Source organism: Vicugna pacos, chromosome 2 (genome assembly GCF_048564905.1).
Source record: "Vicugna pacos chromosome 2, VicPac4, whole genome shotgun sequence".
NCBI lineage: Eukaryota > Metazoa > Chordata > Mammalia > Artiodactyla > Camelidae > Vicugna > Vicugna pacos.
The window spans coordinates 93,529,146-93,669,933 of record NC_132988.1 but is presented as its reverse complement, the minus strand read 5'-3'; the positions used below and the strand labels follow the sequence as shown (position 1 = coordinate 93,669,933).

The following is a 140,788-nucleotide window of genomic DNA, read 5'->3' as shown; positions in this document are numbered from 1 at the left end:
GCTGGGAAGTCTAAAATCAAGGTGCTGGCAGATCCAAAGTCTAGTGAGAGCTGGCTTCCTGGTTCGCAGTTGGTTGTCTTCTCATTGCATCCTTACAAGGCAGAAAACACAGAGAGAAGAAGCAAGCTCTCTTATGCCTTGTCTTATAAGGGCACTAATCTCATTCATGTGGGTTCCACCCTTATGAATGAATTACTTCCCTAAGTCTCTACCTCCAAATACCATCACACTAGGGATTAGGCTTCAACATACGAATTTTGGAATGATACAAACATTCATTCCATAACAAGGTGGAACAGATGTCTGTACTAACAGAGCTCCAAGATTCATCACTGAGTGGAAAAAGAAAGCTACAGTATACAGTACAGTACTTGTAGTATATTTATCTCAAATAACATGTACACACACAAATATCTAACACACACACACACACATTCCTAGAAGAAAATATGGAAAGATCTACACAAAATCATTAGTAACATTTCTGACCAAGAGTGGATAGGGTAGGGAGAACATCTGAATGTGACACAGTAATCAAAGGGAATTCCAATGTTATTTGTAATATTTAAATATTTTTATAATGAAAAATATTTTTGTTTTTCCAAAATGGATTATTTATTGTAATGAAATTTTTAAGAATCAAAACAAGAAGCAAAAGAAAATAGCTTCTGATGAAGGAGATGAGAGGACAGGGCCCTGCCAGGGATTTAAAGTGTAAAATGCACAGGTTATTTTTCAACAGTAGGGCCAGAAGTGTGAGTGAGAGCATCTGCACGATCTGGATTTCTTTGTCATTAATGTTACTACAAAATTCTAAGACCATTCTGATGACTACACAAATCTCTCCTTACTCTCCATAGAAAAGCCTGAACCAAGTATTCGAAATGCATAGTTTGTGAAGACTCTGATGGTATAAACAGAAAAGTATGTCATTTCCATCTCACTGGAAAGAGCCAACTTCTTTAGCCAGGTTGTGTCTCTAATCTTCCTCTAAACCTGAACAGCTCTACATCTATGTAATGGCTACAGAAGCAATTTTAGAAACTTCTGGAGGGAAACACCACATAAATGAATGAATCTGTGGTTCACAAGTTATTAGCTTGATCCCCAAATGTGTATCATATTTGCAAGAGGCAGTTTGCAATCTGCTCATCCTGACAAATGTAGCACAAGGGGATTTAAATCCCTGTATTTGCCATTTCTGTCTCTCCCTCTCCAAATTTACGGTGAAATTGTAGACACAGATAATGTGTCAGGGCTGAATGAACTGAGGTCTCTGCTCTGCTCCTACAGCTCCATTTCACTCAAAATAATAAATGGAAAACAAAGACAAGTCTCAGCAGATAATGAATCTGAGTCCTAATGACCTTCCTGAACTACAAAATGGATTTGGAATTTACTTGGCACTGCCCAAACCATTTGGTGCCCATAGTGAGTTATGAAAACATTTTGACCATTTGGGGCTACAACTGTGCATTTTATTTCCTCAATGATTCATGAAGCATCAGAACTACCTTTCCATGGGTAAAAAGCCATCCATCAATGGGAAGACTTGTTTCCCACCTGCCCTATCTGTTTTCTTGATGGTGGTGTGATTGATTATTAAGGAGCTTTGGGCTATTCTGTGGCCCCTGGGGCCATAGTATGGCCATTTATAGTAAGATATGGGTGTTACAAGCCAATGCCTGAGATTCCACGTTTCTCTTTCCTTTAAAATCACTTGATTTCTGGCCAAAAATGTAGAGACTCACACTCAAGGAAAATCATGTGCAAAATAACATGTTTGTTTGCTGAACAGTAACAAGTCTGTCACTTGCCTGGTCATCTCCATCTGCATTTGCTGCAGAGGCAGCAGTTGGTCAGTCACTGCAAGGGCACTGATACCTCAGGGGAGCAATATACATCAAATGGTCTGAAATTAGTTGGCCTAAAAATGAAAGGCTCATTGATTTTTAAGAGCAGGAATAAAGTCTTCCATGTACTGCATCCAAACAATACCTCCATTGTTGCATTTTGCTTCTCTGAGTTATATTTTTTCTTCTTTCCAGAGCTAAAAGTGAAACAAATCATGAAGTAAAGTAAAAGAGGAAAATATCTATTGATTTTCATAGGCCTATACCCTTCATTCATTCAATCAGCCGTTCATCCATATATTCATCCAGTCAATCCACAACATTCATTGCAACTGTCGTGCACTCTACCAAATAAAATAAGATTCAGTTTGAAATTCACTTTGCAGTTCTCTCAGCCAAAATTACATTAATCAGTTGGAGCAAAAAAATCCACTAGGTATATCCGTGATTTCTGCAACCACCCGATTATAGGTTCATGACCCCCAGATTTCTACCAGGAGCCCTGATATCACTCCTGAATTCCATTCATAGAGTCAGCTTCCTACCAGACACCTGTACATCAGTATCTGGGGGGTCCCACTAAACTTAATCTGAATATGTCTGAATGGAAATCATCTTTCCCCTTCCTCCTACATTCTCTGTCTTAGTTGGATGCTTAGTGTTACTTCTGCCAGAAGCCTAGCTATCACCCCAGGCTCTTGCTTTTCTTCACCCTCAACATCCAATCAGTTTCCAAGTGCTGTCAATTACTTCTTTGTGTCTCTTCCTCCACCCCATTGCCTCAGTCTTGTTTCCCTTTCTTGTCATCATTCCTATGAACTGGTACGATAGATAATGAAGGGGAGCAGCATATGCCACCCCAATATATGACTGCAAGAATTCAGGACACGCCATCCCCCAATATGCTGCTGTGGTATGTTGATTATTGTGAGCTCTAGGCACTTGAAAAAACAGCAAATACAGGGAAATGCTTCCTCTAAATTTCACTTATCTGTCTGAAGACAGAGCTTCCAAAAGGAACTCAGTTATCATAGATTCCCCACACCAGGAATTTCATCAACCAGGGAAGATTGACCCTTATCACAGGAGAGGAGACTAGAAGTCAACACTGTCACAAACTATCAAACGTCTCACCTGTTCTTCTAAGGGCCTATTCATCTTCCCCAAAAATCATTTACTCTCCACAAAGAGGTTGACGTCCCTCTTCCTTCTCCTTATTATGGGAACACTTAAGTCTGAATTTTAAGCCACCTCTTTGAGTTACTCATTTTTCCCTGGGTATCACCCGTACATGAGGCTACATGCTAATAAACTTCTGATCTGATTGTTTTCTCTTGTCAATATGCCTTTTATTACAAGAGTCTCAGCTAAGAACTCAGAAAGGTAGAGGGAAAATCATTTTGACCCCCTACAATACTAACTTGGGGTCAGCGTGGGTCTTGGTCCCCCTCTAATCATCCATAATGGTAGTGTCAATATACAGTCTCTAAGAGTGCAAATCTGGTTACTCCCCTAATTGACATTTTCATTGACTGACCCCAGCATTCAGGAAAATACCCAAACAAATCCCTTTATAGTCAGGTCCCTGCCTACCTTTTCAGGTACTTTCATCAATTCCTCATCAACTTAATGTGCCCCTTGCACCATGCTCCCTCTCAGCTCTACTGGCAATTTACCTTGTGCGGCTGCTACCATGCATTGATTGGATCCCGTGAGGGGACCATATGAACTGAGGGATTCAACAGTACGGATAATGTCATAGACCAGTGCATTCCTGAAATCAGCGTAGCAGCGTTAGCACAAATTGTGCTTTAATGGAATTTAACTTTGACTGAACTTTTGAAAAACTGGCTATAGTATAACCGCAAAAGAGGGATGACATTTCCTCCAGTGTCTCCATTCTCTTACTGCAATGATTCAGAAACTAGTATTCAGGGTTAATTGGGAAGAGAAAAAAAAAGAATATTCCTGGGAAGTGTGTTTAACCATTAATAAAGCTTCAAAAAAAAAAAAAACTCTAGGGACTTCCCAAACATTTTAGATTATTACAGTGCATTGGAACTCTCCAAAAGTGGAACTGAAGATGCGGCTTCTCTCAAAGTTGAACAGGGATGCCTAGATCTGTAGCCCCAATTAACAGCTACCGACAGTGGTGTTCCTCTGCAATCTGGCTCCCTCTCTTCCAATATCCTTGTGTGTAATAAATCATTCTTTCAGTTGTGCAGTACCATTTAAAGTCTGCCTGCTTAATCTTTAATTGGTTAAGCAGTTACAAGCTTAAATTCTAGAGTGTGAAAAATATCACAATAGATCACAGTATTGTCAGTTTTCTCCTGCAGAACTCTGACATTCTCAAGCTTAACAAAGCCCAGTTCTCTCCCACGTTAATTACTGCAATGTCCTTGAAAGAGAACAGCATGGTTATTACTATTTGCAAAGAGAGTATGCTTCTGTCTCTTGCTCAGCAGGAGCCCACCTCTTTGTGTGTGTGTGTGTGTGTTGGAGGACACAGAGATCTTAAATTAGGCCCCCCTTTTCGGAACACAACTGCCTGAGTGACTGTATATGTGTTCCTTCCATCCTGGCCAACTTACCCTTTAAGACTCAGATTGTGTCCCCTTCTCCAGGAAGTCTTCCCTCACTTCTGTCTTCCTCCTTGATTTAGGTGCCCCTTGTCTGGGTTTCCCATAGCCCTCCATTCATTAAGTCCACACACACTTATTTCTCTATCAGATACCAGTACTTGGTACTGGTACTCACACACTGGTGTGTTGGGGTATAGGTAGGCCAACCTGCATCCCCGGAGGAGGGGGTGCCTACATGACAAGGGCTCATACAACCAGTTCCCAAGAGAGGTAGGATAACCCCCCTCCTTCTCTTACCTCCCTACTGGTCCTCCCCTACTCTCTATCCCATGCAAACTGGCAGATTCTCTAGAATATAGCTTGTGTGAGTTCTATCTCTGATGGAATTTCTGGCACTAAAACATGTCATTCAAAGAGATCCTTTTTGCTCACGTTGATCTAATTATTTTGTTAAAAAAAAGCAACAACTACTACTGAATAATGAATTTTTCTTCCTATTTTAGCCTAACTGTTATTTAGATAGCTGGAATAAAATAGACAATTTTAAAAAATACCCTTTTTTTCTACTGAATTTTTCACTCTGAAAAAAAAATCTCACTATGATATAATCATTAAGCATGGTTGATTTGTTTTGACATAGTGGAACTTTGTTATGATAAATTGCTTAAAAATAAAACTTACACTGTCCATTTGCCAAAATAGGAAGGAGAATAGAGATGATTTCCTGTCTCTCTGTGACTAATTTCAAGTAGAAAAATGTGTTTTGAACCCAGTAAGCAGAAAGGGACTTTCCAGGCACTTAGTTCACAGCCTTTTCTCATCAATATTTGGGTGTTTTGCATTATAATTAATATCTTTCACCACAGGGCATCTTGATATGAGTTCAAAGAATTTAATGCTTTTAAATAATCTATTAAACAATTTACTTTTGATCTATTTTATGAGCATTCAGAGCAAAAAGCTTCATTCTGTGCAGTTCTCACAACTACCAAATAATTGAGTTCTTTAGACGTACCTTACTACCTGGGTAGAGACAAGAAAGCATTTGTGGTGTAGGAGTACTTGTGGTAGAGGAGTGTTGACAAGTATGCACTCCAAGCGTGACTGGAACTCAAGAAATTCATGCTACAGAACCCTATGCTAGAAGGAATTATGAGAAGCATTGGACAATCTTTTTTTCCTAAGGAAATGAATCTACTTTTACCTCCATAGAGCGAGATTCCATGATTAAGGTGCATCAGAGCAGAGGGTTAAGGGCATAAACTTTAAACCAGACCACCTGAGTTCAAATCTCAACTCTGCCACTTAAATCTATGTGTCCTTGAGCAAGTTACTTAACCTCTCTTTGCCTTAATTTCTTCACCTTTAAATTGGGATGCTGATGAGAGAATTTACCTCCTAGTATTGTAAGGTAACATGAATTAACTGATACATTCTTAGTGTTTAAAATAGTGACTAGCACATAATTAGTAGTAGTATTATTAAACTGCTCTTCAACTCCTACTTTAACCTTGGGCTATTTTGGCAGCCATTGTATGAGCTTTGATTGCCCTAAAGCAACTGAAAAAATAATGCAAATATATATCTTTTAGTATGAGTTGAGGAAGGCTCTCCCCAAATGAAGCTAGAGTTAAAAATGGTAGATAATCACTTTCAGAACCTTTGCCCATATGTTTCCCTAGAGCAAACTACTTCCTTTCCAAACATGAATTTCAAGGGGAAAATAAACATTTATAGATAACTGGAAAGAATTAAGGCTCCATATAAGGATGTAAACTGACGTCTGTCTTTACCAGATGCCAAATCCCTGAAAGGACTATCTCTGAAGCAAGTTTTTTAACCACACAAAGCAAATTGTCAGTTTAGGGGGATGGGAAATGAAGATTTTTAAAGTCATTATTCTGTATTAAGCATGAGAGAGAGAGAGAGAGAGAGGGAGGAGAAAGGCAGGCTGTAGTTTATACTAAAAAGAAATTAAAATCAAAAGCAGACTGCATTACCCTGAACAAAGGAGACCCTGTCTTATTCCCAGTTCTGTCACTGAAAAGCTCTGTGATGTGACCTTGGGTGAAACCCTCATCTTCTGGAAGCTTCAGTTTCCTCAGCTGTAAAATCAGGGCATTGACCAGATGATCTATAAGATTTCTTACAGCTCAGACATCCTATGACTTTATGAAATAAAGTAGGTGTTAGATGTTGTATCTAGCAGGCAACAGAAACCAGCTCTGGAAACTAAAGCAGGAAAAAGATCTCTTTGCAAAGAGGTCACTGGTAGCTCATGGAGTCCAAGGGAAGGCTGGAGAGCCAGGCTCAGAACCAAGGCAGTTTGGTGGGTGTAGGGAGATACTGAGGTGTCTTAAAAGAGGAATAACTTAGCCGCTGGAATGAAGAAACTCAAATTTTTTTTTTCACCCTCATGTCACTATAAATGGAAGTCCTGAGATAGCTGATCAAATTGGTCACATGACCCCCCCTTGACTAATGGGCAAGAAACCTAGATTTACAGTTTCATCGAGATATCATTCAATAGGCGAGAGGTAGTTCCCTAAGAGGAAAATGGCATAAGGTTTCAAAGGAAAGGTGGTGACCACCAGGCAGTTCTTCACTACAAATGGTGTGCCTGCCTTTGTAATATCACACGCTGACATCACTTTTCTATATGGAAACAGATGGACTATTTTCACAGTCCATCTGCAAATAGACATGTCTTTGGAAGGAGCTAATAGCCCCATGATGACACTGTAGACACCATCACAAAATGTGAGGCAATGACACATGCTTGACAAACAGCCTGAGCATGCACTCCAGAATCTTTCTAGGGGGAGAAACAAGTCTGTGTTTTGTTTTCAGTCAGTTTCTCTCCGCACATCTCCTTGGAATTGAGGAGGAACGTTCACAGAGGCACCCAACAGTCATTTCCTCTTCTTCCACGTTTACAGAACCCTGTTTTCATTCTGATGGTCAGTTCCTCTCCCCTCCTTGAGAACCAGGCAAATCTTGATCCTTCTAAACAAGTCATGATGGTCCCAATTCCCCTGTCATCAGTAGATTTAAGGGTGAGTCTGTGACCCAATTCTAGATGATCTGACACGAGGAGAAACCTTTCCAGGATGGGGCTCCTTATAAAGCTTTCTTTACTCTTAAAAAGGAATCGTGGTGTAAGACTGTGATGATTGCCAGTGCTGTGGCACCACCACTTAATACAAGCCTAAGAGGGGAAGCCTGAAGACAAAAGCCAACAAGTTGAAGATGGCAGAGGGAAAAGGGAGGGAAGAACACGGGCACTTGGTGATGTGAGTTCTTGAGTTTCCCAGCTTGGAAAACACCCTATTCAGAACTTCTATTGGTTCTATAGGTAAGACAATAAATCTTACAATTTATATCATTCTGGCTTCGGCTTGTTATTATTTGCAGATGAAAATATCTCATCTGATAACCCACAAAATACTCTCCCAGTCAGCAATAAATTTGCCTCCATAGTTCCCTCTGACAGCCTTAACTCTTGGGGGTGGGGGTGGGGGTGGGGAGTGGAATACCTCATTCAAAGGATTTTGTAAAGTATTATTTTTTGCCAAATGTCCCCTGCTTCTATATGCCTACTTCATCTGCAAATCACAGAAGCTTCTAGACTACTCTATCTTTACTAAAGTACATGATTTCCAGTTCATAGAGGATTTTTAACTGTTTCTTTTGGTTGTTCTACCTCTAGGTTAATCAACAACATACCTTATTTAGATTTTAAAAATGTAAGAACTTCCTGCCACTTGGTATCCTAAAATTGCCACTCATCAGAATAGCACCAATACTTGGAGATGGTTGAGAAAGATGTAGACAGGGAAAAAAAGGAAATAAAATTTAAAAAGAGACAGAGAAGGAAATAACAAGGTCAAATTATGGAAATTAAATGCCAGAAAATTGAGTCCAAGTCTTTATTCTACTGTATTTTACGTGAAGGGAAAGAAATACGGTTGGGAGAGAGAAAGATAGACAGACAGAAGGAGAAAGGAAGATGTAATTTATACAATATTTGTCTCTTGGGAAATTTGGTTTTATTAAATTTAGAGTAGGTAGGTACAAAAGTATATTTTAAAACATGTAAGCTACATAGAATCATGACACAATGACTTCCATACACCTACCACCAAGTTTATAAAAGAACATTACCATTGTGTTAGAAGTTCCTGGAATGTCGATGTCCAGCCCCATCCCCTTCCCCATCCCTTGAGAGGTAACCACTATGCTGAATTTACAGCCAACATCTGTCAAGCTCCATTACCAAGATGAGTATCTCAAGGGAGGAGTGGGCAGGGAGCTCTGGGTACCTGTCAGCTGGAGACAATGTGGTTCCCACTCTCACTCACAGTCTGTTGGGGAGACATACGTAAGTATAACGAGTGCGGTATGAGGCAGGATGTGAGAAGTACCCTGGCAAGAGGGTTAAATCCCAGGGAAGCACAGTAAAGAGATATCATTCCATTTGGAGTCAGCAGGGGACGCTCCATGGACAAGGTAGCCTATCTGCCTTTGAAGGGTGGAGACGATTTCTGCAGATGGGAGGAAACGGGCAGATGCCACAGTCAGAAAAGAGGCAGAAGGAGCAAGGTGGTCTGAAGAATGACTGCTCCATCCAGGATGACTAAGTATTCAGGGTAGAGGCTGAGGGAAGTAGAATTTAAAACTAGGATGAAAGTCAAGTTTGAAGGGAATCCTCTGGAAAATGAACATCTTTCTAGAAACCAGAACTAACAGCTGTCAGTTTGGGCATTATTGTTTTTCCCACAAAGACCAGGAAGGTTGTCCTCTGTATCTGTTCTCTCCCCCTTTCCCTGCCCGACCGTCCCTCCCGCACCTGCATCAAATCATTCGCCAGGTGCCACCAATTCTTCATAGCCTCTCATCTACCTAGCCCTCTTCCTACCACTCTGATTCCACTGTGTCTGCAGAGACTGGATGCAGGCAGCCTTCCAGCAGAGTGCCCTGATTCCTCTCTGCCCCGCCAATCTGCACCTGAATTCCTTCGCATGGCGGGCTGGGGTCCTGGCCACTCAGCAGGACACAGAGGGCAAAGAGGTGAGTGTGGGTCACAGCTGGGAAGGGAAGCCTGCGGTGAGAGCCACAGACACACAACAAAGCTGTAAGTCCTGGGGGCAGGGGGTGCGAGGTGAGTCAACGTCAGACTGGGAGCTAGTTGAAAAGAGCAGAGTGTGCTAAACATCAGGCTCAGTGGTGGTGCAGATTAGAAGCCAGGAATCACACCAGGCACCAAGGGGCACAGGTTGGTTTCTATGGGACCCAGGTGGGCGGGGAGGAGAGCAGAACTGCCAGGCTAAGGGAGACACGCAGGACCAGCACCCACGCAGCAGTTCCAGGCAGAGGTCTCCTTCAAGGGCACGGTCCACCCAGCCTCCTCGCACCCCCAGGAGAGCGCCGTGTTGGTGCTCTGAGCTGGAGCCCCTTCCAAGCATCCTGCTCCCTTTTGTCCCATCTCTACCCTGCATTGCAAGTACTGGGAGCAGCAAGTTTTCGCAGTCCCAAAGACCTCGACTAAATCCAAATGTTAGTCCAGAGACAACAGGCAAATTGCTGAGCTTTCCTTGACCTCAGCTTCCTTGGGAGTGATGACACCTGTCTTGAGAGCGGTTGTGAGAAAGAAATAAGTATACATGGCATGTGCCTAATGTATGGGGTGGAAGGCTCAATAAATAGTCCTTTATCCAACAAATATTTATTAAATGCCTACTGTGAGCCGAGCATTCTACCAGCTGCCAGAGATACTAGGGTGAGCAGAATCAGTCTAGAGAGGGAGCCAGACATTAGTTAATAACCATGAAAATAATTATAAATGACAGCTATGGAAGGAACCATGAGGGTTGAGAACGTGTAAAACATGGGAGATTTGACTTATACTAAGAGATCAGAAAAAGCCATCTTCTGGACCCTGCTCGAAAGTGGCCCTCCTGAGAAGCTGTCCTGATTACCTGCAACTGGAAATGATTCCTTTGGCCTGTGAATTCCCAGCAGGAAGCTGGGAATGTTAATGACATTTATCCTTTCGTCTAGTGTCACAACTAACGGCACACGTGTGCTGTCTCCTCCACCACATCATAAACTCCTTGTGGGAGTTACATCTTTCAGTGCTTCACAGTTTCTGTTAGAGTTTATTATTTTAATAAACAAGTGAAATTAGCTTCTAAAAGCTGCCACAATGTAAAAGAACTTGAAGCTTAATTTATGCCTTTTGTAAGCCAAGTTCCCACTGATTTCCAAGTCATTTGTCAGAACATAATAGGTGACATGCAAGGGAACAATAATTTGGCTTCAGAGAAATTGTGTAATATTGGTACCTGAGAGAATGTGACACCCCTAAATTCCTGCTGAATAATCCCAGACCTGAGCCTGACTCACCTATTAATCAGGGGTACACAAATCAGAAAAAGTGAGACTAGTAGAATTCCATTTGCCACATCGTCAATTCCTAAATTTTACAATTAGAATCTCAGTTTGTGATCTAACAAAAAAAAAAAAAGAAAGAAAGAAAGAAAATGGAATACCAAAAACACCTCTGTGTGCTGAACATGTGTTCCTGTTAGGTTGCTTAGTATCAAACCTGATCTTGCAGTTAAACTCTGCAAATCTACTCAGATAAGCGATTTTAACCATACAATGATGTCAGGAGATTAAGTTCCATCTTAACTCTGGGAAGGTATTTTTCTATTTTTCATTGTTAAAAACTGCCCTCTTGTCCAAGGTTTCACTGTAAATTAATAACTATAATTATTCTTGACATCCATCAAAACTATAAAAAGATGAAAGCCAAAAGAATCAGAGGAAACATTGTATTGTTAGATTTAAATATTCAAGTATTCCACTTAAATTCCTTTTATTTTGGTATCTTTGAATTTTTAAAAAAATTCCAGTGCCAAAAGGAAGCAATATTTATAAATGCAAACGAATGTATAAACAAACAACCCTGGTCCTCTTAAGCAATTTGCCAAATAGAAATCGTCCATCTGAAAAGGCAAACTCATCAAATCAGGATCTACAATGTGGGCCAGTGAGAGGAGGGATTTTCCTCCTCAATGTTGTTTTTGGTTCCTCAAAATCAAAATCTTGGGGCTGTTGTAGGCTGTATAAACATGGATAAACAAAGAGAGTAAGCATTCTTTTACTGTTTCCACCAGTTTCATCAGCTTGTTTTCCATGAGACTCATAATGGCTTCCTGAAAAAACTCATTCCTTTAATCTCCTGGGTCAAATGAGTGCTCTCGCGTTAGTTTCCGTCCACCAGTCAGCATTCCTACTGGTTCTATTGTGCATCCTCAGCTGGACCGAATGTTTACCAGTTACCTCATTCCCAAAACGAAAGTATGAGTACTCTTCAAAAGGGTTCAGTCTAGATTGTCCAGAGGAAATCATAGAGATTGTCTGAAGATTAAAAAAAAAAGGCAAATATGATTCACACAAAAATCTTGTTAACCTGAAAATAATTAGTAGAAAACAATTTTAAAAACATTTATTAAAACTGTGTCTTACAGACACAGTAAACAAACTTACGGTTACCAGAGGGGAAAGAGGGCAGGAAGAGATAAATTGGGAGTTCGAGATTTACAAATACTAACTACCATATACAAAACAGATAAACAAGTTTCTTCTGTATAGTCCAGGAAACTATATTCAATATCTTGTAGTAACCTATAATGAAAAAGACCATGAAAACAAGCATATGGATGTATATGTAGACTGAAACATTATGCTGTACACCAGAAATCGACACATTGTAAACTGACTATGTCAATAAAGAAAAATTTTTCCAAAAAACTGTGTCTTATAACATCACCCTAAAACTTCCTAAAGTCACTGATTAAGGGCTCTTTCCAATGCAATGGAGCCTCATTTACATCCCCAAGAAGACAGGGAGGTTAGTGGAGGTTAGTACACGTCTCAGCTAGGACCCAGAAATCCTAGGGTTTCCTCTTGCCTCTGCCACTACATATTTTGGCTTATTTTCCACTTTTATAAGATGAAAGTGAAAGTGTTCACACAGGTTTCTTTGGTTGTAACAGTCCCTGATTCTAGTAGAAAGATACAGAAGTTGAGATTTATTTATTCACTCAACAAATACTTATTGGACATCTATTAAATGCTAAGCAACACGTCCTCTGAATGAGGGTTTCCCCATTTTGCTCCCCAAGTCCCCCATGAGTGCTTCTATCATGTTAACTTGACACTCGGTTCCCTAATCTGATTCTCCACTGACTACATATTTTTTTGCCAATGAGTAGCAGAATTCTTGGCACACAGTAGGTGCTCAAAAAGCATGTAGTGAATGAACAGAGGAGAGCTCTTCATGTGAAAGGTTGAACGTCCCAGAATGAGGACTAGAATGAGAAGTATCAAGCATAACATCCAGGAACATTTCACTAAAACAATTCTATGATGACATCATATTCGCCCTAGGAATTTCTGAGCCAACAGCAGATCCTGACTGCACTAAGACCCCAGAACTAAGGAAGCCCTGCCTCTCTCTAGTCCTAAGCACACAGTTATCCTTGGCACTTAGTTTCCAGTTTGATGTATTGAGCCACCTATGCTGAAAACCTTTGGTTGTCCTTCCAGATCTGCTCTCTCCTTTTGTTCACCATGCTTGGTGATCTGGGAGGCCATTCTATATGAACTGTCTTAGTCTAGCTCGTGTCCTGTCGCTCTGGGTGGGTTGGGCCAGTGTGGAGTACTACAGTGGGAAAAAGGAGGTCAGCCACGTTGGGACATTGATTCTCAGGGCAACCACAGGCTGTCGTGTCCATGACCAAAGGCCCCAGCTGCTGTCAGGCAGCCCTCCTCACAGGTTCCTTCTGTGCGTGTACCTGCGAGTGTGTGTCTGCCACTGACTCTGTCTGAGTTCTTTGTCCCTTTAGTCTTAGGGACAGTAGCAGTGCCCCACTGTTACTGGTCCCAGGGGGCTGCACTCTCCTTTTTTGGTTTTCCCACATCCTGGCTTAATAGGTCCTTTATGAAACTCTCTCCAGGTTATTCAGTGTGAGCATACCATCGGTTTCCTGCCAGGACCTTTGACTGATAACTACCCAGATATTACGAAGAGTAAATGATCTGGTCTACCACCACCCAGCACAAGAAAAGAATGCTAATAAATGCTAGTTTCCCTTGTTTTCCCTGTTATAATAATCTCCAACGGTCATCATTAGTGCCTTCAACAAAATAGCTACTTCATAAATATTTGTTGAATGAAAGAAAAAAGTTTCTAAACACATCTGATCACAGTTTTGGGTTCAAATACATGGAAATCGATGTGAGTTAATCTAGATTACCAAACATTAAATTTAGAGGAGCTTTTTTATTTCAGTAGTTGAGGGCCAGTGAGTAGCTCTGCTTTACAAATTTACAGTCTCTCTTTTTTCATACTCCAACTGAAACAACGACTAGCCTGCTGGACTGAGGACTCAATCCCAGGAAACAGTGCCAGAGGATGAGCTGACATCTCGGTGCATCGGTGCACATGTTGTGCAACAGACCAAGAGGTTAGTTGACTGGTCCTTCCTAAATTTTGGAGGAAATAGTGACTTTATTTCATACTATTTAATCCATATTAACTGATTTTGCAAGTTCCTCACTTTCTATCTCCTACACCCAGATAGAAAGCAGTTTGGGGTTAACTATACCCCCTTGGATCTATTCGCATTCATCATGAATAGTCAAATCATTGGTAAAACTGAAGCATCACTCACCGTGTGTGTTGATCTTGCTGATGCGCTGTGGAAGTAGCTTCTAGTTCTGGTATTGGAGGAAGCACGTCCTTGACCTGGGCCAAAGGCAGCCTCTGCGTGGTCTCTGCTGTTTAAGAAGGAGAGCGGTTCTAGTCAATATTTAGTCAATAGCAATGCAAAAGCAGGCACAGTATATTCTAATGTGTTAAGAGGACCATGCGCTCCCTCTAGACAGGATTTTGGCAGTTTCCCCCACTCACTAAATTTCCTGCCTGCAGCTCTGACACTTTGAACCCATTTCTCTCAGCTCTGTATCTTTCTTTTCATTCTTCCACTCCCACCGCCTTCTGGGCACAAGACCTGAAGCATAAGGAGGAGCAAAGCAAAGAAAAAGACAAAGTACAATGTCAAGTAACAAGAAAAGAATTTGACTTTGGGAAGTACAAACATTTCCTTCCATTGCATCTTGTTGAAATATGTCCCTAGGGAGAATATTAAGGACATCCTTGATTTCAGGGTCTGTTTTACCAAAAAGCAAAGTTACAAATTAGATAAACTGACAGGTTAGAACCTGTCTTCCTTTGCTACAACTCTGTGACTTTATTAAATTCTTCTAATATTATCTTCAGCTGCCTTCACGTAGGAGATACAACTTGATGTCTGTGGCACAATGGTACCTCTTTCATTCCACTGGGGTCTTGGGTCTTGCTTTTCTAGTTTTTATATTGAAACTTGAGTTCTACATAATACAAGTGGTTTTGGCTACACAGATGTCTCTACTTTTTATTCAAAGCCTGAACATGGATGGAAATGAGGTGACCTATAATTTAAAGAGAAATCTGAGTAGTTACTTCTTAAGAAGATAAATCAAAATGGAAGATTTAAGTATAATCAAGAATATGATGCTTCTTGTCCAAGAAGATGATTAAATACTGGGGTAGTTTACCAAAATAGAAATACTGTCAAATCTTCTCTCAGAATTATATTCCTTTAATTAGAAAAAAATTTTTGATATGAAAATGAATATATGTATGTATATGCATGACTGGGACATTGTGCTGTACACCAGAGACTGACACATTGTAACTGACTGTACTTCAATTTAAAAATTTTTTGATAAGAAAAACTTATTTTTTGGATTTAATTTTCTGAATAAGGAATACATTCACATGATTTAAAATTTTTAAACCATGAAAGGCTATTCAGTGAATGTTCCCTCTTGCCCCATCTCCCACACGCATCCCACCACATCATGTGGTTCCTTCCCTTCTCCTGTTCCTCTGCCACAGACAACCAAGGCAGCCAATTAGTTTTTTGTGGGTAGATGGATAGAGGATAAATTTGTACTTTTATATGCTATTAAAATGTATTTTTGTCCTTATTTACACAATTGGTAGAATATCATTCAGATATGTCATTAATGATATATCTTAGAGATCTTTCCACATAAGTGCTTCCTCATTCCTTTTTCACAACTTCATAGTATTCCAAATACCTGGTATTACAACTACCTAGTATTCTTGGTACTCCATACCACCGTGTCTTTAAATGACCTCTTGTTTAGATTGTGTCTAATCTTTTGATATTGCAAACAAACTAGCAGTAAACTTGTACATATGACATTTCTCTCTTATATAAGTAAATCTAGAGGATAAATTCCTAGAAATAGAATTGCTGGCTCAAAGGGCTTGCACATTTGTAACTTGGATAGTTATTGCCAAATGACCTATCCAAGACATTGTACCAATTTTTCCTCTCAACTTACCTTAGTATATGAGAGGACCTATTGCCCCTTGCCACAGAGTATGACGTCAAGATTCTGGGGATTTTTGCCAATCTGACGGATGAAAATGGCACCTCAGTGTAGCTTTAATTTGCTTTTTCACTGAATGTAAGCTCCATGACAGCAGAAACCTTTAGTGTGGTTCACTACTGTATCTCCTATACCCGATGGCCAATATTATTGGCACATAATAAACACCAAAAAATATATATATTTTTGAAAGAATTTAGTCTGAGTGAGACCAAAACAACCTTTCATATGTTTAAGAACTATTTGTATTCCCTTTTCTGTAAACAGTCCATTCTTACCCTTTACCCATTGGCTTACTGGGCTATGATCTTTTCTTCCTCAATTATCAGAAACTCCTTCTGTGCTAGGAAAGGTTGCTGATCTGTTATGAACTGCAAATAACTTTTCCCCAGTTGTTTTTGCTGTATACATTCTTTTTCACATGGTCAAATTTATTAGTGTTTTGGCTGAGTTTTGTGTCACGAGTGGAAGGCCAGCTTTGAGTTAGTTATAAATAAACTCTACCATCATTTCTTCTAAATTTTTGTGGCTTCATGTTTCCATTAAAATCATTGATCTGTTTGGAATTTATGCTGTATTAGTATTAGTGTGAGCTCTGGATTAAGTAAATTTTCTTTTCCTAGATGACTATTTAATTGTCCCAGCATCATTTATTCAGTAATTCTTTGTTTTCCTATTGATTTGATATGCCATTTTCATCATTTACTTAAGTTCTGAACTTTCTAATGTTTTACTGGATACTTTAATCTAGTTAAATATCACTGCCATAATGGAATGTACACTTCTCTTTATTCTTCTATGTCAATTTTTTTGTCTCATGTTGCCAGTTTATTTTTCATTGGGATATTGAAATGAACTTGCTTATTTATTGATTTAGAAAAAATGGCATCTTTTTATATTCATCTTCCTTTCAAGAACATGATATACCATTCCTTTTGTTCAAGTCATTCTCATGTCTCTCAGGAGCATTTTTCTGAAGTTTTCTTCAGAAAGACCTTACACATTTCTTATTAAGTTTGTTTCTAATTTATCTTTTGCCCTGATTTGAAATGCAGTGTATCCTCTAACTTGTTGTTGTTTAAATATACAAATGCTATTTGATTTTTTATAGTAATTTTGTACCCTTCCCCTTACTGAATTTTTCAAAGATTTTTTTTTAGGGAATTACCTTAGATTTTCCAGGTACACATCATATCTTCTGCAATATAAGTGATCATTTTACCTATTCTTTCCAACTTGTAAACCTTGTATTTCTGTCTCTTATCTAATTGTGTTGATAGGACTTCTAGGACAGTGGTGGATAAAGTGGCAATAGCAAACATTCTAGAACATTTTTAGCTTTAGCTGGGCATGCTTTTCGTGTTTCCCTACTAAGCATGATTCTAGGTTCTTGTCTGAGACAGATATATTTTACCACATTAAGGAAGTACCTACTTATTTTTATTAAGAGTTTTTATGAAGAATGGGTATTGTATTTTGTCAAATACATTTTTAGTACCTATAGAGATGATCCAATAATCATTCCCTCAGATCTGTTAACATGATGAGTGACACAGTAGATGTCCCGAACTGTCCCTGTATTCCTGGAGTAAGCCCCACAAGACCATAGTAGGAATGTGCGTGCCAGTTTGCACATATGCATGTTTTTAACCTGTGCTACTGTATCCTTTTGCTAATATTTGTTGAGGATTTTTGCATAATATACATAAGTAAGATTCCTCAATGCCTTCACTTTAGACAAATCCTCCTTAGGTTTAAATATAAATGTTTATTTCATAAAAAGAAGCAGGAAATATCCTTGTTTTCTACGGTCTGTAATAGTTTAAATACCATTGGAAATATCTGTTGCTTAGAGACTGTTAAAATTCCCCTGTGAACTGCTCTTCCTGATTTTTTTTGAGAGATAACTGACAAATTCTCTATTTCTTCTATGACAATTGTTTTGTTTAGATTTTCTATTCTTCTGGTGTCAGCGCTTATAAATTTCTCCAGAAAAGTATCCATCTTAAAAATTACACATTTAAAAAATTAAGATAACAACTACTCTTCAAGGGGCAGGAATAGATGCCTCTTTGAAGCATCTCCAGCAGAAACTGAGGGCCCTTTCCTTCCTGTAGAAATGCTAAAATAACCACCAAGGTTCAAGTTTCTTCTTATGGAGCATATACCTCTAAAGAGTAAATGACAGAGCTCTCCTGACTGATTAGAACAGAGGTGGGAAAACGAGACCAGTCTTTACCAGGGTTCAGGGCTCCCGTCCCCACACTCTTTTCCTCACAGATCCAGTGCATTGGAGGCCCTTAGCATCTTTACTTTTATTTTGTTGTCAGTAAGTACCAACCACATCTATGGGATTAGATTGATCCACCTTGTCTGTCACACTAAAAGTTCCCAGTAGTCTGTGATTCTTGTACTTCTCAAGGCTGGTTGCGGGAGGCAGAATTCTAAGACGGCCCCCAAGATTCCCACCCCTGCCTTGTAAGTCCCTTCCCTTGAGCGTGGCCAGGGCTGTGAATAAGTTCTCATTCCTGTGATTGGGTTACACTAAGATGAAGAGTTTTCACAGGTGTAATGAACATTCCAAATCACTTGATTTTGAATTATTTAAAAGGAAGACCACCCTGGGTGGGTCTGACTTAATGAGATAAAAGCCCTTAACTGAGAGCCTGGGCTCTCCCTGAGGTCAGAGGGGGTCTCTCACTGGGCTCAAAGAAACAAACTGGCATGTCCTGAACTGTCTACAGGAAGGGTCATGTAGCAGGGGTCTGCAGGCGGCCTACAGGACCTGAGGGTGGCATCTGGCAGAGAGCCAGGTAAGAAGCCAGGGCCCTCAGTCTACAATCCTCAAATAAATGAGTTCTGCCAACAATCTGAACAAACTTGGATGGGGAGCCCCAAGATGAGAACGCAGGCCAAGTCACATTTTGAGCTCAGGCTTATGAGTCTCTGAAATCCAGCAGCTGTGCCCAGATTTCTGACCCACAGGAACTATGAGATAATAAAGGTGTGTTGTTTTAAGCCACTAAATTTGTGGTGATTTGTTACACAGTAATAGAAAATGGAGAAAGTGGTCAACAGATCCCTGGCCTGAAAAATCGCAAGAAGTAGTAATTTAAAATGCAGGTTCTAGGACCCTGTCCCAGATCTATTGAATTACGACCTCCCTTCACAAAGGCTCAGGAGTGTTTGATGGTTGATTCTGATGTACATTAAAGCTTCAGAATGAATTGCCATGTGAATAATTTGTTTAGACATCTTTGACAAAGCATCTTATTAACTTCCAGAATTGGAGATTTGGAGATAGGTCTTTTTAATGGTTAAAATCCCAAAAGAGCCTATTCATGAAACCAAATAATGATTGAGGAAAATTAATAGCCCTCTTTTGGTTGGAAAGCCAAACTGCTCGTCATTTGCTTATTCATTCAGTTTGTTGATGCTTCATATCATGGTATGACCATCATTCAGAAAGCCATTATCTGTCAAAATGATGGCTGGTCCAAAGTAACTCTCTACCAGTACATTATCTTTTATTTCTCCTAGTATCCAAAATCATGTAAGTTATATGCTAATAGGAAAACTTCTGAAAAATTGATAAAAAGCAAAAAGGTAGGCTACATGTCATTTTAATACCTTCTTCAGAATAGCTAAAACAGGTGGAAATTTTTTTCTAGTTTTACACTGAGAAATAGAGTTTCTTTCAAATCATATTAATTCAGCAACACTAGTTAAGGCAGCAGAAGCAGTCAGAAATATTTTAAAACTTCACAGAAGTCTTTTCATGAATTTGTCAAATCTCTGAACCAAACATTTTTTTGACTTTTTCCAAGAAACTCAGCAGAGCCTAAAAAATTAAAAAGAAGCCCAGTCTGAGTTTTGACCTGGCTAAACCCAGTGAACAAAATGGATTTCCAACAGTGGAAACTTTGATTGAAAAATAAAGCCCCACGCCTTACGTCTCGAATAAAGTCCTTATCACTCCGACCACGACAATGTCTGGGTTAACCTCTGATATTTCTTTTTCTCCTTTTTGAAAATTTCCATCACTTTTTAAAATGCTTTATATCTATGATAGCAGGTAGCTAATGTCAATTCATCCTTCCAAAGAAATTCTTGAGTCCCACTGAGTAATGGAAACTTATGAGGTGTTTTCTTCACTTAGTTCCTGATGATTTTCATGTCAAAGACAAGGTCCATCTCCCACAGTCAAGGCACATTTAAAACTTCCCCATCCTAGTCAGGCTCTCCTGTCTGGTAAGGACATTTGCCCCACCAGTTTTTGATATTCCTATCCCCAAAAATACTTTTCAGGTACATTTTACTTGGCTGTTAAATTGGAAAGCCGAAAAACAAAACAAGGAGAAGTAAACAGGTTTAGGTGTCCATACTGTATTTGACCCTCTCTGATCTCTTCCTCCCCATAGTGAGTTTATCCAGTTTTGTTTTAATTCCTTATTTGTCTGCCTCCATGTGTGCAAACATTGTATTTTATGTACAGTTATATTCCCCAGAACCCACCTTAGAGCATGACATATAATGGGTATTCAATGAAGATGTGTTGAATGACTGAAAGAATGTTATTTAACTTCTTTGTGTCTCATGTGAGCGGAATGACACCAAGGACCCTTCCTGCTGTGCTTCCCCTGCAGGAGGCTGAGCCCCCTGGCCTGCGGGGAGGCACCGGACCAGGTAAAGTCACCTCCGCGCAGCACCCGTGTGGCCTTGTGGGCAGCGGCAACCAGATAGCCTCTCGCAGCAGGGCCCGGGCCTCCCATGACATGTTCAGTTCAAAGCTTGGCTGGTGGGTACTGATGCCTGAACTGCCCAGATCGTTTCTTCGTGACTTGGGCAAAGCTAATGAGGCTGCCTTGAGACTAAGTGGAAGAAAATAAACGTAAGGGTAAAACAAGGTAATAAAGATGTATTTTGATGTACTGTGAAAAATAGAAAGCACCACTAAGTCCAGAACAGTATTTTCCCAGCATCGTTTTAAGCCCAGTCGAGGGCCCTGCTCGGAACTTAGCAGGCCCAGTGTGTGCGCGCAGCAGGGGGGCTGTGGCAGCTAACCCTGGAAATGATGACCTCGTACTTTGAGGGATTCAGCCACAACTCTGCGGACACAGTGGCAATAAATGGCTAAACCTTTACCCGCAAAGTACTTGGTTTCCTCATAAGAGCTTTTCCAAAGATGAAGGAATTCAAGTGAATCCTCACAGATTACTTAGATCAAGACAGATGTGAAGATCTTCAGGTGGTTTGGTGATTCTTAGTCAGTTCTCTAATCTGGCTTCCAAAAAAAACTTTCAGTCTTAATTATTTCTTCCTATTACTATAGAAATACAAAACTTCCATATTGCATCATTTTGGCCTTTCCATCACACGAAAGCGTGAGCACTTCTGTGCAAGCCCAAGATAGCCAGCAGCTTTTTAGGGCTAATAGAACCAATTACAGTGGCTTAAAATAGATTTCCATTATTCAAGGTGCCAACTCCCTACTATGTTCAAAGCTCCATCTGTTATTATTAACAGTGGTCCTAAAACTACTCAGCTGTTCCCAATCTGGCCAATGTGAAAATCAAATGAGGATGGGAAAATAAATGACTGCAGAATTATCTGGAATTAACAATTAAAGAGGAAAGAAACTCCTGGAACAGACAGCTGCCAGTATTCTGAGCCATTGACTCTGTTTCTGACTCATTCACACTGCAGGTATACTTAATATTCCAAGGAATGAAGCTGATGAAGCATTTAACCATTCTCCTTTCATTATTTTGGATAAGCATCATCAAGAGTTATAATCTAGGGGGGAATGTATTTGAAAGGCCTGTGTAAGACAGCAGCAGCCGTTTTTTCAACACTGAGGATGTAAAGTTGTATTTATTTGACAAATAGTTATTAAGTACCTACTATGTATCTTTATATGCACTGTGCTCTGAGCTGGGGATGCAGTGATGAGAATTATCAGACAGTGTCCCCGATCTCAGAAGCTAACTGGCTCATGGAAGAGACATCAATCGATAACAAAAAATAAAATAGCAACAAAAATGTAAATTAATTGCCACAAAGAGAGATGTGTGATGTTGAGGGTGTAATTTACCTGGTCCACTAGGTCTGAGACAACTTCCCTGAGGAAATATTAGTTAAGCCAAGATCAGAAGGGCAGGGTAGGAGCTAACTAGACAAAGGCAGGGGGGGAAAGGGGGTGGTTTGCAGTGGGGTGGTGAGGGAGCCTTGATGGTTGGTAGGGACAGTCTGGGAAAAGAGAAGATGTTTATCTGCATATGTTTCATCATCAGTTCTTCCAGACCAGGCACAATTGGCTGTCACATAAAGTCATTCAGTGAATGAATAGAATAAATTATCCTCTTTTGCCGACAGATTCTTCACACTTAAGAATTTCTTCCTGCAGGCAGAGTCACCCTCTGCATTTTGATCTAGTCTGTAACCAAGCAGATGGTTATAACCTTTTCTGTTTTATGAACCCAAATCTGTATTTTAAGAGTCATAAATATCATAGTTAAGCAAGAAAAAATTAAATTTTCATGTTATCTTGCTTGGTTGCTGGACACCTGGCACCAGTAAATTATCTTCCCTTCCATAGGAAATTGAAACCTGCTTAGTCTTTATTTATACTGGCCTTAAACATGTTGCAAATTATAATTTTACGTTGCCATTAGTTTTATTTTGGGGTAATACATATTACTGGGTCATCCGCTTCCTTTTGTCATTTGGCAGTTCTCATGCACAGCAAAATTCTGTTTCCTTTGCATTGTGGTCCCCAAGAGCCCACCCACGTTAACTGCCAGTGCCAAAATGTTACTTTGCAGATGATTCACGTTGTCTCATACAAGCTCCTTCCTACTTACTACCTCATAGAGAAAATGTCTCATCTCTGTTTCCAGTGTTAAATGTAAAAGAGCAAGAAGAGTTTTGATCTATGGCTTGAAGCAGCAGGAGAAAACGTCCCCGCTCGTCACTGCCTTTAAGCGGTGTGCCAGAAAGTGCATCCGCTGGACAGAACTGAGTTTGGCCTCTCACCCTGCTAGGAGCTGGCGTTGGGTCAGTTACTTTCAACTCTCTTAGCTTCAGTTTTCTCATCAGGAAAAAAGTGAAGTTTTTATGAAACAAAACAAAATGATGTGTGTGAATGTACGGTGCTTAATGAGTTTTTATAGTTTAATTTGTTTACATTCTCCTAAGGAACCAGGGTAGACTCTCCTGAACTGTGGTGTCAGCTCTGCACAGGCAGGGACCGTGCTGTGTTCTGGCCACTGCATTGTCAATGCTTAGCACAATTTCTGACCCATAGTCAGTGTTCAGTAGATTTTGACTGAATATTTGAAGGTGAAGAATTTCAAGTTTTAAAAATCTCATCATTTTTGATGGACATAGAAGGGAGAGATGAAAGGACTCCCTTAACTGACCCATGCAGCAGGAGTAAGTGGACGCTCTAATCCTGGGAATGCAGTGTCCTACATGTAGGTATGTATTTATTGGCTGTCCAGCTAGTGGACATCTCAGGGGAACTGTCTAGTACACAAGAAGCCAGAGAAGCAGATAGACCTTCTCCCCGCTTCCTGGTACCCAGAAAACCAATCTGCGGCCTGTATTCCATCAGCCAGATACCCCTCCTTGGGGTTTGCCATCCTGGACAGTGAGGCAAAGCTGCAAGGTGGTCAGAGGGTAGCTCTGGCAGCTCCGAGGGAGTGTCCAACGGTGGTGACACCGGCCAAGGCATTCTCACCAGACCTTCCTCCTGGGACAACTTTGGTTGTATTTTTGGCCATCTGGCCTCCCTTGACTCCTGCTCCTTTTCTAAGCCCAGACTGCCCAATGTTCCTGTTGCTGCCAAGGGTTACCTACCGGTTTTCCAATACATTTCCTTTCTGCCAAGTCAGCCAAGCTGGTCTCTGTTGTCTGCATCCAGCGCTTCGGGTCTTAGCACACTGCTCCTGCCCCTGGCCTTGGTCTCCCAGTGTGGTCAGCTCATTAAGGGCTGTTTCTAGGGATGCATTTCAAAGCTACTTTTGCATGGTTCTCAAAATCTCTTCTTCAAGATGGTCAGTGCTTTTCATTATTCTCTGATATCTTTAGCAATTCTATAAAGTGCATTTTATGCTCTTTAATGAAGTGGAATCATGTTCCCTCTGATCACTGCTTTGTCTCTCTGTTCATTTTCACCTTTCCCGACCCCAAGGATTCATTTCAACTTCATCTGCTCTTTTTACTTTATATGCATCTCCCCTTAGGGTTTGTGCGATTTAATAAGCTTTTATTGTGCGTGGACTACATGCCAGATAGTATGCTCGGGACAAGGCTCCAAAGAGGAATGAGAGAGTCATCACCTGTGTGCAGATAATAAATGAGATGTAGAATAGATTAACGCCAAGGCAGGCAACAGAAGCCATCACGCTTCCCAGAGCAAGGAGGGAAATACTAGAGATGCATAACAGCCTGGGGTTGGATGCTACGACGTCGCTCTCTACAGCGATGAGACTCATGTACTGTCTCCATGTCTCCGTGTTTCCTCCGCCCCCAGTACGTGGCAGCCCCGTGCAGCGCCACGGTGTTGGTAATCTCCCCTTAGTTCTCTCTTATCGTTTTTGAGGCTGTGAGGCTCTCCATATCTCTGTGTGGATGTGTGCCACAATACTCACTTTGCGATACGTGAACAACTGGAGAGACATTCTGGAACATACAGCCGGGGCCGACAGCAGGCTGCTCTGCTGAAGAGGGCATAGTCACTGCTCTCTTTGAACTACATTTTTTTTTCACTTATGTTAATGCTTCTCTAGAGAACCATACTGGCACATTTTTTCCCCTTACATTCTCACTCCTGCCTATAATCCATCATTACAAAAAGAGGCCTTAAAAACAGCCCTCGAGGGAGATATTATTTCCTTCCCATTTCTCCCTCAGAAAGAGCAACTTATAATGGGAGGGGAAAAAACGCATTTAGGTTAAAGGAATATATATATATATATATATATATATATATATATATATATATATATATATAAAACAAGAACAAATCTTCTTCTTCCCCTCTTTAAGATGCCAAGCCTCAAAAGGACTCTTGGTTTTTAAAAAAGGCCATCACCCCTTGGCCCGCTCTGAACATTAATATTATATGCCTGGTAATAAAGCCTGAGGATTTTTAGTGAGAGCTATTACACGGAAAGGATGGCCCAGACAGATTTCTCTGGTGAATGAAAATCATAGGCTTGTAAATAGAACCTGAGAGGTTAGTCTCGTGGTTTGCTAGGGCTTTAAATCGCCCGCTCCCCCGCTGACAGGGGTGGACGGGGAGCTACTGACTTTTTCTCAGACGACGCTGCAGTGCTCAAAATTATGACTTGAAAAGAGAAAAGATGAGAATTCCAAAGGCAACCAAAAGCCCAGCAGCACCAGGTTAAAGCACGCCTGGGACCTGCGTGTCAGCACGGGTACTGGCCAAGAGGGGAGCGCAGAGGAAGCGCCATTTTCTCCCTTTAAAAATGGATTTTGCCATTTGAAACAACCCTCTGATTCTTACCTCATTCACCAAATAAAACTCACTGACCACACAAAACTTCTATCAACTTTCCCCACATTTAGCTGGTATCAAGTAATTACTTGTCCAATGCTTATTTTTAGCCATAGGTTAGTCATTTTAATGCTAATGCTGAGATTGGAAAGTCTAAATTTTTTTTAATTGAGCTTTTTAGGCGCACCCAACCCAGGTTTTCCTCAGGCCAGGGGTCTGAGGACCTCCTGGTTTAAATAGCTCAGAAAAGTCTCCAGGCACAGGCGCCAGTGAAATGATGGGCAAATCTCTAAGTGGTCACAGATGCAGCTGCAGTGAGGAGCTCAGGGTTTGTTCCATTTCCTTTCATTTTTGAAACCTGTTTAACCACCAGACTTGAAGCTTCCTTGTCTAAGTTCTCATAAAGTACGAAGAAGCCTGCTCACTGGCTGTGCGTGGAAGCCGTGGGGCATCAGTCTTAATTCTGCGGTTCTCAGAGTCAAGCATATTATTTCTCCCTGATGAAGAAGAGATTTGCCCATGTCACCTTCTCCCTCTCTTTCTTTCTAATACAATTTGACAACTTGAATTCAGAAGGAGTCTTCACAATAAGAAGGAGATCGACCCACAGCATCTGTGCTAACATCCCCCTTAGCTGCTCTAATTAGATTCCCTTATTCCATTTCTAGTTCTCAAGAGAGGACAGGGGACTTTTTAATTGGGGCTATTAGATGTTCTCTTTGTGCAATGACACCCTCGGCTAAGCGAAGGCTCTAGCAAAGAGCTGTGCCCACTCTGCAATTACTTCTTGCAATTCTGAGGAATAATGGTATCTTGTCTCATTTAAAAATAAACCTGAGGCTTATTCCTTATTGCTTTCTCCCCTCTGCCTACTCACATATACTTCTTCTTGCCAATTAAGCAAACTTTCCATTACTTAAGGAGGTAGTTTTGATCATAACTGTCCCTTGATAATAAGACATATTACACTAGTTTTCATTTGCTCACAGCTCCTTTCTTCCAGATACAAGACTAATTTAAATGAGCTCAGATCATTTGATTCTCTGTTTAGAGTGAAAGGGTGGAGCGTTGGGATTCCAGCGGTGCTTTTTTTGCATGTCACTGAACTCACCTGAAATAACCCGCACGTTCAGGGTTCGAAGTTTCTCAGAATCACTTCCTCTTAAGAGAACAGATGTAGATTTGTATTTATGACCTATTCCAAGAAAAGAAATTAAATATTTAGATGATAAGCTTGCACATTCTTAACATGTATTCCCCATGTTGTTTCAAAGGATTACCAAGGAAAATGGGCCATTCACAGCAGAGCCCGGAGTAGCAGGACATTAAGAGCTTTTCCCTATTAAGTTATTTTCCATTAATAAATAGGTTCTTTCTAAAACCAGTGGCTTCTCCACTGCTATAAATGCCATGATGCATCTCCTCTTATATGCACAATATTATTTATATTATTATATAAAATAGGTATGATATGCAGAATATTTGATGTATATTTAATATTTAATAATGTTTACTGTCCTAAGTGGCAGGATATTTTTCACTACTTCATATGCTTGGATTCATGAGGTTAGCCTTTGAAAGCCACTAAGCCTGCCATTTGGGTAGATGTTCCTAAAAACTGAATGTCACTCCCCACTATGGGTTTCTTTCTAGACATTTTTTTCTATCTGGCTTCTAACTCTCCTAATATGTAATCATTTATAGATAAAGGGATCAAAAAAACTCAAAACCATGTACTAATTGCAAATGACACACACTTATTTCAAATAATATAATTTTCAAAACAAGAAAGACCCTGGGTCTTAATTCTGAAATTTTATTAGCTGTATAACTTCGGACAAAACAATCCCTCTGAGGCTCGGGGGTTTTTTATCTATAAAATAAAAGTAATAGCACATACCCAGAAACAGAGAATGTTTATTCTACAAATATACAATGCTGATGATGTTAGTAACCAATTTATTTAGACCCTTATATACTAAAGTACCAATGATAAGACTTGATAGGAAACTTCTCAGAAAGATCTCCAACAAAGACTTAGCCAAAAGAATGAATGATAGTTTGATTCCAACCTAGAGGCAACCATTTGTTCTGCCCACTGAAAGGACTAACACAGCCTCGCCTGGTAAAGAACATAGGAGCCTTGGGAAATACTGCACCCACCCAGCACAATGCTACTATCCTTTATTGAAAACTACTGGGCACTGGGATAAATTTCTTATATAATCTCTTTAGTTCAATCCTTACCTCAACTGCATGTGGAAATGGTGATTATTATTGTTTTACAAAGGAAAAAAGGGACACTCAAACATGGTAACTTGCTAGTAGTGACAGTACTAGAATTCTAACCCAAGTCCACTTGTCTTCAAAGGCTATTCTCATAATGATACATTTAATACTGTCTTTAAGAGATCAACGTCTCATACTATAAACTGTCCATCAGGTCTCACATTCAGCCAGTATATGCATGGGTACATGCCCATGGAGCCAGTATATGCATTGGTATATACCACTGGAGCCAGTCTGCCCATAGGTACACACCAGAGGGGCGTGTCTACATGCTTACCCACCAGTAGGGCCAGTATGCACATGGGTACATGCCACAGGGCCACACCAGGAGCTGACAGTCACTGTCCATTCTGATAGGTGCCTATATCATACTAGTTGTTAAGTCTTTTTGAGTATCATTTTTACTGTCCTGATTTCCAACTACACATTTGAGCTCTTCATAGTCAAAAATCTAAAAAGTGTCACTTCCACACTTATTAAAGATTGACTTCTGCTCACACTCATCACCTAGGACCACTCTGCTCAAGATCTCCAACTCTGAAATTCTTTATCACCACTCCCTATTTTTCTGCCTCTCTTCTGCCTTCACTTCCACCAAGCTCCTGCTCAACCTCCAGTCTGTCAACTTCTTCCAATTCACCCAGCATTTCTTCCCCTCTTACTCACTTGTCTGGGCAGGAGAAAGACACACCAAGCTCCTTGAGAGCTGGCACTGTGTCTTACTTATGTTTATGTTCCTTGGGCTTCCTAGAATCACCACCTACACACAGTAGGTGCTCAGTAAATGGTAAATTGAACTTAAAAAAAAGATAAGTGGAATCTATATATAAGATTAGGAGCTCCCTGACATTAGATGAATTATCCCAAATGATGGATTTATTTCTCAATACTTACTTTGCCACTTCTTCACTCTCCTGTGGCCTTCAAGTATTTTGTGGATAATGAGGATGAACAAAAATATAAAAACTAATAGAACTAAAACATACCAAGTGATCTTCATGGAACAAATAAAACCTGCAAAGAAAAATGTACTATAAAAATGCAGTAAAATAATGCAGCAGATAAGAGGTTATATGGTGGTGCAGCTGGATTCTACTATATATTCTGCCCTTAACTGAAAAGTTGAATATCTAACCATCACTGTTACAGGGTCACTTGCTCTCCTGAATTCTTTCCTAACGTATTTAAGGAAGAAACTTGACCAAGTGGCATCCAGGGATGTTTGGTTTCAAAATTCTAAGGTTAATTTCACTTACAGGTCATGTTGATGTTAGTTTCACCATCATCACAGTCACTAGGTCAAGACTGCAATAAGCAGAGTACCATAATCAAAGCCATTTGTGATTAACAATTTGGCCCTGGGTCAAGCAGTCAAAAAATGTGCCCTCAAGACAACAAAGATGCAGTAAGATGAGGATGGAGAAGAAAGTGTAAGACAGAAAAAGAAAGAGGCTGGATTGAGGCACAGAAGAGGCCAGGGTAGACGATTAATCAGACCTCCTTTCTACAGGGGCTCTCATGGCCATGATCAGGTCAAGTGCATGCATTAGTTAAACATACAGTGACCCTAGCCTAAATTTAGTAAGGATACAGGTAAAAAATTGTTCATTCAAATGACAGGCAATGTGGAAGGATAGTCACCATCCAACAGCAGCTTAACACAGTCTCCTTTGGTCCCATAAAGACACACTGGCCAGCAGACCCAGGAATCAGTGACTTAAACGAGGTTGTCTTCCTGTCCAAAACACAACTGTCTACTGATTTTCTGAGCCACCCTAAGTACCTGCTTCCCTGCATGCAAAACACAGCTAGTAATTATTCAGCTTAGCAGGATATATAACTTGTTTATAACTCTTGGATAACTGCTCTAGTGGGACTCATGGTCTGGGTATCCCATTCACAGGCACCACAATCCATAGACAGATTCAGTCACCTGCCTCATTAAAGAGGCAGTCAACATTTATTTGGAGAGGAGGCTGCATGGAGAAAGTGCAGGTTGACTGGAATGGCAGCATGCAGCCTCCCCAGCTGTGACAGCACCTCCTATCACAGTGATTGCACTTGTTTGATTGTTTTACATTCATCTATCTCTGTGACCCCAATGCCTAGCACACTGCTTGGCATACAGCAGGCACTCATTAAATGGTTATATGATAAAATGCTCTTCAAGAGTAGGGTTTATGGGTGAAGGAAGGGCACCCTGCTTAGTAGTGGGGATCAATTGTGTTAATTCAGAATAGAGTGACCAGGAAGCTAATCAACCTTAAACAGGGTTAAGAAATACATAAGCTTTCTCTTTCAGACTCCTGCCTTTCCTTTATTTAGAGTCATCCAGTGACCCAAAATGCCTAACCTATACCCCACCTATCTTCACAGCAGTACCTCAAAAATCCCCTTAATTCAGGTATCTTTCTCAGCTGTAAAAGAAGACATGTTAAATCAATTCAAAAGTTAAGAGCACATCACAATGTACATGTATATTTACATTTAAAAAGAAATCTCACCCTTTAATACATGAGTGTGATAGTGTTACTTCAAGCACAGCAGACAGGCATTCCCAGAAGTTATTCTGGAGCCGAGGGTCTTTCTAGTGCCCCTCAAATCGCAACCCACAGAAGCCTCCTGGAAGCTAGGCTCCACAGAAAGCACATTTTGAAAGGAAAATAAACAGTTAAAAGAGCTGACATTCTTTCCAGCCTTGTTATTTCATCAGTAAAATTCTTGAACTATTTGACTTTCAGTGAAGTTAATGTGGTAGCCCTTACTTAATTTTGTGTCTGTATCCGATTCTCTTTTTCCCTCTAATTTCCTTAAAAACTTACTTTTTACATCCATTTCTAAGTACAAAGAAATGTTAATACAATTATTTGGGTGTTCCATAATTCTACAGGTGTGGTTTATGGACGTTTCCTTGGTGGGGTCTTCCTCTTTGGTGGCTGACCTTCTAGTGCGGGTTTTTAGGTTGCAGGTGCTGTTATATTCCTCCAAGCGGTCAGCTGAAGGCATTACAGTGAAGTTAAAACGTTGACAAGGTGAGTGAAGATCATTTGCCTTCACTTGCATTGATCCTTTCATGATCAGAACTAGAAAGAGATTAAGGAAATGCTATTCACAAAACAGTACTTCACAGTAAGAAAACAGATACAATTCAAAATTGAATCTCCTCCTTCCTATACAAAAAAAACCAAAGAACAAGAAGTTATCAGCTTCTAAAAGTATCAGTTACTAAAAGTAACAAAGTGCTTACATTTTTTAAGAGTGTGAAAACCTGCTAACAGTAGGGTTGAAATAGAATTGGAGCATCTCAAAGAAAAAAAAATTCCTTGATGACTTGTGGGACACATTGTATTTTCCAAAATGGTCACAACAATGTTTCCCACCCCACAGTGCACTAGTTTGCTAGGGTTGTCATAACAAAGTACCATAAACTGAGTATCTTAAACAGCAGAAATTTATTGTCTCACAATTCTAGAGGCTAGACTTCCAAGGTATTGGCAAGGCTGCTTCCTTCTCAGGGCTGTGAAGGAGGGTCTGTTCCATGCTTCTCCTTTGGCTCCTAATGGTTTATTGGCAGTCTTTGGTGTTCCTTGTCTTATAGAAGCACCATCCTGATCTCTGCTTTCATCTTCACATGGCATTCTCCCTATGTGTGTGTGTGTGTCTGTATCCGAATTTTCACTTTTTATAAGGATGTTAGTCATACTGAAGTAGGGCCCACCCAAATGACCTTATTCTAATTTAACTGCCTATATCTACAACAACTCTATTTCCAAATAATGTCACATTCTGAGATACTGGGGGTTAGAACTTCAATATAATTCAACCTATAACACATGTTAGCCTAAAACTTCACCACTCCACCATAAATAGATAAGAGTCTAATATCTTTCCCCTTGAATCTGGGTGGAAGGAGTTACTTGCTTGTAACCAGCAAAATGCAGAGGAAATGACATTATATGATAAGGCCAGAAAAGGTGAAGCAACTTCTGCTTTGATCTTTGCATCACTAATATTGGAGCCTTGAACCATTAAGTAACAGTTCAGCAACTTAAGGCTGCCCTGCTGTGAGGAAGCCCAAAGTAGCCCAAGTAGAAAGACCACATAGAAAAACTCTGAAATGACATGAAGACAGAGAAATGCCCACCTGCCTCTAGCTGCTCCAGCCCCACTTCTGTCTTAGCTCGTCAGTGTCTGACTCCCACAGCACGAAATGCTTCAAGGCAGAAATGCCCAGTTATGCCCACTCTGAATCCCAGACCCTACAGGTAAGGAAGGAAGGAGAAAGAGAGTGGGGGGAGAGAGACAGAGAGAGACAGAGAGACAGAAAAAGAAAGAGAGAAAGAGAGAAAGAGAGAAAGAAAGAGAGAAAGAGAAAGAGAAAGAGAAGAAAGAAAGAAAGAAAGAAAGAAAGAAAGAAAGAAAGAAAGAAAGAAAGAAAGAAAGAAAGAAAGAAAGAAAGAAAGAAAGAAAGGAAGGAGGGAAGGAGGGAAGGAAGGAGGGAAGGAAGGAGGGAGGGAAGGAAGGAGGGAGGGAAGGTAAGAAGAAAGGATTGCTGTGGTTAAGGCCACTGAGTTTTGGGATGATTGTGACACAGCCATAGCAACTGGAATAACTTATCAATGTTTTACTTTTCAAGGAGGCAGAGAAGTAGCACCAGTGAGCTGCCAGTTCTTAAAACACTTCCTAGTTCTCTATCATAATAAAGGTATTTTCCCAAATTGTTTTCTGATTAATTTGACCCTACAACAGTTACAGCACTACTTGAATAAGAACACAGAAAAAGACATATCTATCGTACTTCATCCACAGCCAATGCCAAGATATCTTGTTCCCATCCTGAAAGAATGGGAAGAAATGCCAGTATGAAATAATATAGGAAGTGATCCCACTAAATAGGTAAAAGCAATGAATTTGATGCTTGGGCTTGAGGCCACCAGTATATTTTATGACTGTAAATTAATTATTTTAATTCTCAATGATCCAAATTGATTTGATTTAATTAAATAATATATATTTGTCTCATAATAAATGCAAGGTTCAGTTAGACATTACAGAAAATACATAGTCAAGTTTTTATTTGTTCACTCAATCATTAAACAAGTATTTTTCAAATGTCTCATGTAGACACTATTCTAAGATCTTAAAATGTCATAGGGAACAAAGACAAAGTTCCTGCCATCAAGAAGCTCACTGGATCATTAAACAAGTAAAAAGACAATTTATAGATAATGGATGAATGTTAGGCAGGAGTAGCTACAAAGAATAGGTACAAATGCATCAAGGATTCAGTGACTCCTTGGGGAATCAAAGTGTGATTTTACTATGAGAACCTACAAATTTACTTAGAATTTTATTTCAATATCTTTGAAGAGAGCATGCTAAACTATCCTTTACCCATCAAATGTAGGTGGATTACAGTGGCATTTTGATGTATTTTCAGCATAGATATTTTCTTTTCAATAAATCAAAGTAAACCAAGAACAAGTTAGTATACAAAGCCTGCAAGTCATTCAATGAGCACCACGCCACTGAGTGCTCCAGTGCAATTGGACTTAACGTTGGGATATATTTTCAATACTTCTTTTTTTTTAACAGAATAAGGTTATTTATCCTTGATAAATTTTCTTCTCATTCTTCTTTTGTATTTACCTTTTGATGTTTGTTCCTGAGAAATAAAATCCGTGTTTCCTTTGGACTCACAAGCCAAACACGAGGAGCAAATTTTAAATTCACTTGTGATGTCTTGGCAAATCCTGGTGACATTTTGAAAGCTGGAGTGATTTAGAAAGATTCCCATAATAGTCTGAGTTTCTCTTCTTGGTTGCAGAAAAGTCACGAAAGGAAATTTTAAAGAGGAGAATGAATAGGTGAAATTGTGTTGTAAACACACTTCCAAACATGATAGCTCCAATACGTTTCCTATAAAAGGAAAAAAAAAAGCTTTCTTTACTGTAAAATTTTCAGTTTTTGGCATTCAAATAAATACACAATAAGCTCCCAGTGTTTCTTAGGCAGATTCAGTGCACTTCAGTTTATCAGTGACAAAACTTTCTTTTTATGTGAATTAGCAATATCTACTCCATTTAAATATTTCTTTTCAAACTTTGTCAACATTCCCTATTAATTTTCAGAGAAGAGAAGTACTCGCTGAGAAGTTCTCAGAAACCCCAGCATTTGAACCATTCTCTCTTCTGGGAAAGTTTTAATGAACAAACCTTAGGTCCCTCTGAATCCATCGGTTCTGAAATAGAAGTTCAAGTCAATTGCATGGAGTTGAACAGGGAATGGAAAACTTGAACAGTATTTCTGTGTTCATTTCTGAGGGCTGCTATAGCAAACTACTACAATCTCAGTGACTTAAAACAAGAGAAATGTATTCTTTTACAGTTCTGAAGGCCAGAAGTTCAATGCCAGTTTTACTGGTCTGAGGCCTAGATGTCCACAGAACCACACTCCCTCTGCAGAATCTGTTCCTTGCCCCTCTTTCAATTATTGGTGGCTGCTGGAATCCCTTGGCTTGTGACCCCATCACTACAATCTCTGCTTCCATGGTCACATTGCCGTCTCCTCTGTGTCTCTGTCTTCTACTCTGCTGTCTGTGTCAAATCTCCCTCTGCCTCTCTCACAATCTCAATTGTGATTGGATTTCAATCCCACCTGGATTAGGTAGGATAATCTCAAGATCCTTAACTTAATCACATCTGTAGAGACACTTTTCCCTTATAAGGTAACCATTATGGGTTCCAGGGATTAGCACCTTTGGGTGACCGTTATTCAACCTACCTGAACCTCCAAAGATGAAACTTAACAGGATGACATCATAATGTTTATTTTTGTCTGAAGCCAAAGATCAAATATGGAAATAATGGTATAATAGAAAGCACACTGAGTTCAAAACAAAAGACAAAGACTTTAATTGCTCAATTTGTTACTAGCCAAGATACTTGAACAATTTAGTCTCCACAAATCTCATTTTTTCACTAGCAAAATGGAGATAACAGCTAGATCCTGCTAACCTCGTGGGGTTGTGGTAGCATCAAGTGGTGCAGTACAGATGCAAACCCTTTTGAAAATTGTTAGGTGTGTATTATTAAAATGCAAACCCATATTCCAAAGTAAAAATCAAAAATTCATCCTTTATTTAAGATAGAATTATCTACGATTTAATCCACACAAGTAATTAAAGCTCACTATATAAAAGTTGGGAGTCCCTTTGTAGCAGTAGTGATGAACTTAGGAACAGGTAACCTCTCTCTCAGACAGTCTCAGTCTGACAGTCATTTACTAGGATGAGAAAAATTACTGACAAGCTCAGTTCCACCTTTATGTAGCTTTCTTTAGTATTTCTCATGTAATCATATGGACAAAATATATTTTTAAAATTTTCTAAATAATGTGGAGCACAGTGAAAGAACTACTTCATTTTTAAGAACAATTACTCCTACTTACACATCTTTTTTTTTTGAAATATAGTTAGTTTACAATGTTGTGTCAGTTTCTGGTGTACAGCATAATGTTTCAGTTATACATGAACATATATATATTCCCTTTCATATTCTTTTTCATTATAAGTTACTACAAGACATTGAATATAGTTCCCTGTGCTATACAGTAGAAACTTGTTTATCTGTTTTATGTAATAGTTAATATTTGCAAATCGTGAACTCCCAATTTATCTCTTCCCATCCTACTCATACATCTTGATTCAAACTTAAAAGAAAAATCAAGCTACTGATTGATATTAAGGCACTTTTTTTACTAGTGGAATTTGTACTTTGATAGTAATTCCGTAAGTGTTTTATTACTGATTATTATATTTTTATTATTTTTATAAACTAAAGGCTCATTTGCCAGCCCTCTACACTTGAAATTGCTTCTGTAATAATTCACATGTGATTTCCATCTATAAACACATTTTACCCCTGAGTTGCTATAAAGGTTCTGGGAGGTGGAGATTGTATTTTACACAAATACACTTTTTTTAATGTCTCAATATATTTGTAAACAAAGTAGTAATCAAATTATAACTAATTTTTTGAAAGAATGTTTTCAATAATAACGTCCCAAGAAGAAGATAGGGATGCACCATCTGCTGGAACTATAATCTATAGCTTTTGATATTACTAAAACACATGAAAAACATTTCTTGCTATCTTTCCGTTTTCCTCACTAGCATTTTTCATCTTATGAACTTTTCAACTTCTTGAATTTATATTGCTATGATGTGGCCTAGAAGGGAGAGAGAGAAATCTTCACTGTCCAGATTGCTGGCCTCTTATCCAGTAAGTGGCAAACCGGGCTTTCTAGAATTGATGATATAGCCTTTATATTTGGCTATAAGGGCACTTTATGATGGTTTTTAAACCTTAATTTTAAGTAATTCAATTAGGAAAGAAATAGAGGACACATCCTTCCCTGGATATAATTTTAAGAAATAAATGAATTCTACTCAATCACTTTTGCTATCAGGTGGGCTACAGTCTCATCTTCATAAATAAGGATTTATGAATTTCACTACTGCCATTAATATTGCTGAGAGTCAGACATCTAAACTTTCACTCCCAGAGACAGAAATGCATTCCAGAATTACTCCAGCACCAGGACTGCAGTCTCTTAGAGTAAGTATACAGACTACTAAATAGAACTAGGAAAATAAGTTACCGTATAGGACAAATGCCCATGTCAATTATCTCTTCTTTTTAAAGAAAAGCAAAGAGTGAGGCTAAATAAACATTTACTATCTTTATTTTCTTTTTACCTTTTATTGTAAACATATATCATATATAAGCATATATAAAATACATTGTGCCAGTTAAAGAGTAAACAAATAAACACACACCCATGTATCTATCACACAGCTGAAGAAGCAGAATATTAGCAACATCTTTGGAATGCCTTATCCCTCTCCAGCCCTGCACACTCCTTTCCCAGAGGTTGAACACTACCATGAATTTTGTGTTTCTCACTCCTCAGAGTCTTCACAAAATGTATATATTCCTAAATAGCATTATTTCATTAACATAATGCACACATTTATGGACTATATTGTATGTATTAATCTATGACTTGTTTTTTTGCTTATTAGTGTCACTGCATATAGCTGTAGTTAATTATTTGTGATCTTCTTTTGAATGAATATACCACAATTTATTTATTCTTCTGACAGTAAAAATTTAGGATGTTTCTATTTTTGTTATTCTGGATAATATTGCTATGAACTATACTGTTACCCATTGTTGGTAGAAATACAAAATAGAACAACCACTCTAGAAAACATTTTGATTTTCTTTAAGTTAAATATATATCTAGCATATGACCCAACAATTCTACTCCTACGATTTTACAAAAAAGAAATAAAAAAGATATGTCCACACAAATACCTGTACAGAATATTCATGGCAGTTTTAAAATTTATCATAGCCAAGAACTGGAAACAACCCAAAGTCCAACAACTAGTGAATAAACAAACAATTCCTGACATATTCATATAATGGAGCACCATTCAACAACAAAAATGAGGAAACTACTGGTACAAATAACGACATGGGATGCATTTCAAATGCATTATGTCAAGAGAAAGCAGCCAGGCACAAGTGACTACATACTATGTGGTTCCATTTATATGAAATCCTAAGAAATGGAAAACTATATTGATAGCTGGTTCTTCTGCAAAGGAGAAAGGGGGACATTTGCGAGGTACTGGCAAGTTTTATATGTTGATCGTGCTGGTAGTTACATCGCTGTTAACATTTGTCAACCCTTGAACTTTATACTTAAAAGCAGTAGCATTTTATTGTATGTAAATTATACCTCAATAAGCTTAGTTTTGAATAATGCTATGAATATTCATGAACATGTCATCTGGTACACAAATACAGAAGTTTCTCTAGCATACATACTGAATGAAATTGCTGGGTATTCAATATGCACATCTTTGATTTTACTAGAAAATGCCAAATCATTATACGAAGCAGTTGTACCAATTTATACACCCACCTGCAGTGTACAAAGGTTCCCATTGACACATATCTTCACCAATGCTTTTCAAATTTGACAATTCGGTGAATGTTAAATAGAATCTCATCATGGTTTAAAAATGTACTCTCCTAGTTTTCCCTACTTTTTCTATTTTTTCATTTTTCTGTTAGATGGTTTTGTTTTTCTTATTAATGTTCAGGAGTTCTTTAAGTTTTCTATTTGAAATTGTAAGAACTTTACATTTTTTATTAAGCTATCTTCTCACAGTTTGTACCTTGCCTATTCATTTTCTTTATGATCTTTCAGTTAAAGGAAGCTCTTAATTTGAATATATTGAATGTATCCATCGTTTTCTACACAATTTGTCTTAAGAAGCCTTTCTCCTTTAAATTCAAAAAGACCCTCACCCACATTTTCTTCTAAAAGTTTTTTAAAAATTGCCTTTTACATTGAAGTTCTTAATCTATCTGGAATTATGTACAGCATGATGCAGAAAACCAAATTAACTTTTCTCACATGTGCTAATCAATTGTACTAGCAATTATTAAGTAGTCTATCTTTTCCTCACTATGTATAAGGACACCTTTGTCATATATCAAGTATCCATGTATATACGACTGTGTTCTGGGTTCTCAATTTTGTTCCATCAGTTCATTTTTCTATCATGGCAAAGATATCTTACTGACCTAATTACTTTTGCTGTGTTAAGCTTTTATGTCTGATAGGAAAAATCCCCTCACCTGGTTCATTTTCTTTAGGAGTGTCAGAGCTATTCTTGGCTAAGAATAAATTTCCAATAAATTTTAGAATCATCTTATTAAGTTTGGTGAAGAACCCAGTTGTGGTTCTCACCTGAAGCTCTAAAACAACTGGAGAAGAAAGATGATACTGAGTTTCTCCTTTCACTCCTTTCTCCCTTTCTAGCTCTCTGTTTATATAGGTCTTCTTTGATATCTTTTAATAAAGTTTCCAAACTTTTACCATTATGGTCCCATACAACTTCTGTTAGATTTCCTCCTAGGTACCTTATTTTTTGTTGCTATTGCCAGTACTATCTTTTAAGAAGCATGTTTTCTATTTGTTAGAGGTCTATGGAAATACAATTGACTCTTGAAAATTAATTTTATTTTTTACCACTCTGTAATCATCCTTATTAATTTTAATTTTTTCTCTGTAATTCTTTAGAGCTTTCTATGCAGATATACATATTGACCATAAATAATGATACCTTTTTTCTTGCTTTTCTTTTCAGTCCTTATACCTTTCACTTCTTTTGCTTGTCTTTTTGCACTGACTAGGATTCCAGTTCATGAAGAATAAAAGTGCTGAGAGTGGGCATCCTTGCTTGCTTCTGATCTTAAGAAGAATACAATTTTATCATTGAGAGTGATATTTTGTATCACTGTTTTTAGATACCCTGTTTCGATTTAAGGAAGTTCTCTTCTATTGCTAGTTTGCTAAGAGTTTTTAATTATAAGGACGGTTGAATATAACTGAATGCTCTTTCAACAACTATTGAGATGATTATATGGTCTTTCTTCTTGAATCAGTTAATACAATGAATTACATCAATAGATCGTTTAACGCTACCTCAATCTTGCACTCCAGGAATAAATTTCATCTTGATCATTTTTAATACATTGCTGCAACCAGATTCTTAATGTTTTGTTTAAAAGGCTTTTTATTTATGTTTATAATTGAGATTGGCTTGTAAATTTTTCCTTTTTTGGACTGTCTTTTTTGGGTTTGGATACTAAGATATACTAGCCTTAAAAAATAAAATGGAAAAGATTCCCCTTTTCCTATTTTCTGAAAAGGTTTATTATAAAATCACATTTATCTGTTCAATCCATTTCTTGAAATTTTGGCACAATTTATATGTAATATCATCTGAACTTAGCGTTTTTTCAGGGAAAATCAAATCATTGGCTCAGTTTCTTTTATTGCTGTTGGATTCTTGGGTTTTCCATTTCTTCCTAAGTAAGTTTTGGTAAGATACATTTTTCTACAAATGTGTCCTTATGTTTCAAATTTATTGATTTAAGTAATAAGCATAATCATCTCCTTACATTTTTAATTTCTATGTCCCTTTTTCATTCCTTATGTTAGTTACTTGTGCCTTCTCATTTCTTGATTATTCAGTTTTAGTAGGCAGAATAATGACCTCCCAAAGATGTCCACATGCTAATTCCCAGAACCTGTCAATATGATACATTATATGACATACATTACATGATACATTACATGACAAAGAGAAACTAAGGCAAAAGATGGAATTAAAATTGCTGATAAACTGTTCTTAAAATAGGGAAATTATTCTGGATTATCTGGGTGGGCATAATGCAATAATAACTGTGCCAGAGTGATAAGATGCAAGAAACACTTGACAGGATATTGCTGGCTTCAAAGATGGAAGGAAGCAGCAAGTCAAGGAAAGCAGGCTGCTTCCAGAAGCTGAAAAAGACAAGAAAATGGATTCTTTCCCAGAACCTCTGAAAAGAATGCAGCCCTACTAACACCTTGCCTTTAGCCCAGTGAGAGCTCTGTTGGACTTCTACCTACAGAACTGTAAGATAATGTATTTGTATTGTTTTAAGCTACTAAGTTTGTGGTCATTTGTGCAGCAGCCATTAGAAACTAACTCATCAATCACTCCAGAAGTGGGTCCATTTTTTACCCCCCTGGTAACCACAAGTCTGTATTCTCTGTCCATGAGTCTATTTCTGTCCTGTATTTATGTTTCAGAAGTGGGCCCATTTAATTAGTCTTTCCAAAGAACTAACTTCTGACTTCATTGATCCTTTCTATTCTATCTTTTAATTCCATTGACTTTTGCTTCTGTCTTTATTATTTCCTGGCTTCTACTTCCCTTGGGTTTATCTCACTGTTCTTTTGATATCTTATATATAAGTATTTAAACTTTCTTCTAAATACCTACCATTTTTATATCCCACAAGCTTTAGTAGATACTATTTGTATTATCATTCAATTATTACCACTTTCTAATTTTCATTTTGATTTCTTCTCATTCATGGGTTGCTTAGAAGTCAACTTTTTACATTTCCAAATACATTGTTTGTTTTTAGTTTTCTTTTTATTACTAGAGTCTAGCTTAATTGTATTTAGTCAGATATGTATATCAAAGATTGTTTGAAATTTATTGTGGTTTATTTACTTTCATGACCTGGGATATGGTGAATTTTTATAAGTTCCTTAAGTGCCTGAAAACAATATGTATTTCCAGATATTAAAGCAAAGACTGTAACAAGAGACAAAGAATGACATTACATAATGATAATGGAATCAATCCAAGAAGATAGAAAAATTGTAAATATATATGCAGCCAACATACATAAAGCATGTATTAACAAATATAAAGACAGAAATTGACAGTAATGCAGTAACAGGGAACTTAACACCCCACTTACATCAATGGACAAATCATCCAGACAGAAAATCAATAAGGAAACACTGGCCTTAAAGATAGATTAGACCGGATAGACTTAATAGATATATGTAAAACATTCCATCCCAAAGCAGCAGAATGCAGATTCTTTCCAAATGCACGTGAAATGTTCTCCATGATAGATGTCATGCTAACCCACAAGATAAGTCCCAATAAATTTAGAAGATTGAAATCATATCAAGTATCTTTTCTGACCACAATGTTATGAGACTAGAAATCAACTACAAGGAAAAAGTTACGAAAAAACACAAACAGATGGAGGCTAAAAAATATGCTACTAAGCAACCAGTGGGTCACTGCAGAAATCAAAGAGGGAATTTTTTTAAATACCTGAGGACAAATGCAAATGGAAACAGAATGACCCAAAATTTATGAGATACGACAAAGGCAATTCTAAGAGGGAAGTTTATAGTGATACAGGCTTGCCTCAAGAAATAAGAAAAATCTCAAGTAAACAATCTTACACTTAAAGGAACCACAAGAAGAAGAATGAACAAACCCCAGAGTTAGTAGAAGAAAAAAATCATAAAGATCAGAGCAGAAATAATGAAATAAAGACTAAAAAAAATTAGAAAAGATCAATTAAACTAAGAGCTGATTCTTGGAAAACATAAACAAATTGATGAGTCTCTAGCCAGATATTCAAGAAAAAGAGAGAGAGGGCCCAAATTAATAAAATCTGAAACAAAATAGAAGTTACGACTAACATCACAGAAATACAAAGGATCATAAGAGATTGCTAGGAACAGTAAAATACCAATAAAAAGCAATCTAGAAGAAATGGATAAATTCTTAGAAATGTACAACTTCCCAAGACTAAATCAAGAGGAAATAGAAAACATGAACAGTCAAATTCGTAGTAATGAAATTGAATCAGTAATTTAAAAACTCCAAACAAACAAAAGTCCAGGACCAGAGAGTTTCACAGGTAAAGTCTACCAAACATTTAAAGAAAAGTTAGCAGCTATCCTATTCAAACTGTTCCAAAAAACTGAAGAGGAAGGAATGTTTCCAAACTCATTCTACAAGGCCAGCATCACCCTGATACTAAAACCAAAGATATCACACACAGACACACACACACACACACACAATTATAGGCCAATATCACTGAAAATCTTAGCAAACTGAATTCAACAAATATTAAAAAGGTCACACTCCATGATGAAGTGGGATTAACCCAGGGATGCAGGGATGACACTGTCCACAGAACTGGAACAAATAATTGTAAAATTTACATGGAAACACAAAGACCCCAGATAGTCAAAAAATCTTGGGGTGGGGGGAAGAACAAAGCTGGAGCTATCACATATCCTGGTTCCAAATTATACTACAAAGCTACAGTAATCAAAACAGCATGTTACTGGTGCAAAAACAGGCACACAGATCAAAGGAAAAAAATAGAGAGCCCAGAAATAACCCCACACTTACATGGTCAATTAATCCATGATGGAGGCAAGAATATACAATGGGAAAAGACTGCCTTTTCAATAAATGATGTTGGGAAAACTGGAATGATACATGCAAAAGAATCAAACTGGACTACTTCTCACAGCACATACAAAAATAAACTCAAAATGGATTAAAGAATTTAAATGTAAGACCTAAAACCATAAATCTTCCAGAAGAAAACATAGGCATTATGCTTTTTGACATTGGTCTTAGTAAGATTTTTTTGGATCTGTCTGCTCAGGCAAGGGAAACAAAAGCAAAAATAAACAAATGGGACTACATCAAACTAAAAAGCTTTTGCATAGTGAAGAAAACTACCAGTAAAACGAAAAGGCCACCTACTGAGTGGGAGAAGATACTTACAAATGATACATCTGATAAGGGGTTAACATCCAAAATATACAAAGAATTCATACAATTCAACATCAAAAAACCAAACAAACCAATCAAAAAGTGGGTCAAGGATCTGAATAGACTTTCCAAATAAGACATACAGATGGCCAACAGACACATGAAAAGATTCTCAACATCACTAATTGCCAGGTAAATATAAATCAAAGCCACGATAAGATGCCACCTCACATCTGTCCAAACTGCTATTATCAAAAAGACAACAAATAAGCATTGGTGAGGAGGTGGAGAAAAAGGAACCCTCGTGCACTATTGGTGGGACTGTAAATTGGGGCAGCCACTATGGAAAACAGTATGAAGTTTACTCAAAGAAATAAAAACTACCATTGATCCAGAAATTCCACTTCTGGGTATTTTTCCAAAGAAAACAAAAACACTAATTCAAAAAGATATGTGTACCCCTATGTTTGTTGCAGCATTATTTACAATAGCCAGGATATGGAAGCAACCTAAGTATCCAAGGCGAATAGACAAAGATGTGGCATACATAGGTGACCCTTGAACTACACGGGTTTGAACTGCGTGGGTTCACTTCTCCACGGATATTTTTTCAATACTAAACACAATAGTATTCCACAATCCACAGTCAGTTGAATCTGCAGATGCAGGACCATGGATGTGGGGGAACTGCATATTCAGAGGGTCGACTATAAGTTATAGACAAATTTTTCACTTCCAAGACAGTCAGCATCCCTAACAACTGTGTTGTTCAAGGGCCAATTGTATATTCACTGGAATATTGGGCAGCCTAGAGAATGATGAAATCTTGCCATCTGTGACAACACAGATGCACCTAGACTGTATTACGCTAAGTGAAATTAGTCAGACAGAGAAAGGCAAATACTGTATGATTTTACATACATGTAGAATCTAGAAAACAAAATAAACATAACAAAACAGACTCACAGATACAGAGAACAAACTGGTGGTTGTCAGAGGAGAGGAGGGTAAGCGGAAGAGTGAAATAGGTGAGGGCAATTAAGAGATACAAACTTCCAGTTATAAAATAAATAAGTCTCAATTTTGTAACGTCCAGCATGGGGAATGTAATCAATAATATTGTAATAACTTTGCATGGTGACAGATGGTAACTAGACTTTTTGTGGTGATCATCTTGTAATATATAAAAATATCAAATCATTCTGTTGTACACCTGAAACTAATATAATATTGTAAGTCAATTATACTTCTATTTAAAATTTTTAATTAAAAAATTCTGAAGTCTATAACCACATATACTGCATAAAGATATTAAGAAAAAAATTAAAGCCATAATAAATTTCTTTTTCACAGGAATTAAAATATATATATTAGCTGCCAGGATAGGAGTTTATGGCTTAGCTGCCAAATTTACAAAGACATTAGTTAAAATAGTTGCTACCCTTTGGTCACACGTCTGCCTCTTTAGCAGTTGGCATAGACTCAAAAGAGTATCGAATTCAACAGCAAAAACTCAATTATATTTCCATTTGGGTCCAACAGTTGAAGCTTCCCTAGTAATATTGAGTGGGAAAGCGTGAAAAAGGTCATGTCGTGTATAAATGATACATCCATGGTGTTAACCATTTTAGGACCAGAGGAGTCTAGACAGGATATAGATTTATTCATAGATCATGTGGGGAAGACCATTTAAAATATTTCCTTGGAGGAAGGGGCAAGGTTTGGGGTCACTTTTAATTTATAGTAGTAGTCTATGAAAGGCAGATTTGGGACATAAGAAAGAGATTGCTGATTTTACTTGTCAAAACAAGAAAAGTAAATGCACATAATGAAATTCTCCATTGGGGGAAAAAGTAAGAAGAATGACTCAGAGTAGAGAGTTGCATATCTCTTAGGTATAAGATTCTGTGAAATAAATTTCAGAGGCTGCACAACTTCAAAGTTCTAGGTTTATGATGAAATTTTATGTTTCAACAATGTAAGATGAGGAACAAATTGCCTTGCCTACCTAAATCAAAAGATGATTGTCAGGCTCTGATGAGAAATGCTTCCTTCCAGAAAGCATTTTCTTTTTTTATTTCTTTTACAGTACTTTTAATTTCCTTTACAATATGACTCAGAATTTTTATTTAATCAACAAATACTCGTTGAGGGGCTTCTAATGTGGCAGGTATTGTCCTAAGTGCTTGATACATGAACAAACAGACAAAAACCTCATTTTCATTGAGTTTACTTTCTGTTTGGAGAAATCAGGCAACAACAACAACAACAAAACACTAAATAAGTAAATAATATAGGTGATAAGTGCTAAGGAGAAAAGGAACAGAGCAGTATAAGGGGAAGATACAGCACCATAGTAATGCTTTAGAGAAAGCCGTTTTTTCTATAAAACCACAAAGGATATACAGAGAGAGCATTTATCCACCAGTGCAAATGAATGAGACAGGTAATTCGAAAGCATCCCAAGCAAGGGTTGCTGGCATTGTAACCTAACCCAGGAGACAACAAGGCCATTTCCGCCAAAGCAGTGAAAAACATTTTCAGCAGTATTTTTTTTTTTTTGGCAGTACATATTGTCTGAAATATATATGTAAAAATACTGTGTCCATCAATAGGCATTTTAAAACTGTAATGATTCAGGAAACTCAGTAAGAAATAAAATCTTTCAGCAAAGCCAATTTATCCATCGAGATTTGTTCCTTCTTTCCAAAGATTTTCCAAATAGTCCCCCTTGAGAATGCTGCTTCACTATCAATGAGTTGAAATATTTAATGAGGTGAAATGAGTTATTATATGTAAAAAAAAAAACTTGGTATGTAGTAACTATATATGTATGTACAAGTATTTATTAAATTAAAAAAATTTTAATGATCATGACTATATCCCAAACCTGATTGGGGATTACTGATTGAATAATTAATGAGCCAGCCAATAAGAAAATAAAGTGCCCGGTTTTTTGAGAATTAGGTAACAATTTCACAAATTAATTGCAGTTACCTTGATAACACTGTTCTTTATGATATAGACATAAGTAATATGTACATATCCTTATATGTTTCAGGGTTTATCCTATAGTTTGTGAATATTTAAAGTTCCTGTTATCCTTTGTTTTCTTCAGTTTCACTGCTTACTATAGTACCATTTCCATCAGAAAGTGTGAGTTGTGGGAGGAGGGGCAATGAAAGCTGGTAAACATCTTTTGTCAGTTTGGCTCTTAAGAGGGGAAGTCAAAACAGCTAGGTAAAATTAGGTTTGAGGTGTTTTCATCTGTGCTATTCCTGGCCCTTGTCACCACAATCAGGAACACACACCCATAAGTCACTAAAATTTCTGGTTTCAAGAATTTCTGAGAAATCAAAATAAGTATATTTTATTTGAAAATCAATAACAATTGCTTCTTTTAGAAAGTGTTCCTGCAAGCAGCTAAGGAGAAATATTAGGTGATCATTAGAACTCTGACAGTTACTTCTCTATGCAAACAAAAATGGAAGAAACATCACCCCCCAGACAGGACTGGAAGCCACATTTATGTTCCCTTTGCACCTCTTTACATCGCTATTTTAGTAATTTCCATGTTGTATTTAATTATTTACCAGTCAGTCCTCCCCTTGACTGAAAACTTTCTGAAGGTAGAATTGCCTTTCATTTTTGTAGCCTTGTGTTCCTAGTATCCGTAAGACACTATTCATGAGTGAAAGAATAAATAAATAAAAGACTCTGAAATTTAGATGAGTTAATCAGATCTCTCTCTTACGTACTGTAAGTCCACCAAAAGCAGGTTGGTAAAGTCACTTGTTTGGGACAACCCAGCTCCCTTAATTTCAAGAAACTCTGAATAAAAACATACCCATCGCTTTTTACATCTCTATTATCTAATTCAATCTGAGAGTATCAAACCATTGTATTCACCACTGTATCTTAGTGTAAGCGGCCTTTCCAGTAAACTGAAAGCTAGAATAGGCTATCTTGCCAGCACATACCAATGCAAACTCATTAAAAGCTCCAAACACCATTGGAGACGTTCCCTTTGGTAAAGTTAGACTAAATAACTTATCCTATGTGATTATAATAATTGAATATTCTGAGTAATGATTATTCAGAGACTCAAATACATTCTTGATGAAAAATGATCAAACACAGTGCTCTATTTTTAACTTAGGCCTTCAGAGGGTTTATTATTTCAAAATCAAATCTATTAAACCTTGTGAATACATTATTCCTCATTAAGATTCCTTTTGAATTCATATGACATGTTAAAGGCAGTGTATCAGTAAATAATTTATAAGTAAAAATCATTTTATAATATTTATCCTGGAAATTGAAGTGAATAGAACATAAAAAAAGAATGAAAAGAAGATGCAAATAACTGATAGGGAGGGTAAGACTACACAGGCGATTCTCAAGGTTAATTTTGGCACTCCTGGAACACTCTTATCATCTAAATAATCTTACTAGATATTTTATGAAGTACACTAGTTAACAAGTCAAATCATTTCATAAGGCATTACTGTGATTAAAAATACTTTAAAAAGGCAAAACAATTATGTTTCCTTTGTTTAATCAATATAGAACTGTATAAAATAAGGTTATATGAACTTGCTCTTGGTAATCCATAAACCATTATAAAATATAAAGCATTATTATTACACTATTGCATGTGTAAAACATTTTGCCTAAGAATCAACTTTTCATTTGTGGTGGCTCTGTGCAAAATTCCTGCTACCACAAAATAACATTAGGACAAGATGGTGGTTTTCAAGCAGTTTTGTTTGTTGGCAACAAGGATAGTTCCTTTGATACAAAATTCTCAAATAAATCCATCACTTCAGAAAGAGTTGGAGGAAATATCTACATTGCTTTTGGACCAGGAAAAGAGAAATGGCTATTTTAAGTTTGAGGAGGCAGTAAAAATAGTATTGGAAGCTAATGTAATTAGTTAGAAAACTAAGCAAACAAATACGGTTGATTATCCTTGAGCTATCTGCCCCCACAACAGAAAAACTTTTAACATGCTCTTAGTCACTGATCCTCATAAAACATTAGCCAATGGTTAGCAAGTAGATCATTAAATCTTTTTAGGCTGATTATCTGGTTTTTATTAGATCCAATCCATTTTTTTGAAGGTGCTAGATAAAACTAATTGACCTACCTTAGACAACTATTAAATGAGCTTACCCTCAGCCCACAACAGCTTAAAAATTGAAATAGGTTATGTCCATTCCAATTCTAACTATTCTTTTTATAGTTTCACTCAGTGAAATCAAGAATTAAAAATATATGCTATGATTGCTTAACCTAAGCAACATAATCCCAGAAAATAGAGAAATTTGAAAAATTCAATTATTCACAAAATTGCACATTCATAGCGTTTATTTAGCAAAAATATTTTATCTGCTACTTCACATCATATATATGCAATATTAAGTAATCGTTGCAATATGTAACCAAATGTAATTAGCAAAAATGTTTTATGTGGCCACTTCGTATTATGTATACACAGCAATAAATAATCATTGCAAAAGTCATCAAATATAAGCTTTTCTCTGATTTTAATCAAATTTATATGATAACTTTTTAAAAAACAGAATACAGCATTTTCTTTTTACTATTTCTTCTTATTAAATGCTAGGGAGCACAATTACCATTCAAACAATCACACTGATATATTTTCAAAGTTTTTACTGACATATAAAAAAATTTCAAATTTACATCTATTTCTTTTCCTACCCTAGGTTTCAACAATCATATCACGATTTTCTGAAATATCCAGAGTTCATTTTGTTCCATTTTTCTCTAGTTACAAATATACCTCTGCTTAAATTTGTACCCATCTTATTTTAGCTGTATTTGAAAAAAATCTTAATACTATTTTTTCCCCAAAAAGTGGCAGTAAGTTATTTGTGTAAAACAGTTGTGATGGAGGGAATTCAAGCATTTTTAACGTGGTAAATGTTACTTTCTTTACAAAATAATTCCAGGATGTAAACTATACTTAAAACTGTTGTGAAAGAAACTTTCAAAGAGCAAAATCATATGATGAGGTTTTTGTAAACTCGGTGTTTGAAAGCTAGACTACAGATTTTAAACATTTCTTTTCATTTTTTCATTTCATTACTATACGCTACAATACTTAAGTACTGTGAGTAAGATTGCTATACTATGTAACAGTCGACTAAAATTGCAGTCTCACTTTATTAGCTTTTCAGACATAGAAGTTCAGCCTATGCAGCATGTATCCAAAACAAATAGGCCTTTCCTGTAACCATTAGCTGACAGAATTTTCAAAAATTCAAAAAGGAAAAGTAGTTTGTAATTAAATACTCACCTTTTGGTGTCTTGAAATATTCCGGCAAAGTTAAAATGAACATGATCACTATTGCCAAAAGTAATTTAAGGAGGGCTGTTTTTGTCATTTTCTATTCACATGATACACGTGTTCCCATCAAGTACACTGATGGCATGTTTCTTCCTGGTTTAAGTTTCATCTCTGCGGTACTTTAAGTTTATGCAGTTTACCTCATACTCACTTCCTCTTGGGTAAGACTTTATAAAAAGTAAGCCTTGAACTGAGATGTCTTCATTTTGAGTTACTTTCCACTAAGAAAGTGATCTTCTATCTAAGCACTTTCGGACTGTCTTCTAAACAAGAAAGAATAAAGAAATGATTTCAGTAAGTAAAGGAGTCTTGTCTTCATCTAGATTTGAAGCCATTTTCCTATACGTACCAACCTGTGTGAGTAAATGCAAACCCATGATACACTCACCAAAAATGAAAGGATAAATGTCAGTTATGTCCAGGTTGTAAGGACATCATTCACTGATTTACTTATTAAGTGACTGCTGACCCCCTTTTAAGTGCCAGGCACAGTCCTGGATTCTGGTGTTCAGAAAACAGTATGTCTAGAAGATAGCAAACAGTACACAATGTCAGGATAAACTAGAGACACATGTAAAATTTTGGTTCTACTTTGCTACATTGCATAAAAGCAGAAGAATGGGACTCATCATTCTACCTATAAACACTGTGATTATTGTTACAGACTCCACATTTTCAGTTCCCATTTCAAAAAACAAAAATCTTTCATTGTGGTAATCCCAGTGAAATAAACTGCATTGTCTTAGAATACAAATGAAGGATAGGCAAAATTCATGGTGAATAAAGAATATGTGCAAACAAATATTTTTATTCTCTTGTTCTTGTATTCTGGTTTAAAAAAAATGGTACTAGATATTAGCAAACATTTTCTCCCTGCTCACTCCCTCTTGTACCCCTACCACCCATCCCATTCCATTTACCCTATTTCTTGTTCTTACCCACCCAGCCCTGGGCTTTATGGAATGATGGGTGAGCCAGCACTAAGAAGCAGGGAACAAAGGTGAATATGAATTAACTGTCTTTTCTTCTGATTGGCTGCAACAGTTTGATGAACAAATGGAATCATGGGATAAGAGACCTTATGACCTGAGTGTAAGAACAGTTAAAACGGGAGTAGGACTTCAAACACAAGACTTATTTTATGAACAGCATCAAGGAACATTCAAAAGAAGAGGGGAATTGATGAGAGTCATGGCCCACGCCAAGTACTGCACTGAGACACACTGAATTACAGGTCAGGCAATGTCTTCCGTAGAGATGCTGGTAGGGACGGGTGGGAAATCCTGTTCCTTAATTCTTCCCTGATCTTACAGGTGTCACTAAATGGTCAATGGACACTCTACTCCCCATTTTGACCCCGTTTTGATTCCCTCAGACATTCTCTTACTTATGAATACAAACACTCCAATCATAACTTTACCAATGGAGATGAAATTGTTTAAGAAAGTATTTACTTGATATAACACCATTAAGTCAGTTTAGTTCCTGGTTGAATTTTCCTATAAAGGCAGTTAAACCACTTCTATACTTTTCCTCTTTAATTTTGATTTTACTGAAACTAGTTTTGTTAGAATCTGTTCTTTTCTGTGAATGACAGTGCTTTGATTCATTTATTAATTCTTTTGTCCATATTGCATTTTATGGATTTGTGAGGGTTTTGTGTGTGTGTGATTGTACTTGTAGATCTTCCGTCTTCCTCCCCACCTCCATCCCTCCTTCCCTCATATGAGCTCAGGCTGGTATTCCTATTCTTGAGCACCTGGAAGACAAACTTCCCTGGCAGTTCCATGGGTTCTTTGTCATTGTTGGGCTGTTTCACGTTCTCTGCAGCTGACTTCTCTGGTGCTGTACAGATGGTGGACATCAAGAGACCAGTCCAGGGTCCCTAAGTCCCAGGACACTGCCTGACTGCTCTGAGGACACAGGGATCAGTATCTCATATCTAGTGGTGACCACTAGCTGGACACCAATGTGTCTCTCTGATTTAGCAAATCATAAGAAAATCATGATATGCTCTCAGATATTTCATGAACCTTTTATTCCCCTCAATTGTTCTACTATATTTTAATCTAATTGTTATAAATACTTTTGATCATTCTACCTACAGTGACTAACTGCTGAAAGTGTTAGAAGAACAATAGCCAGTGACAAGTTCCAAATATCCCCTGGGCCAAATCCTCCAAGATTCAGTAACAAGGGTAAAAAGGGTTGAAGCATCTTGCTTTTTCTGACTGTCATAATTTATCCACTAAAATATTGCATTATTGAAAATTGCCACATAGAGTATGTCATTAAATATTTGCATTTCAAAGACCAGCAATCACTAAAATTTAAGAATTAAGCTGCAGTTTCTTGTAGGCAGTGCCTTAGAATAAATAAATATGGGTTGTGCTAACTCTTGATTTTATTTAACTTTTAATTTTATTTTGAAGATAGAACTGAAGCAACAGAAAAGTTGGAAACAAACAAATCTGGAACAGACAAGCATATAGTGGTAACGTAAGAAACTTTAACAATGTTATTTGTGGCTTGGATTTATACACTGTGAAGGACAGAGTTGTGGCAAGCTCTAAATCTTTAAGTGTGTGACTCTGAATTATTGTTAGAATTTAATGTGGATATTTACCCTAAGGAACTATGAAGCCCTGAGTTACTCCCAGAGCTCAAGAAATGGGTAATGGTTCTCCTCTCTGCCTGATATTCTTCTTTAGATAATATTCTTTAGATTCCTCCCTTGCATCTGTGCTCAGTTTTCTTTTGTATTTCTGGACCACACCTCTCTGTCAGCCAAATGTGAAAACTCTGCAGAATAAGTTATTTCTAAGGACTTTATTTGATTTTTAATAGCCCACAGATCAAAATTTATTTAACTGTACTCCAATTATGTCTTTAAAATTTTTTTGATATATCATTACAGTGTGAATAGTCACATGTATAAATGTGTGCAAGTCTGATTATAGGGTAGGATTATGAAGACCAATAGCATAAAGATTTTTGAAGTTCTTAATTCAGCAGCTGTGTCCCAGAAAAGCTGTGTCAACGTACACTCTACCAATGGTAAATGAGCATGTCCATGTAGCACCAAACTTTGACACTGGCCTTTTGTTCTTTAAACCTTTGTCAGTTTGAAAGGAAAAAAAAAAAACTTGTTTTAATATGCATTTCTTTGGTTGCCAGTAAATCAGAACATTTTTGATATTTGCTGGCAATTTGAATTTCTTCTCTTGTGAATTGCCTCTTCGTGTCTTTCACTGGAGCACTCATATCCTTGTCACTGCTTTACAGGCCTCTTTTCTCTAGTGGGAACATGGATCCTTTGCCATGTATATTGCAAACACTTTTCCCAGACTGTTCGTTTCCCTTCTATGGATGATTTTTTCTCCCTCAACTAGTTTGTGACAATTTCCAAAACATCTTCACAAACATCAAACTATTAAAGGAGCATGACTACAAACCTGCAATTACTCATCAACTGTGGGCTTCTCCCTCCTACCTCAATGAAGGAATAAGACATTAATACATGTAAAACAGAAGAGAAGGTTGATACCACACTAGTGTTTAACTTTCCTAAGTCTTATAGTTCATTTTTGATACTCAGGTTCTCAAAATGCTTTAATGTATCTACACTTCTGATCAACTGATAATCTTAATTAAATAACTGTACATTGTGTGCTAGATACTTTTTTTTTTAATGAGAAACCCCCTTATTTCAAGGGACTGCTCTACCAGGAAAGTAAGTGCAACATACTTTTTAAAAATAATAATAAGTAACCTTAAAAATGATGGTTTGGGTTTAATGTCTATGTGGTTATCTTTTATGTGAAATATACACTTGTTGTAATACTTTATATGAGCAATATTTTTTCTATTTTTTCCCTTGCTGAAGCTACCCCCCAACCCCCTCACTATGTTCTGTGGAAAAAATCTTTCGAGGTGAACAAAAACAGTAGCAATGATCAACGACATGTATTGAATGTTTACTATCTGCTCCTGTACATTGTTGACCTAAAACAATTAGATTGCCAATTATTTCTCCAGGAAAAAAAAAAAAGAATGTATTCTGGATCAGCAAAGAATTGCAATTCAGAGTCTGCCACCATGGTGAGCCACATGCAGGTCTCTTTTATAGAGGCAAGAAAGAAAGGTGAAAGGGCTGTAGCAAACAAAGAGTCCATGGCTTTTCATTGGCTGGGTTGTGGCAGCCTCTCATTGGCTGAGCGCCTGCCCAGCCCAGAACAGGGTCTTTCTTCTCTCTGTTGGGCTTTGCTCTTGTTGTAGGGTGTGGGAACTCCCCTTCCAGCCTCCCAATTCTATTTAATTGAGGTTTCTGTTTATTCATTTTTTACAAAGTTATTGGATGTTTTATGTGGATTATTTTATTCAATCCCCCAGCAACTTTCTGAGGGAGTTTCTATTGTTATTCCACTTTTATAGGCAAAGAGTATGAGCTATAGAGAAGTCAAGTAATGTGCTTAAATTCACATCGTGAGTAAACAGTAAAGCTAAGCTTCAAACCCACAGTCTGACTGCAGACTTAATGCTCTCAACCATTGTGCTATACCCCCAGTTTCAGACTGCATGAGAACACTTGTCTGTCAGCAAGGGTCCCTTATAAAATAATAATAATAGCAAACACAAACATAGCCCTTTCTGTGTGCCAGACACTTCTCTAGTCCAGGGTTTCCCATGGGTGGCACTACCAACAATTTGGGCTGGATAATTCTTTGTCGGGGAGTGGAGGGGCTGTCCTGTGTGCTGTAGGACGTTTAGCAGCAGATGCCTGTAGCAACCCTCCCCACCCCGTTTTGATAACAACAACAAAAAATGTCTCCAGACAATTCCAGATGTCTCTGGGGTGGGCAAAACTGCTCCCAGGTGAGAACTACTGTGCTAAACACTTCACTTACATTAAGTCATTTAATCCTCACAACAACCCTATGAAATAGTTACTATTATTTCCATTTTACTGACTTCAGACCAGTTCTATTCTGGGTAATCTAACATCCATCAAGTGAATGTAAAACACAATTCATAATCTGGATCAGCCTAATTAAGTCTGATTGTATTACCTGTGGATAAGCCATCTACTTTGGCAACACACCAATGCTTGGATTAACACATTTTGTTGGGGGAAATAAGCTTTTATTAATGAGGTCTGCCTAAGTATAAAGGGGGTCTGGGGAAGCTCCAAAGTCCTCATTCATTTTGCAGTTCATTCAACAAGTACTTACTGAACACCTGCACAGAGTCAAGCAGTATCTCGAACCCTCGAGGTGAAGTGGTACATGAAACAAAGTCCTTCCACTCATTCTTGTGGGATGCACATTCCAGAGACAGACAGCAATCAAGAAAATAATGACAATAGTTTATTTTCAGATAATGTTAAGTGTTCTGGAAAAAAAACCAAGGCAGAGTATGATATGCTAACAGAGAGTCGAGCAAGGCACATGTTGGTTTAAGTAAGGGTGTTAAAGAAGGCTTTATATGATTTCTTTTATACGGCACTAAGGAAAAGCAAAAGTACAGGGACAGAAAACAGGCCAGTGGTTGCCAGAGGCTGGAGATGGAGGGAGGGGTTGACGACAAAGGCACACGAGGGAGTTTTTAGGGTGATGGAAATGTTCTAAGTCTTAGTTATCTCTTGATGGTGGTGATTACACAACTGTATGCAAAAACTCTAGAACTGTATACCTAAAAGGGTAGGTTTTACTTTATGAAAGTTGTAATTCAATACACATAATTCTCTCTCTCTCTCTCTCTCTCTCTCTCTCACCCATCTTTCTCCACCCAGGCTTTTTACTGTTTTACGAACGGAGGTTGTTGAGAAAGGGGCGTGGGTGTTGTGTCTGAGGCTGGACTGTGTGCTAGAACTCGCACTGCAGAGCAATTCAGAGAGAGCCTCAGGTCAGGCCGGCAGGAGACCACAGCCTGGCCCCTGCTTACCCTGCGACCTTCAGGGGCTGTGGTGACGTTGTTGCAAAAAACCTCAGAGCACGTGGGCACATGGGAGGTCACCCTCAGCAGCCAGTTCAGCTGGGCCAACCTGGGGAGTACAGCCGGCCCCAGAACCAGAAAATGTGCTCAGCACCGTTCAAACCACAGGCTGCGGTTCACTGAGCAGCCTGCTCTCTGTTCACCTCCTTTCTCAGGGAAGATCTGGTTTAATCTGCCACCACCGTGTTTAGAACGCTCGAGACTGGGCAGAGTTCACCTGAGGTCTCACCCACAGGCCTCCTCAGAAGTGTCACGCCCTCACGTGCCCAGCCCATATATGGCTGCTTGGACCCCACTGTCCCCACACCACCACCTGTGGCAGGAAAAGCAGGGTTTGTTTCCACTAACAAAACCTGCTGCGCTGAGACAGCAGCCTGTGCAGGAAGGAACCTGCTGCGGTCACTTTCCTTAAAAGGAGTATGAGGCAGGCTGGTCCGCCCGATGGCACACTCAGAGAGGGGAAGCAAGAGGGAAAGTCTTCCTGGAATGGATTCCTAGGACCATTGCTGTAGCTCAGCTGCTGGGAACAAAGTTGCTGGAAATTAATTTGACCTTGAAATGTATTATTGTGTTAGTTACATGTATAAAGAGATAGAAAAGCACAATCGAAACATTCTTCATGACGCTAGAATAGATCACCTTTGACCCTTTAGGAAATAGAGTGAAATCAATAGTTGAGTGTCTGAAAGTTTTAGGTCCAATAGGTCTAGTCTCAGGTAAAAAGAACCGGCTGCAACAAGAAGGCTCTTCTAAATTTCAGTAATACTATTTCTTGATTTTCTTGGTAATGGAGGGGAGGAGAATGAAGTGTACTCACAATTTGACATTGAAATGCCCTACTGTTGCAGCCAATTCTTTTTATCTGAAGACTGGACCTACTGCATCCAATACTTTCAGACGCTGAGCAATTGATTTTATTCTATTTCCTGAAGAGTCAAAGGTGCTTATATTCTAGCATCCTAAGGAATGGTTTTGTGTGTGCGTGTGTGTATGTGTGTGTGTGTTTTATTTTTTAGGTTTTAAATTGAATGAACAATGTTTTGGTTGTGCTTTTCTGTCCCTTAATATATGGAATCTATAAGTAGTACTATTTCTTTATTTTTTGGGGGATGGAGGGGAGGCGAGTGAAATGTTTGTTTTCTTCCGTCTTCGTGCTGCTGAGACCATTGGCGCTAATGTGTACAGTGCGTGCCACCTTCTATTCACCCACTGTTTTTGTATCTCAGGTCAGCTGCTTGTTTCTCAGCCAGAATCTTTCCTCAAGAATTCTGTGCTAAGTATAGTCACTGAATATAGAATGCAAGTGTGAACACAGAGGGATGCGTGCTTTTAAAAAAGATAAGCAAAATGGAGGAGGAAGAGGAAGCATGCTGATTGATAAGAACTTTTGAGTTTGCATGTCTGTCTGAATCATCTTTGTTATTCTCTCCCCCGTAACAAGCAGCACAGGGTCTTCCATGCAAAGGCCTCTTTGTCATATCTGGTAAGTATTGCTGAATGAATATTCTATAGCACAGTGACAAACCTGAATTCTTAACCCTACATAGTGGTGATAAACTTGTTCTCTGAGACCATTGAGATGGAAGCCAAAGAAGTGGTTCCTGTCTGTTAGGCAGTGAATCCAGAAGCAACATATTAAATATGAAAATACATCCTAGAATATTGTTTAACTAACTCATAAGAAATCAACATCAATTAGTAGTTATGCAGCTGTCATTTTTAAAAGGCAAAACAAGCATATTGAGGTGCTGGAAGAGTCTTTTTAATGCATGAAAATAAATGTAAGTACTTCGTGTTTATTGCCTTGCCTTACATGTTTATAGAATCCTAAATTAAAGGCCTTCTAAAGTTTTGTAGTCTAACACTATGAATTAGAGGAAAGGTTCCATCCATTCATGTTATAATGCTAAGGAAAGGAAATGCTCATAATCTAGTAAGTTGCCATTTCTTAAGGCTTTACAGGCAAAGGGTGTTTGTTTGTTGTTGTTGTTTTTTCATTTATTCATTCAACAAATATTTATGAGTTCCTGCCATCATAGAGCTCTCAGTTAGTCAGGGAGACAGACAGTAAATCAATGTTCATAGCCCATCAAGTACCTGCTTCTTAGAGGAGCCTACAGGGTATTATGGGAGCACAGAGGAGAACATGCTCAGCCTGGAAGATTCAGGAAAAAGACTGCCAGAGGAAGTGACCCTTGAGTTGAATCTTAAGGACTCGTGCAAGCAGAGATTAGAAAGGCAGGGCATTCCAGATGAAGGAAATGTATTTAAAAATATAATTATGGAAGAAATGATACATCTGGACACTGCAAATCATTCAGAATGGTCATAGACGTGGTGAGGTAGAGAGGGGTGAGATTATAAAGGATCTTACCACCACACTAAGATGTTGGAACTTGACCTTGAAGGCAACAGAGTCACTAAAACTTCTTAAGCAGGATCCTGGGGGATGAACAGAATTAGGTTCCTGTTTTAGAAAGGTTACAGAGACTGGCAGGAAGTGTTTAAATTTGTTTTACAAATACCATTTTTTCCGCATCAGAGTGTGGCCTGATTATAGGAGGCCTACTTATGAATGAGTGGATGGAAATGTATGCATAAGACAACACACATTCCTTCCCTACATCCCCCACACTGTGTAAGGCAGGGGCAGGTTGTGGGAAGGGGGGGTCCCTGGTTTTTTCTTTTTTTTTGGGGGGTTTTTTTTTTTTTCAGTTTGGTTTTTGGGTTTATAATGAGAAATACTATTAAAAGTAATCCTAAAACTTCTAAAAAAGATACCATTCCTGGGATCTAGATTTTGAACATAGATACCGTATATAATGATATTGAAGCCTTTAATTCTCCCCACCCACACAATTGGTAGTCAGAGCAGAAAATGAAAAGTCAAACCATTTCTCTACTAAGGGCATCTACATACTAGGATTAAGCTTCATTTGCTACCTATCAGTACTACTCTTTAACCAGATTAAAACATTCATTGTTAACATTACTATCATGATTATCATCAACTAAAATCATTTGAACACTCACAAAGGACACTGTATTAGCACCATCTATCAAGTTATCAGTAGAGCAATCACATTTTATGTTCAATTATTCCACTTCTGATTACCGCTACATCGTTTCATCTCAGGGTAAAATATTAAAATTTTGACAACATTTTCTTATCTATCATTACTCTCTGATTCTGTGGATCCATTTATTGGCCAAGTTGTTAGATGTCACCATAAATTCTTAACTATGAATGTTTCTTCAATTTCTCTTTCTTAGTATATTGCCAGAATAAGAGATTAAAAGCTGCCATTTTCAAATTCTAATTTTAAATTGGGTAAAACCAGGCTGTATTTTAGACCTTATTAATACGTGTAAGTCATATGATTCAGTTATAAGATAAACTTCATGAAAGCCCTTTGGCCATTACAAAAAGGAATACAAGCTATCTTTCCTAGGTGAAGTTGATACACAAAAAAATGAATGTGGGTCAAGAGGAGGGCCATGTTCCAGGTCTTGGCTGAGTCCCTGGGATGTGCCCTGCCAAGTGTGGGTCCTTGGCTTTGCACAGGAAAGAATTCAAGAGTGAGCCACAGTTGAGTAAAGGTAGATTTATTTAGAGAGATAGACATTCCATAGACAGAGAGCAGGCTGTTTCAGAAGGCAAGAGAAGGGTCACAAGATGTGGGCACTGGGTGCTCAGTTTAAAGTAAAAGTAGCTATAACTCCATAGACAGGGTGTGGGCCATCTTACTCAGAAGGGAGAGCGGCCACGAGCTGTGGGGGTTGTTAGTTTTTATGGCTCAGTAGCTTCACATGCTAACAAGTGGGAGGATTATTCCAACTCTTTGGGGAAGGGGCTGAGATTCCGAGGAATTGGGCTACTGCCCAGTTTTTGACCTTTTATGGTTAGCCTTGGAACTGTCATGACACCTGTAGGAGTGTCACTTATGATGCTAATATAATACAATGAGCATATAGTGAAGCTCAAGGTCTACAAGAAGTCAAATCTCCCACCATCTTGGGCCTACTGGGAGTTGAATCTTCCACCACTTTGGTGATAACTTCTGTGTCATTCCTTGAATGGCCGTACTCTGCCCCCTTCCTGTCTCAAAGTCATTCATTCATTCAAAAAATATTTGCTGAGTATCTACTATGTGACAGACACAGTACGTAACAGACACTGGAAATATAGCAGTGAACTAAATGGACAAGGTTCTGCTCTCAAGGAGCTGACATTCTAGTGGGAGTAGAGAAATAGATATATTGTCAAGTGGTGGTAAGTACTGAGAAATGAGGAGATGGTGTGGGAGTGGGAGTGGCAGTTTGCAGGGTTACATAGCATAGTTGGGATAGGCAACAGGAAGGAAAAGGGAGACGGTGAACGGCTAAGAGCCTTCATAAGACAGAGACATGCAGAAGATTTACTGGCAAGTGCTTGGAGTGTTGGCAGAAGAGGAAGGAGTCCACTGTGGGGCACAGCAAGCGTGGTCTGAACTGAGGCCAGCATCACGATGTCAGATCATGAAGGATGTTTGATTTGATTTGCCTTCACCAGGGTGGTGGAGCAAATGAACTGAAAATACGAGTAGTAAATCAAACAAAATAGATTTCAGGACTGAACAAATAATATAATTAGCATAAAAAAAGAGAAGAGGGTATATGGGAATTCCTAGTTCTTAAATTAGGATTCATTGTTTGTTTTTACTGAAAATGTAATCTGATTTGATTGTAATGCTTTTCTAGCCTTTCTCACTGTAAATCCAAAAGAAAAAAACTGAATTAAATTTCCAAAACGAAACAATAAATAACTATGAGAGGAAAAAGAGGAGTATGAGAAGAATGTCATTTGCTGTTAATGTGAACAAATGTTAACACTGAGAAATCAAATGAGGGCTAAAAAATAGTATCAAATTCCAAAAATTCAGGCTATGGGTATACCACAGCTGTCTTTTGTACTTGAAGACAACGTTACTGAAGTAATTTTTATCTGTGCGTGTAGGTGTGATTACCAAGAGGGAATGGGGAGTCTCTTCCAGGTGGCTCTGATAAAAAAATGTTTCCTGTGCTTTGTGGTTGGAGCCCTCAGTGGTAGATTTTGTGAAGTATCTCTTCCTGATTGTAACAGTTTTAAATCAGCCCTTTCAACTAGCAGTCCATGTCAGTGCATCATTGTTTTATATTATGTTGCTTTTTCTAACCACTTCCCCAAGTGGGAATGTTGAAAATAGATCCCTAAATAGATCTCCCAGACACCCGAGTTTGTTGCCACAATTTGGCTACGTTATTCCACTAGTAACTTAACTCATCAGTCTTCTGAACCATTTGCTTGCAGTTTTCATTATGGACACATATTGAGGATCTCCTGATCAAATGTCATTTTGGGAGGACTAACCACATTCAACCCTCCCATACTGGATAGAGATGGCTCAGAGTAGTAAACATTTAATCTGCAAATAATGAACATATGCATTACTCTGCGAACAAAAGCAGTTGGACATTGCCTTTACACATCACTTGAGACAAACCAAGGAAACACCTTCCCTTTATCCACCATGAGCTCAATGGGGGCAGGGACCTTAGCTGTTTGGCTTAAGATTGAGTCAACATATGTAAAGCGTTTTAGATTTGTGTTTGGCATCTAGGCGCTGAATAAGCTAGTTACTTTCAATAAAATACGCACTGGCTAGAGAAGACTAAGGAACCAACTTTTGTGGAATTCCTATCATCCCACCATTGGAAAACAATGCTTATGGCCACAAAGTTGAAGATTATAATTGCTATGGCACAATATCCACAAATCCACTACCTGGAGCACAGTAATTATCAGATAGTTGCTAGGGGAAGGGTTGCAGAGGCTGGAAAAGAGAGGCAACTCTTGCTGAGTTCCCTCAAAGCTCTAGGACAAAACAGCCCTATTCTCCAAGGAATCAAAAAACACAGGCCATTCTCTGATCGTCTTCCAGCCCTGCAGAGGGACCTCTTCCTAAACTTCCACCCCCAGGGGCCGGGAACAACTGGAATCTGTCAGGGTCTCCGCGCCCCTTCCCCTCCCCCCAGGGCCCGGCCCAGCCTGACGCCCCCCTCCCCCACGAGGTCCCCTCCCCGCAGCCCGCGCCTTCCCTCCCCTCTCCTCCCGCCCCTCCCCCGTCTCCTTTCCCTCCCCGGCCCAGGCCATCGGCGCCCCCGCCTGGAGGGGAGAGAAACCCCCAAGCGGGCAGCAGAGGCCGTCTCCCGGGGCAGGCGGGCGGGCGAGGAGGGGGCGGGGCCTGGCGGGAAGGGCGGGGCGGCCAGCCGCTCGCGCCGCGCCGGGACTGACGGGCCAGCCAGTGCCCGACCCCCACCCGGCCGCCCGCCCCCTTCGGGGCTGCGCGACGAGTTTCTTCCCCGGGGCCTGGTGCAGCCTGACGGAGGGGGAGTGGCCCGCTCCGGGCCAGCCGGCGCCGGGGGTGAGGCTGCCCGGAAGGGGCTGGGGGCACCCGAGGGGCCGAGCATCCCTCTCCTCGGCCCGCCGGCCCCCGCCCCCCGCCTTCCCTCCTCCTCCCGCCTGGCCGCCCCGCCCCGCCGTGACCCCCGGCCGCCTTCGGAGCCCGACGCGGTAAGTGCGACTTCCTCCTCGGCGTCGGGGAGGGGGCCGCGGCGGGTCGGCCGCGCGTCGCGGCCCGCTGCCCCGCCCCCACGCGACCCTCCCGCCGGACCGCTGTCGCCCGAGTCCCCCTCGGGGCCCGGAGGGGTGGGCCAGGCGGGGACCTCCCCGAACCGCGCCTGGGGCTCGAACCCCGGTCCGGCCTCCCGCCACGCAGCCGAGAGCCCGGAGCGGAGTCTGGGCCGCCCTTGAGTTGTGCAAAGTTCTGGACGCGGCGTTTGTGGCCGGCCGGCCGAGATCGTGGGCTGCTGTCCAGAATCAGTGCTTCTTCCTTGTACTCTTCTACCAATAAAGCAAACTGGAAAACATACCGAATTTTTTTTTTCATTGTTACCCGCAGGCTATCATAATCTTAAATTTTTAAGTAATTGCCTCACCCCCGGAGTGTGGAGAATCAGAAAGGGACTTTATTTCAGTAAAACCGGCGTGTCTGGTTGAAACTTTTTCATTTAGGTATTTCATTGCACTCTCTGGAATCAAAAGCTGACGAAGAAAGTTTGCTGTGTCCAAGAGAAAAGCATTTCTGCCGTCTTTATTATAGTTCCTTTTTTAAAAAAAATTTTTTGAATTATTGGTACATTGACAAAATTCAAAAAGTTCAAGAGATCAGTCTCCCCACCCGCCAGTATTACCAGTTTCTTGTGCATCTTTCCAGAGATTATGCCAATGTCCTTGCTTCTTTTTAAAAATGAAACTGCTTTGTATTAAGTGCCTAGCAGTTACTGGTACCCAATAAATGGTAATTCTCATTTCTTTGAGAAACAGTTTAATAAGTCTTTTTGGTTGTTAGACCGCTGAAGAACTCATAATGATTTTTTTTCTGGTTTTAAGCATTTCGAATTTGATTTTATTGTGAATGTGTATGTTCTATTGGCTTGTCATAAATATGTGAATACTTTTTTACACAAAGGTGACACTGATTTTGGGGGTAATAGGACGGGTAGGGAGAAATCAATATGATATTGTAAGAAAATAGGACAGTATATACAATAGATAGTTCCAAAAATGACTGGAAGCAACTTAGTATCCACATACTACTATAGGGTAAAACAAAACGAAATGAGAAAATTGAGGCAAAGCAGGGAGAAAAAAAGACTACAAAGTCAAGGGTAAGATATTACCAAGTGTGTACTGTAAGATCCCCTACTTGAGATGAGTCATAGTTTTGGCTCTGGGCTTCCCTAGCGGATGGGGGTGGGGAGGGGTTGTAAAGTAAGTTTCAGTGTATTTCTAATTCCAAGAAGAGAAAAACAAACCAGTTCTTCTGCCTAAGCAGGGCATTTTTTAGTAATGAGGCCCAAGAGGAACATTTTTCTCATGGGCCCTAATAAAAAGGGAGATTGTTGTGATGCAGTTGACAACCCCACCTTTAAAATACCCTTACAGAAAATGGTGACTTTTGGATAACAGTGTTCTTCAGTATAGAGCAATAGTAAGACTCTAAAGATAAGTTCTCTGAAGGCTTAACTTGAGCCATTTGTAAGTTTAGATTACCTAGAACCCTGTTTCCCAAACTGAGTTCTAAGGCATGAGAAATCAGTAGTTTATTTCTTGAAATAACTCAAAATAACTTTGAGATAGCTGGGTCAGACAAATTTCAAAGGTTGTTTTTGTTTTTTTTTTAAACTCAATTCCTTGGCTAATGTTCAAGTTTACTCTCTTAAGGGGGGATATATTTTGTGACCCTGTCCAAATTTATTTGACTATGAAACAAATTGAGAACCAGTGAACCTATAGAAATGGGTGGATTGCCTATTCTTCAGGTAATTTTTCGTGAATATTTCTTACAGCTGAGATTTGATAAGAATTAGGGAGCAAAGAGTTTGAGGTTAGCCAATTTATTAAGAACCAAAGTGAAGATAATCTAAAGGTCAGAATTTAATAGACTGTATATCAATGGAAAAGGCTACTTTTCCCCAGAGTTCTTTTATAGTTCTTCATTGTTCTGCAAACTGCCTGTTGAACCAGGTGATCTCTAGGACTTCTTGTTCTGTGCTTCAGGGTATTCAGGGTCTTGAATTAGACTAGGTTAGGCAAGTAGAACTCCTTAAAGGATGGTTTTATTCTTGGATGTAAATATGTCATTGATTTTTTTCTTTTTATCATAAATACTGTGGATACTATTAACTATCAAACCCCAGAATTCTGTAGCTGTAAGAGATCTTGGAAAGCGTAGTACATAGTGGAAAGGGATTTGGAGCCAGAAAATCTGGAATCGTGCCACTAATGTGCAAGGTTGTTTCCAGTAAGTTTAGGAACCTCTTTGAATCTGTTTCCTTATTTGTAAGATTAGAATGATGACAGCACACAATTTATTCAGTAGAGGTTGAGTATATTGAGAGTCCATTGGTACTGGGTAGTAGAAAAACAGCTTTAAGGATGCAAATGAAATAATGTATCAAGAATCCTTTACTGTCTAGATTTTTTCCATTCCTGAGTGTAGATCACAAGAGTTTGAACGGCAAGGAATATCATCCTATCCAAATGTATTTGGTCCCTGAGTTTCAGATAGTAAGTAGTGAGAATTGAGAGAATAAAGGATTAGTCCAAAAATTTACTTGACTCCATTCAGTTCTTGTGTTTGGATTTTGACAGTTTGGATAATGAGGGACACTTCTGTAAGAAAGTATTTGATAATTGATGCAGTGCTGTACGAAATGTCACCATTCTAAAGACAAATTGAAGGCCAGAGCTATTCATTGTCTTCACTCCATTTGTGAGCGAGGGGTTTGTTGAGTTTATCAAGTAGGGTAAATAATGATGGGGATCAAAAGACCCTCACTTCTTAGTGGTTTAAAACAACAAAGGTTTGTTTCTAAGTCACATTACATGACACATAGCGTCAGCAGGAGAGCTCTGTTCCAGTAGTCATTTAGAGCCCCAGATTGTCGGTCTCCATCTCAACACCTGCTTCCATGTGTGTTAGGGCAGGGGAGAGGGTGTGATAAATTGCACATTGGCTCTTAAAGGCTTCTACGTGAAAGTAACTTCCACTGCCACTTCATTGGCCAAACAAGTCGTATGACTGCAACCCAATTTCAAGAAGGTGGGGACATGAAATTCTACCTTGAGCCCAGAAGGCGGAAAATGGAAATAGTCTGTGGACAATCTTAAAGACTACGACGAAGCAGACTTCATAGTCCCGTATGTTAACACAAAATTCTGAATAAATCAAATCCAGATTATGTTTTTCAGTATTCTATTTAGAGAATAGAAAACAGCATTTCTTTGTGTATATTTAATCATAGAATTATGCTAATGATAATTATAAAGAACATCTTTTGTTAATTGGAACTGAAATGCTTTTGAAAACTTCCAATTAGATGAACCGTTTGGCCAAGTGGATTTCATTATTCTTTAATTATACGTCCATTCAGTAAATATTTGTTAAATATGGTGTGTATGCAGCACTACGTTAGATCCCATGAGGATAAAAAAGATGAATGGAAAATTTACACCCCAACAAAAAATAGCTATAATTGAGTTCTCACTCTTTCGCTTTCTCTTTAAAACAACATTAACAGCGTCTTTCAATATGACAAAATCTGATTATGTACACATACACCGTTACACTTTGCCTCTGGCCATCTTGTTTGGTCTTAGAGATTATTTAGTGACAACTTTAGAGAATTACTTAAACTAATTTAAGCAAAAAGAGTATTTTGTTAGAAAAAGGATATAGCTTTATGTCAAACAATCCAAGGGCAGGAAGTGCAGCTGAGTCTCAGAGGCACCTGGCATCAGTAACAGAAAACCAGGAGGGGGGCTGCTTTCCCTCTCCAGGTCTATATGATTTTTGTCAGTGTCTCTCTCTGCACATATACTTCATTCCTCTTTTTCTCTGTTGATTCGTTTTCTCTATTTTGCTGTTAAATGGGTGTGTTTAACCTAAGAGTTCACACGCTAGAAGCCTTTAGCCATTCCAGAAGAACTAATTTTTTTCAAAGTGCCACATCTTGATTAGTTCGTAAGTTAACCACTATCAGAATTTGGAAATAATAGAGTTGGCCTAAAGTATAACAAGTTAGGGTAATTGACAACTTTGTAATAGGGAAGGAGGCAGTTCTAATAGCCTAAGATGAAAGAAACCTGTGATGCTGGTGAAAGTTCTATTGCATAATTAACATCAGCTTGCAAATCTAGTGGGACAGGCTGATTAGAATAATTAGGATAAGAAGGTAGAACTGGAGCTGACTTGCAGCAACAATATCCCCTCCCTGAACACTGACAAATGCCATCCCCATTGTAATCCTTTCATCCATCCCTTTTCGCTCTCCCAAGGTACAGATTACTGAATTGTCTAACTCTTATTAAGACGCCTACTTTTGATGCTGATACATACAGGGCTCCCTGGTTTTTCCCCCTGGCCAGTAATGCAGGAAGATGGAAGTACTTAATCTACTGCCTTTCTCTGCTCTTTTCTTCCCTCCAAATTGATCTGGACTCTACTCAGACACTTCACCCTTTAACATTCTATTGCCGTATTTCTCCACCAATGTAACCTATTTTTATTCTCAATAAATTTCCATTCTTTTTCTGTAAACTTTGTACTTAGCTTCTCTAGCGAAGTTCCCTTGGCATTCTTTACCTATGCAATATTGCCTTTCTTCTTGGTTGAAAACCATCCATAGCTTCACCTCAGCAGATGGCTGAACGGATGGACTGTGGCGAGGTAGTAATGTTTCCTGGAAGAGGGGATCCCCAGAAAAAAAGAGTAACAACACAGGAAGTTGAGTGAAAGCTGTGAATGACTTCCGGTGGGGTTGGTCAGGAATATATGTTAGGCTAAAAAAAGGAGACAAAAAAAAGAAGGGACTTGGGTTCAGTTTGTAGGCTAAAAAAGGAGACAAAAAAAAAAGAAGGGACTTGGGTTCAGTCTTAGAAAGACATTCTTACAGTCTTGTTGCTGTGCAAATGAATGGGTCTTCCTGGATTCAGATTCAGAACTACCGTAAGTGTCTTTACTCAGAGGGATATCAGAGAGAAACCACAGGCTGCCAGCAAGGCCGCAGCACATGTGCCTCATTAGTGGTTGTGATCCTCACAGCAGGCCATGTAAGCAGGTCATGTCGCCACCTGGGAGACAGTGTGCCACGTGAAGGCTCAGGTGTGAGCACACAAAGCTCACATCAGGTGGTGACAGAGCTGATTTGACTTAAAAAAAAACCTCATGTCCCACAGAAGACAGTATCTCTTATGTGACTTCATAGGCTTAGCTTCTCGGCTCCCCGCAAGGGATAAGCCAATTACAAGAGCCATCACACTTAGTAAAGTCAAAGCTATGGCTTCCTATGAGGTATTCACAATTCATTTACTGTTCCTCTGAGTCCAGATGCAAATTTACTCATCAGGGGGATCATTTTTACTGTAAGCAATGTTGCCTGGTAACGTAGTTGACATACCTGTTTCCATCAGGTTGCCAGGGGAATAGAGGTAAGAGAGTTAACTGAAGGTTATTGGCAAAAGGGAAAAAGATTTGACCCACACTTGTCCACAGTGTCTTCCATTGTCCTTTTCATGTGGGAAGTATTCAGCAATATTCATTTGGTTTACTTTGATGTATTGTGTTTCAACTATTTTTATGACAGGAAAAGTGTGAAACAGAGGAATTGAGAGTGGGGAGGTAAGGCTGGGAAGTTCAGCTAGGACTACTAGATTGTTAAAAAGCACTGAATTCTTTACTAAAGATCTTGGCTTTTATTTATCTTGTAGATGTTCGGGGGGAAAAAAAAGCTTTGAGGAAGAATGATGTGGTCAAGAATGACACTTTGGAAGGTCACTTTGGCTGTAGTGTGGAGAGTAGATTAGAGGAGATTCAGATTTGAGGCTGGTTGGTTCATTTCTACTAAATATTTACCTTCTTTTGAGGAGATATTTCTTGGTAAGCAGAAAGAAGGAATACTCAGTTCTGTGTTTTGCAGGAGTTTAGAACTGCTGGACAGATTCTGCTTGATCCATTAGACGGGCCTGAACCAGATCGTCTTTCTAAATTTATTTGCCACTCCCCTACCCACAACTTGGAGACTGGGTGTTTGGGAGGATTACTCTGAACTGCCTCCTGAGAACATTGGATTAACACTAAGAAATAATCCTAACCTCCACTGGTCTTCCCTGATCACCATTTGACTCACTAGTATGCCGTATTTTGCTTTTTGCCAGAGTTAAATTATAGAACAGTCTTTTGGTGGCTTTTTCTCTTCTTTCTTTCTTTCTTTTTTTTTTTTAAGGTCGGTTGTACAGCAAGCCAGGGAGTTTCTTTAATGGTTAACTGGTTTAACATTTGCAGTGATTAACCATTTCTAATTACAAGAAGTTGTGAAACATAGTGCTTCACATTTTTCTCCTCTTACTGCTTATGGCGCCCTTTTTACCCTTTCCTTACCCAGATTACACTGTTCCATCTAATATAAAATACAGTTTATAAAATCTGATTGGTCCTACTGCAGAACCAAGTTGATCTGTCGTGGTCGGCTCATTGTGTTCAAAGAACTCAGGCAATTTTGCTTGATTCTATTTGTGTCTATAGAGTACTGATTGATTACCTTTTCCCAGCATCATAAAGCTGCAGAGAAGACAGAAACACTTACTGGATTTGGTTCAGGTCAGTAAAAGATAAAATTATGGCTATCCAGATTATTACTTTTTATGGCACAGAAGACAGCTAGGCGCACATGCCAAACATAAAGTATGCAGCAGGAATTGAGCAGTGGTTTGCCATCATATTTATGGTATTACAGTTTTCATCCTTGGGCCACAGCAAATATATACTTAAATTCACAAAATCTGAGGAGTAGGCGGCAAGGAAATCTTTCTTTTTTACCTGTCGTCAAGTCAAAGGTCTATTTTAAAAAGTAAATACTTTGTTATAATCTTGCTATGGTTTCCATAATACCCATTGTGATAACTTTTATAGATGAGTTTGGGGATAAAAAGGCCATATAATATTAATTTAGCTGGTTTTTAAAATTTTACTTGCCCTACCAGTCACTAGTACCAGCTGAGGGATGAAAAGGCACTTTTGATGTTAATGTAGGTTAACACTTCATCCTGTAAGAAATAATGACAGAAATTGGGAGGGAGCCAAGTGGGGTGAAATAAAAGTCACATGGGCACTAAACTGCAATTATGATGAACTTAACAATATTTTATTATATTGGGAGTGATGTGTTAAGTACCCTTTTTTTCTTGTGTAGTGCCTATTTGATTTTAGTTTGGTCATCTTATTGGTGAAGCATTTAAGTCTGCTCTCCCGCTTTCTTCTGGACCTTGATAACCTAGATAACAAATCAACTGTGCTCTTAATCTGCCTCCCAAGTTGGACGATGTGGGAAATACTTCCTCAACCTTCTCACAAGGTAGTTGTGAGTTGTGAATGAGACTACTTTAAAAACAAGAAGCAATGTGGTGTACTTGAATGTGTATGGTCTTTAGAGTCAGTCCTGAATTCAAATTGAACCCTGCTGCTCACCAGAGACATGCAACCTCACTTCACATCGGTGTCCTCATGTGTGAGGGGAAAGGGGAATGAACCCTGTTTGCCCGAGTGTCTGTAACAACTAAATGCCCCACTCAATATAAAGTATTATGCTTGTTATCGTCCACATTGACACACTCAGGAAATAGTAGCTGCTATTACAAATCTAGATTCTTACTCACTTGCATATGCTACTTACTTAATCCCATTTAACTGAAGGGAAAACCAGAGATTGAGGAGGAGGTGAAGCGTTTTGTCCAAATTGTACATCTGGCTGGGAAGTGGCTCAGTTATTGACTCATGTTCTTGGGACATCATCTCAATTAGTAGGCTGCCACTAACCAGTGATAATGTGGGAGAATGACAGCAGAAGCACCCCGACCAGCTACCTCTGAACTGACCCATGGCTTTAACCTAATGCACTCTATTCCCTCTATAAATTATACTTACCCATCCCAAGAGCTAACTGATCACTGGCGGCTGGGTAGGCGGTTCCACAGCAGACCCGCGCGACTCTGTGCCTACCTCTTGAGTTGGGTACTTACCAAAAGTTGGTTGTGTTTGTTCACAGACCTGTTTTTAACAGTTATTCTTGTTATAGTAACTATAAAATCTTTGTAGACATGTAAATTAATGAGCGTATAAGGAAAAGAGAATTCATTCTTGGAAAATTAAGTTGACTGCTTTGGAACATCATCTCAACATAAGTGAATTGTTAACAAATTTGCTGTCAAATTTGATGAAGGCTGGATAACTGTAAAAGACGGGGGGGGGGGGGGATCATCAAAAGTATAAAGCAGAGCCTGTCAAAGTGCCCAAGTTCATGGTCCAGCTAACTGGTCTTTAGACTGTTAGTGGTTCTCAAGGAAATAAGGAGCCCACACCAGAATGTAAATTAACTACATCACTAAGCACTCTGTTTGGTTCAGCTAACAGGTTTTTTGTGGTAAGACTTTCCCCTTGAAGGAAGCAGTGCATTAATTTACATTCTGGCACAGGCTTTTTGTCGCGTGGTGGATAGACCACTAGTCTAATGGATTCTGTATTCATATTCTTTCAGAAGTGCTTTTAAGTTTTCTCTCCATTTATAGAAATCATAAGTGGAAATCATAGATGATGGGTCATTGTGGGCATAGCTTATGCAAGAAAGAGGGCACAAACATAGCAAGAGGCCCACATTAAATATATGGCATTAACCCTATATGAAAAGACTTGTGAATGAATGTACATTTATGTTGAAATAAAATCCTTAAGGATATGTAAATATAATTTTTATGATTACTGACTTTTTCATTTAATGGAGTAACTATAGGTTTCATCCAGCAAGAGGGCTTTTATTATCCTCAGAGTTCCAGCTTAACTGGAAATATGTCTTTGACTTCTGCAGCTGTCTTAGCATCCTCTGCACACCGTTGTGTTTTTTGATCATGTTGTATTGCAGTTTTTAAATTGAATGTCAGTTCTTGTATTGTAAGTGCTTGAAATGCCATAGTAGCCCTTTCTGTAGCCTTCATGGAGTTTCCACTCTAGGAGAGAAGGCAAGCATTAAATAATTTCAATGAAATTATTGAGCTATCTGAGCAAGTAGTTTGGGTTGCTGTGTGATCGTATAACAAGGAGACATAGTTTAAAGGTTAAAATTCGTCCCATTTTCACCTTGATCTTATGTAAGTATGCAAAGGGTATCCAAAGAAATAAAATCCTTGTATTAGATGGCTTTTTCCATGAAATCACACTTCAATTTTCAATGTGTAGCAGAGTTTTCAATCTACCATATAACTTACAAAGCTAAATCTCTCACCTTGTTACAGCTGAATTCAAATTGCTTATTTTTAGTTTTCATTTACTGATAAAATCAGAAATATATCCCAAATATTTTTCACACAGTGAAAGATTTGACATTGTGCTAGAAATCTAATTTTGGATTTCAGAGTGTATTCTAAGCTTTTTTTCATTACAAAATAAATTTTGATGTCATGTGTTTGTAAAACATAGTTAAAAGAATGCAAAGATAACCAGTGTTAATGGCCCAGGAGTCATTTCTCCACACTTCAAATTTTTGATTTCTGAAATATATTGATTTTTAACTGTAAGCTAAATATGGCTCTAGATCCCATTTTCCTAGCTATTTGGTTGGTAGATACATAATTAAAGCTAAATTTGTCTGAAGCTACACTCAGCCCTCCTGAAACTATCCTTCTTACTTTCTTATTTATGTTACTATTACCACTCTTCTTCCAGTTGCCCAGGTTTAAAAATACTGTCATCTGTTTGTCATCCTGTCCATTTGCCACAGATATTTTATCAGATCTGTCTCTGCAATATCTTTAACATCCATCCGCCTTTCAGGTCTCATTGCTTCCAAACAAGGTTACTGTCCTCTCACTTCAAAGAATTTTCTAACTGGTATTCCTACCCATGGCATCTTGCCTCACAAATCCATTCTTTACTTGCCAAATTAATTTTTTTGAGGCATTCCTCTAAAATCTCAACTCAAGAACTTCATTCTCTCCCAAATAAAGGACATACTCCCTGATAATTCATCAAGGGTTTCATTCAAAACTTTCTCCTCCTGCATTTTTAGATCTTTCAAATCACAGTCTGTGTCATTCATTTATTTCATTTACTCTTTGGTTTAAATTCAATAAATGAATGCCATGCACTCTACAAGTTGTTAGGGATAGAGTGGCCCTTGACCTGATGAATTTTCCTGTCTGTTTTTTCATCTGTGAGTTCTTTCTGCGTACAGTACAATTTGTTGAGTTTACATAAATAACAGGATTTTTTTTTTTACATTTCTAATGCTTGCTCTTTATGATGTTGAAGAAGAGGTAAAGAATATCTGATATATTTCTGGAATTAAAGTTAAAATTAAATCTCAAAACTTCTCTGATATTTTTCTGCTATCATACATTTTTAAATGTTACTGAAATTATAGCAGTCTTCAAAATTTTTTTAAATAAGCCAAATTTTGAAAAAAGACCTAATATGACAGAGTTTTAAAAGTATCCTGGAATTACCAAACTTTAAAGGGTTCTTTGAAATTATGTGTTGTCATTTTTTTTTAATAGTTGAGGGAAAACTTGGGGAGGTGAAGTGCTGCTGAGTTAGTACAGTAATATTAATTCTGGGTGTGTTTTATGTGATATATATAACACATTTAAAACTATAGAGATAGATCCATTAAAATTGCTTACTCATAAAACAAATACTGTTGTCTTAAAATCTCTATGTGAAGAGAGGTTTGTATAACGATTACCCACATAAACCAGTTGGCAGAATGGCTGCAACTCGAACTGTTGAGAGAAGCCATAGCTTTAAAAGCCACACTGTTGAAGTGAGCCCATCTGCAGTCTATCTTAATGACATTTCAGTGTTACTGTTGTAACACTGAATAGTGTCATCTTTTAAATTCACAAACTAACATTTGAGCAGTTTTGAAGCAGAAATTGCATGTGAATTCCTTAATTACATTTTGAAAAATGTATTCATAATCGACACTTAATCTATTTTAAATAAGGTGTGAGCTTTTGTATCTCAAGTTTAAGTGAAGCAAAGTTACTTTGAAAAGGTACAGAATATAATTTGATAATCAGTTTGAAGAAAGTTTTGTGTCAGTATGAAAAGACATTTGCTGTTTAGCCAACAGATTTCAAAGTGATAAAAATTTTATGCCTTAAGAATGAAATAGAAAAAAGAAATTCTTAAAGCAACATATTGTGATTTTTCTCTTAGGTTGAAAAATACTGAAAAGGTTTTTGTTGCCAGAGGTAAATGTTTTCTAATATTCTTTTTAACATTTGGTTCTTTATTTTATAATTTAAAAAATGTACAGTATAAGTATATACCTTTTATTATTGCTCTTACAGTTGTTGGATTCACTCTTTCATTAGAGAAATATTTATTGAGCACCTGTCTTTCAGGTACTGTTTTAAGTGCTAAGGGCTAAAACAATGAACCAAGTCAGTCTCTACTACAGCTAACTTTGTAGTGAGGATAAAGATAACAAATAAGGGAGAGAACAGCTAATATATCAGGTGGTAATAAGTACTACAAAAAAACCCAGGAGGCTCAAGGGGATAGAAAATGATGAGGGGGTCTAGTTAATATAGAGTAGCCCATGCAGGCCACTTTGGTAATTTAACAATGTAATAACTTTTAATATGTGTTGATCTTTCATAAATAATTACCCTAGGAAGTACTACTCATCAGAGCTGGAAGAATATTTGAGTGAAACAATATTAAATCACATGGTAGAACTTGATGGGACAGAAAAAGTGTTATTTAAATAAATGCTGAATTCCATGCCATGAAAGCATTAATGTTTAAATTTACTACATATTTTTCATAAAGTATTTGACCCAAGAATTCAATTAAGGTAGAAAATAGTTCTGTGAACCCGTTTCTAACTTGGGGGCTATAAGAAGCTACTTTACCAAAAAGATAATTTTTAATGTATTTTGTTAGAATGAAGATTTTTCCTGCAAGGTACCCATGCTTAGACAGGCTTAAGCTTAGGCAAAAATTATTAAATTAGAGATCTAGCTGTAAGGGATTTTGAGCAAATTTTGTCTTTGAGGAGTATTTTCTAGCTTTGCTTGCCTAAATTCTCCCCATTTGTCAGCATTTCTCATAATCAATTTGACATTTACAATTTTTTTAGTAATATTGATCTTTTTTTAAACTTTAATTTTATTTAAATATTCTATTTTAATTGTTATTTTTGTCCTCTGAGTTCTGATTTGTTTTTTTTTTCTTTGATTATATTTACTAGAAGATAAGAGAATATACTGGCAAAATTTTTAAGAGCTAGATCTTTATTAATTCTGTCATTTTTCTTCTTAGTTTCTCCTCTAATTTTTATTATTTCATAACTCCTTTTAGAGGACTGATTTGGCATTCAACTTGGGTAGACTGCTTAGTGTGTGTCTTATTTTCCTTTTTAAATAATGAATGCATTTAGAAAGTTATAAATCTTACAAAGGAAATATTCCCCTTACTATAACGATTTAAGCCATCCTCTGTGTTTAGGTGCCATTCCTTTTCTTTTATCAAAGTCTTCAGTTTTGTTTTGTTTTGTTTTGTTTTTGTTTTGTTTTTGCTTCATGCTTCTGCCTACAATCATCAATCTCACCTTCCTGCTGGAGCATTCTCATCATTCTGAGATGTTCCATATCTTTTAAAATCAAATAAACAAATGAGCAAAACAGATGCATTGCCTTGATTCCTCAACTCTTCCGGCTACAGGCTCATTCCACAGCCTCACTATTCGGCAGAACTTTCCTAAGGAGTTGTCTATACGTGCTCTCTCTTACTTCTTATCTTCCATTAACTCTTCAACCCACCATAGTCTGGCTTTTGTCCCTGTCCCTTAACTGAAACTGTTGCTGTCTGACTTGGCAAAATTTTTACATTGCCTACTCCAGTGGACATTTTCCACTGGACCTCTTATTTGACACAATGATCATCCCTTTTGCTTTGAAACACCTTTATCCTTTGACTTGCCTTAAACCATGCCCTGCTGATTTTCCTCTGCTTCATTAGTTGTCCCTTCTCAGTCTCCTTTGGTGTGTTTATCTTTTAGAGTTCCTTGGAGCTTGGATCTGAGCTCCAGGAACATTTACCCAACTATCTGACGTCTCCACATAGATGTCTCAGAGTTACCTCTAACTTAACAAGAAATGAACACTAATTTTAAAATGTCATAGCTAATGAAGGAGTGTGATAAAATGACTAAATACAATATAAATGTACTCAAACTTTTGTTACAATGGCAATAACTGTCATGTGAAAATGAAACCAGAAAGATATTATTGCATTTACAACAGTGAAAAAAAAAAGAAAAGAAAAGAACATGACAAAAATATTTAATAAGAAATGCACAGGACCTATATTTAAAAGATTTAAAAATCTTATTGATAAGCATGAGATCTGAACAAACTATAAAACATATATTCTTGGATTATATTTACTAGAAAAATTTTAATGTCATAAAATGCCAGTCATCTCAAAATTAACATACAAATTTGATGCAGTTCTGATTAGAATCTCAATAGGGTTGGGGCTTTTTGCAGATGAGAGGATTGGGTCATATTATTTTAAAGTATATACACAGAAGAGTAGATAATTAAAATTAGGTTTAAAATTATTTTAAAAGAATATATGTGGAAATAAGAACTTGCTTTAACAAATATTAAACATATTGTAAATGTACTGTAATTAAAACATTGCAATATTGGCATAAAATAGACAAATAATGGAACATAATTAGCATTCTGAAATTGATCTCTGTATATGGGAAGCTAATTCGTAACAAAAATAATACCTCAACTTAGTGGGAAAGGGTGGCTTATATTAAAATGATGTTGATAATAGCCTGAGGGCTCATATTAGAAATATAAAGAGCTCCTACAAATCAAGAAGATAAAGACAGACAAGGTAATAGAAAAAAAAAAAAAGAGAGCAAGGGAATTTAAAAAAGGACCTTTCACAAAGAGACGAGCCAAATGACCAATTCACATGAAAAGTTACTCAACCACATTAATAATCAGAGAAATGTAAAGTAAAACCAAATGGGTACCACTACACCACCATCATCATGACTAAAATTAAAGTCTGACAATACAAGTGTTGGCTGCATATGGAGTAACTGGACTTCCCATATGCTGCTTGTAAGAGTGTAAATCAGTAACAAGAATCAAAGTTGAATGCATATGTACAAAAATGTTTATAGAATTACTTGCAAAAGTCTAAAATCAGAAACAACTCAAATGTCAGCAATGAATGGATTTGGATGGTCATATATTTATACAGTGGAATAAAAACCAGCTATCAGCTGCTACACACAACAGCACAGATTAATTTCAAAACAATGGTAAGTAAAGAATATATGAGATTCAAAACAGATAAAATTAATTTATGCTAAGGATGGTGGTTACCTTTGAAGGTGCTTGCGGAAGACTTTTGAATGCTGGTAATATTTCTTTTCTTAACCTGAATAGGGTTGATATTGTGATAATTTATTGGGCTCTCTACTTACGATTTGTAGATTTTTCTATTGCATGTCAAACTTTAATTTTAAAATGTTTTTAATGGTTGCTGTCCATCTGGGAAATAGATTAGAAAAAGTATTTGTAAAACAAGACAGATAAAGAGTTAATATACAAAGAGCTTCTAGTTGATGATAAGGAAAAATCAAACAGCCCAAGAGAAAAATAGGCAAAAAGTATAAGTAGCTAGTTCAGAGAACTACAAATCAAAATGGTCTATAAACCTATGAAAATATGCTTAAGCCCAGTAGTCATCAGGAGTTTAAAGAATTACAATATTCATTGTTGACTGGTGGGTCTATGAAAATAAGTGAGGATGCCCTCACTTCACTTTTGAAAACATGAATCTCAGGCAAGTGAGTTATCTACTCATTCCTTCAGCCCAGCAGTTCCACTCCTGGGAATAAATTCTATAGACAGAAAAGTCTCACAAGGATGTTTATTTAACAGAAACAAAAACCTGAAGTCAGTTCACATGTCCGTTAGCAAGGAGATAGTTTAATAAATTGTATTTTATAATTATGAAATATTATGCAACTATTTAAAAAATCACTATTAGTTTATATTTCCTATATAATTTTGGTGAGAAAAGCAAAATGCCAAAAATATGTATACAATCTGATCTCTTTTATAAAACAATAGCAAAATCCCCTGTATATGTGTATAGAAGTTTGGATATGGCTTTTATTAAACAAGGACAAAGGTGTGAAAGGCTGCACACCAGGCTGTCAACACGATCGCCAGGAAGAATGACTGGAGGAAAACTGACAAAATAAATGTCTCAGTGGAAAAGAAAACATGCAGAATGAGTCCACTGATGCAAAAGATTGGGGTGCTGGGGTTTTTTTGTATTGTATGTATATTATGTATGTATGCATGTAATTAAACCCATGATTATGACAGCAGGGGCTAAATATTGGACTTGGCCTTTGCCAACCCAAATCCTAGTATCCCTTTTAAAATCAGAAAGCCTATTTCAGTGACTAATCTCCTACCTGTATCGCTAGCCTACTCAGAACAGCTACTGTATTAAAAAGGTATTTATTTAATGTATATCTCAATATCTTGGTGAAAAGGGTCTGTGGCCCCTCTTGAGAGTAGATGCATGGTTTAACATTTTAACATCCATATCTCCTTAAGTCTTTGGATTCCTTCTCCATATCAAATTGAGAAATATCTGGCATATCAGTGGCCTTTAATGAAGTCCATTCTTGTGTTCAGACTTCATCTGATCCACCAAACAGCAAAACAATTAAAATTAGCTATTGGAGCTAGCACGTTGTAAGTGGACTTCTCTGGTAAGTGTTCTCGTATTGGCAGAATGAATCCAATTTAAAATTAATTTATATAAAATTATATTTATTAAAATGTATTCTTTATAATGTTCACTTATTCTTTTCTCTGCCAGAGTATAGCCTTCTTAAAAGAAAGATTTGTTTCTTATTCATCTTTCTACCTCTTGTGGTACCTTGTACATATAAATGCTTGGTAAATACTTACTCGAATGAAGAGTGATGGTAAGATCATTATGAACTACTGCAGTGGCATTTCTTCATTGTGGGTCTATACTGTGCACTGCAAGATGTTTACCATCTCTGGCCCCTGCCCATACAATGCCCATAGCCCTCTCTGGTCATTCCAGCAACTAAACATCTATCCCCCCTACTTCCAAGAAGGTTTTCTGGGATGCAAGACCAGAGGGTTGGTGCTACCCTTGTTGAGAACCACAAGGCTAGAGTAATTGGAGAAGCCATTCTCAGGGCACCAGTGCCTCTGCTAAACCTTGAAGGATGAATAGGTTTTCAAAACCAGAGAAACTGGGACACAAACAGCATATGAAAGAGGAAGCAATATAACATAGACCCTGTCTTAACTGATGAAGTATGTGTCTCTGTTGGAAAATAGTTAGAAACGAAGTTGGATAGGTAGAGTGGAGGTAGAAGGGTGTTGAGAAAAGGAGTGTGACAGAGGTGAGAGTAGAGGGAGAAGTGTCGATCACTCTCTAAGGCATCCTGCATATTACCGCCAAATTCGTTTTCTAAAACATTGCCCTGTTCAGCAGTCCACTTAACATTGCCTGCTAGCCTTTATATCTTTGCTGGGTGCTCACGGCATTCTATCTCATTTTATGCATCCATCCTTATCTCTCACTACTCCTTAAAATTAATTAAGTATGTCTGGCTGGCTGATCAAACTGGTATTTCCCTGTCTGTCATTGTCAATATGCTCACTTCTTTCTTTTATTAGTATCTTTCTTCCTTTATAAAATCTTTCACCATCCTGCCTATACAATTTCTTAGTATTCTTAGAAGCCTTTTCTCTAATGAAATTGGCCCATAGCACTTCACACAATCTTGACATTTCCTGTTTCTCTGATAGTATTTATGGTTTGTCCTGTGGTGTTTAGCACAGGTTATATATGGCTTTTCATTCCGCTCATTCTTATTTCTCTGAATAATTTTTATTCTCCTAAAGAGCTTTGTGAGGTTAAGATACTTGCCTCACAGTATTTTTTGTAATCCTCCAAAGCAGATCTTTTCCCCACTTCGCTCATTTGATAATAGTATTTGCCTTTTGAGTAAAACTTTTTGATGGAGCATTAGATATTGAGCACCCTGAAAACTCAAATTTTGTATTTGTAGATTATAAAATGTTCATACTGCAGCATTATAGTGTTTCTTATATTTAAGTTATCAAATATTTTTGTTTCAGTAACTCAATTATTTTTGAGGTTAGGAACCAAGATGTATATATCTGTCCCTTCCAATGCCTAGTAGAGTGTCTTGCTCACAGTAGCTGTGCAGTATTTTAAATTTTGATTGCATTTGATTGATTTTTTGAATTTGCTTTATTGATTCAAGCTATAACCATGATCAGACCATTGTTCTGTTTTGCTAACAACAGGGGGCACCATTAGGGTACTTATACACCCAAGAAATAATCCTGTCCCAGTCCTAGGGAGCTTTCTGGAGCTACACTTTCCTTTTCCTAAGTAGTGTCATAGAAATCTGGCTATTGTACTAAATCAACGTGGCCCAATCCTAATTATAGACCAATATTGACTTCGGGTTATTTATTTGAAAAAGAGTAAGTACTGTTATAGTTTGGTCCTTTGTAGTTTTCTAACTTTGTCTTTCTCCTTGTTCGCAATATTCTTTGCTCAAATTAAATCTTACCAGGATCTTCCTATATTAATGAAATACACTCTTCTTCTGAAGAAAGAAGATAGAGGTGGAGAGCAGTGAACGGGAACCCCACCTTTTTATTCCTCCTCCTTCCTCGCCCCTCATCCAAAGAGCACAGCTTGAAAAATCTAACTCATCTAATTTTAAAATGCTTTAAATTAAAAAAAATGTTTTATGATAGCTCACTTAGGAACTTAGAATAAAAATAGGAACACTTTAGTTTTACAGTGATTTTTTAGATACAAAGGAGAATGCTGTGGACTACATTTCTTGTTTCAGCAATAAAAGAGTTAATATACTAAGCAGCAGAGACTGAGATACTGCGACGGGATAGTGCTTTCTGTCTCTCATTTGTGGTTTAAGAAAAGGGGGTGGTGTTCTGCATTTGAAAGGACTTTAATGAATGCTGTCAGTGTTTGCGGGAGCTAATGGTCAGTATGGGAAAGGAGAGCAGGGGAAAGTGGTCTAGCTGCTTCAGGATAGGTGGATGAGAGTTTGCTCTGATTGAACGGAATGTTCCACCGTGTCTCATCTTTTTTCATTGTCCTTTGTTCTTTATAATGTGATATATTGGTATAAAAGTAAATGTAGATATATATGTGAATGTGATTTATTTTCCTTTCAATTTGTTTATTGTGTACAGCAGGGCATATACTTCTCTTGTCTTGGTTGGATGCACAAATCTGTGTGCAGTGCTTTTTGCCCGTTGCCTAGACGATCACTTGGTTTCTCTGAGGATGTCTGGTTCTCGTAAAGAGTTTGATGTGAAGCAGATTTTGAAAATCAGATGGAGGTGGTTTAGCCATCAAGCATCATCTCCTAATTCTACAGTTGACAGCCAGCAGGGAGAATTTTGGAATCGAGGACAGACCAGAGCAAACGGTGGGAGAAAGTTTTTAGATTCATGTAGCCTACAATTGCCTTTGGCTTCAATTGGTTACCGAAGGTCCAGCCAACTGGATTTTCAGAATTCACCTTCTTGGCCAATGGCATCCACCTCTGAAGTCCCTGCATTTGAGTTTACAGCAGAAGATTGTGGCGGTGCACATTGGCTGGATAGACCAGAAGTGGATGACGGCACTAGTGAAGAAGAAAATGAATCTGATTCCAGTTCATGCAGGTCTATTATTTTCTTACTGTTAGAAGTGGGGTGTGGGGTATATTCTCTATACTGTTTAAAATAATTTAGTATTATTATTTAAAATCTATGATTTTATATATATATATCTACATATATACACATATATAATATCTTGGTATGCATATGTAGTACTTTTGCTGGGGTTTAAAAAATTGTTCTAATATTGACTTTAATTCTATAAAATTATAAAGACAACAAATAGCTTTTGAAATATGTTATGTTCCATATATAGATCTGGCTTTGCCTTGAAAATAATATATGGTGGCAATTTTATGCATCATTGCTTTGCAGTTTGCTTCATCCATTTACCTTCTATAGTTATAGCAAAACTGTAAGACATTTCTATAATATAAAAATTTTTAGAACATTTCAGTTTGCAACAGATTATAGAGTCATGTTTTAATTTTAATGAAAATGAAAGACTTTACAAGGAGATGCACATTGCAGTTGCCAATAATTTTTTACACCCTTGCAGTTGTCAATAATATTTTTCTTATTATTTCTCTTTGTCCTATGTCGCAGCCCTTCAGAGTAATACAGAGAATACAGTAACATGTCTCTTCCTAAGATGACAGCTACTAATTCCTGTTATCTTCACTTCACTGAAAATTGTGCTCTTTAGGGAAATGAAGGACATTCCTTCAGTAACATATAAGGGAACATAGAAGAGCTAGTTGTGTGTGATTGGCTAGTGAAAAGGGGGCAAAAATAAGGGGAAATGAGTTTGAGAAGAGAAAAATTGGTAATTTTGTAGTGACTTTATCTTCACCCATGTGGAGCCAGGCTTATCTTTGAAATAAATTTTCTTAATCAGTTTAAACTACTATAGCATATTATGTAACAAGTTAGAGCCTTGAAAGTCATCTTTCTGATCATCTTCATTCAAAAATATTTAAAGGCTTATTATTTTTCTAAATTGATTACTGGATCCTTTTTCTTCTAAAATTTCTCTGCAGGTTTTAATAACACTTGTAATTTGTATGTTGGTTATTATTAATATAGGCATAATAAGAGATGGAGACAAAATGAGTTCATATATTCAATAATCTCTTACTGGGGAATATTTACCACCTTCTCTTCTAATCTTCAGAATATGGAATTCTGAACTGTGGTGTTGGAATAATAATAAATATAGACCAGTCATCTATAATCATATGTATAATGAAGAGAGGGGAATATCTCTACATAGGTAACTAGTGTATTTAATTACAATTTTTAAAATTAGTTCATGATTTAGCAGTATCTTAAGGGAATAGGAGCCACTAATAATTTTAATATGGAGAGCAATTGAGTTAATATGGTTTGATTGTTTTGTATTTTCTTTGGGTACTTGTTGCCATAAAGAGAGTAATTTATATAGTAAAAGGTTCAGGGTTTATCATTTTTGTGGGAAACTGAAGAGTAATCATCTTTTCATTTGGAAATCAATACAAAGTATCAAGAACATTTTTAACAAAATTAGAAAAAAAACAAAACATTCATTAATTTACCAGCCTAAGTATAAAAACCTGAACGTGTATCTACTACCTGGAGAGATTATACATAATGTGAGTATAAAACTTATATACATGTATAATCTTAGAAAGGTTATACACGCATGGTATAATTTACTTCCTTAGAGCAAAGGTAATTTGCATAGCTAATGATTACTGAAATTAAGTTAATCTATTCTGTAGAATCCATATTGAAATATCTTGATGGGATATTCATTATGACAGAAAAAGATTGCTTTTTTTTACATTAAGAGATTGCTATGTTCATCCTTCAAGAACATAACTGACATTTTTATTTAGAGAAGTTATAAAAATAAGAAACTCTTTAAATCTAAAATAAATTGTTTTAAAAATACTAATTGTTTTAACATGCTAGTTGTTTTAAAAATGCTAATCAAGAAAATTGAAAGTAAATAACAAGATGGGGAGTAAACAGTTTACATCTGTAGTCACCAAACAATTTCTAAAATATCATTTTGAAAATAAAAGGGATTAAAGAAAATGTTTCTGATTTTTAGATATAAGAGAGGAAATGTGTGAAAGATATTTAATATTCTTGATGGATTGAAATTTCTATCTTAACATCTTACTGCAAAAAAGTAAAAGACATTCTAGATTTTAGGTATGTCAATTGTGTGTATACTTTCACTTTTCCACTTTTTTCTAGATTAAATATATTTAATTCTCACATTCTCCTTTGATCCTTCAGCTCTGAGTCTTTGATCTTTGTCATGAGGATACATTTATTTTCCTCCAGCTTTTTGATTAAGTGAGCAATCTCTCTAGGTGGTTGCCCTCTACTGTAAAACAAATCAAAAACTATCACCATTAATGTCAAAAAAAAGCTACACTGACATTCATCAAATTTTGTATATAACTTGGGAATAGTTCTTTTTCTTATATAATATGTGCAAATAATAAAATATATAGTAAACATTTTATTTGCATATACTATATAGATTGATATCTTAAAATATTGAAGGCATAATGGGAAAATACATAAGATATATGGAAAATTTCTCATTTACATGGCCGTAATACTTACACAGATCTCAGAACTTAGACTGAAATTTTGAGTTATTAGAAAAAGAGGAAATCAGTTGAGTGTATTTATACATATACCTACAGTGGGTAGACAATTTAATTGAAAGTGGAAGTTAGGAGGCATCACATGTTGCTAATGTGTTTGATCAGTTGCAGTCTATGCAGGAGAAATGTCTTCTTGAGACTTAGACTTAGGGTGATTTCTGCTGTCACACATCTAAGTGATTTAAAAGTTTCTCACCTTTTAACTTTGATCTTGGGTCTGTAGCCTCGCCACTTTTTCTCCATAGGAATCATCTAAGCCATTACTTCATTGTTCAAATACAAACTCTGTTTTTTACACCATGAAGAATTTTAGATCTTAAGCAACAGAGTTGTCACCTTCTGTGTGAGCAGTAAGTTCCTAAGACTTTCACTCAGGATGAATTTTCACCAGGGCCGCAAGGTTTACATGGTGGCTCACCATGTGCCTATAGTATAAACACAGTTTACACTTTACTTGATTTGCCAGCTTTGAAATTATGTAATTTTGACATATTGGGTGAAATCTCTTATTTCAAACTTTGTTTATAAAGTTAGGGTTTAATATTTTACATGTCAGACTATTTTTAGTCAATGTATATGAAATATTACTCTACAGTATACACAAAAAATAATAGCTCATATTGACAGGGTACTTACTCTCTGTGAGACACTGTTCTAAGCATTTTAGTACTATATTAACTCATTTAATCTTTACAAATTTCTGAGTTAGATTGCTACTATTATCATTCTAATTATACAGATGAGGCCAGTGAGGCACAAAAAGGGTAAGTAACTTGCTCAAGGTTAGTAAGTGAAATGAAACTGCGTTTTAAAAACCTATATAAATTTACAACAGTTTTAGATTTACAGGAAAATTGCTGAGATAGTAGAGTGAGATCCTATACACCCCACACCCAATTTCTCCTCTTATTAATGTCTTACACAAGTATGGTATATCTGTTACTATTGAACCAATATTGATACATTATTGTTAACTAAAGTCCATACTTTATTCAGATTTCCTTAATTTCTACCTAAAATCCTTTTTCTGTCCAGGGTACTAGTTACATTTAATCGTCTCATCTCCTTAGGCTCCCCTGGGCTGTGACAGTTTCTCAGACTTGGTTTTGATGACCTTGGCAGTTTGGGGAGTCAGGTGTTTTGTAGAATGTCTTACTCAATTGGGATTTTTCTGATATTTGTCTCATGATTAGACTGAGTTACGAGTTTGGGGGAGGAAGACCAGAAAGGTAAAGTGCCGTTTTCATCACATCTTATCAAAGATACATCCCATCAGTCTGACTTGTCATTATTGATATTGACCTTGATCACTTGGAAACAGCTGCATTTTTGAACCCAAAAAATTAAGATGTAGACTTCATGCTCACATACCAGTAGGCAATTCTCTGTAACTATTCATTTAATCACCGAGTTCAACTTGGATTAACATAATAGTTAATGATTCATTCTAACCAGTTTCACCTTCTCTCCTCGACTAATTTTCCCAGCCTGGCTCTTGGAAAAGCCAAGGCTGGCTGGCTTACAGGTGTGGTCTCTTGACATGCCCACAGCTCTTTACCCACAGTCACCCAGTCCATCTTGTTGGATGCTTGCTACCCTGTGTTTCAGCTGCAGATATCATTGAACTCTTCTATCCCTTGTCAGTTGATTTGCTATTCTTTGACTCATCTTGAAGGCATTTAGGCTCTTCTCCTCTCCCAACAAGGGGGTTATCTTTATAATATACCATTTCTCAAGCACTATCTCCTTTTGCTTGACCCTCTTTATGCTACTTCTTTCTGTGTGAATCAATCTGTTAATTCTGGTTCAGTTTAAAATTAAAATCTTCCACATTTCCACATAAAAAAAAATTTGTTTCCAGAGATGGCAAAGTTCAACTACAATGTACTCGTATCTAGGAAGGATGTGTTGCATTGTCCTCCCTCACACGTATAGGCCCAAGTCGTAGCATGGATTCCCTTGACATAAACTACGGAACCTCTCCCCAGAAACCCTCCACATGTGTGTGCAGGTATGTGCATGTATGTGCACACGTGTGTGTTAAGTATTTCATGTAGGGTTTAAGGAGTTCATGAACCCCCTAAAGCTTATCTGTACACTGTGTCAATCAGTGTTCTTAGTTTTAAGCAACTGAAATTGACTGACTGATTTAAACAGAATAGGAATTTATTGGAATCATATTAGTTCCCAGAAAGAATCAGCTTAGGGACAAAGACTCTACAGTGGCATAACTGGCCTTTATAACCCCAGATTTCTGAGACAGAAAATCTATCTTTATGACACTTATTGCTTACATTTTATTTTCATCTATTTGGAACTGGATAGTGAAGTTTTATGTTTTTAGAATTAGATAATTAGGCATGAAAACAATGATACACACACACACACACACACACACATAATCACTCATATGCACAGAGACATGTAATTTGGTCATTTAACTTTAGGGAGTATATTAGTAGGGAAGAGGCTAAGATAATATATCAGCGAGATTCGGAAATACAGTGGCTCAAATAAGATAGAAGTTTGTTTCTCTATCACCTCGCAGATGGGCCAGTGGCCCAGGACAGACAGGTAGCTCTGCTACACAAGTTGATTCAGAGATCCAGGTTCCTTCCATGTTGTTTCTCCATCTTGTTGGGTGTTATTCCTTCTTTGTGGTCAGTGCTTCTTCAGCTCCCCCTCTGCATCCTAGCCTGTGGGAAGGACCACGAAAGAAAAGGGAGGAAATTAAACGAATAACACAAGTTGCATTTATCAGTTCTGTTCGCATTCCATCGTGGAAAGGCTAGTCACGTGGCCATGACTAGTTGCAAGGGAGGCTCAGATGTAGCCTCTGCCTGGGGAGCCATGTGTCCTGCTAAAACTCATTACTGTGGTAGATGTGAAGAATGGTTTGGGGGTTAATCAACAAGGTGCAAGAGGTGAAGACAGCTGGTTAGAACTCTTCAGAAATCTTTGGATCTAATTTTCTAATGAGCTTTTTTCCCCACATATTTTGTACTATTTTTACCAAAGGGATATTCACAAATAAAGATAAGCAAAAATGGAAAAAGAAAAATCACTAGTTACCTTGGCACCACAAAATGACAACCATTAACAATATGAGGAAGTATCCTTCCAGTATATTTTAAATATAATGAATTATGTTTTTAGAATAAAAATATGAATCTTACTGTACATCTTATTTTGTAAACTTTTTTGCCCAATGTAAACGTTAAAATTAAGACTCTTTTAGTCACAAATAACAAGCTCAAACTAACTTAAGCAAAAATTGGAAATTTTTGATTCACATAAGTAAATAAAAAGTCTAATGTCTTTAGACATGTCTGAATCCAGATACTCAAATAATGCCAGAAATCTTTTTTTCTCTCTAGATTCTCTTTTCCTTTGTGATGGCATTTTCTCAGGCAGGCTTTCTGTGTAGTAGCGAAAAAGCCACTAGCAGCTCCAAATTTACTTTTTATCGGCTTAGCCTCCTCAGTGGAAACAGAGTGACCCTTTTCCAAGATTGCCAACAAACATCTTGAAACTGACTCTGATTGGCCTTGTTTGGATCATATGTCCACCCAAACCAATCATCATTGCCAGAAGAGATGATACTCTTATTGGCCAGGCCTCAGTCCCTACCTCACCTTTTCCCAGGGGGAAGCTCCAGCTCTGCCTGTTGTGGACTGAGGTGGGGAATGTGCAGTTTCCCAAAAGGTAAAGATGGGTCTGTTACCCTAAGAAAGACTCCTGAGTAGGCAAAAGCAATATCCACTAAAACAGCTTTCCATGTCATTTTATGTTCTATGTCTTTAAAAATGTTTGCACAAACACACCTTTTGTTTATTTAACCGTTATTCTTTTTTTTTTTTTGAATTTAGATTGTTTCCAATATTTTCCTGTTAGAAACAGCCTGTGATAAACCTTCCCTGTAGCCAGATCTCTACATACAGGTCATTATTTTCTCTGGATAAAGTCTCAAAGGTGTGCACATTTTTAGAGTTTTTGATTTGTATTCTCAAATTCAGTTCGGGAACATCACTGCTATTTTAATTCTCAGCAGCATTGTATGAGAGTGCCCAGTGTCCCTTCCCCTTCACACTGGTTATTATCTTATTTAAGAAAATTTGATTCTTACAAACAACATTTAACTCTCACCATAGACAGTCCAGCCACAGGACCAGAAGAGAACCCCTTAAATTCCAAAACGAAAAAATATTTCTCTTGAGAAATATTCTTTGCCTCTTGTCGTTTCTTTTTATACACCTGCCTTGTCCTGTCCTTAATGATAACCCCAACTCCTCCTCCTCCTTACTCGTCTGAACTCTAGGGCTTATTTCAGATCTCATCCGCTACTGTTGCCTTTCGAAACACTAGCCCATATGGATCTTTCCTTTCTGTATATTCTGATAGCAATTACATTCCAACTGGGGATGTATCAGGTGATCTGTTGGAGAAATAGTAAAATATATATATGCGTGTATATATATATATTAGAAAGTCTATTTACATTTTATCTCTTAAACCTCATTTTTCTATTTTATAATATAAATAATAATTATACAATGATATGCATATGTATATATATATATATATCTTCTATAAACTAATAAATATCCATATATTGGGGTACATGCCTAAAAGTATACTGAAAAGGATATACATAAATTTTTTAGGACTGCTTGTCTATACTAAGCAATGTACATTCTTAGTTTACATTTGTGATTTTGAATATGCGTAAAAGATGCCAAAAGATTCATGATATAGTCATTTGCGCTTTGGCAAAAACATGAGTTCTGAATGCCAGAAGCTGAGGCAGGGGGCTGGGAGTGAATCAGTTACCTGGGGAGTGAGCCAAACAGACTCTTTAGAGTTTCAATGCAGCTTTGTTTTCTACTCAAAATCATATACAGTATAATTCTTGTGAAGTGATTTTTTAAAACTTCTTTTGAAAAATTACTCCATTAAGAAAACCTCATGCAAGTTCTGGTGATGAAAGTGGAGAAATCTAAATAGTTTGCAATAAAATGGTAATATTGGCCACAATACATAGTCTGTGCCTCTACACACGTGTGTGAAATCTGAAGAATTGCAAGTATTAGTGTTGCTGGTTAATTTTTTCTACTTTACAGAACTTGAATCTTCAAATTCCAAGTCCCTTCACTAAACAAATCATATCTTCTTATCATATCCCCACAGTTTCTAACAACTGGTGCCATGCTGCATCTAAGAGCTACTCTGTAAATAGTTGGTGACTTGATTTGTTTGGTATTTACTTCTTTTCTACATTTAGGCATTTTTCTGACTTTCAAATTCATTGCCTACTGCAGAGGGACAGTAAGCTCAAAATTATTGTTTCCTTATAGCCTGGAAATACTTAGCAATGTAGAGTTCATGACAGTGGAATGTCTATTATAAAAAGATTTGCATGATCTCATGATCATGATGCAATTCTTTGAAATGTGACTTACCGTCTTAGTAACATCAAAGAAATAAAACTGAACAGAGGTGTTAGATATATTTCCTCTGCTGTCAGGTAAAGATCAAGTTAGAAATCCCAGAGAAATATGTCTCAGTGTTCCATAAATGGCCTATTCTCAGATGTTTATATTATGGATTAGGATGTCCACTGAGTTTATTAAAGGCCATTTTTACTTAGGAATTATGAAATTTAGTTACAAAAATTGATAATACTGGGGACCACTTTAGGAAGACAACCAAACAAACAACGTTATATAAAGACAAAAGGCTGAGATTACAGGCCTTCCCTTTGGCCTTTGAAAAAGGAGGGTCTTCTAAGAGTTGTTTACTTACCTTGATTGTGTGCTTATTCTGTGCTGGGGCTATGCACTTATTATTTCATTTAATAATCCTCCCATGAAGGATCCTTTAAAAGAAAGTACTATGTGTTACTTATTACTGTACTGCTGTTGAAGGTAAGGTTTAGAGAAGTTAAATAACTTGTCCAGATACTAGTGACAGAGCTGAATCAACGCTATGTAATAGAACCGTCTACAGTGATGGAAATGTTCTGTATCTGCAGCATCCAGTCTGGCAGCCACTAGCCCCAGGGGGCTACTTGAGCATTTGAAATATGACTAGTTCAACTAAAGAACTGAATTTTTATTTTATTTTATTTTAATTAAAATAGCCCCATGGGCGTAGTAGCTACTATATTGGATAGCACAGCTCTAGAGCCTTCGTAAAATGCTCTTAGTCACTACACCATACCTCTCCAATTCAGCCTTCAAACCAAATCACATAATTGGAAAAAACAGTAAGAAAGTATTAATACCATAATTAGACAGAGCCAGAGTATTAAAAACATTTGATTAGCAAGGGATAGAGATATTATCTCCGTCCCATAGAAGCCTAAGAGACGTGCCCTCTTACACCCAGCTAAGGGGCAGTGACATAGCAGTAGACTTTTGTCTAAGATCCTTAATTTTAATGCCCTTTTTTCTGGTAAGTTATCTTCATTTCTGTTGTACCATCTGTCTCCCTTCATCTCCTTAGTCCTTACACTCACTGATGCGTTAGGGTAAACGTAAGAAAAAATGTCCATTCTTTTGCGAGTGGTTTGACCAACATTCCAAATGTCTTCTGATCCTGGCTTTATAATCAGCTACTTGTATGTCCTTGGTTGATCACTTTGAGCCATTTTGAGCCTCAAATTTCCTCATCTGCAGAATAAAGGAGTTGAATTAAATGACTGCATAGGTTCCTTCTAGATGTAAAAATTCTGTATATAATGGTTCTCATACCTAGAGAACCTATACCTAGGGTATAGAACCATACCTAGGGTTCTGTAGTTGGATGGATATGCAGCAAATTCTTTTTTCAAGTAAATTCTTGCATTATTAAAATTGCATGTGCGAGGTCCTACATTTCTTAAAAACAAGGCAAAACAAGAAATGCTAGAAAGCTGTGTAGCTCTTCAAGTCTGAGTAGCTCTGTTCCTACCTCTTCCATGTTCCTTTTGTGAATGGATGGCTTCACTTTTCCATAGTCTACAAATCAGACGCCTGCACTTCTTTTGATCCTTCATTTGGAGCAGTGGGAGTGATTGCTATACCCAGAAATCTCAGTGAATTGTCACATTGAAATAATATGTTTATTCAACGTATGCTAGCAGTCAAAGCCTTGAAAGCAAATCAAGAAGTTTGAAACACTGTTTTATAGAAGCATAGTTGTTTTGTTAATGCATATGTATATAAACAATTTTGATGTTTTACCTTTATGCTCATTTTGAAAAATATTCTGTTAAGTTCTGCTAGTTCATTGAAAATAGTGAAAGAAATTCAAGTTTACACATGTTTGAAGTGTTGTGTATATCAGTGTTTTAAATCTGTAAGTTCATCACATGCTGATTTGTATAATGTATCCATCTCTTGTCTGAAGTGTACCGATGGTCTTCAGCCTGCGATGTGTGTTAGATCGCCTGTAAGGCTTTTAAGAAATATGTTTAGGTCTCACCTCAGACCTACTGAATCAGTCTTAAGGAAAGAGAACTTGAACACAATGCTGAAATGCTTTCCATATTTTCACTATTAAAGTTCTTGTCAAGAGAAGAAATGGTCTCTTTATTAATTGAGCTTATACCAACATCAAAGCTAGCCTGTAATAACTTAGTGATGTTAGTATTATAAATTCTGTTGTTTTTTCAAAATTTAACATTGATTAGCATTTATATTTGGATGATGGCAATTGATCACTCAAAAAACACTCAACTAACTCATGTTTAGTCATTATTGAGAATTTAATATAAAGTATAAGAAATGTGATACAAAATATAGCAGCCCCAAGAAAAAAGTTACTTACCTCATTTTTTTCTTGTTCTTGGAAGAGTTTGGGCTTATACAAATCAGTGTTCTAATCCTCCCTCCTTCTTAGATCACTAATACTCATAAATCATTTGTCAGTATTTTGACAGTATACAAACTTCATTTTCTTGAGAAATGTTTTCAATCTTCAAGTTGTTATTCATCAAAGTCAACGTTATTTATTTTTGCTTATGTTACATTTTCCCTAGAGTTTTAAATAGTTTCTAATTTTCATTTATTTGCATATATAAGCAACATATTACTCAATACATTTTTATATTAATGATCTTAAATGTAAAGTTGAGTATATTCTACCAGATTTTCCAAGTGCCAGTATTATTCATAGTGCACAGTATATACCTTCTAGATAATACATATTTTGCTTCTATTATCATTATTGACAATTACCCTCCAAGAACATTTTTTAGGGCCCATATTTGTATGGCATTGACAATGTGATGGGCTGGGAGGATTTAGGTAGAGATATATATTAGTCAAGGCACTGATAACTTTTGAAACTGATAAACCTCAGTCAACATGAGCGTTCTTACTTGAGTGACTTTGCATGTGTATATTTTACTCTTCTTCCATGTAAGTCCTTGGTGCCCGTGGATAGAGAAAGAAAGAATGGGAACTACATACCTGCTCTTAGCCACTTTAACCTGTAGGTGACATGGTTCATTTCCATCATAAGACCGCACGTATCTGGGAGAGAGGCTGGGAAATGATGTCTAGCTATATTCCCAGGAGAAAAAGAAAGAAGTTTTTGTTGAGCAACTAGTGGTCACTACGACAGCTCTATTTCTGCCATTAACAAACTGTATGGCTTCTGGCAAGGCACTTGATCTCCTTGACTTCAGTTTCCTTTATTTTAAAAGATCCAATGAGGTTTTTCTTTTTTGATAAGGTTATTAGCTATTTATATTAAGAAAATTCTCTTAAGATATAGTGAAGCTTGATTCAACAAAACATCAGAATCACAATATCCTTAAAGTAAATCTGACAAGAAATGAGAACTAAGTTGTGGCACAGTTGGTGGTTTTGTAGTTAATTACATAACTAAGGGATATTGATTACATAACTAAGGGATCACTTGATTCAAGTGATCTTGGAGAAGAGATCTTGGGAGGAGTGGATGTAGGATTTCATTCTTAGTCCCAATTTTTTAATTTTTTCACCATTTCTATCAGTATATCATAATGAAAACAGAACTCATACTCTTCAAGTTATAACTTGGAAATTTCAGACAGTTTTTAGATACCTAGATTAGGCCATCAAATTCTTTTAACCTGTGATCTGAGTTATAGGTTACTCCGGCTTTTGAAGACTAGCAAGAGAAGCAAATGAATTATTTATAATACTGTTTTTATGATAATATATTTTGTATTCTATATAGTTATTTTATAAATCAACTGTGAAACATAACCCATTTTTAAGTAAAGGATGGCTTGGATTTAAATCTCCAAGATAGTTTAATTGCCTTCCTACCCTTCAAAAAATGATCTCTTAAACCCTTAAATATAATGTTAGGAGCTATAGCTATCAATGTGAATATATTTTGGCTCTTTTTCAGCCGAGGTGTTGTACTGACCAGAGGAGAGACCTCAAGCACGGACAAAGAATATGTGTAGCTATTAACTAGAAGATGTCACAATCACTCACAATGTTTGCAAGACACGCATATGCTTTGAGCCATTACCAATTTTAAAAGGCAAAAATGATGAATGATTACATTAGTACTGGCTGGTAGCATCACTTCTATTACATTTAAAGGCTCTAAAAGGACTTGATAGGAAAGAAAGATACTTTTAGCGTGATAGTGACATTTCAAAACGTGTTCTCTTTCTTTTCAGGACCTCCAATAGTAGTCAGACATTATCATCCTGCCATACTATGGAGCCATGTTCATCAGATGAATTCTTCCAAGCCCTTAATCATGCTGAGCAAACATTCAAAAAAATGGAAAACTATTTGAGACACAAACAGTTATGTGATGTAATTCTGGTTGCTGGTGATCGCAGAATTCCGGCTCATAGGTAATTGTTTTCTAAACTTCTTTATGTGTGAACTATTTTCTTGATAATTTGATTATGTACGTTAAGGTAACTTGTTCTAATTGATTATTCCATGGAGTAGTTTGGTGATGGTTTAAATTTCATGGAATTTCTGCAAAGAAAACAGTGCATATGATGTTATTACACATTAAAAGAGCCCAAAAAGGTCACTTCATCTCTAGAAGCATAAAAACAAGACATACCAGCCTGAAATCAGTCAATATTATTTGATATAGATTTCAGCTACTATGAGCAGCACTCCACCTAATTTTCCTATTAAATAAATTTAAATAAACTCAATGGAAATTAGAGCTGTGAGTATTTAGAAACAAAAAAGCTGGTGGAATGGAGTGACAAAACTGTTGAGTTTTTAAGTAGTCACATCTGTCCCAACTTCTGTTTGCTGACCTCCAGGAAGTATGAAAGGCAGTGGTGCTCAGGAACAAAAGCCTTTAACACAAATGAAGTATTATTTCTTGATGTAAGAAAAGGAAATGGGAGCCGTTTAATAAAGAACAATTCATTATTTTTCTTCTAATAATTCCGTATTTAATTGTTCATTGTTAATCACTGTTATGATCCCGAGGTTTTTTTTTTTTTAATGCCTTTCAAAACTAATTAACACTCTGTCCCAAAAGTTTTGTTAAACCCTCTAAGTGAAAGTAAAATCAGGAAGAATGGGCTTGGTCTTAGAGTTTTCAGTGACTCAATCAGCATATATTTATTGAGATGCTACTATATATTGTGACAAAAGGTCCATATTATGAGCATGGGTTTATTAGAAAGATAGTTCAATATGAATTTCGTAAAAGAACCTCAAATTCTCTATTTCCAAAGCAGAACTCATTACCTTACCTGCGACACTTGTGTCAGCCATCACCGTCTCACTTGGATTGCAAAAAACTCCTGTTTTCACTCTTTTCCTCTGCATTCTGCATTCTGCATTCTGTTTTCTACCCAGTAACTTGACTGGTCCTTTAAAATGGAACTCAGATCTTGTTGCTGCTCTGATCAGACTTCCCAGTGACCGCTCGTGTCACGCACAGCGTGAAAGCCATGTCCTCACAGTGGCTGGTGTGGTTCAGCCTGCCATTACCTCTTGACTGTTCTGCCCTCCTGCTCTCCTCCTTACTCACTCCACTTGAGAGCCTACTGACCCTTTTGTTCTTTGCACCTGCCAGGCATACGGCTCATGCCTTTGGATTTTTGCATTGGCTGCTTTTCTGCCTGAATGCTTTTCCCAGATACCTGTATGATGAATTCCTGCACCTCCTTCGAGTCCCTTCGGAAATGTCACTTTCCAGTGAGACCACCTATTTAAACCCACCACCCACTCCCCATTTGCCCTTCCGCTGCTTTTTCCCCCATGGCCCTTGTCACTTTTTGATGTACTATAGAATTCACTTCTGCTGTGTATTGTCTCCCTTCCCTGTAGAATGTAGGACTGCATAAGAGAAGGAATCTTTTGTCTATTTTTATTCTAATGTATCTCAAATATCTAGAACAGTGCCCAGTGTTTACTAGGTGTGCCTTAGTATTTGCTCAGTGAATGAATGAATGGGCAGTTCTCAGAAGAAGGAACCTGAATGGCCAATAAACATTTGAAAAGACCTTCCACCTCACTAACAATCAGGTGAATGAAAATTAAAAGAATGATGAGATACCATTTGACACCTTGCAGATGGCCAAAAATGTTAACATCCGACAATATTGTGGGGCAAGATTAACTCTTATACAGTGCTGGTGGGGGACTAAATTGGCACAGCACTTTGGAGAGCAATTTAGCAAACCCTATGACTCAGCAGTGCCCTCCTGGGGAGAGAGGAGAAGGGAATTAGAGAGGAACACAGGGAGCTTCAACTATTATCTGTATCAGAATTTCTACTTCTTTAAAAAACAAATAAAGTAAATCTCTGTAAGTATGCTGATACGGAAATATGTTCAAGACACATTATCAAATAAAAAATGCATGTTTTGAAAAAAATATATATAAATAACCTATTTTTGCTTATATGTGACTCAAAAATCTGGAGAGAGACATACTTATTATATAGTAATGTATTATAACAGAATACACAGTTTTGTATTGTGGTAACAAAGATAATTTTATGACAAAGTACAAACATTATAATATACTGTAATAATTGAAAAATCATAAAAGTTAAAAATAACCTACTAAAACCAGTCTCAAATGTCTCTCATATATTTACTACTTCTACAATTAAAAAAAAAAAACAGGCTATTTTCAAAAGTGATAAACAGGAAAAACTTTACATTTCCCCCCACTTTTTATATTGTCAGCTTAATACTGTGAGCTTGTAGCTTTTTTTTCAGGATGTTAAAAGGGGATGTTTGAATAGTGAATGGGTAAGTGATTTATCTCAGGAGAAAATTTTCAGTAATGGTAATTTATTATTCAAAGGGAGGAACTAGAGCATAAAGCAATTTGTCAAACTTAAAATGCATTTCTCAGTACCAAGCACTTTCTGTGGGTAACAAAATTTAAAAAAAAAAAAAAAGAAAGAGAGAAAGAAAAGAGAAAGAAGGAAAGAAAGCAGCCAGCCGCATTTCCTAGTGAACATCAGCTTCGATGTTGTCACTGATCTTTTTTTCTTCTAATGTGTTCTCAGATTGGTGCTCTCCTCTGTCTCAGATTATTTTGCTGCCATGTTTACTAATGATGTCAGGGAAGCAAGACAAGAAGAAATAAAAATGGAAGGTGTAGAGCCAAATTCACTCTGGTCCTTGATTCAGTATGCATATACAGGTAAGAAATCTGAAAATAGAAACTTGATACCTCTTAGATTTAAATTTTATTATTAGATTTCAGATTTCTGCTTTTAATAAAGCCTGCCACAGCCAACAGTTAATTCTACTGTTATAACCACCACCCCTCATGATTCCTTTATCTATATTAGAACCTTTAAAATGATTACCATAACTAAGCTTTTGAATGATATTTTTAAGTGTTCATGTAATAATTAAATGAGCTATATAATGTTTTAGAATTACTGCACTTAAAATTTGAATTTTATATAATAGATATGTTACTAATTAAATCATTCTTTAAAAATTCTGGAAACAAGCTATTAGTTTTTATTTTAGTAGGAGTCACAAAGAGCTAATAATTCTTTTTTCATATTTAGTACTTTTTTTTCTTTTTTGAATGTCTTAAATCATCTATGTCTGGAATATGTGTAATGAGCTCTTATTTTAAAATACTACACACAAATTGTGCTGAACACTGGAATTTGACACAACATTGTAAAATGATTATAAATCAATAAAAAATGTTAAAAAATATAAAATACTAAGCCAGTTACCTTACAAACTAAAGTTCATATGTTTCCACAGTTAACGGAATTTCTTTTTATTGTTAAGGCCGCCTTGAATTGAAAGAAGATAATATTGAGTGCCTGTTATCTACAGCTTGCCTTCTTCAGCTTTCACAGGTTGTGGAAGCATGTTGTAAGTTTTTAATGAAACAGCTTCACCCATCCAACTGTCTTGGAATCCGTTCTTTTGCTGATGCTCAAGGTTGTACAGATTTGCATAAAGTGGCTCACAATTACACTATGGTATGTATTTTCTGGAAAGCCGGAAGGCACATGCTCTCTGCCTGATTCCTTACTGCTGCAGGCTTATCTCCATGTTGCTGTTCTCCCAGGGCTCTGCCGTATGTCTTGAGGTTCAAGTGCAGGTTCACTGTCTAGTGTGTCATAGTTCCATTGAGTTATGAGGGAAAACACCAAGTAATATTTCTCCTGGGTATGAGAGTCAAGCCTCAAATTATCACAGCCACTAATAAGCTGAGCAGTGGCCTAGGACCATTCCAGTTAAGATTTTCAGATCTGCTCCTTTTTGAAGCCGGATTTCTCCCGAACATTTTACTCTGTAGCACATGGATGAATTTCAGAATTGTCCACATATTCACTGACAGAAGTTGGTGGTAGTGACTGTAGTGTATCGGTGCAGTACCGGTACAGCAGACAGGAGATGAAAGGGAGGCTTTTTCTTAAGGATAAGTCTGACTACATGATAAAAAATGTTTGTAGCTATGTAGAAAGATGTTCTTATTAATTGTAGCAAATGACATACTCAAAATAAATTGCAGGGTTTCTGATTCAGAAGCCTGGAGGATAATGATTTACAGATTGATCTAGGACAGCAAGAAAATAAGGGCACGTGGAGGGCATACTGCTAGGACCAGCCTCACCGTCTTAAGAGTAGTGGGGTTTGGAGAAGGGATGCATGAGGATTTTTAAGGGATGACCATCTTGCCACATGTGGGTCTTCAAAACTGGGCAATGATGAAAGACTTTTGCTTTAAATGCCTCCAATAACATTGACATATGAATATATCATTATCCACATTACTGACTTTGTCAACTTCTAGATGATTTTTTTTCAGGGGCGGTCTACCCTCTCTACGATCCCCTGCCCTTCCATTGAATTGGTTTGTATGTGAAGGGATTGACAAGTACTTTAGGAATATTTCACTAGCAAAACAGAGATTTGGAAAAATTGTAAGAGCAGGTATTTACAACTATTGGGGAGATTAATTCTACTTACTTCATAAGCTTGATGTGGGGATTAAATGCATTAATGGACGTTTAGCACTTAAAACACTGATTGATACATTATATACCCAGTCAGTAATGATATCATCACCATCACTGCATAGATTTGCTCTATTCAGCACAGTAGGGATCTGTGTGGGTGAGCAAAAACACTCAGACAAAAGCACAACCTTTATGATTCATTATTCTCCCTGTGGTGTCATCACTTCTCAGAAATGTTTCTTATTTATGATTTGCAAAGTGCTTCAAGTGAAAAAACAGAGAGTGTGCAACAGGGCAATACTGGGCAATACAGACTTAGCGTGGTTCTAGGTTAACATCTTTTGAGTTAAGTTCTTTGAAATATTTTTCTCCCTCCGTCTTTCTCCTTCCTTGTAGATTTCATGTTTTAACCTTTACACTTCAAGTTCAAAAACTTTTTGAACTAAGATGAATATAAGTAAACTAAAGCTGGGTTTTTTTCCTTTGTAATCAGTTCATAATTGAAGTAATATCTCTTTCCTACAAAGGAGTTTTATCCACATGAAAACATTTGTATGCGTTTAGGTCATTCCTGTTGTTTACAGTAGAGGCACAATTGCCGCTTTAAGGCTTAGATACAAATTAAATTTAAATTAGCTCGATGTTTATAAAGCTATTTTCATAGCCAATTAGTTGTGGTAGTTTTTTTTTTCTCAAGGCCATTATATGACATTATTCAGTTTCAACAGAGACATGAAATTGAATTCTAATAACAATAAGTAATTTAGAGACAGATTGTGTAATGTGAACTGTTGCTATGGGAACTGAATGAAATGTATAGCAAAGTTCAATCTTCAATTTAAATAAATCCCTCAGTAATTTCATTTGCTTAAAAACTATTCCAAAGGGAGAAAGAGCATAATGCTAGCAAGTGTTTGGTAGTATGATAGCTGTTTGTGTCATAAAGTGGAGTTAAAATATGAAGTAAGGACAATGACATAGAGTGAAATCAGTTATCATAATCAGTAAATAGGGCGTGTACTTGGGATGTTCACTGATCCTGCGTGAATACAAGTAGAAAAGGATGGGGAATTCCCTCTTGTAATCCTGAAATCTGGAAACTTGTTCTTGTTCTCATTGCCAGTAAATGTGACCTGGAATACATAATTTATCCTCTAAAAAAAGTTTAATACTGGTTATAGCATTACAAATATTTAATGTTGTTATCGATTTATAAAATAAACATTTGATTTTACAATTTTAAATTTTGTTTCTTCATCTAGAAAACCTATAAAAACATTGGATTTTGATAAAATACCTGCTTCACACCAAATTAATACTTTTGAGAAGCACTTTGTGTTTAACCTTGTTGAGTAGTATTTCCGCAAGGTGTTGAAAACTCAATTGTCACTTAATACGAATTACACTAGAATGCGGTGGGCATTGTTCTGAAATAGATATATCAACAAACTATTAATGAAATGAATATTTATGTAATCTTTTTCTCATTGATGAAATCCAATTAATACCATTTAAAAATATGGCAGTAGTTACTTCAGTGTTGTATAAATGTTGACTGTGCTGTATACTATAATCTAGAACAGTTAGAAATGTACGTTATTTTGATTTCTTCAGAATCTCATCTAAGATTATGTAACAGATGTCTTTCCATGTACCCAGGTAATCTTTTTCTTTGAAAATTTTAATGCCTGAATAATAGTCCATTGAGTTACAACTCCGTAGAGCTGGACATTAGGCTATTTCCCATTTTTTACTGTTGTAAATAATAATACAGAGAGACACCATCAGAGAAGCATAAGCTTTCCTTCCCCCTCTTGTGAATTATTTGCTAAGGATTAGACAACTCATGGGATAACTAGGTTGAGAGCTTCAACATTTTTATAGCTCTTGCTTTGTGTTACCAAATCATTTTATAATGTCAGTATGCAATTGAGTAGAACAGTTTGCTTGAAGCCATTCCAGCCCTGAGATTTTATTAAAATATATTTCTGAAAAATGATAATCAGTCATTTAAAATAGATTCATTTGGGCATCTTTAACAAATCATGATGAATTGAAGCAATTGAATTTAGTTAATTATTCATGTATGGTTTTCCTCTTAAGAATTTCTAGAAAAGGAATGAAATGTCAACCCAAGATAAATTTTAGATTAGTACCTAACTTGGGTTACTGGAGGCTATGTGAAAAATATAATACTCATTTTAATATAGAAGATAATTATTGATAGTCCTTATCTCTAGCTCTAATTTAAGTAGCTTTAGCTATTTTTAAACAGCTCTAATATAAACAGCCTTGCCTTTTTTACTAAAACTGTATGTTGAGCTAGCCACAGTGCCTTATGAAGCATAAGAAAAACATTAAGGGACAATACATCTAGCATTTGCTTTTATGTCATAACTGTGTAAACAACTCACGCGTTAACATTTGTAACCTTGCACACCAAAAGGTATTTCCCTTCTTTTTAGATTGTTTAGCATAATAGCCTAGTAAAAGTTATTACCTCCCACCTAAGGGCATTTTTATCTTCCATTTCAAATTATAGAGGGCCTGATTCTAGAATGTGGCCAGAACTGAGTCATCTTTAGTCTAAGGTCCTGTAGTCCCAGTGCATTCTAGGTCAACATTTTTATTTTGGCTCTTTTTGCTATGAGACCAAAAAAACTTTGTATGTAAATCTGGTTAAAAGAGATTGAAGTTTTCAAATCAGACCTAAAATCCTTGGTGGTCTTATAAATAACATTAAAACACTTTTAAAGGCCAGTTTGGTTCTAGGATATCCCTAAGGACACATGTGGCCCAGAATGGCCTTGGAAAATTTAGCCACCCTGGAGGCCATTTCTGGGTAGGAGAAATGACTTCATGCTCGCTCAGGTATTTGGCTTCCCTGTTGGCCAGATTCTTTGGCAACCACAAATCTTAACCTACTTTTGATGTTAGAGTATCATACATCTCAGTGTCTATTTCATTTTTCCTATTTTCCTTTGAAAAACTTGCCAAAACTACTCCCTAACTTGAGCAAAGTGATACCTAAAGTCCCAAATTTATTTTTAAAATTGTAATAAATAATGTAACACTTTAATTCTACTTAAATAGAAATAAGAATTTTAACAACATAATTACAGTTTAAATGTTATTTTCTAAGGTTTCTTTCCTGGCAAGCAGTAATACTAGGAAGAGCTAAAGTATAAACTTTTTTGGTATCTAATTCAAAAGTGTTTCATTTCTTTTAAGTACATTGTGATGGACAGAAGAAACAATATGGTTTGTATGCTCTTTTTCCCCTCTAGGAACATTTCATGGAAGTAATTCGAAACCAGGAATTTGTATTATTACCAGCCAGTGAAATTGCAAAACTCTTAGCAAGTGATGACATGAACATTCCTAATGAGGAGACAATATTGAATGCACTTCTTACTTGGGTCCGTCATGATCTGGAACAGAGACGGAAAGATCTCAGTAAACTTTTGGCTTACATTAGGCTACCTCTTCTTGCACCACAGGTAAACAATTTTTAATCATTTAAAATCAGTGTCATAACTTCAACAACAGTAGTTGTTGTGACTTTGAGTAGTCAGCCTTCCACATTCTCAGGCTTTGCATCCATGGGCTCTGCATCCTGGGTTCAACAAAGCATGTATTGCAAAAAAATTTTTTTTTAATTTCTAAAAAATTCCAAAATGCAAAACTTGAATTTGTCCCATGCCAGCAACTATTTACATTGCATTTACCACTGTTTACATAGCATATGCCTTGTATTAGGTATTGTAAGTAATCTAGAGATGATTTAAAGTGTACAGGAGGCTGTTCAGAGATAATATGTAAATACTACACCGTTTTATATCAGGGACTTGAGATGTTGGTATCCACAGAGGTCCTGGAACCAATCCCCCCTCCCCAGAATACTGAAGGACTATTGTAGTCCCTTTATGCTAATTACATTAACATGAGCTTGTCTGTATGTTTTTTCCTTTAACTGTTCTATTCAATAAGGTTATTTTACATATATGCCTATGAAATGTTAAGGTGAAAAGATAGTGAGCTGAAAAAAGATCTGTTTATATGTTCTCAACCCGGAAGGTCTGACTACCTAAATTGCATCCATTAAGTAACATTGTTGCTTTGGGGTTAGTAGTTTTATTTGACTCAGCTATAAACCTATCCTAGCAATTGAAGAATTAATAAAGCTGCTAAAGAAAGGAACACTGGACTCTAGGAACCAGAAAATTTAGATTAATTCATTTGCCACACATTGATTAAGTATCCACTAAATGCTGGATTCTGGTGATGTATAAGTTAATGAGACATGGTAACAGTTCTAGCTCTGATGTTTTACAACTGTGATTTGACATATGCACATACCTCGGTTTCTTCATCTGTCGAGGGGAGATAACATCCTTTACATCTGACAGGATTTTTATGAGGATCAGAAAAATGTTCTGTGAAATAAAATATGCTATAAATAATAATAGTATGATTATTATTATTTTTAGAATTGAGAGATATTTGGTTGGTATAGTCAAGGCAGTCAGTCATAACATATTTACATGCATAGTTCCCCTTTTAATAATTTCAGCTAGAATAAACAAAAATGTCCTCTGCATACTTTGCTGCTTATTTTGAGGCCTTAAATAGAGTCCTTGAAAGTAGAGAAAGAATGAGCTGTTACTGTTCGAGATCACATTTTGTTGTTGTTTAAAATGCCGTGAGTTTCCTTTTATTTGTATTCATCTTGAGGATTATGTATTATTTCAAGCTGTTGTGAGCAAAAGTTACTGTTTGCTCTCTACCGTACAGAAACAAAAATCAGTGCTGATGCTTTTATAAGAAAGACCTCCCTCTTCAGAGTAAAATATTTTATGAATTCGTAGAAGTGAAACTGCATGAATTGATAACAATTCAGGAAAAATAACATCAGAAAACATTTCTCCTTAGTCTCACAGACATAGAAAACAAACTGTGGTTACTGGAGGGGGAGGGTCGGGGGCAGGGATAGATTAAGGGTTTGGGATTAACAGATACATATTACTATATATAAAATAGATAAACAACAAGTACCTACTGTATAGCACAGGGAACTATATTTAGTGTCTTATAATAAGTTGTAATGGAAAAGAATCTGAATATATACATATATATATATACACATATACATATATATGTTTTTTTTTAAAAAAGCATTTCTCTTGAAATCAGATGTAAAGAGAGAGCTGTTTTTACTGGTACCTAACAGAATGTTTTTCTTATCCTTTTCTAAATGAAAGAAAATAAAATCTGAAAAATCCTAATAGACTTTTAAAAGAATCTGTGCAATTGAGTAACCTGACAGTTTACTTTAGTCCTGCAGTTTCAAATATTTATGATACTGTATTTGCATGACTCTCAGAGACCTTTAAAATTTCTTTTATCCAGGATACTGCTGATAATCGTAGCCATAGTTGAAAGGCACTTTGGAAATCATTTGGTCTAACACCTGTTATACAAATGAAGTAACAGAACAAGAAAGTAAAACTGTATGTTTGAGATTACAAAGTGATTGCATAAATCCCTGTCCTTCTACACTGTAGTTTTGTTTGCCTTTGCTGCTTGGCTAACATCATAGATTAGAGCTAATAAGAGTCACAGGTAGAACTTGAACCCAAATAAAGTTCTGTGCCTTTTCCACTGAACTGTTCTGCCTCTTGAATGTAGTTTGTGTAAAATTGCTAGGATGAAGGCTGTGATAGATATATAAACATGACATTATGAAAATAATTGGAGTAGCCCACCCAGACTGATCGTGGGGAAGCTGGGAGAATCTCTGAAGTGTCAATCTGCATCCTTAGTTAGCTACCAAAGGAAGGGGCATGATAGCTCAGGCAAGTGGGAGATTGTACCTAGTTATGAAGTCATGAGCAAATATATTGTGTTCTGGAATTTGAAGATAGCTTGCATGGCTAGAGTGCAGAAATAAAAGGGCAGTGTTGAGAGATGAGGCTGGAGAGGGAAGCAGATCACGAAGAATCGCTAGTCATGCCACAGGGTTTAGATTTTATCCTAAAAGCAATGAGAAAGCACTAAAGGATTTTAAATAGGGAATGGCATTATTAGCCCTTTATTTTCGAAAGCTCCTATGACTGCATTGCAGAGAATGGATTGGAGAGGTCAAAGTAGAAATCCATTAGGAAGTCTGTTGGATTCAGACAAGTGAATTAAGCACTCTCTGGCAGTAGAGGTAAAGAAATTAACTACCAGGGTCAAAAGCTGCTTAGGAGGTAGAACTGATGCAACTTAATGACCATGTGAATGATGGGGAGTCAAAAAATGAAGGGTCAAGAAGAATTCTGATTTGTACAACTAAGTTAATAAAGGTACTGTTATCTAAGACAGAATACAGAATGAAGAGCTGATTTTTGAAGGTGGGGAAAGAAGTTGAGGATGGAACCTTGTTCCCAGAGCTTCTTGACACCTTTAATCTTCTTAAATTCTAAGGAGAAGTTTTGAAAACTACTTCTTTAGGTTGTTGAAGCCAAGGGGAAGAGAGTGACATCAACCAAAGAGAACACAAGAGCATAGGGTTGGAAACCTAGGAAATACTAGTATTTATTGGTAGTTCCCAAATCTGCTGAAGGAAGAAATTTTAACATCATCGGATGCTACAGAGAAGACAAGATAAAGACACAAAATAATCCACTGGATTAGCCCAGTGGTTTCCAAAGTGCCATCCTAGCTGTAGGATCATCTCTATGTGGGAAACTGTTTAAAATCCAAATAATTAGGCCACCACTCTACACCTGCTGCATCTGAAACTCTGGGGATGGGCCAGGCAAACTGTGTTTTAAAAAGCCCTCAGGTGCATCTAACGCACACTTGAGTTTGAGAACCACTGTTCAAGCCTGATGAGTAGCAATGATGGAAGCCACATTGCCCTGTATAATGTAAACAAGTTAATAACACCTTTTTGAGCAATTTTTCTGTTTTACAGTGATAATACTGTTTGCACCATTGTGACATTTAGAAATAGTAGAGGGGTTTTTGTTTTTGTTTTTTTTCTTACTAAAAGTAAAGGGCAAGTTTGCAGAAAGGAGTTGTCAAGTCATAAAGTTTTGAAGTAGACTAAAATCATCAAGAAAAGGTTGGATTATATTCTGAAAGTTTTATTTTAAAGGATAGGAAAATGATGAAGTAGCTAAGAGAGTAGATCTTAAAACTTCTTAAAAAAAATTGTAACTGTGCAGGGGTAGATGTTAACTAGCCTTACTGTGGTGATCATTTTCAGTATATACATATATCACATCATTACATTGTATACATGAAACTAACATGTTGTATGTCAAATATATCTCAATAAAAATTAAAACAAAAAAGATGAAAACAAAAAATGTCTAATGCCTAACAAATAAATGATTTTTTTAAATTGCCATTAGGTCCAGTTACTTAAAGAATTTACTTTTGTGAAATAGTTCCTTTCTCAATGAGGTCTTACTCTACTCTGTTGATATGAAGCATTCTATTTAACCTAGCTAGAAGGTGTTCAGCTTAAACATTAGTAAGTTTATGGTAGTGTCTCCTTAAAATGATGTAGGAAATGATATATATAATTATAATCCTCTACCAAATGATCATTTTAGTGTGGCTTTTTAAAAACCCGAATAATCCAGAAGACAAATATGTGTGGTTTTATTTTACCTTTGAAAGTTTCTGGACTTTTCTGTTTGATCACATTTTAAATAATGTGGATAGAAATACAGTAGACCCTTGAACAGCATGGGGATTTATCTATGTATAACTTATAGTCTGCTCTCCATTTCTGAGGTTCCCCCACAGCTGTGGATTCAACCCACCACAGACTGTGTTGAACTGTAGTATTACTATTGAAAAATACACATGTGTAGGCCAACTGGTGTAGTTCAAACCAATACTGTTCAAGGGTCAACTGTGTTAGGACATTATTTTAAAGATTTTGACACCTCAATTCTCAGTGTTCCCAGTGGTTAGCCTGTATTACAGGTATCTTGGTCTTCCCTATTCTGTTCCAATTCTCATTACTGTTTTTGACTAAAATTCAGAAATGTAAAATGAATCAGTATTTACCTTTATTTACCTTTTAATATATAAGTTTTGGATACCAAAACATTTTTTAAAGCCTATAGAGTTCATAAATCATTCACAGTCTATTTTTCACTCTGAGCAGTAGGGGGACAGTTTTAGAGAATAGTCATATGGTGAACAAGTATGTGAGTGAAGATAAAAATTTACAAATTGAAAATGTTTCTTCTATTTTCTAAATGTTCCCATTTTAATACTTTGCCCTTCTTTTATGGCAGTGAAGTTACATAGTATTCACCTAAATGCAGAGTATATGAGAGTTTCTATTTTGCAGTCCTCTCTCTGTGCCTTCTGAATGATTTTCCAGATGATATCTGGTACCTTCCATTTGATTAATTGGACCCTTGGATTAATGGATTCATATTTTCTTCCATTACTTTCCTTTCTCTACTTAAATATAATTAATCCTATTATTCATAAATGATAGACATTGTCCAGCATGCTGAGAAACATATTTTATTTCATATTGCAGCCACTATTAAGTCTTCTAAAGCTTTACTTTCTATAGTTTTTTCACATTTATTTTTATTTAGAAAGGACTAAAACAATTACGTCTATATAATGGAAGTAATATGAACACTAAGATTAATCTAAATGAGCCAACTCAGGGCATATTCATTAATGATTTCTCTAGCAAGTGTAACTATATTTTGTGTGCACAGAATATGGAATAATTAATACCAGAATTTATACTCTGGCATAGGTCTTGAGACTTATGTCTTAATTTGCCTTTTTTGCCTTTAGCATGCTGTTCTTGGTTTCCAAGTGCCACAAGCTATTACAGTGACTTTTGTTAGAGACTCTTCCTTCTTTTCTATTATCAAAATATGGACATATTCTCAACATTATTAGCCATTAAGGAAAAGCAAAGTAAAACTCCATTTCCCGCCCACTCAAGTGGCTAAAAAAGTAGTGATAATTAGGGTGAGAATGTGAAGAAACGGGAACCGTCATATACTGCTTGAGTGAATATAAAATAGTGCAGCCACCTTGGAAAACAGTTTGGCAGTTTCTTAAAAAGTTAATACAAATTTACCATATGCTGCAGCAGTTCTACTCCTAGGTATCTACCCAAGAGAAATGAAAATATATATCCACACAAAGACATGCACACAAATGTACTTAGCAGCTTTATTCATAATAGCCCAAAACTGGAAACAACATAAATGTCCGTCAGCTGGTGAGTGGATAGACAAAATGTAGTGTATCCATACAATGAATTATTATTCAACAATAAAAAGAAATACTACACATGGATGAACCTCAAAAACATCCTAAATGAAAAAAACAAGACACAAGAGACCACATATTGTATGATTATACTTATATAAGACATCTGAAAAAGGCAAATCTATAGAGAGAGATTAGCACTTGGAATAGAAGTTGGGAACTGAGATTAACAGTAAACAGGCATGTAGAATCTAACTGGGGAGATGAAAATGTTCCAAAACTGGTTTTTGGTAATGGTTGCACAACTTGGTAAATTTACTAAAAATCATTGAATTGTATACCTCAGTGGTGAGTTATATGATGTATAAAATATACCTTATATTATCAAATACAATCCTGCAGTGTTTCAAAAGGATAATACACTATGACCGGGAAGGTCTTATTCCAGGAATACAAGAATGATGAAGTATTAGGAAATCTGTCAAGGTAATTGTATCAATAACTTAAGGGAGAAAAAGCCATGTATGATCATATCGATATATGGATAAAAGATATTTAGAAAAAATAAGCAACCATTCTTAAGTTTGGAGGTCTAAAGTAAAATAGAGAAGAAAGCAACCTATGTATAATAAAGATAGATTACTAAATGCTATATTAACTATTATCCTAAATAATGAAACACTAAAACCATGTCAGTTTAAAACAGAAAAATGGATATTCGACTATTTAACATTGCTTTGAAGATTTAGCAATTGCAATGATAAAATAAAAATGAAATAATTGGCACATACATTAGAAAAAATGTAACTATCCCTGTTTGGTGATTATTATGATTGGGTGCCTAATAGCTAGAGTTTTATAAAGGAATGTGGTATAGTAGTAGGTTATAATAGAAGTGTACAATAATCAGTAGAGTTTTCTCTCCTCCAGCAAAATATATGTAAAATGGAAATTCAGAAATCCACTCCCAATAACAACAAAAATAATAAAATTTGTACAAATATATTTAATAAAAGAAAGGCAGATACCTATATAAAGAAAGCTATAAATAGAAAAGCTTCTTGAACAGAAAGACTTAAATCATAAAAATGTAAATTTTCCCAAAATAATAAATAAGTTTAATGTAGTTTTAATGTGTTAGAATTCCAACAGGATCAAGATGGTGAAGAGGAATTAGATAAATTAATCTTTACTTTATGTGAAAAGTAAAATCTCAAAAATAGCCAAGAAAACTATGAAAATAAACAGTGAGGGGTAGATTTATATCATAAAAACAGAATATGCTATAAAGACACTGTAATAAAACATAGTATTAGAAAAGAAAAAGACAAGTAGACTAATTGAACAGAGTAGAGAATCCGCACCACCCCCTCAGAAAAAGGGATCTCAGATATCTAGAGATCTATTTATGACCAAGGTTCAATTCAGTTGGACATAGAGGAAATTATTTAGTAAATGGCCCTGGTACAGAACAAGCTATCCATCTGGAAGAAGAAAAAAATATTCCTCAACTCATACTCTTTTTAAAAATTAGTTTCACATGGATCAATAGCCTTAATAAAAGAAATAAGGCAATAAAGAGATTGAGAGGGGAATGGAGAATCAAGCACAAAAGGAAAAGAAATACATTTTTAAAAAGGCAGTTGTAATTATATTTACAAATTTATATAAAATTACATAAGTAAAAAAATAGAATTCAGTGAAGCACAAGGATTTTAATTCTTTTAGAATAATCACCATTTGAAGTTCTTTGCCCTTCAAAAAATTGGGAAGTTTTGTTTTTGCTGTTGTTGCTGGCTGAACATTGTTTAGAGAGGTCAGATAAATGCAATCTAATTAGTCAACTCCTACTTGTAATTATTCTTCAGTTAAAACTATTTCTAATTTTAAAAGGAAAATCATTTATTTTGGAAAATATAGAAAAGAACTAAAAAAAAGTTATTGAAAAAGCACCATTTTCCCCACTACCAAGAGAGAAGCACTGTTAAGATCTTAAAGTACCACTTACCTTCCTCAGTTTTTGTTTTGAAATGTAAAATGTAAATGTTGCATTTTTTTTTAGTTAAAAATAGATGTCCAGACTTGGATATTTTTAAAGGAGATCATTTCCATTTGGGACTAGCTTATTCTTTTAACCTTACAATTTTCTTGGTCATTCAATATATAAACTCACTATTCTTTTCTAGTTCTTGGCAGACATCGAAAATAATGCACTTTTTCGAGATGATATAGAATGTCAGAAGCTCATTATGGAAGCAATGAAGTATCACTTATTACCAGAGAGACGGCCCATGTTACAGAGTCCTCGGACAAAACCTAGGAAGTCAACTGTCGGTACATTGTTTGCAGTTGGAGGAATGGATTCAACAAAAGGTATTAAGTAATCTTTTATTTGAAGGAACAGGAAAAATGAATATAAATTAGTAATAAATATGGCCAGAGAGCTCCTGGGAGAAGCAGCTGGTTCTAGCACTGGGGTCGGAAAAGTACCAGATAAGCCTAGAACATCATGTTATTCCAGAAAGTAAGGTAGCGCTCAAAGAATGATGGAGACAGGTCAAGAGACACAGGAGACAGTGTGTAGGGGCTCCCACTGTCCAAACCAGAGATAATTTCAGCATCAAAGTAAAGAATGATAATAAAAGATTATAAATAGGGGAATGCTAACTGATTAAAACATAGAAGCAAGGATGGGATTAGAAAAATCATCATTTGGCAGTCACCATATTAATAACCAGTTCAGTCAAGAATCATCAACGGATGTTAAGGCTGGTAGGTAGAAGTTTGAGGACAGGATTTTTAGACTCAAATTATCTCCCAGCTGCTTGTTTATTAGTTATAAAACATAAAATGGTATCTTTACAGTGGAGAGATCTGGCACACAGCACCTTAACTAAATAATCAAAGTTCGTGTCGTCAGTAATGAGACTAACCAGCAGCCTGTGCTTCTTATGATGCCCTGAGAACTCAGCTGCACATCTGTGGTGTTCTTGCCAAAAGTGTATAATCCAGACTTCACCATGAGGAAAAGACCAATTCACGTTGAGAGACATCCTTCAAAAGAACTTGTGTGAAGTATCCCAAAATGTTAATATCAAGAAATGCAAAAGAGACTGGGGAATTGTCTCAGATGAAAGAGAGTAAAGAGGCATGACAGCTATTATAAAACATCATCTTAGATTGCCTTCTGCTGTGAAGGACATAATTGGGACAAATGACAGAATCCAAACAAGGCCTGTAGATTAGATAACAGTATAGTATAAATGTTGATTTCCAGATTTTGATGGTTATATTATGGTTTTGTAAGAGGATTTCTTGTTTTGAAGAAGATACACCACAGTATTTAGGGGTACAAGGGCATCATTTCTGCAACTGACTGTTAAACAGCTCAGAAAAACCTCCTGCATACATATACACATGCATAGAAAGCAAATGTAAAAGATACAGATTGGGGAGATCTGGCTCAAGAGTATCTGAGAATTCTTTGTGCCCTTCTTGCAGTAGTAGTTACCCAGAGTAACAGTAATAGCGACAGACACCATACACAGTGCCTACTCAGTGTCAGGTATTGTGCTAGAATCTTTTGTGTATGTATTATTTCTAAGTATAATGTATCTACTTCCTCTGAATTGCTGGTCCTAATAGTCTGCCATCCCCTGACAATACTTCTGACTTCTGGCCACCTCTCTGGTCTCCGCTCATTCTACTTCTCCCCTCCCTCCTTCTGTTCCAGCCTCATTGGCCTCCCTGTTCATCTGACATTGCATTAGCTGTTCCCTCTCACTGGGAGGCTCTGCACCCTGATATCAGAATGCCTGGCAGAATTTCTTCACTCAGACCACCTCTCAAATGTCAGTTTACCAAAGAGGACTTCCATGACCATTCAGGAGCAACCTCTTGCCCATCACTTTCTAATCTTCTGCTTACCACTTTCTCCTTACTCTGCTTCCTGTTTCTTCATAGCATCTGACACATTTGTTTGTAGTCTGTCTACCTTTTCCCCTCAAATAAGCTCCAGGAAAGCAAGGATTCTGTTTGGTTCACTGATATTCCCGTAGCCTAGAACAGTACTTTGTACATAGACAGCATCAGTAAGTATTTGTCAAGTGAATGAAGGTTGTCCACTGCCATCTCTTGTATTACTTGTATGACTAAAGCACTTGGTGTACTGATCATTTCTAAAGGTTTCTCTTTTATGTGACATCTCTAAGGAATATAAAAATAGGAGCTCTAGCTGAAAATCTTGCATTGTTATTTAACTTTCAGGTTCATGAAAGCAGAGATATTGATACAGATATAGTGATTATCCCATATAGCATATACCATAGTGCTAGGTAGGTATAGATGCTTAAGTTTTAAACATAGGTTTGATGACTAAATGGTACAGAAATACATAAAGTAAGATAACTGACTAGAGTTATAGAAAATTTTTGGAGATGTCCACTATCCTGATAATCAGTCTGAAAATACAAATTAAGTATCTACTTTGTGCCGGGAACTGGGATTGGCTTTGTAGTCATTACTAGCGCTTCCTCTTTCCCTCTTTCTTTCCCTTTTGTTTTTCAAGACTTTAACTGTTGTCTCTGTATCAATTATACTCTCTCACTCTGATTTTGTTCTCATACTTCCAACTTGTATAAAATATCTGCTTGATGTTCAACTTTCACCTCAAATTTGGTGTATCCAGATCTTCTCTAACCATGTTGCTCAGACTTTAGAACTTGGGCTCATAATTCAGTGCTCTTCAATGGACTCAACTCTGACTCATTTAAGCAGGCAAGGAATTTATTGGAAGGCTACTGAAAAATGGATAGGACTACATCCACTGTCCCTGCTTCCTTAGAATTCTTCCTTTAGACTTTTTTTAAACTTTTTTATTTTTAATGATTTTTTTTTCTTTTTTAGGGGAGATACTGGGGATTGAACCCAGGACCTCGTGCATACTAAGCATGTGCTTACCAATGAGCTATACCCTCCCCACTAGATTTTAAATTCTAGGTGCAAGCATCCATTTGACTAGCTTTAGGTCAGTCCTGGGCCCTAACATTCCAAGGACAAAGAGAAGGAATATCTGTCTTTTCAGTTTTCTGGGAGATAGGTTCCTGTTCCTGCCTCCCACCAAAGCTCATACATACAGTGAAAAATTCTGCAAGCATGGGAAGGGAACTCGGCTACTAAGTAGCCAAGTAAACAGTATAGATTTCCTCTCTCTCTGTCTTCCTCTCTCTGACTTAAACTCCAACAGTCGCAAAGTAGCTTCTTTCAAATGACTCTCATTCTTCCAAATTTCCACTGCTGTCTTGCTATTTCCAGTTAGCCTCCTGTCAGCCCACAAATTTTAATTATGTTAGCTTTATGGGAATAGCATTCATTATATGGTTAATAGGTGCCAGGCATTATGCTAAGCCCTTGCCCTATATTATTTTATTTCATCTTCCTAGCAACTCTGTATTATTGCCCTTTTATAGGGGAGGATAAAGGAGGGTACTGAGACTTAGAGAAGTTAATTAACTTTCCCAGGATCACACAACTAATTAGTGATGGAATCAAGATTCAAGCAGGCATTTTGACTCTGAAGACTCTACTCTGCTTGACTCTAATGTTAACTCTTCTGTTAGCATGCCATTACTCTGCTCAAAAACTCCAGCAATCTTTATTTCTTACTACATAAGGTGTAAATTCTTTTTCAAGACTTTCTATAATCTGGCCTTTGTGGCTTGACCCACTTCATTTCTAAGTCTTTTTAATAATCAAGAACTGCAATTCTATCCTATTCACACTGTCTTCCCAGGCCTTAACTTATCTTATTCCCAATGTCTTCATAATGAAGAGCAATTTGCATTAGTTGGATGGTAGTCAGATTATTGGGTTCTTAGTCCCTTTGTATATCTGTTTAGTATAGACATCAGCAAATAAGCCAATATGGTTCTAAATAGCCACTAAAAAAGTCAGAATATATTTGTGCTTACTTTTTTTTAAGATTAGTCCTTCAGTATGAATTATGGAAGTTCCAAGCTTTTACATAGGATTTTGCAAGTTTCCTAGGATTTTGTTATTTGAGGATATATTTTTAAGATATATGTTTTAGACTATATTTTAAGATCTTATGTCTTTAAAAATTATATTTGATATTAGCAAAAGAATCTTTAGTTCCCCATTCATAAGACTGTGATACTGCTTAGTGAACCATATCTAAAAGAAATAACTTAAAATTCAAATTTAAAATGTTCTTTAAATTCATTGGTGAGGAGAGATGATTAGCATTGCTTTTTTTTTGGAGGAAGGAAGGTCAAGTTTACAGTGATTATTCAAGTGTACTATTACATAAAATAATCTAAGAGTATGAGTAAAATCTCATTATAGTTAAAAATTACAAAGAAAGAATATTCAAATTCAAAAATATTTTTGAATAGCTACTATGTATAATGGAGTCTATTTTATGAAAATGCGAAGATGGAAAAAGACTTGGTATTTATCCCAAGTAACTTAAAATTTGTATAAAGTAAATAAAAATAATAAAAGCTATAATATATGAGAAAAAATATTCCGTGTGTTTGTGTATGTATTTCTGAATTTTAGGAGATTGCCAATAGCATTAGTTCTCTGATGATCTAGTTGTAACAAGCACCTTAGAATAAATGTTTGTCTTGATTGTCATCCTATAAGAATATCACTAATTGCATGCTGTATTAGAGGCTTAGAAGAGAGAAGTAAAGTAGATATTAATGGGACTCTTCATAACTGAGGGTCGGGTAAATTTGTTTTAGAGGAGTGGGTCTTTTCTGTTTCCCCTTAACTCCACTGGTCTAACCTCATAAAGAGAATAAAAGAGTTCCTTGGATCTTTTAATTCTTAAAAAAAATGTAGACACCATCTGATAGTTGTTCCCTGAACTTTCCACTTTCATAGTTCCCAAAGCACTTGATCCGCACTTACACTCTTGCCTTTCCCGGTTGCAGTAGAGTGTGTATCCCCTCCCTCCTCCTATGAAAGCCAGCCCCTCACCTGTGCCCTGGCACTGCCCTTTCCTGCCTCGTCAGGAACCTCACACTGTGAATGAGCATCCCTTCATCTCCTGTATTTTCAGCTGCTTTCCTCACTACTAGATCCTTCCCATTAACATTTAAGCAAACTCAAGTTTTTCCAATTTTGAAAGCAAAACAGAACAAAACCTCTCTCAACCCACCTAGTAATTCTTCTTTCTCTCCTTCCTTTTATAGGCACACTCCTTAGAAGAATCATCTGTGCTCAGTGTCTCCATTTTCTCACCTCCCAATCATGTCTCAACCACTCAAACAAGGGACTTCCCCTAAAGTCATCCATGACCTCCATGTAGCTAAATCCAGGAGTATGTTTTAGTCTTCATCTTACTTGATCCTCTCAACAGCTATACAGTTTTTTACTTTGGCTTCCATCATTCTAAACCACCCTGCTTTCCTCCCATTTCTGGCTGCTGCTTCTGAGCCTCCTTTGACAGATAATCCTTTCTCACTTGACCTTTTAATACCAGAGTATGGTGTACATCCTAGAGAATAGTAGGACTTGGGGGCAGAGATATTAGAGACCAGATCATGCAGGGGTTTATTGGAATATAATAGAAGTATTATTGTCAATGCTAATAGAATTATACTTCTGTATGTGTAATTTCATAAAATATTCAATCATGGTAAGCTTTTTATTTGCATCACTTCTACCAATTACTATCAAGGAGCAACAAGCATTGAAAAGTATGACCTCCGTACAAATATGTGGACTCCTGTAGCAAATATGAATGGGAGGAGGCTACAGTTCGGTGTTGCTGTGTTAGATGACAAACTGTATGTGGTTGGAGGAAGAGATGGACTGAAAACTTTGAATACTGTAGAATGCTACAACCCCAAAACAAAAACTTGGAGTGTGATGCCTCCTATGTCTACACATAGGCATGGCCTTGGTAAGTATAATGGCAGATTTGTTCATAATGTCATATCCTAGGCTTGCGTGGCATTTTACATTCTTTACCAGGCAGGAGATCAGTTGTGGCAGCTGCTCAGTCAGCAGCCACCAAGCATTGCTTCACATGCTGCCTGTTATCTGAAAAGTAGAAGCAGAGAAAACAAGCAGGTGCATAAAGGTATTAAGTGCAACCAGCACAAGTGAAAACGTGAATATTTAAGAATTGGGGTATAGCATGGACTGACAAGCCATCTTTTGACATATGTGTTCTGTGTTGACAATTAGTGTTATCTAACCTAACTGAAATGCTTATTTAAAAATCTTTAGCATTATTGTGTTTCCTCTTTATCTCTTGGTTTTTAAGCAGAAATGAATAAAACCCAGAAAAACTTTGAGGTAGCACAGAGTATGTAATGATAGAGACTTTTCATTCTTTAGTTCAATGATTGACTGAGTAGACATTGATTAACATGTGCTGTGTACTGCGCTCTTTGTTCTGTAGATATACAAAGATGAGGAAGACACTATCGTTACCCTCAAGGAACTGATGCTTATTCTGAAATGAATAGAATAGAATTTAGGGTTTTTGTATCAAGTGACCTCTCTTTCCTCATAGGAGAAAGAATAGATGAAATACAAAGAATTGTTTACTGAGAGTGAAGGAAAGGAAAATAAAATTAAGTGGGGCTTGAGTGTATGTGTATCACCCAGATTTTGCTGCATAACAAACCACTCCAGAGCTTAGAGGCTGAGACCAACAACCATTTATTTAGCTCGTGGATCTGTGCATCAGCTGGGCAGTTCTTCTGGTATGGGCTGTCTTAGAAGATTTCTGCGGGGTTTTCTCATGAATCTGGGGTGGGCAGGTTGGTTGGTTGGTTGCTCTAGAATGGCCTCACTCTCATGTGTAGTGGTAGACAGGCTGTCAGCCTGGGCAGCAGAGGCAACTGGACCATATGCCTCTAATCACTCAAGCTAGCCCAGGCTTCTTCACATGCTGACAGTCAAAGAGTTTCAAAAGCAGCAAGAGAAGCTAGGTCCCAATGCACAAAGACTTTTCAAGCTTCTGCTTGCATCATGTTTGCTAACATCCCATTGGCCAAAACAAGTCACATGGGCAAGTCCAGCTTCAAAAAGTAGAGAAATAGACTCCTCCTCTTGATGGGAGGACCTACAGAGTCACATTGCAAATAGGCATGCATTCTGGGAAAGGAAGAATTTGTGACTCTATTGTTAATTTATCACAGTTTGGAAAAGGTTGAAAATAGTTGCAATAAAGAACTTGATAGGTCATCATAAAAGGTGAATTAAAAGTTGGGTGAGTAGCAGTGAAGGAATAGTTGAGTATGGATAGCATTGCTCTATACTATACTCAGTTTATTAGTACTGAGCACCAGAGTAGAGGTTGCCCAAAAAGCAAAAAAAAAAACTTATGTAGGCATGAAGATTGGTATGGTAGTGGGTACAGCAAAAGATCAAAGAGACAAGGGATTCTACTGGTTGCTGTTAGGTTTCAGTGAAAGATGGTCTTAAGTTTCAAGTTAGGTAAGGGAATAAAACCAGAGAGTTAGGGCTAAGGTACTGAGAGAGTAGCTTAAAATCAACTATATGAAATTTAACAAAGAAAACTATAAAAAGTTACTCTTGAGTCCATAAAATCAACTATTACATAGTACAGAATGGTAAGATGTATCTTAAAAGCATGAACAAAACATATAAATTTGTGTTGACCATAAAATCCATGGTCAATAATGTGAGGCAACTGCAGAATTTCCCCTACTATGGGGAAAAGAGAGTCAATTCTAACTTTATGTAAATTATAATAGACATAGTACATAGAATGAGCATCCCCATGACCCAGCTATGTCTCACACAGATTAGATTGTGCATGGAATACTATCATTAGTTCTCGATACCATACAGAAGACTTTACTGAATTGCACCAAGTTCAAGGGAGAATGATCATATAGCTCAAAGTATCTTCCTTAAGTCTTTATTTCAAATTTTTGTGTCATTCAAATCAGGCCTTGTTCTTAATTTACCTTATGATAAATACTGTTTTAAATTTGAACTTATAAAATAAAGTTTTACTTAGAAACACTCCTTTTATCTCTTTATACGTGGAAATTACTTCAGACTTCATTTGAAAAAGTAGTTCTGCTGTTAAAATTTCTTTTCAAAGCTGTTATTAAAGGATTGGATTAGATGGATTAGGTGGATGTTTAATCATATTAATTAGCTGTAATTAATCAAAGGGCTTTTTCTTCCAGCCCTTTGATTAATTACACATATACACATACACACACATATATGTATAATTGGATATATATTACAGATATTTGGAAATAGATAAATAGAGAGATCTCCCATAGCCAGTACTGGTAAGACACAGATAAGTGGAATAATATGTTCGTTTGGGTCATACATGAATGATGAATATTTATATCTCATCTGGCCATTATTTCACAAAAATAAATATATTTGTGTCGCAGAATTTTTATTTTGGTCCTCAAGTGATACATATTTATATCTCATCTGACTATGTTCGTGTCACACCTCTTCTCAAAACCCTCTGCTGGCTTTCCATCTCTTTTAGAATAAATCCAAAGTCCTTATAATAGTCCCGACCACCCTGCATAATCTGACTCCACCGTCTCCCTCATCTCCTACACTCTCCCCCTTACTCACCCTGCACTCAACTGGCCTCCTTGTCCTGTGTACCACAGACACCCTAAGCATGCCGCAGGGCCTTTGTACATATTGTTTCCTTTACCTCACCTCCTCTTCCCCCAGGTACTTTCCTGTCTAGAGTCCTTAACTTCTTTCACGTTTTTGTTCAGATGTCACTTTATCTGGGAGGTCTCCCCTGATTCTCTCTACCCTTTTACTTTGTTCCTTTTTTCTTATAAATACCTGAAATATACTTTGCATCTGTTTCCCAACTAAAATATTAGGTCCATCAGGGTAGAACCCTTACCTGTTATGTTCTATTAAGTATCTGTCACTTAGTAGAAACTCAGTAGATAGCTATTTGTTGAATAAATGAACAAATGAATATGACTCGGTTGCCTCATGATGAATCACACCAATAGATTGTGGTATCAAATCTAACTACAGCAGAATCTCAAGAATTTGAATTAAAGAGGGAAAGGAATAAAATTGCTGTTTTCAAATATATTGTAAATCCGAATTATTGAGAAGTGTTTTAAATATGGCAATCTGTACATCTTGTATACTTTTTTAAATAACTTTGTCCTGTTGGACCTCAAAATACTTCCTCTAAAACTTTTAAGACCAGGGCTACAGTGTTATTTTTCCTCCTCACTCACTCACCTGCCTACTGAGAAAAGCTATGAGGAAGTCAGGTATCTTTATCATAAATTTTTGCTTAGTTAAATTTGCATGTTGAAAGTTCGTTGTATTTTTATTTCAGTTAAGATGTGATTTTTAGGTCATTGCTTCTCTCCTGTCTCCTTGTAGGCGTGGCTGTGCTGGAAGGTCCTATGTATGCAGTAGGAGGGCATGATGGCTGGAGCTATCTGAACACAGTGGAAAGATGGGACCCTCAGGCTCGCCAGTGGAATTTTGTTGCCACCATGTCCACTCCCAGGAGCACAGTAGGTGTGGCAGTGCTAAGTGGAAAGTAAGGAAATATTTAAAGTTCCAGTTAAAACACAATAAAAATTTATCAAGCTACATTACTGTCCAACTTAAAGATATATAGAAATAAATCATGAGAGAAGTACTTTCAGAGTGATGTAAACAAACTTTAAGGTAGTCTCTTTTTATACTAGTTCTAAATATAAATAGCTCAACATTAAGTTAGTCTTTCATTCTAATGTGTAGATATTATAAATTTCTAATTATCATTTTGAGTGGCAAAATTTTATAAAAATATTCAATGTAGTCAAAATCCAGTGGTTTATGTAGCTTTAAAAGTATATGGTCTTTTTTATTTTGTTTTTGAAAAGCAATTAAAATCTTTATTATAGTCTCTCTAAGATGCTTAGGAGTCATTACATGTATAATGTACAGCAGAACTTCAAATGATGCCTCACCCCACCTTTGTCTCAGTGTTTCATATGTCATGAAGAGCTCTCCTCTTCACCCCTACTCCCAAAATCCCCCAGATAGTTCTCAAAACTAGTCTTTGTTGAATCTAAAAGTTTACGGTCTTTTAGAAGTTGTGTACTCTCTCTCAGTGTTTCCCTGAATAATTCCTTCCTTCTCTTCTACTGATTTATTCTTGCTTTTACTTCCTTTTTATCTCAATAAACTGCTGAAAACTGGAATGGACTTAGGAAGAAGTGCTTTTTTGCCTTTTGCCTGCTGTAAATAAACAGATTTGGGTAGAGCCACCACCAATAGTTCTTGGTAACTCAGAGGCTGACTACATAGTTTCTTTTGCAGGACTTTCTTCCATAAAAATGAAGCCCTGCATGGTTATTAAATAAAAGTTGTTTGTTGCATAGCTTTACTCACTTAAAATACTTTATCATCATTTCCAGAAAGAGGAAAGAATCAAGGTTAAAATACAGGTTTAAAATTATTTGTAAGATTGTTATTGATTATTAAAAGAAAAATGAGAAAATATTGGTGATATTTTTATATTTTATGACCTAAGATCTTGTTTCCTCAGGGCCCAATATTTTTGTTATTTTTTAGCACTCTTACAAGTGATGATAGAGAAATAGAAACCCATTTTTTAAATGCATCTGATCTCAGTACCCCTCCTCTCATTTGTTTTAGCTAAAGAAATAACTTCAAAATCCATCACTACATCTCTTTCCTAATTCCTGGTAGAAGAGTCAGCCACCAAAGAATATAGATATTGAAAAAAATGACTGTGTCTGGCTAGAAATATTTATTTCTAATAGAGGACAAAAGAGTAAGTGCATTCTCTAAAACCTGACTTCCAGACCTATAGTACCCTGGACTTCTGGGCATAGAAGTATCTTACTTTCTTATCTTTTCTTGCACTCTAATGAGAATTCAGTATTTCGGTCTTTAACCTACCTGAAGCACAATGTATTTAGTATAATTCCGAGACAACCTAATAATCATATCAGAAGCTAAGAATATCTTATCTACTAAACAGTAAGTTGATTTTGAGAGTACAGTCTGTCCTACATTGTGATTGTAACTGGTCTATTGGGCTGTCTCTCAAACTGGTCACTTTGCCCCTAACCTGAACTCTCTCCCTTTCATTCTTCATTTTAGAGACTCACCTAGTGTTCTGCCTAAAACACAAAGAGGACCATGTCACTTCCCTGCTTAAAAGCTTTCAGTAGCTTATCTGATGAAGCCTCCTTTACAATCTTGCCTCTGTCTCCCTCTCTAGCCTCTGCTCTCTCCTCTTCCCGTGCCTAATACACCTCAGCAGAACTAATCTATTTGTGAAAAATACACTGTTTCACACTCCTGTTGTCTTTTAACCCATACCATCTGTCTTAGAATGTTGTTCCCCCACTTTCCTACCTGGCAAATTCAGTATCCTTGAAACTTGCTCAAAAATCACCTCCAGAAAACGTTCTCCAGTCTCCACTTTTGTCTTTTCATTCCTGCTACACTCATTGTCCATTCCATCCTCACCAATTTTACTGTAGATAATTTGTGTATAATTGTACTGCAGCATGTACCACTCCATTATTGCAGTCTTTGACTAGTCCATCTTCTATAGCAGATCATGGTCTTGCATGACCTGGTCTGACTTTTTATTCCTGATACCTAGCACACTACCCAGCACGTAAATCTGAAGTGTGCAACCTGGCTGAAGAATATTGTGGTGCCAGTCAGATGCAGTGGTGCTTTAATCACTCCAAGGAGAGGATATGTTAATCCATCAACCAGCGTTTTCCTAAGCTTGCTCTAAAATAAAGTAACAATATTTTAAAATATTTTGTTAGTTTCCATTTTGGGGTACATATCCAGAATCTGGAAAAAATAGAAGTTGTTAATTTTTTTAAAAAGGCAGTTGATTGAAAAAATTAATTTTGTATCTTCTCTCTACCAGTCCTTTGTGATTTAGAATAAATCATTTCACTGTGCCTCAATTTTTTTAATCTGTAAAATGAAAAGCCTGGATTAACTGCTGTTTTTGTTATTTTAAATTACTTTACAGTGCTTCCTGATGAAAAACAGTTGTTTCTTTAGGGAAGAACTGTTTTGATGTTTTATAAGTTTGATCTTAAAAATTTCAAAGTGTTAAGTTTCATTCCTACCATGTTTGACAGAAAGAAGCTTTACTTAGATTTCCAACTGCTCAGGCTTCGTTAAGCCACTGGCTTGCAAGTACTTTGGCAACAGAATCTCTCTTTCAAGTGAAATCTTGTAAAAACCTCAATACTTGGGGCAAATGGAAGTTCAAGTTTATTAAAAGCTTATTTTAAATTTATTACATGTTTGAGTTATAATGTTTACTTATAAAAATCAGTGTAGAAGAATAATCTGTTTTAAAAAACAAAGATTACTTCTATACCTTGTTTTGGTTTTGTTGTCTAGTATGAAGAAAATCCTGATTGACAGTTCTAAGAAGCTAAAAATGGAAATAGTTATTTTAACTACTAGAGCGATTTAATTGGAATCTCAGGAAATTCTTCAGTTAAATTGCTCAAGTGGTTTGAAAGTAGTAGAAATTTTTTTTTCTAAGGTGAATCTCTACCAACCACTTCTATTCTTGATCATAATTTTTGAAGTCAGGCAAAACCTAAATCTTATTTTAAGATATATAGTATGATACTATCTCAATTTGACAAAATCTCTCTCTTTTTATTGTAGTGGTTACTGTCTTGGGGAAGAAAGTTGAGTTCTGAATCTTGCATGGCATTTAATTGAGCTAGGTGATATTTTTGAAAATGAAAACTACTTTTTAAACTTGAATTTCAAATGAACCATTTTGGGGACTTTCTCAAGTTCTCCACAGAGTCCTAGTCTTCGAATACAGTTTGAGAACCATTGCATGAGATAATGATTCATCAGGAAGTATTACCAATAATACATTTTAGCCCTCAACATTAGCTCAGTATGAACACTGTTTGTACATTTAGCATCTCCTAAAATGCCATTTTCTAAAAGAGGGCCAGTGGAGACAGATTTATTTTTCCCCTTAAACACTTATACCATGTTTACCATGCCTCAGGCAATGTTCAAAATACTTTAAATTTGATCATCAATAATCGTGTGAGGCAGGGCTTATAGATTTTATGGATGATGTAATTCAGGCAGATGGAGATTAAATAAATTTTCCACAGTCACAGCTAGTAAGTGATAAGCAGTAGAACCAGGATTCAAACCCAGAGAGCTGGGCTCTGAGTTCGTGCTCTTAATCACTGTACTACACCACTTTTCACAAGGAAGAGTTCGCTGTCAAGAAGGTAGGATGCCTTGAAGCCTATTATAGTATGTGTGTGTGTACATGTATTTTTAGTTGTTGACATCTTCTGGTTATTGATACCTTCTAATATTCTGTGATACATATTTAAATAATTATTCTGCTAAGTATTAAAGATGAGGACAGCTTAATGTTAAGAACAGTAGCACAAAAAGTAGTTTTAACAAATAAAATTTTTAACAGATTAAAGTTTCAAATAAATTTCAAATTGCATACTGTTAATACAGTATAAATTTAGAACAAGATACTGCTACAACCATATTTTGCTGTTTAAGATATGGTCATCTTAAAAACCAGTTGAGGGGCATAGGTACTTCATGAATTAAAATTATGAAATCTTGTCTTTTAAATAATGTATATTTAATTATAAATAGAGTTTTAATGGGCAGAAATTTGACATAGTTGAAGTATTATTTCCTGAGAATAAAAAATAACTAAACATTAACAAAGGCATCCATAAATTCAAAATGTATTTTTTTTGTACAAACAGTGAACTGAATTTATTATTCTTTCTTAAAAACTGATAGAAAAAATATCTACAAAGAGCTTCTCAAGTGAGCAGCAAATATAAGATTTTTATGCTTAATAAAAAATATTCAGATGTTCAAATATTTTAAATATTTTATGTATATTTTAAGCTCAGAATAAAAAGACTTTTAAATTAGTGCAGTATGTTGATTGAGAGTGAATTAAAATTGATTTACAAAAATTGACTTACATATTTATTTTAGATAATATAGTGTGTTAATGTCCTAAACATTGCCTAGGAGATCAATACATTTCAGTCTATAGTTTTATTCTAATGTTTTACTGTTACAAGTATATCCCAGAGGACAGTTGACTGTACAACTGTACATTAATATAACTCTTAGCCTTCTTCTGCTTCTTACTGTGTGACCATGTGCAAGCCTCTTAATCTCCATGAGCCCCAGTTTCTTCACCGGTGAAACAGGGATATAAATGGTTTGTCATAGCGTCATTGTAATGATTAAATTAATGCATGTAAAGTGCCTCGCCTGTGGTAAGTGCTCAAAGAAGGTTAGTTTCTTTCCTTTATCGCCAAGTCCTATCTTAGCTATTTAAGAAATGCCATGGTATATTTATACACCATATTTTATCTATTCTAAGACTCATTTTAACATCTCTAAAATTGCGATGCATTTTACAGTCAATGGTAGCATGTGAAGCAGATGGCAGCTGTGAAAAAGTTGTCCTTGCTTTCATGTGAGTTTGTTATCTTTTTTATGTCTGTACAGAATAATATATGATATATACACATGCTGCTTAATTGGTGACATGCCTTCTTTCTTAATGTCACATAAATTGACAGTGTATCTTCTAACTGACGTCATCTTAAATCCAGTTAAATACCATAATAACCTCTGTCTTAAGCATAACAATAGCACTGTCTCCTAGTTATCATGCTGTTTGTTCTTTTTTACAGACTTTATGCAGTTGGTGGTCGTGATGGAAGTTCTTGCCTCAAGTCAGTAGAATGTTTTGATCCTCATACTAATAAGTGGACACTCTGTGCACAAATGTCAAAAAGGCGAGGGGGAGTAGGAGTCACGACCTGGAATGGACTGCTGTATGCTATCGGAGGCCATGATGCTCCCACGTCCAACTTGACTTCCAGACTCTCAGACTGCGTGGAGAGGTAAATTCCTGTGAAGGAAAACTAGGAATAAAAAGACAAATATAAGCCTCTGCCATTTCCACACTAACTGGTATTCTTTGTTGAGCAGCCACCATGGGAAGGTGGTTCCTGAGGAGCTTTGTAAACATCGTGCTTTCTGTCTGCTCAGGCCGTCTCTCGGTGTGTCTCCAGCAGCCCGTTCAGAGTCTTCTCTCAAACTTTAGAATTGCTTATAGAATTTATTAATCGAATCATATGACAAACACTTATTGTGTACCTATTTTGTACTGGACATTGTACCTAATAAGGAAAGGAGTTTGATGAATTTCACAGCAAATGAATTAGGAGCTAGAGGCCAAATAAGAAGTGAAAAGGAGAAGGACACTTCTGACATATTTTTATATAAAGTGAGGTAACATGAAATAACAAAATGAAGGGCTAATAAGGCTTAAAAAGTTGAACAAGTCATCCTTGTTCAAAACTCAAATATAGGGCCAGGTAAAGAGCCTGATGTCACTGGAAGCTCTGGACAGTGGTTCAGGCTCCCATCTGCTGTGTTTAATGGAATGGAGAGAGCTGAAGGGATTTAAGAGGTAGAGTCAATAGGAGCATGTGTGAACACTCCAGAGGAAAAGGAATGCTTCATTCAGTCAAGTGGAGGGCGGCCACTGTCACTAGAGAACAGAGTGATGGAGAGAGTGGCAGGAAAGGAGTGAGGGGAGGTAGGGGCAGACCATGTAGAGTCTTTCAGCCTTACTAAGGATTTTGGACTTTAAAGAGCAGTGGGAAGTTAATGAATGTGTGTGTTGTATTATTTAATAAATTATAAATGACCAGAGGAAGAACAAGAAGTGAAATGAAGGTTTGTTGATGATAACAGGTACTTTCTATGAAATGATAAGTAGAGTTGGTTGGTGGTTTTTGAAAAAGCGGGGAAGTTACACCTGCATTTCAGCTGTGTTCAGGAGAAAATAATTCAGACTATGCTTGTTACCTGTTATAATCCAGGAAAAAATACCTTGTGCCATAAAATGCAGGCTGCACCCAGTGAAAAGTTGTTCACTGATACAAGAAGTATTGGAAGCAATATAGACCATCTTAGCATGATGTTTCTGCTCTTAGACAGACAATTCTGGGCAGTTCTACTTAACATACTTCATGAAATGAATAGGAAACTCCAAAAATGGAGAGTTACGATGTTTGAGACTGTAAGTCATCTTACCTGGAGCTTCATATAATGGTTTCCTCAAATTTTTGGTAGGCAACCTAAAACCTTAAAGCAGTTGTAAACATTTACATTAGCTCTTTTTACTAGTTTAAGTGTTATGCATCTGCAAAATTATAAGTTAAAAGTTTTCAGGAGAATATTGATATTTTTCTCTAAAACTATGTTCAAATGTACTTTCTATAGCAGATAGTAAGACATAAGATAGGATTAAAGGACAAAACTATTTTTATGTCAAACATTGTGGGAACAATGTCAGTTCCAGTTCTAAAATTTTCTTTCAGATATGATCCCAAAACAGATATGTGGACTGCAGTGGCATCTATGAGCATCAGCAGAGATGCTGTGGGGGTGTGTTTACTTGGTGATAAGTTATATGCTGTCGGAGGGTATGATGGACAGACTTACCTTAATACAGTGGAAGCTTATGATCCCCAGACAAATGAGTGGACCCAGGTATGGCCTTTCATTTTTCCATCATGACACTTACTCTGTTTTGTTAAAACAATTCTGTTGGTAAAACAGATCTCTCAATTATATCCAATACCAAAATTTATAGCAGAAATATAGTAAAATCATCTCTTAATTAAATATAAGAAAACAGAGGGAATGTTTAATTTTATAGTATAGTTAAAATCCAAAACTACCTCTAAAGTCTAAGTTAATACTCAGAGAAATTATTATTTGTTTGTTTTTCTTTTTTTTTTCTTTTTATTGAGGTATAGTCAGTTACAGTGTGTCAGTTTCTGGTGTACAGCATCATGCCCCAGTCATGCGCGCGTGCACACACACACACACACACATTCACTTTCATATTCTTTTTCATTAAAGGTTATTAAAAGATATTGAATGTATTCCCTATGCTATACAGAAGAAATGTGGTTTTTATCTATTTTAATATATAGTGGTTAACTTTTGCAAATCTTAAACTCCCAGATTTGTCCCTTTGCACCCTCTTTTCCCCAGTAACCATAAAATTGTTTACTATGTCTGCAAATCTGTTTCTGCTTTGTAAATGAGTTCATTACTGTCCTCTTTTTTCTTTTTACTTTTTTTTTAAGATTCCACATATGAGTGATATATGGTATTTTTCTTTCTTTCTGGCTTACTTCACTTAGAATGATGATTATTATCATTATTATTATTAGCTGCCACCATTTGCTTGCTGAGAATTGATGAGATGTTCTAGCACTGATAGAGCTGATAGGACCACAAGAAGGCTGTATAACTAAGGGAGGGGAGATTGTGGAAAATAAGAAACAAAGATGGTAGTCACAAAAAAATGAATAATAATTTTTACATACTCATACCACTGATATATGGGAGCAGATCAAATGTCTGGTCATAACCTAATTAAAGATGGGAATCCTAAAATTACATTAACAGGTGAGAAACTTGATCAGCAGGCTTATTAACAGGAAGAATTCTGTCTATGTCTGGGCAATGCCTAGCACTTCTTTTTTTTTTTTTTTTTTTTTTGCCTAGCACTTCTAAGAAAGATCTTTTGAGATCTTTGTTTCCATCATCATCAAGAACAGAACCATGAATCTTGTACCTCTGGCACCCAGTTTAGTATCTGATATACAGAAGACACTGAAATGTTTAATTGAGCCAAGATTTTCCTATATACAAGGAGCAACAGTAACTGCTGTCAAGAAAACAAAACTTAGGAGAATTCCTGCTGTCATAGAACTTAACTGCTTAGGTGAGAGCTGCACGTTTAAGGGGAGGATCCACCCTGTGCAGCAGCTGGTATGAAGTGCCCTGTGGTACAGGCAGTGAGCGCATAGGAAATCAAAGAGAAGAAAGAAAACGGGTGTTGAGAAGGTTTCATTGAGAAGAAGTGGGATTTAATTTAAGCCTTAATGAGTCAATCCAATTCAAAAAAGTAAAAGGAAAGGGGAAGTTTGTATGAGAAAACATGAAAAAAATGTGACTAAAACAGAAATATGCAGGCTATATTAAGGAAGTATGGCTGGTTATAAGGCTCCGTGCTTGAGAAGAGTTGGAGTTCTTATTGGAGAGGAAGGCTGGGTTCAGGATGGAGGTCTGTGATGGTCAATCTTAAGAGGTTGGTAATAAGAAACCAGTGGAGACTTTTAACCAAGAGAGAGATGCAGTAATAGAAAGTCCATGTGTCAGCAGCTGGGGACAGAGTAAGTTGGATTAGGAGCAAGGGAAAAGAAGGTTGGGTGAAAGGAAAACATTTAGAAGGTTGCTTCTGTTGTAAGGCTTGAGGTGTTAAATATATAGATGGATTCAAGAGATGGTACCAAGTCCTGTCTGTTCTTTCTTTATATGCTTTCTGGCTTGTGTAGAGATGCAGCTTCTGATGAAAACAGCAAAGGAAAGATCAGATAGCATCTTAGTAGATAATGAAATAGAGCATTTAAAGAGAGGAGAGAGGGTTTCAACAGTGTAAGAAAGAATGAAGAAAATTTGTCATTCATGAAGTTGTCAGGACCTTTGAGATTGTGATAGTAGCAGAAGCCACCACCCAGTGTAAAAAGTAAAGAGAAGAATAAAAGTAAATGTGGGAGCTAGAGGGGCGTACAATTTTTAAATGATGATAGAAAGTTAACACTTACTGAGTGCCTTTTATGTACCCGGCTCTATTCCAAGCACTTGTCATTAAAGAACTTATTAAATCTTCTCAACAACCCTATAAGGTAAATACTATTACTTCCCCATGATATTGCATGAGGGGTCTGAGACAGAGAGATTAAATAGCTGACCCAATATCGCACAGTAGATAAATGGGAGAGTTAGGATTTGAGTCTAGGATCTTTTTCACAATAGAGATGAAGACAAGAGAGTTGAAAGAAATTCAAGACTAGAAGGAGAAAGCAAAATTGAAGGGCACTTTCCTGAATGTAGGACGGAAACAGAATTGAGGGCAAAGGCTGGTACTCCTCAGACTGGAGGAAACAATCTTACCTTCCAAGACCGGAGAGAAAGATGAGAAATGAGTATAAAGGATATAAAGTGTTTTAAAATGAAGAGAAGGATAGAAAAAGAGACTTAGATTGTATGACTGTGATCTTGTTTCTTTCTTAAGTGAGCTCACATGGTGAAGGGTTGAGAAAGCATAATTTGAGGGCTTCAACTCTGGAATTTCATTAGAAATCATGTGGCCACCTACCGTCAGTCTCCCACCATGGCAGAAGTAGTTGTGAATGACAACAAAGGAACCCCAAAAGAGACAGAGGAATCTTTTTCTGAGATGTATTTGATTTAAGCCACAAGGAAGTCGATTGGCCAGTATTTCAGATTTGGTATTACAGATAATTAATACTTTATGCTGAATCACTCTGTATCAGAATTAATAATATGTGACCACATAGCTCTTTGGTCTGCAAGCCATCTCTATTACTATTTTAAAGCACCTAAATGTGAACTTAAAACCATAGTATCTGAAAAGTAAATGTTTTCCATTTAATGTTCCAACAAATGGACAAGAGGACATTTGTACAGGGAATGAAATGGGATGACCAAGTCTTAAGCCACCACCCACTCCACTACCAGCCTTGATCCACATCAGGAAGTGATTGCATTATATTTAATGAATTCTCTAAACTATACTTTCTAGCTGGTTTTCATAACAACAGCAACTATTCACAATGTGGAGACTTTAGTGTCTTGGGTGTTTTGAGGAAAGCTGTTAATTACAAGCAGACATTTTGATTTAATTGACATAGGAATTACTTCTAGAATACTGTAAGTATATATGGTTTTAAAATAGGTTATTTGTTCAAGGAGATATAACAGTGATCAAAACCAAAACAATTGATTCAAATGGAGAACAACTAAGAATTCTCTTACAATTGAAGTTGGATGTGTTCTTAAAATCTACTCATTGGTCTGGGGTGCAGGTGTCAAAATGATTAAGAAATCTTTGTTTTTTTAATAACATCTTTTTAAGCACTATTCTCATGTATTTTTATTTTATTTTATTAAGAGGGAGATAATTAGGTTTATTTAATTACTTTTTTAGTGTAGGTCCTGGGGACTGACGGGTTGAACCCAGGACCTGGTTGCATGCTAAGCACACACTCTACCACTTGAGCTGTACCCTCCCCCAAGAAATCATTTTAATATCACGTATTTGACAAAAACACTTTATGACATACCTCCATATATATAAGTACAAAACAAACTTTCTCAATACATTATATTAGTGATCTGTTCTCAAATGCTAATTTGGTGAGGGTGATTAGGTTTATTTTCATTTATTTATTTGTTCATTTTTTAACGGAGGTACTGGTGATTGAACCCAAGATCTTGAGCATGCTAAGCATATGCTTTACCACTGAGCTATACCCTCCCCCCACAAATGCTAATGTTTTAATTCTCTTAGGTCAGATACATAGTTTGCTGTGCATTCTTACTGTGTTCACAGTAGCCCTTTAAAAACTATCCTTGCCCACACTTAGTTTCACTATGAATTTCCTTGTGTCTAGAGTACTCAAAAGACAAAGATTTAAGGATTTTCCTCATCCATAAGTGATGATTATGTTCTGTCCCCTTTCGCTTGCACTTCTCACTGTCATAGAGTCTAGTCACTAGGTTTGTTTCCACTCCTAGGGAGTTGGATGGGTGGTATTTATTATTCATTCCCTCCGCTAAAAAGGAGTAGAGTGGGTTTACACTTTCCAGCCATGCGGAGAAGGTCAGCAATAAATCCAAACTTAGCGGTTCCTCCAGAGGAAGCAGATCGTGGGCATACGGTGTATTTGTGTGCTCTCTCTGCGACAGCACTTCTGTTACCCGGCCTCTCTGGGTAGTACCTGGTATTTTCAACATGGTAGTCACAAAGTTACTTTAGGTATTTAGCATTCCCTCACATCCATATTGTGCATCATTTTGGCCAAAATAGGGTTTCACGTAGAACAATTTGAGAGCTATTAAGAAAAAAGATCACCCTTAAAGAGATGTGAATACTAGATAATTATGTTCTATACCCAAACCAGTTTAGTTGGTGAAGCTTTGGCATCAGGAGGGAGGTCCTGTTCAGAAGGAACAGGGCCAGCGGTGGGGCTAGGGCAGCAGGGTGGGGGCAGCAGCTCTTTTGCCTATAAGTACAGACCGTTTCAGTGTTTCACCGACTAGTGTGGTATTATCAGCGTTCTTACCTACAAACCCAACACCTATGTTTTTTTTGTTTGTTTTTTTTAGGTTGCTCCACTGTGCCTAGGAAGAGCTGGGGCTTGCGTTGTGACTGTAAAATTATAACTTAGTGCTTTGTTTTCTAAATGAAGATATCATCTTCCTTTATGAATTTAGTATAATTATTCTACTATCAATGGGTATGTTTTTAGTAAATTAGCAAGGCCGCATTCCTGGGCACAAAGTGCCTGATCTCTAAGTGAAGATGTTAAAACAAAGGAGGAAAGAGCGGACAAACCAGGATTAAATATTTTCATTTCTTAGTAAATCAAAACTGCATCTGGTGGCTTGTGAACATATGTTCCTGATACAAAATATGAGGACAAATGCACTGCTTCTGAACACAACCCAGCGCTAACTGGGAGTTTCGTTTCTTAATAATCAAGCACATTTTACTCACATTATCTAGGCTGCTTTTATTACAGTGCGAATACATTGGATTAAAACTTGTAACGTTTTACTTCGTAACTTTATCATACATGAGTTACAGTAATTTTTATTTGTTTGTTTAACCACAACCACTGTTTTAAGGACATACTGAAGACTATGCATTTAGTTTTTCTCAGAAATAGCTGCCATATATGTGCTTTGGTTGAGGATTTTATTTCTAGAATTGGCTTAGTCCAATGAATAAAGAAAAACGTTAAAGAGTTAAAACAACAATGACCAAATAAAAACTGGATAGGATCTTTGGGATCTATTTAAAGATTCATTCCATCTAGATTCAACAAGAACTCCATGTTATGATATTCTTAAATTGGAATTGAAACATGGTGTTTTGCATTAAATTTAAGATAGGCAATTTTATGTGGAGAAAATACATGTTCTATGCCCTCTAATGTTCTTTCACCTAATTAGTATTTAATTATGTGGATTTGCTTTCTTTTATATTATTAAAAATGTTCTGATTTTGTCTTTTGATATTGACAGAATTGTATGGCTGTTCCTCTTTTCTCAAGTCTGTGTTTGCGCCCCTGCCTTGTTTCTTACCTTTTGCCACAGTTAGTAATCCTTTGTGCTTCTTTGTAATCAAACAGTTTGGGGGGAATGGGTTTACTGAATGTTTGAAAAATAAGTTTAAAGTGTTTATTACCCAAAGTTTTGTACATTTGTAAGCTCTTAATTACACATGTGAATGTTAATACTCTCAGTGAATTATTTATTGTTTGCAAAAATGCACTGGGCAGTAACATTTTATGATAAATCTTTTAAGGTATAAGTCATTAACTTATATCTTAATATAAAGTGAGTACAAACTAAATTCCCATCTTTTAAATACTATATTGTGGTTAATGTGTTTTTTATTTTATATCAAGGTAACCTTTCTTTTTGTTGCTTCTTTTAAGAATTAAAACAAACTTTTTTTTTTAGCTGATTTTGAATGCTCATGAAATATTTCTACCTTTGAAATCAAGAAATTTAGTACTTCTAGTCCCAAAACAAATTCCATGGGCATTTTACTGATGTGGCCACTAAGAAAATAATAGTGATAGTGACAAATATGTTAATATTTCATATATTCATTATACTGTGGATATAAAGTCAGTTATTTTCCTGATAAAGAGGGATCAGCTGTAGAATATATTTACAAATTTAGGGTAAGGGAGAGAAGAGGAAAAGGTACAAGAAACAAACAAGAATTCCCAAAGCAGAAACATACCAGTACATCCCTTCTTGACTTAGAGACTTAGACCTGTGACTTGAAAAGAAAATGCTTCTACTTGTGATCATTTCTCATCTCCACTCACTTGTTCCCTGCGCCCTCAGTGGAGGCAGACTCACCTCAGCGTAAAGGAACTGATTCTCTTCTCTGAGGATCTTCCTTTCCTTTACGGGATTCATTAGAACAGTCCCTTTGATTTTCTACCCCATTTGAGGGCCCCTCTAATGCAGTTTTGTAGTCAGTAGGATGTGCTCTCCTGGATACTAGTGAAGACAGCATTTCTTCTCTAGTGACAGAGCATTTGCCAAAACATTTATTCCACTCCTAGTCTGGGATCTTATAAATCTAGAGGAAAATACTGCTCTTTCTTATAGGCATCATCCAGCATTGCTGCCTTGACTTTTGCTGTTAACTTCTCCATTGACATGTCTGGCTGCTCTTTATTTTAACCCCAGTTAATGACCACCACATGAAAAATAATATTTGCTAGTAATTATTGAATGATTATTATGAACTAGCAACCAAGGTTTTTGCATGCATTAATGCACTTAAACTTCATAACAACTTTATGAGGTAAGTTCTATTATTATTCCCCCTTTATACAGATAAGGAAACTGGGGCAAAGAGAATTAACACCCAGATTTATATATAAGAAGATTTATATATTTATATAAGATTTATATATAAGAACTAAGTGGCAGAGCAGGGATTTGAATGCAGACAGTCTGGCTCAGGAGTCCTTTATCACTCCTGCTTCTAGGTAGAAAAGAAGTTTTATTTTATGTGAGAAATTATTTGTTTTAATAAAAAGAAAAGTAAAGGAGGTTTATGCCTTTTAGAAGTAAATTTATCTGTCACACTCTTATCAGAAATTTTTGGTTCCTTAGTATCAGGGGGAATTTTGTCTAAATCTCTTATAGAATTTTATATACATTTTGCTTTAGAGAAGTAAATGCAAGAAAACATATTTCAAGTTTTATATTAAATATTAGATAAATTGCATGGTATTTTGGATGAATGAACCATAAACAAATTCATTCATCAAAAATACGCTTTACTGCCACAAAGCAGATAACCTAGATGAAATGGACAAATTTCTAGAAACACAAAATTACCAAGAAGAAAAAAATCTAAACAGACCTATAGTAAGTAAGAGATTGAATCAATAATCCAAAAACCTCTCAACAAACTACAGAACCAGAATTTGGGTTGACAAAGACAGACTGTATACTATGACAGACCAAGATTTGCTGCAGGAATACAGGGATAGTTCAACATACAAAAATCAATCAGTGTGATATACCATGTAGTAGAATGTGGGGAGCTCAGCCTGAAGAAACCAGAACAGTGCCATGAAAATAAAGCTCTTTGTTATTAAAAAAAAAAAAAAAAAACCAGAATGAAGGGGAAAAGAAACAGAATGATCATCTCAATTGATAAGAAAAAGCATGTGACAAAAATCAACACCTTTTCATGGTAAAAGCAAACTAGAAGGAGAATGGAATGTCCTCATCCTGTTAAAAGGTGTTCATGAAAAACCCACAGGTAACAACATACTAAATGGTGAAAGATTGAAAGGTTTCTCTGAAAGCTCAGGAAAATGCCCACTCCGCTAGTCAACATTATACCAGAAGTTCTAGGCAGAGCAATTAGGCAAGAAAAAATAAAATAACAGGAATCTCAATTAGAAAAGGAGAAGTAAGATTCTCTCCATTAGCAGCTGACATGATCTGACATATTAAAAATCCTAATGTTTTCAAGGTTCATCCATGTTGTAGCAGGTATCAGTACTTCATTTATTTTTATGGCTGAAAAATGTTCCACTATATATATGTACATCACAATTTGTTTATCCATTTGTCAACTCATGGATATTTGGGTTATTTCCACTTTTGACTACTGCGAATAATGCTATTATGAATATTTGTGTGGAAGTTTTTGTTTGAACACCTGTTTTCGGCTTTTTCTTTTTTCTTTTTTTTTTTGGTATGTACCCTGGGTGAAATTGCTGGCTTATAGGGTAATTCTATGTTTAGAATGATGCCATTTATATGAAATACCCAAAATAGTCAAATTCATAGAGACAACCAGGGTCTGCGAGGAAGAGGGAATAGGGGATGAACACGGGTTTTCCTTCTGGGGTGATGAAACTGTTCTAGAACTAATTAATGGTGTGGTTACACAACTTGACGAAAGTACTAAATGTCACTTATGGTCAATTGAGTGCATATTTTACAACAATAAAAAGCTTTACTAGGTACATTACAAATTGTTATTTAAATGTCATAGCAATATATATACTAGGAGTAAAACTCTGCATTTATATACATTCCAAGGAGAATTTTTAAAAGTGTAATTTGCAAGTAAACAGATGTTTTAAAAATCCGACAGAAAGGCTCTTTAGATTTTAATTCTGGTCTAAGAAGAGAGTGAGAAACAATGACAAACCTAAGGGGAAAGTTTGATTGGCAGCTTTTCCCCAATGCCTGGTACACAACTGGCATTCCATAAATGTTTGTTGAAAGTCAAGATCGGTATCTTTTCATAAACTCTGTATAATTTTTGAAATTGTTGATAATATCTTAATTCTTACTCAGGAACGAACATTCAGTAAAATGACATGTAGTTTTACTATGAACTAGATTATAAATTCCCATGGAATATTTTCATTCTATTTTACTTTTTCAATTGGAGTAAAACAAAAATCAAATGCCATGAGAAGTTAAAGCCTAACTTTGGCATTTCCTCCTTCTGGATCTCAGATACCTTTATCTTTATAAGACTGCACCGTCTGATGGGAGACTCCCCCATCAGAGACTCTGTCCTTACGACTAATGACTGAGAAAGTATGATGTTTATTTTTTATCTTCTCCTGGGCCTCAGCGACTCTGGTATCTCGTGAATCGCTTAAAGATGTGCAGTATTGATTGATGTAGGTGTCAGCATCATGCCCAGCCTATTTTCCCCCAGCCCTGGGTAATTATTTCCTTTGGGCTAATGAGGTGCATCTAGAGAGGGAAGCCAGGGAAGCTTGGGAACCACATTCAGTGCCCTAGGTCTCTGCCCAGGCTGGTTGGTTTCATTTGATGAGATTTCTTTTGGATTAAAAAAATTATATTTAATTGATGTATTTTAAAGTAGCTTTATATGAGTGAGTGACTACTACTTGTATAATGTCTGTGCCTTTAAAATAACTAAGGTAAGCTGGGAAGGCTCACAGTGACTCAGTGACCATTTGGTTCTGCTCTAAGTGGTAGCATGCTCAGGGTATTAAAGTTACCATGAGTATACTATGTTTCAAAACTATTGACTGTTTATTTTATTTTTTCTGAATAAACTCTCAGAAAATTCTATTGTCACTTCTAAAAAAAAGTAAACACATTCCACTTGAAATTAAAAAACAGAATCAACTAAATTTTAAAAATAGTTTTCCTTAAAGTTATGCATCTTTATAAATCTGAAATACATGGTAAACTGGGCAGTTCAAAAGTGACATTGATGGAGTAAATTCTGTGGAAGGAAAGAAGTCCTTGCTTAGTGGTGGCTGAAGCCATGAGGTTAGAGAGAAGCTGTCATTCAAGAGCTGTCTGTGTCAGGGACAGAAGAGCTGCTGCACTGCATGTGAACTTCAGAGAAAGAAAATGCTGAGAAATAAGTTTAGCAAAACCTGACCTACTTATCTGTCTGATTCTGTATCAGAAACTCAGCAGCAGAGCTACAGAGAAGGACTGAGGGAGTTAGTTAATCCAGTGGAGAATTCATTTATCTCAGAAAACTTTCTGATCAATAAGGCATTGAGCAAATCAGTCGGGAGACTAAACTCTTACACGATAATAGATCATAACACAAAGGAGGAGAAAGAATGTTAGTTTCTTAAGGGCACGTACTGGGGTGTATCACTGTGTCCCCTGCAGCACTTAGCGTGCAGTCTACTGTTATACCTTCGCGTAATAGGCTCTTGCTAATTATTTGTTGAATATAAATATCAAGTAGACTAGGTCCCTGAGGTAAAACACCTCAGAGGTGTTGGAACGTAGGTTTACGGTCAGGCAGATTCTGAATCTCAGAGCAACAACAACAACACATTATGAGATTTCTTTGTTCACATATGGAGGTGGGTGCAGGTAAAATTGGAGGGGTGCAAAGCACAAGCATGGACATGGAAAACCAGAATATGTTCAGGAAGTAAGGAGCAGCCCTGGTGAGCTGACTGCAGCATCAGATACGTGCTGAGGAGTCGAGGGAAATGTCAGCCAATTTATTCTTTTATTCAAATTAAGGATGACAGTTACCCTTCTGTCCGTGCATGACTAAAATAACATGGAGAAGCCCCGGATGATCATAATAACGGCCAGAGGTGCAGTCTGCACACAGGCCACCGTCTACTCCCTCCCCTGCTCTTCCGTCTGACCTTATTTAAACAGCCATATGGACCACTTAAACAGCTAAAGTATGTTAACTAAATGATCTATTTTCTCTTCTCCCAGCAAGATTATGACAGATTTTCAAATGTCACAGGCATTTAACCCAATATTTGGGTGGTAGGAAGTGTTTATAGTAATTTCTCTACATGACATAAAGTCTGCGTAATAAGAAATCGTCATTGTGAAGATGGTACTAGATGATTGCTTAGGTCCCTTTCAGCCCCGGCAGTCAGTAATGCAGGTTGAGTATCATCTGACCCTGTCTTGACATTGGTACCCACCGGATATAACATCTTGGGATTTCCATCCCAGGCGGAATCCAGAATGCTACAACAGTTATCCATCCCCCATTGCTTGAACTACCTAGTCCAGTGATTCTCAACCATGGTGTCATGTTAGGATTACTTGAAGAACTCTTAAAATACCTAAATGCCTGGACTCTACCCCAGATACAGGCATGTCAGCCCCAGCTGGAACCCAGGTGATTATGTGCAGCCACACTGAGAAACATTCCTTTTTGAAGGCCAAAATTAAGAGAAAAGTAGCCAGTTCAAGGTTACACTTCAGCATCTAGGTCAAAAGAATAAAGGCGGAGAAACTACAGGTCTGAGGTCAGCACACTGCAGGCCATAGGCCGAATCTGTCTGCTGTTCATTTTTGTAAATAAAGTTTCAGTGGACACAGACACGCCAGTTGTTTGAACATTGTCTCTTGCCGCTTTTCTGCTATGACAACTTAGTTGAGCAGTTGTGAAAGAAACCATATCTTTCTCTTGATGTTTACAGAAGTCTGCCAACCTGTGCCTCGAGGAGCAGTCTTCATCACCTAGGAAATGAGGCCTCTGAGGATGGAAATGAGGAAAATAATTACCTAGCAAAGAAAACGGTAAACCAAGGTGGAACTCCCAACATCAAGGAAGGGATTGAAAAAAGACAGAGCGAGGATGAAAGGCTGAGGAACGAGGCCTTGAGCTCGGCCTGTCAGGCCTCCCCACCGAGTCTCTGAGAAAGTCTCCTCTGGGCCTGAAGGCAATTAGAGCCTTTCTTAGGTGTTGAAGCGTCTGAATGAAATGGGGCTAAAAGCTCATGTTTTATTCAGTTGCCTCCGCCTTGGTAATCTGTTGACTGAAATATAGGGAGGTTGAGTCCCCTTGATTACATAGTGGACAGTGTGCTGAGCACTTTGTATATGTTAATACATTTCATCTTTACTATAGCCTGATGAAGTAGATATGATTATTCCCACTTAATGATGTCGAAACTAGCTAGTAAATAATAGAGCAAAATTAAAAAACCAACCAGACATGTATGACTTTAGAGCCTTTAAAAAAAATCTTTGCAGGATTGCCACATGGAGGTGAATTTTAGCTGTCTCGATTACATAGGATGATACATATTTGATGCCAAAATCAGATATTGTGATAGTGCCCTCATCACATCTGTGCTACCTGTTAAGTTTTTACTTTTAATGAGTAGGAACAGGTTGGGTAGTTCTGTATACCCTACACACACACACACACACACACACACACACACACACACACACCTTACTAAGTACCTTTCTGTGGTGAGAGGACAAAAGAAGGGCATTTTGTAAGCATGGCATATTCAGTGTCCTGGGTACAGAGAAGGATTGTTGTTGTTCATAGAGTGAAGAGCAAGGATGCTGAGTAGAGCAGTAATGGATGGAAATGAGAAGAAGAGGCATTAGTAGAAAGTCATAAATCCATTATGAGAAGTTTAGTATATTTTAAGAGAGACAAATGCTTCAAAATTCTAAGGATATGAGGAAGATGCTTCTGTAGCTCTGATATATTAGTCAGGGTCCAGTCAGGAGACAGACACCACATAATCATTTGAACAGGGAAGGTCTGATATAAAGAATCATGTGCTTTAATAAAGGATTGGACTCATGAAGGATTGGTTATTAAGGTCTGGGATTTGATTCTGCCTATTTGCAAATTAGTAACTTAGCCTGATAATGTTTCACAGGTGCTGGCAGAAGACACTAAATTCCTGGATCAGAGACAAAGGGCTTTATTACTGAAGCACAGAAAGCAGCATGACTATCATCTCTGGGTTAATTCCCCTTGCCTCCCAAGTTCCCTAGGAGCAGCATTGAGGATCCCAGGTGGGAAGTCCCCTGATATGAGGAATCTCCTGCCTTTGGAGTAAATGGTAAACAACCCTAAATTTAAGCTGTGTCTCAAATTTTAAACTCAATGTGTACTATTTATTACTCCTCCCATGATCTGATTCCCTTGTTCAGCCTCAATTAAACTTCAGATTCAGAAGTTCAACAGAGACGTGGAAGTAAATCTCATGTTCTAACAAAAGGTCAACTGAGAGAGGCAAAGTGATGTTCTCTTCCTTTTCCGCAGGAACTAACAATAACAACAAAACCAACTCTGGCCATCTTAGACTATGACATAGCAGACTATGGACCTTTCCTTGGAGAAATGGAGGGGAAAGAGCTACTAAGTACTGGAAGGGAAAAAATGATTTATAGGGGATATCATAGAGCTGAACAGAGACCGGGAAAATAAAGAATAGTAGTTCGTAGTTCATGAGCGTGATTGGGTGCTCACGCACCTGTGTGGCATGTGCCTCCCTCGAACCTTGCTACGAGGTCGGCACATTACCTATCTGACATGAGAGAAAAAAGAAATAGAGAATAAAATATTAAGATTTACAGGGCTTTGAAAGTCAAAACAATAGAGAATTGATCTAGTAAAATAAAAACTGAATAATTTAAATTTCTTTTTTAAAAAATCATTTTCCTTTCCTAATAATGCAATCTAAAGCCATTAGGTGGATCACGGTAAGGATGGCGTCTGCGCTGGTGCTGAGGGAAGTCATGGTGGTCCAGTTTCAAGTATTAGAGTCCAAGTGGGGTGAAGGGGTCATCCTACAGAGGAGAGGGGTGGGCTGGGGTAGGGTGTCAGACGCCAAGCAAGTTAAGGAACGTAATCACACAGGGGGCAGCCTGCATTGGAGAGTCAGAGCCTGAGCAGTGAGGAAGGGGTATGTGTGGAGAGGCTGACTCAAGAAAAGCCTAGAAAGAGGAGTTAGAGCCCAGCAGGGAGGGGTGGGCATCCGGGCAGAGAGGGGCTGGGGGGAGGGATTAGAGAGTGTTTGCATACAAGGGTGTGTTACTGAGATTTGTAATAAGAAATAACATATTTGATCTTCCTCCCAGTTTCTAGCACACAGCTCCTGAAACCTTTGGAATTTCCTGAGATGAGGGCAATTCGTTGTGTTAATGAGGTGAATTTTGGAAAGCACTAAGGATGGAGATTGGTAGCCAGGAGAACCAACTTAGTGATTAGTCCCACCTCCCTGACCTCAGGGGAGGGGGAGGGGCTGGAAGTTGAATTAGTTGCAAATGGCTAATGGTCAATGATTTAACCAATTGTGCTTATATAATAAAACCTCTATAAAAGCCCAAAAGGATGGTGTTCTGAGCGCTTCCGGGTTGGTGAACAGTTGGAGGCTCGAGGAGAGTGGTGTGATAGGTGAGGCATGGAAGCTCCGAACCCTTTCTCCATACCTTGCCCTGTGCATCTCTTCCATCTGGTTGCTCCTGAGTTATATCCTTTTATTATAAACCAGTAAGTAAAACATTTCTATGAGCAACTCCAACAAATTAATGGAAACCAAGGAGGAGATTGTTGAAACCTTCAATCTATAGTTGGTTGGTCAGAATCACAGGTGACACCTGGACTTAAGATTGGTGTCAGGAGTGTCTAGGTAGGTTGGGGAGGGGCAACAGTCTTGTAGGACTGAGTCCTTAACACTTGGGATCTGACGATACTTCCAGGAAGTGTCAGAATTGAGTTAAATTGTTAGGCCACCCAGCTGGTATCGGAGAATTGCTTGGTGGTGTGGAAAAACCCCACAGACATCAGAATTGGTCCCAGAACCATTAAAGAGGGTAGATCAAGTTAGTGATTATATTAAGGATAATGAAATACTAGAATCTCACTGTTGGAGAAGGGAGTTATAAATACAAACAAGCAAACAAACAAACTAGAATGAACCCTGATAGTACTGAATTGGAATTGGACACATTAGTGTGAATTCAGTTTTCAAGATAGATTTAGATAGATACATAGATAGATAGATAGATAGATAGATAGATAGATATTCCCTAGCTGAGTCCACAGAGAGTCTGGGAATAGCAATGACCATACCC

The 140,788-nt window shown here is 37.0% G+C and overlaps 2 protein-coding genes and 1 non-coding gene across 6 annotated transcripts; 2 read left to right on the top strand and 1 right to left on the bottom strand.

Moving 5' to 3' along the window:
- Positions 1-11,508: 11,508 nt before the first annotated feature.
- TMEM156 (transmembrane protein 156) lies at positions 11,509-49,491 on the bottom strand. The gene is made up of 7 exons (XM_015244037.3): positions 49,358-49,491; positions 33,435-33,704; positions 30,608-30,868; positions 28,680-28,799; positions 26,608-26,691; positions 14,182-14,287; positions 11,509-11,863 (listed from the first exon to the last, which is right to left on the bottom strand). Exons 1-7 carry the CDS (start codon positions 49,443-49,445, stop codon positions 11,851-11,853), a joined length of 942 nt encoding a protein of 313 aa, XP_015099523.1. The 5' UTR covers positions 49,446-49,491; the 3' UTR covers positions 11,509-11,850.
- A 12,186-nt stretch (positions 49,492-61,677) lies between these two features.
- Positions 61,678-139,484, top strand: KLHL5 (kelch like family member 5). 4 transcript variants are annotated; one of them, XM_072945085.1, is made up of 14 exons: positions 61,922-61,994; positions 80,394-80,870; positions 81,982-82,080; positions 93,138-93,320; positions 95,969-96,105; positions 96,720-96,916; positions 101,188-101,400; positions 109,342-109,528; positions 114,864-115,088; positions 118,571-118,733; positions 123,925-124,137; positions 125,626-125,797; positions 137,380-137,479; positions 138,586-139,484. In XM_072945085.1, the coding sequence occupies exons 2-13, from the start codon at positions 80,488-80,490 to the stop codon at positions 137,428-137,430; spliced, it is 2,223 nt and encodes a 740-aa protein (XP_072801186.1). In that variant the 5' UTR covers positions 61,922-61,994; positions 80,394-80,487; the 3' UTR covers positions 137,431-137,479; positions 138,586-139,484. The 4 variants fall into 4 exon arrangements, with proteins under 4 accessions (XP_072801189.1, XP_072801197.1, XP_072801201.1 ...); XM_072945088.1 differs by lacking the exons at positions 137,380-137,479; positions 138,586-139,484 and adding an exon at positions 130,517-131,788 and having other exon boundaries at positions 61,678-61,994; XM_072945096.1 differs by lacking the exons at positions 81,982-82,080; positions 137,380-137,479; positions 138,586-139,484 and adding an exon at positions 130,517-131,788 and having other exon boundaries at positions 61,678-61,994.
- LOC116276787 (small nucleolar RNA U13) lies at positions 139,145-139,245 on the top strand. The gene has a single exon (XR_004186292.1). It is a non-coding gene; the product is annotated as a small nucleolar RNA U13 (small nucleolar RNA).
- Positions 139,485-140,788: the final 1,304 nt, after the last annotated feature.

Bases quoted from the DNA above. Each gene is read 5' to 3' on its own strand.
- TMEM156 (XM_015244037.3), bottom strand. From the start codon at position 49,445: ATGACAAAAACAGCCCTCCTTAAATTACTTTTGGCAATAGTGATCATG. The intron at 30,869-33,434 runs GTAAATACAAAA...ATCTCTTTCTAG, and splicing joins TCAGGAACAAACATCAAAAG to TTCTGATCATGAAAGGATCA. The intron at 14,288-26,607 runs GTGAGTTCAGTG...CTTCTTAAACAG, and splicing joins GAACGTGCGGGTTATTTCAG to CAGAGACCACGCAGAGGCTG.
- KLHL5 (XM_072945088.1), top strand. From the start codon at position 80,488: ATGTCTGGTTCTCGTAAAGAGTTTGATGTGAAGCAGATTTTGAAAATC. The intron at 115,089-118,570 runs GTAAGTATAATG...GTCTCCTTGTAG, and splicing joins TACACATAGGCATGGCCTTG to GCGTGGCTGTGCTGGAAGGT. The intron at 118,734-123,924 runs GTAAGGAAATAT...TCTTTTTTACAG, and splicing joins GTGGCAGTGCTAAGTGGAAA to ACTTTATGCAGTTGGTGGTC.